At 42.4% G+C, this 125,041-nt stretch overlaps 4 protein-coding genes across 8 annotated transcripts; 2 read left to right on the forward strand and 2 right to left on the reverse strand.

Annotated features, from left to right (window-relative positions):
- Nucleotides 1–12,723: 12,723 nt before the first annotated feature.
- Nucleotides 12,724–24,549, forward strand: LOC115142681 (proteoglycan 4-like). The gene is made up of 8 exons (XM_029682326.2): nt 12,724–12,835; nt 13,587–13,798; nt 13,899–14,064; nt 16,152–17,144; nt 17,331–17,396; nt 20,363–20,455; nt 21,133–22,028; nt 22,167–24,549. The coding sequence occupies exons 2-8, from the start codon at nt 13,604–13,606 to the stop codon at nt 22,251–22,253; spliced, it is 2,496 nt and encodes an 831-aa protein (XP_029538186.2). The 5' UTR covers nt 12,724–12,835; nt 13,587–13,603; the 3' UTR covers nt 22,254–24,549.
- A 10,959-nt stretch (nt 24,550–35,508) lies between these two features.
- On the forward strand, nt 35,509–76,490 carry tp53bp2b (tumor protein p53 binding protein, 2b). 4 transcript variants are annotated; one of them, XM_065001602.1, is made up of 18 exons: nt 35,509–36,073; nt 53,064–53,211; nt 53,686–53,799; nt 59,531–59,607; nt 59,715–59,816; nt 60,739–60,910; nt 61,445–61,626; nt 63,113–63,292; nt 63,867–64,080; nt 64,276–64,401; nt 64,799–64,914; nt 65,583–65,937; nt 66,206–66,969; nt 70,742–70,879; nt 71,301–71,434; nt 71,892–72,058; nt 72,292–72,491; nt 75,389–76,490. In XM_065001602.1, the coding sequence occupies exons 1-18, from the start codon at nt 36,047–36,049 to the stop codon at nt 75,428–75,430; spliced, it is 3,258 nt and encodes a 1,085-aa protein (XP_064857674.1). In that variant the 5' UTR covers nt 35,509–36,046; the 3' UTR covers nt 75,431–76,490. The 4 variants fall into 4 exon arrangements, with proteins under 4 accessions (XP_064857674.1, XP_064857673.1, XP_029538184.1 ...); XM_065001601.1 differs by having other exon boundaries at nt 63,113–63,277; nt 63,846–64,080; XM_029682324.2 differs by having other exon boundaries at nt 35,510–36,073; nt 63,113–63,277.
- Nucleotides 76,491–77,605: 1,115 nt separating this feature from the next.
- On the reverse strand, nt 77,606–87,125 carry LOC115142682 (GTP-binding protein 2-like). The gene is made up of 12 exons (XM_029682328.2): nt 86,159–87,125; nt 85,627–85,653; nt 85,278–85,462; nt 84,956–85,067; nt 84,361–84,558; nt 83,941–84,115; nt 83,339–83,558; nt 82,234–82,369; nt 81,836–81,894; nt 81,241–81,412; nt 80,550–80,714; nt 77,606–79,768 (listed from the first exon to the last, which is right to left on the reverse strand). Exons 1-12 carry the CDS (start codon nt 86,372–86,374, stop codon nt 79,574–79,576), a joined length of 1,860 nt encoding a protein of 619 aa, XP_029538188.1. The 5' UTR covers nt 86,375–87,125; the 3' UTR covers nt 77,606–79,573.
- Nucleotides 87,126–93,719: 6,594 nt separating this feature from the next.
- LOC115142683 (gastrula zinc finger protein XlCGF57.1-like) lies at nt 93,720–120,887 on the reverse strand. Of its 2 annotated transcripts, XM_065001604.1 has the most exons (4): nt 120,324–120,841; nt 94,677–94,882; nt 94,332–94,451; nt 93,720–94,071 (listed from the first exon to the last, which is right to left on the reverse strand). In XM_065001604.1, the coding sequence occupies exons 1-4, from the start codon at nt 120,604–120,606 to the stop codon at nt 93,985–93,987; spliced, it is 696 nt and encodes a 231-aa protein (XP_064857676.1). In that variant the 5' UTR covers nt 120,607–120,841; the 3' UTR covers nt 93,720–93,984. The 2 variants fall into 2 exon arrangements, with proteins under 2 accessions (XP_064857676.1, XP_029538189.2); XM_029682329.2 differs by lacking the exons at nt 93,720–94,071; nt 94,332–94,451; nt 94,677–94,882 and adding an exon at nt 109,312–112,181 and having other exon boundaries at nt 120,324–120,887.
- Between the last annotated feature and the right edge of the window lie 4,154 nt (nt 120,888–125,041).

The following is a 125,041-nucleotide window of genomic DNA, read 5'->3' on the forward strand; positions in this document are numbered from 1 at the left end:
ATTAGACCATGAGTCGTTAATCATGAAACATACACTCCCGCCCTTCTTCTTCCCGGACAGCATATCTCCAGAGAGCCATGTTTGTGTGAAACCGAGTATGTTACAATCCCGGATGTCTTTCTGGAGAGCATCCCTTGCCCTAATTTCGTCTATCTTGTTATCTAGAGACTGGACATTAGCGGGTAATATACTCGTAAGCAGTGGGTGGTGTGAGCACCTCCGAAGTCTGACCAGAAGGCTGCTCCGTCTACCTCTTCTGCGGTGACAATGTTTTGGGTCAGCCTCTAGAATCAGTTTGAATGCCTTGGTTGGTTTGAGCAAAGGATACATTTCGGGAAAGTTGTATTCCTGATCGTAGAGCTGGTAAGTTGACGTCGCTCTGATATCCAATAGTTCTTCCCGGCTGTATGTAATAACACTTAAGATATTCTGGGCTAACAATGTAAGAAATAATACATAAAAAACTAAATACTGCATAGTTTCCTAAGGACTAAAAGTGAGGTGACCCTCTCTGTCGACGCCATCTTGCTCTGTCATCATGGCTAAATATATTTTGATTTGTTTAACCTTTTTTTGTTTACTACATGATTCCATATGTGTTAATTCATAGTGTTGATGTCTTCACTATTATTCTACAATGTAGAAAATAGTATAAATAAAGAAAAACCCTGGAATGAGTAGGTGTCCAAACTTTTGACTGATACTGTACGTATCGCTCCACCTTCCTCAAACTCAGGTACCATACTTTAGTTTACCTTTTCAACAATGTCTATGGATTGTACAAGGATTGTAATATGGGACTTTTACTCATACTAAATCTAATTGCATCTCCTGTATTGTTCTGCCCTCTCTATAGATTATGCTGATGCCCAACTGTAAAAACTTGGAGATCTTCACTGGTTCTGAGGGAGGTGATGTGGCCACAAACAGTACCTGGGACACATTCCAGCTCTACCACTGTATATAGAACAGCCAGAGGGTGGTCAAGACATCTGCCGCAACTTCATCTTTCGTGTGTCAGCTCTGCTGCACCTGGGAGCTAAAGGTATGGCACCGCACGCCCAACAGTCATGTATGCTTAAACGTACTTGTATGCTAATTGATGTGTTTCTTAAAGTGACAATCAGCAGTTGAAACAATAAAGCGTTCTCCTCACCCCTGTTTTGTAAAAAGCTGGGGACAGGTCTGGAGAAATGTAACCACTCTCAAATTCATCGACAGAGCTATGGATACAAGGACTGACCATCAAGCCTCCTCCAAAAACCCAATTGTAGGAGACGACCCAAGGTTCCTCGCCTAAGACCCCTCCGATGGATTTTGCGAAGGATGCGACAGGAAGTGAGGAGTTGAGCAGAGATAATGATAATGGCGATGGAGGGGATGGCTGCCGTTCTACAGGCTCCTAACCAACTGTGCTATTTTTTGTCTTATTTTTTTTTGCATTGTTCGTAACTTATTTTGTACCTAATGTTGCTGCTACCGTCTCCTATGACCGAAAAGAGCTTCTGGACATCAGAACAGTTATTACTCACTTCGAACTGGATGAAGATGAGCCGAGATAATGATAATGTCCCTAGACCCACTGCAATTCGCATACCACCCCAACAGATCCACAGATGACACAATCTCAATCACACTCCACATTGTCCTTTCCCACCTGGACAAAAGGAACACTTATGTGAGAATGCTGTTAATTGACTACAGCTCAGCATTCAATACCATAGTGCCCACAAAGCTCATCATTAAGCTAAGGACCATGGGACTAAACACCTCCCTCTGCAACTGGATCCTGGACTACCTGACAGGCCACTCCAAGGTGGTAAGGGTAGGCAACAACACATCTGTCACGCTGATCCTCAACACTGGGGCTCCTCAGGGAGTGCGTGCTTAGTCGCCTCCTGTACACCCTGTTCACCCACGACTGCATGGCCAAACACGACTCCAACACCATCATTAAGTTTGTTGATGACACAACAGTGGTAGGCCTGATCAGCAACAGCAATGAGATAGGGAGGAGGTCAGAGACCTGGCAGTGTGGTGCCAGGCCAACAACCTGTCCCTCAATGTGAGCAAGACAAAGGAGCTGATCGTGGACTACAGGAAAAGGCGGGCCGAACAGGCCCCCATTAACATTGACAGAGCTATAGTGGAGCGGGTAGAGAGTTTCAAGTTCCTAGGTGTCTACATCACTAACAAACTATCATGGTCCAAACACACCAAGACAGTTGTGAAGAGGGCATGACAAAATATTTTCCCCCTCAGGAGACTGAAAAGATGGGTCCCCAGATCCTCAAAAAGTTTTACAGCTGCACCATCGAGAGCATCCTGGGTCATCATAACTAGCTAGCCATTTCATATCGGTTACACTCACCCCCCTTTTGACCTCCTCCTTTTCCGCAGCAACCAGTGATCCGGGTCATGGCACCAATGTAACAGTATAAATTTAGTCCGTCCCCTCGCCGGGCTCGAACCAGGGACCCTCTGCACACATCAACAACTGACACTCACGAAGCATCGTTACACATCGCTCCACAAAAGCCACGGCCCTTGCAGAGCAAGGGTAACCACTACTTCAAGGTCTCAAAGCGAGTGACGTCACCGATTGAAACACTATTAGCGCGCACCACCGCTAACTAGCTAGCCATTTCAAATCGGTTACATTTGCACTCTGCATTTTTCAACAGACTATACACCCTGCACTATCATCCCAAAACTGCACATTGCTCTTTGCACATCTCTTATATGCATAATTTAGCTTATTTGTTTACATTTTTTGTAATTTAGCAGACACTCTTATCCAGAGCAACTTACAGGGGCAATTAGGGTAAAGTGCCTTGCTCAAGGGCTTGACAGATTTTTCACATTTGGCTTGGTTACTGGCCCAACGCCCTTTCGGTTACTTAACCAACGCTCTTAATCACTAGGCTACCTGCCGCTCATAGTGTTCATAGTGTATACACATACCATATGTGGTTCTGTGGAAATTCTGCATCTATATATACTTTTTGTCTATATATTGTGTTTATCGTCTGTATATTCTGTTTATTGTGGCAGCACCATTTCACAGTGAAATTCCTGTACATGCAAATTTATTAGGTGAATGAAGATGATTCTGACAACCTGTGTTTAGCTCGTTTATCATTTGTCAGTTTATATTTTTATTTTTTATTTTGGACTGGTTATGTACTGGATTAACGGTAGCAGGTAGCAGATTCTCCCTTTTGTGTCTTCATATAATTCAAAATCTCCAGTTTGCTGCGTGTGGGTTTCATCCCCTAAATATTGGCTCCTGCCTGCAATTAGTGGACTCGTTTTATGGTGTTTTCTAGAGCTGACTGCCTACTTTTCGTTTTGCTGGCTAACAAGTAAAATAAGCTAGCTAAGTTTAGCAAGTACATTCCACTCAACACAAGGTATAGTATCAAGCTGCTGGGTTTCACAAGTCGTTCTGCGCTTACTGCTCAACACGGCTAGCTAGATAAACATGAAACACAGAAGGCTCTTAATAGCCAATCGCAACACTGGACTGGTCAATGGCAGGATTTTTTTTAGTTCGTCCATCACTCCAGTAAAAGTGACTAATCGTAGGTTTCTAGACACGCAAACGTCTGTATGCCCACCATCTGCCTGAAATCCAAACCCAAAGGTTATAAGACTTGAGAGAGAGCAATTTGAGAAATTGAGAGCTTGTGACTATAGCTGGTGGACAATGTAATGTCTTCCCATTTTTGGGGGACAAGTTTGAATCATATTGCTTACAGTTCTATATGTACTATTTAAGACATTTTTATTTTGGATCTGTGACAATGATCTTCTGCTCAATCAAAGCCACACTTGCAAGCTCCCAAATGTAATTTGCGCTCTTGACTGAGGCGGGACCAGTCCTCTGCTCGCTCGACTGTTTTCTTCTCTCTCTCTCGACTGAGTGTTTGCTCGCGCATTGATGTTTCATCTTGCAGGCGCGCGCCATCTAGTGCACGTTCAACTTCTGGATCGGATTTGACACCATAACCGAGCAGCAAGAAGAACGGCCCCTCCCTACCGTTAGGCTATGCTCAAACCCGACACCCCAACCCGAGCACTCCGTTCTGCCACCTATGGTCTCTTGGCCCGAAATAAAAAATGCAGTATAATATATATATTTTTAAGTCTTTCATTAACGAACACTCACCCCCCCCCCCTTACTAGCTCTGACTTTTCTGATAGCTACTTTATTGAGGAAAAATGTACTTACTATTACTGATATGTGGTTTTCTCACCTAGCTATCTTTTAAGATGAATGCCCCAACTGTCGCTCTGGAGAAGAGCGTCTGCTAAATGACTCAAATGTAAATAAGTGGACACGTGGTATTCTGCAACTTTGAGAAAAACAACTTAATTGCGCCTATTGTTCACACATATCTGCCCTCTCATTGGCTAGAATGGTCCCACCTGATCATGTCTCCTCCCGCCTGCCTTGAGGACATGTACAGCATTTTCATTGTTCGATCGTCAATATAGTAGATCATCTTTGCGATCACCAGCTAACAACAGGGAAGAAATCCGAGGCAGAGATAGTAGAGAAAGCGAGACACCCGCAAAAATATTTTTGAACGGGCCCACTCTGGTTTGCTTATTGCCCCCGCCCCGAGGATGGGGTGCCCCAGTGCAAAACATCTCACTGGCTATTCTTTTCTGGTCGGTGCGGCGGCAATAAGCAGACCAGAAATCGAGCTGAAACTAAACTGATTTTCAAACAAAAATCTAAAAATGAAGAGAAATAAAAACGAATAGAAAATTACAAAACGATAACCTTGGTAGTATTTACTGTAGTGTTTTTGCAGACTTTACTGCAGTATTCACTGTAATATATTATAGTGTTCATTGCAGTGTTTCTGCAGACATGACTGTATTATACTATGGTATTCACTGGAGGCTTTTTGCAGAATTTACTGTATTATACTATAGTATTCACTGGCACAACCTGTTCTAGTTGAGGTGTTCCCACTCATCTAACAGTAACTGGCGTAGTCGGGTAGTTGTGTCATTTGAGCTAACCCTAGTCTGTAGGTGTACAATATAATACAGTCATGGCCGCAAAAACACTACAGTAAATACTACAGTATACTAGTCATGTCAGTGAATACTACAGGGAAGTCTGCAAAAACACTACAGTGAATACTATAATAAAAAATATAGTAATACTACAGTATTTGGACCATAGTATACTATAGTATTTATTTTTACATGTGGGTTAGCTGTAAATGTGTAACATATTTTAAACTAGGACCACAATGGAAATAAATTGTTATTCCCAACAAATATTCTAAATGTATTATCCAGATGTGGATGTATTATTTTTTAAATGGTCAAATGAAATCAATCAATCAATCAAGGGATACTACAGTGTGAAGTTAAGTATAGTATACTACAAAATTCTATAGTACACACTACACGATCGAGGGGGAACCTCAGAGGAAATCCCCAACATGAGCTCCCCAAGGACAGCACATTTAAATCAAAACGGCATCAACAAAGACAGTAGTAAATCGATATAAAAAAATCTAAAGTAAGCACTATGTGATCAAGGAATGTTAGGGTGTAGTATATAATATTCTATAGTATGCTACAACTTATTATAGTAAGCCCTACACAATCGAGGGATACTACAGTGTTTAGTATTCTATAAAATTATAAAGTAAGTACTACACATGATCAAGGAATAGTGTAGTGTAGTATTCTATAGTTTACTACAAAAGTCTATAGTAAGCACTACATGATCGAGGGATACTACAGTGTAGAGTATAGGATTCTACAGTTTACTACAGAATTCTATAGTAAGTATTATAGTATTCTATAGTGAACTAGTATTTTTTTATGTGGGCTTTCTCGCATGGCCATGAAGTTCTCTACTGTAATGGACAGTCTCTCCACAGCAGCGGTGACCTCACCATTATTGTTACACTCACACACACACACACACACACACACACACACACACACACACACACACACACACACACACACACACACACACACAATGGACCTAGGGTCAGGGGCTCTGAGAGTCACAGCATGATACGTCAGCCATGGGGAAGAGCATATTCTCTTGGGAGTGTATGTTTTTGAGCCCCCAGCGGCCCTGTCACGCAAGGGTGGGATTCGGCTCTTCTGATTTAGGAGAAACAATTGAGGCAAGACAGTCTAAAATAAACAACCTTTTTTTACCATCACTGACTTGGTGCCAGACGGTTGTGGTATTTGTTCCAATACACCCCACAGAAACAAAAAATGTTTTAATAATTCAAATGAAATGACTATTTTACTATGTAAAAAAACATTTCTAATGTTTATGAATGCAAAGAAAAATTGAACATCAAAATGTGTTGGAAAATACACTACATGACCAAAAGTATGTGCTCACCTGCTCGTCAAACATCTCATTCCAAAATCATGGGCATTAATATGGAGTTGGTCCCCCTTTGCTGCTATAACAGCCTCCACTCTTCTGGGAAGGCTTTCCACTAGATGTTGGAACATTGCTGCAGGGACTTGCTTCCACAAGAAAAGGAATGTGGTCGGGCACTGATGTTGGCCGATTAGGCCTGGCTCACAGTCGGCGTTCCAATCCCTCCCAAAGGTGTTAGATGGGGTTGAGGTCAGAGCTCTGTGCAGGCCAGTCAAGTTCTTCCACACCGATCTCAACAAACGATTTCTGAATGGAGAATCGTCTAGAATGTCATTGTACAATATATATTTAAGATTTCTCTTCACTGAAACTAAGGGGCCTAGCCCAAACCATAAAAAACAGCCCCAGACCATTATTCATCCTCCCACCAAACTGTACAGTTGTAACTATGCATAGAGACATGTAGCGTTCTCAGATTCGTCCGTCGGACTGCCAGATGGTGAAGTGTGATTCATCACTCCAGAAAACGCATTTCCACTGCTCCAGAGTCCAATGGCTTTACACCACTCCAGCTGACGCTTGGCATTGCACAAGGTGATCTTAGGCTCGTGCAGCTGCTCGGCCATGGAAACCCATTTCATGAAACTCCCAACGAACAGTTGTTGTGCTGACTTTGCTTCCAGAGGCAGTTTGGAACTCGGTAGTGAGTGTTGCGATTCAGCACTCGGCAGTCCCGTTCTGTGAACTTGGCTCAGCAATTGTTACTCCTAGTCATTTCCACTTCACAATAACAGCACTTACAGTTGACTGGGGCATAGACATTTTACGACTGATGTTGTAAAGGTTTATTTTTACTGCTCTAATTATGAAGGAAACCAGTTTATAATAGCAATGAGGCACATCGGGGGGTTTTGATATACGGTGTCCCGTTCGTCATAAGGAATGGACCAAGGCGCAGTGTGCGTAGAGTTCCACATATTTTAATAAATAGAAACTCACCAAACAAAACTAAACAAGCACAAACAAAACGTGACATTCTGGACTACTTACAGGCAGCTACACAAACACAAGATCCCACAAAGCACAAAGGGGAAATGGCTGCCTAAATATGATCCCCAATCAGAAACAACGATAAACAGCTGCCTCTGATTGGGAACCATAACAGGCCAACATCGACATATAAACGTCTAGATGACCCACCCTAAATCACACCCCGACCTAACCAACATAGAGAATAAAAGCTCTCTATGGTCAGGGAGTGACATATGGCCAATATACCACGGCTAAGGGCTGTGTCCAGGCACTCTGCGATACGTCGTTCATAAGAACAGCCCGTGGTATATTGGCCATATACCACACTCCTCTGGCCTTATTGCTTAAATATACACTACCGTTCAAAAGTTTGAGGTCACTTAGAAATGTCCTCGTTTTCCATGAAAACATACATGAAATGAGTTGCAAAATGAATAGGAAATATAGCCAAGACGTTGACAAGGTTATAAATAATGATTTTTAAATATTTTTTTAATATGAATTGTGTCCTTCAAACTTTGCATTTGTCAAAGAATCCTCCATTTGCAGCAATTAAGAGCCTAACAGACCTTTGGCATTCTAGTTGTCAATTTGTTGAGATAATCTGAAGACATTCACCCCATGCTTCCTGAAGCACCTGCGACAAGTTGGACTGGCTTGATGGGCACTTCTTACGTACCATACGGTCAAGCTGCTCCCACAACAGCTTAATAGGGTTGAAATCTGCTGACCGTGTTGGCCACTCCTCTGTCCAATTTCTGTTCTTTTGTCCATTTTCTTTTTATTGGCCAGTCTGAGATATAGATTTTTCTTTGCAACTCTGCCTAGAAGGCCAGCATCCCGGAGTCTCCTCTTCACTGTTGACGTTGAGACTGGTGTTTTGCGGGTACTATTTAATGAAGCTGCCAGTTGAGGACTTGTGAGGCATCTGTTTCTGGTTAGAGCCAGTTTGCACTGTTCTGTGAAGGGAGTAGTACACAGCATTGTACGAGATCTCCAGTTTCTTTGCAATTTCTCGCATGGAATATCCTTAATTTCTCAGAACAAGAATAGACTACGAGTTTTGGAAGACAGTCCTTTGTTTCTGGCCATTTTGAGCCTGCAATCGAACCCACAAATGCTGATGCTCCAGATACTCAACTAGTCTAAAGAAGGCCAGTTTTCAGCTGTGTTAACATAATTGCAAAAGTGTTTTCTAATGATCAATTAGCCTTTTTAAAATGATAAACTTGGATTAGCTAACACAACGTGCCATTGGAACACAGGAGTGATGGTTGCTGATAATGGGCCTCTGTACGCCTATGAAGATATTCAATAATAAAATCAGCCGTTTCCAGCAACAAAAGTAGTTTACAACATTAACAATGTCTACACTGTATTTCTGATCAATTTGATGAGAAAAACATTTCTAAGTGACCCCAAATTTTTGAACGATAGTGTATATGTTAAACAAAACAAATAACTGCAAAGTTAAACAATCAGCACTCGGCAGTCCCGAAGGACTACTGTTAACAATTCCTACTGAAAATATTGCACAACATATTTACTTGAAGAACAGTGCCGATGCAAAGATTGGTAACATAATGACGGTTTGTGCTGTCTTTCTGTTACCAAACTTTGCACCTGCACAGTTCTTCAAGTAAATATGTCTTGCAATATTTTCAGTAAATATTTTCAGTTTTCAGTGGAAATTGTTAAAAGTAGTCATTGTGCATAGAGTTGTATGGTTTGTTCAACTTTGCAATCATTGTTTTTTTGTATACATTTTAAAGAGAAAAATCTGAGTCTCAGTGTCACTGTTATCATGGAGTTTTATTCGATTCTTGTTTGTTTTTCACTTTTTCAAGCGCTTTTGAGAATTTTTGCAATGAAAAGGGCTATAGAAGTTGAATAAATTATTAGTATTATTATTTGGGTGAAAAAATATTCTGCCCCCAACTGTGTCTGTAGGGACTTTTGACACTTGCCTTCTTTGCATCTGCACAGTTCAAGTAAATATGTTTTGCAATATTTTTCAGTGAGGCCGGAAACAGGCAAGCAGCAATACACTGCCCTCTGCTGGACAGTTTAGGGATGGGCAACTTTGATGGGGGTGAGGGCCCCAAAAAATCTGAATTTATCATGAGGGGCCGCAGTGGCTCATAGGTCTGCATGTCCACAACTATAGAGAGAAATAGTAATGGTGTCTTTTTGTAGGCACTATCTCTGCCATGGTTAGTTGGACAAGCCTATTGGGGAATTAATGGCATTATTGTAGGGTATTGGATAAACGTTGAAAATAAGGTCTGTGGAAAATACAGGCGTAGGAGATCTTATACGTTTTGTCTTATGAGAATCTTCATTAGCTAACGTCACTTTTTGTGAATTTTGAAGCATTTATGTCATTTTAAAAAGCACCTAAAGGCTTAATAATTATAATAATTATAATTCATAAAGGTGATGTTAACTGTCTGATGTCATCTCACAGATCTCCTAAGCCTGTGTTAACCACAGACCCTATTTTTGGCATTTATCCCAAAACCCTATTTTTTTCCCCATTCATTTTCCCCATATGAATAGCTGAACGAACCAGAGGTAAATCCGAACTCAGGATAAGACCCAGATGCAGACAGCTAGAATTACAGATGTTTATTGACCCAAACAGGAGGCAGGAAAAGTCAGGTCAAGGCAGGCAGAGGTCCGTAATCCAGGGCAGAGTCAATAAGGTACAGAACAGCAGGCAGGCTCGGGGTCAGGACAGGCAGAGGTTCGTAAACGGGTCAGAGTCAGACAGGTACAGAATGGCAGGCAGGCTCGGGGTCAGGGCAGGCAGAATGGTCAGAACCGGGGAAACTAGGGAACAGAACTAGAGCACGACAGGCGCACGGGAAAACTGCTGGTAGGCTTGATGAAACAAAACAAACTGGCAACAGACAAACAGAGAATACAGGTATAAATACACTGGGGATAATGCGCGACACCTGGAGGGGGGTGGAGACAAGCACAAAGACAGGTGAAAGAGACCTTGTCACACCCTGATAACTCATTTCCGTTTTTTTTAGGACTACAAGCTGACGAGCTCTATAACCACACATGCAGTCAGAGGTTTTTTGGGGCCCTAAGTGTTTCTCAGTATTGTATTTTTCAGAAGAAAACAATTGACCTTTTAGAGTTAATTTCATGCAATTCTATACATTTTGGCATGAGGCAGAGAGAAAATGTTGCAGTTTTAAAGTTTTACATGTTATGTAATTCACTCATATATACACTACCGGTCAAAAGTTTTAGAACACCTATTTTTACTATTTTCTACAATGTAGAATAATAGTGAAGACATCAAAACTCTGAAATAACACATATGGAATCACGTAGTAACTAAAAAAATGTTAAACAAATCAAAACATATTTTATATTTGAGATTCTGCAAATAGCCACCCTTTGCCTCTATGACAGCTTTGCCCCACCTGCGTGTCACATATACAATGTAAAAATAAAAACAATGGCACTAAAGCTGCATACAAACATGGTCTCTTTTTTGCTTTCTTGAGTAAGGCAGCTCCAAAAGGCAGGTGTTTCAGCCTAGCTCTGTGCTTTCTGTGGTGGTGGCGCAGCCAGCGGAAAATACAGAGCATAGGGGTTGGTAAAGTTATTTTGTTGCGCCGTGATTGGCTCAGTGTTCTGTCACTCATGGGGACACTACTTCACCGCAAAATCTACAGGGAGAGCTCGAAAATTCAAGCGCCTTGAGTGCTGCCATAGTGTTACATTAGAAGGACCCATCCAAGAAGGCTCAAGGTCATTGGCCACAGATAAAATTACGTCAAATCACGTTATCTACCGTAGCTTGATTGGACTGATCATGTCAACATCATACTTTCAAAATCTCAGCTAGCAAGCTAGACAAGCAGTCATCATCACGAATCACGTCGACAATCTACTGGCAAATCCTTTTCAATCCTTGTCATATGAAGATAAATTATAGCTAAAACGTATCAGTGCTCATCTGCCATTGGACATAAACATTACACAACAAGTTGGAAATTGCAAATTCAACAATGAGTGGTTTGGAAGGAATCATTGGCTAACTGCAAGAGTTGCAAAGCAATCACTAGCCTGCTATTCAGTGGGGTGGGTGTGTGATCGAAGTCTGGGTTTAAGGGTCTCTTTTCCAAGCTTAAAAGGATAAACACTCAACACCATGTGCCAGAGAAGGTTGAATACATTGGCCATGCTGTCAATCCAGTGAAGGAAAAGCAGCCAGCAAGTACTCAGCATATGTGGGAACTCCTTTAAGACTTTTGGAAAAGCATTCCAGGTGAAGCTGGTTGAGGGAATGCCAAGAGTGTGCAAAGCTGTCATCAAGGCAAAGGATAAGAGCGTCTGCTAAATTACTAAAAATGTAAAAAATGGTAGCTATTTGAAGAATCTCAAATATAAAATATATTTTGATTTGTTTAACACTTTTTTTGGTGCCAACGTGATTCCATATGTGTTATTTCATAGTTTTGATGTCTTCACTATTATTCTACAATGTAGAAAATAGTAAAAATAAAGAAAAACCCTTGAATGAGTAAGTGGTCCAAAACTTTTGACCGGTAGTGTATAGTGTAGCTAAAAAAAAGTAATACTAAGTGTATCTTGTGTAGTAAGCTGTTAGTAGCCCATGTGCCTCACCCTAATAAGTTGGTCACTTTCCCCCTCATACCTTAGCCTATTGTTCTGATTTGGTGGAACATATGTAGCCTCTAGCCTGTTTTAGAGAAATGTAATCATCAAATATTGTAAGAGCTTTCATTGTCTGCTTGTATGGCCCCTTTATTAATCCTACGGTTCTGACTTGGTGTACTGGGAGAACACTGTAAGAACAGTCCATGTTCTGAATTCTGTCACTGTACATTTCAAAAGTGCTGAAAAAATAGTTATATTGACTAAGCCCATCCTAGCTCACTCATTAATGTCTGTAGCTACTTATTTCCCTTCATGGTAAAGTTTAGGCAAACAAACTATCATCCACATACCAATTATTTTTTTTTACCAAAATGTGTGTGGGGGGGGGCTAGTTACCCCATATTACTCTATATTACCCTATATTAATCTGACTATCCACAGTCACATGCACATATTATGGTGTGCATGTAACCGTGCTCACTTACTGTGTAGCCCTGTAGCAGTAGTTTGTTAAAATGGCCAATGAAGAAAACGTATTGAATTTGAACAATTTCAGAGAGCGGTACTAATTAAAATATAATTTAAACTTTTATTCAAAGCAGCGCTTTTATTCTGAAGGCACAAAACCGGAAGTCATTGTTTTATTACTACCAGCAGCAGGCAGTAAACGTTTAGAAAATTCGAATCATTTCAGCAAGAACAGTAGAGGGGCAAAGTCAACTCCGAGATCTCTGAGCTAGTAACTAACTATATTTTCATTTCGAGACGGTAAGAAATATTGATTATGTTGCGTTTTATACATGTTCTAAAGGGTTTTAGAAGAACAGTAACGTTAAGACAGGCCGTGCTATATCAATAATATAGTCACAGGAAAATGGCGTCGGGCCACCCATTTACCTGTGACTATATTCATCATATTGCACGGTCATATGTGTACTACTATGAAATGTGAACAACATCTACCTTAAAGATAACAATTTTAAAAAACGAAGATTTTATTTTATTAATCTGCCCACTGGAGAGCGCTTTTGCTAGACCTAGAACTGTTCAAAACAAAGACCTTGTTGCTATGCTACAAAAGCATGGAATGTTTTCACTAGGAACCAAACGGGAGGGGCCTACCTGAATTCGTCCAATAGAAACTATAGTTTTTGTTGCAAAACGTTTCCCGTTGCAATTTTTTTTTCTTCAGTTATGACTGCTGAATAGACTCCAAATTTTGCTGGCTGCTAGCAGTCTTCTTCATTTTTCGTTTGTTGCCATTTATTAGGATATCCTATCCTATGTGATGTGTACCTTTGCCTGGTTCAGTTGGATGACAGTGCTCTGCCCAGCTATCTAATTTGTAGTTTTATATTTGCTAATTAGCTGACGTTCCCCTGGACTGAAGTTAGAACCCCCTGCCCAGTTACTGTGTTGCCTTTTTACAGTATTTACATGGCTTGTTAGCTAGATGGCTAACTATCTAGCTAATTGTGGTAGTTGGCATGACTAAACTGCTTATCATTTCTCTCTTCAGATTTGAAAAGGGATGAAATGTCAGGATCACTGTGTATACAGTGTCAGACACAAACCACTGTGTTTAGTAAGACCTGCAACAGTTGTTTCTTTAACCACCCAAAAGAGAAGAAGTTGTTACAAGCAATGAAGAAGTATGATTACGAATGGGGACACAATGATTGCGCCCACTATAATAATAGCTCTCAGATATTGACTTCCACAAAAGTATTGGTAAGTGTTCCCCCTCCCCATATAACAATGTTAAACAATAATTTTTTCAATTCTAGGCTAGCTACTACTTTAAATCTAAATGTCTGATTCTGTGTTTCAGCTCTACAAATTACACACTCTAGGATTTGTTCCCCTTCTCCTGCTTGGAAAAAGGAGACAGGGAACAAAACATATCGATATGGATTCCTTTTGCCCTCACCCCCAAGTCATAAAAGAAACGGGCTCTATTGAAACATTGAGAAACATTTATTTAGGTCTTCTGAATGGTAAGTGTACCTCATGTTCCATGTTTTTTTTCTTTTTAAAATATTTTATTTTAGAAGGATTTTCTTTTACAATTTATTACTCAAACTCCGCTGCCAGACATAAAGTAGAATATTGCATCAAGGAAAGATTCACCCATGTTGAATGTTATTTTGTATTTGTGCATCTGAATGCTGTTTTATCAATTCCCGGGGTCATTTCATGTTTTCATGTGTATCTGAGCTATGCAATATGATGATATAACGTTAGAAATCTGTGAATATTTTCTTTAAGTGACAACTATGACAGTTACAATAACCATTCATACCTCTATCCAGAAACGGAAACTAAATCTTGATTTGATTTATTAGGATCCCCCCCATTAGCCGACGCCAATGGGGACAATTATTCTTACTGGGATCCGACACATAACAAAAAAGACATTACAGACAAAATACTTTACAATTTACATACGTTTATTGAGAAATCTGTTGGGGAAATAGTCTTGTAAAAACAAATATTTTCCATGTTTATGGTGTTAATAATTTTTGATAGCCATCTTTGGGAGCAAGGGGGGGTGGGTGACTTGCGTTTTGTGATTTTTTTTGGGGGGGGGGGCCAGCCACCATTCCAAACATCAGAGCCTGTTGTTTCTCCGTAGGATGATTTTAAAACAGTCTCTGAGCCGCCGCCGAGAGCAAGTTCTGGGTTAGGTTCAATGGCCCTCTTCTATACCTTCTGAATACCACAAAAGTCATGAACCCTCTGAGGCTTTACATCTGTCACACAGTGGGAAGACCTGGGGATAAATTCTATGTAGTTTGGTTTTTGCAAAGTATGCACTACTTTGTATCAATTTATATCTGCCATTGATGGAACAAGAGTGAAATTCTAGACAGGGCTTCTCCCCAGATATCATCTGAGATCTCAATATTTAACTCTTTAGCTACCCTAGGTCTCCTTGGGGTGACTAGTAGAGGCCTCCGTGTAGTTAGAGAAAAAGGAGACGGACTGTGAGACGAGGTGTTTTGAGTTGAGAGGGAACTTTAGCGGGTAATAAAATAAATATTGTACAGGGAGGGGAGAGTTTCAAAATGTTTATTCTTCCCTTAGTGTCTTACGTGTAAATAGCATAAGAAATGGCAGAGTTCAGATGTGTTCTGTAAATGGTTGAATGATGCAAATTGTTTATCTATATGTTATAATGTGGCCAGTCCCTTCTCCCCCTACTCAACAAATACCTTATCAGACCTGGATGGAACAAAATAATAATTAAAACATATTGATGTGTATACAGAGGTGTTTATGGTGCCTAATACGTTTCTCAAACGAAAGGTATTGCCTGTCAGTTTGTTTAGACACTCTGCTTTGCTCCCGAGTGGCGCAGCGGTCTAAGGCACTTCATCTTAGTGCTAGAGGCATCACTACAGACCCTGGTTTGATTCTTGGTTCAATCCCGGGCTGTATCACAACTGGCCGTGATTGGGAGTCCCATAGGGCGGCGCACAATTGGCCCAGCGTCGTCCGGGTTAAGGGAGGTGTCTGGCTGGGGTAGGCCGGCATTTTAAATAAGAATTTGTTCTTAACTGACTTGCCTAGTTTAATTTAATTTTTATTTTTTTAAATGCATAGCTTGGAAGAGAGGATTTTGTTGCGGTCTTGACTTCAATATTTAGCCACAGGGGGGCATTAGTGTCCAATTTATCGGGGAAATTTATCAGCCCAGTATTAATGTTTTAAAGATTGGTAGTCCTAGGCCGACATTTTCCTTGGGCTTTTACAAATACAATGGGATTTATTACACCAGGCAAATTACATGGTTGTGGAGTCCAATGTTTAAAATTTAAAAAAGGAAGAGGTAAGAAAAGATTAAAGGAACCTGGGAAGAGAAACCATTTTTATGGCATTAATGAACCCCATGTATAGTCAGTATTTTCCAGATCTCTATGTTTTGTTTAGTCTTTGTAACCATCTCACTGTAGTTAAGCTTGAAGATGAGCTTTGGGTTTCTCGGTAGTGTACCTCATGTTTCTTTATTTGACATGGAAATAAAAGCTTCTGATGCTCATGGTAGTGATTATTTGAATAACTATCATTCTTTACAATGCAGTCACACTCGGCACCGAGTCCCAATTGCAGTGCTCCCCAGTGTCTCCAGAGCCAGATGGGACCCCCGCACCAGCCGAGGTAGAAGGAACACCTACAACTGTCGATCCAGTGGGAACCTCTGCATCGACAGAGCTACACAGAATACCCATCTCCATCCAATTGAACGTAATACCAACAGAAACGGGCATACCCAACACACTAACCAATCCAGTGGGAACCCCTACAACTATCAATCCAGTGGGAACCCCTACAACTATCAATCCAGTGGGAACCCCTACAACTATCAATCCAGTGGGAACCCCTACAACTATCAATCCAGTGGGAACCCCTACAACTATCAATCCAGTGGGATTCCCTGCACCAACCAATCGAGACGGAATCCCCATATCTTTACAACTGGACCTAATCCCCACACCAACAGAGCCAGGCAAATCCTGCACACCAGCCATTCCAGTGGGAATCCCTACACCAACCAATCTAGTGGGAACTCCTACAGCAATTGATCCATCAGGAACCCCTGCACCAACTATGCCAGACGGAATTCCCACATCCATCAGCCTGAACAAAATCACCACACTAACTAAGCCAGGCAAACACTCCACCTCAACCAAAACATTGGGAACCCCTTCACCAATTCATTCAGTGGGAACCCCTGCACCAGCCGAGCTAGACGGACTCCCCACACCAACAGACCCAGGCAAACCCTCCACACCAACCAAGCTAGATGGAATCCCCACATACATCTGCCTGAACGGAATCCCCACATCCATCTGCATGAACGGAACCCCCACACCAATAGAGCCCAAAATCCCCAGACCAATACAGCCCAAAATCCCCAGACCAATACAGCCCAAAATCCCCTCACCAATACAGCCAGGCAAACCCTCCACACAAAACAATCCAGTGGGAACCCCTGCACCAATGGATGAAACCTCTGACTCCTCTGAGGCCCAGGACCAAGAAATGCAAAGGCCAAAAAGAAAAATGTGGAGAGGTAAGCATTAGGAGCCGGTTACCCTGACAGAGTAATCCGGGCCTAAAAAGCATGCTCTCTTGGGAATCTCTAATGAAAGTGCTTTTTAGTCCCGGATAAGGAAAGAGGCTCGATTTTATTATTTTTTTTTGGGGGGTGCCACATTGTATATTTGCAGTTCTCACCCGTGTGCCATTTATCACACAGGTGGAGATCTAATCGAAGCTGAAGACAGTGCAACCACTCAAGCACAAAAGAGAATAAAAACCACAGGTATAACTAATATATTTAAATGTATTTAGGCCTAAGGTTCTGTACAATCAAAATCTACAGTTTTGTATTGTGGTGATGTAAAATGCATCATGATGATGTGGCACAACACACTTTGCTATATTTTGACAACTTGATTGCTGACATGCAAAACAATTTGGAACTGTATCAACGGTGCACCAATGAAGAAGGAAAAAAGCAACTAAACATTTTTGAGTGGATTCAATTAATACTACAACTGGAGCTGAAACATAAAATAAGGATTGTATCAATAATTTGCTATCATATAGCTTTGACATGTAGATTATAAAATTGACATTTTCATTTACAACAATATTAAATAGTTTTACGGTCCTGTGTTTTTAAGCTTTCAAATGATATTGAAAACAAACGTATTATCTTTATTAATGACAGAGATAGGGGGTATTTCATGATAGACTAGGGGGTCCAAAATGGGAAAACTGAGCACCTCTATCCACTGTGGTTGGTCATTCAGGTCCAATATTCACATCCTCATCATTTCTACTATGAGCATGTGCATATAAAGTTTGATTTCAATACAAAAAGGTGATTAAGTTAATATGGAATAACCTCAAGGCTACTTCATCACTTTCACTCTCAAAAGTATCACCACAGACAAAATATATCCGATAAGTCACTGGTGGTATAAATCTGAAGCATCCGTTTAGAACTTCCACTTACCACCAATATGTTGAGAAGAACATGCAGTATCTTGAGCGCAGAATTAGTTTTGCACTCGCTGCAGACGGCTATATCACTCTGCTAATACAGTGCCTTGCGAAAGTATTCGGCCCCCTTGAACTTTGCGACCTTTTGCCACATTTCAGGCTTCAAACATAAAGATATAAAACTGTATTTTTTTGTGAAGAATCAACAACAAGTGGGACACAATCATGAAGTGGAACGACATTTATTGGATATTTCAAACTTTTTTAACAAATCAAAAACTGAAATTGGGCGTGCAAAATTATTCAGCCCCCTTAAGTTAATACTTTGTAGCGCCACCTTTTGCTGCGATTACAGCTGTAAGTCGCTTGGGGTATGTCTCTATCTGTTTTTCACATCGAGAGACTGAAATTCTTTCCCATTCCTCCTTGCAAAACAGCTCGAGCTCAGTGAGGTTGGATGGAGAGCATTTGTGAACAGCAGTTTTCAGTTCTTTCCACAGATTCTCGATTGGATTCAGGTCTGGACTTTGACTTGGCCATTCTAACACCTGGATATGTTTATTTTTGAACCATTCCATTGTAGATTTTGCTTTATGTTTTGGATCATTGTCTTGTTGGAAGACAAATCTCCGTCCCAGTCTCAGGTCTTTTGCAGACTCCATCAGGTTTTCTTCCAGAATGGTCCTGTATTTGGCTCCATCCATCTTCCCATCAATTTGAACCATCTTCCCTGTCCCTGCTGAAGAAAAGCAGGCCCAAACCATGATGCTGCCACCACCATGTTTGACAGTGGGGATGTTGTGTTCAGGGTGATGAGCTGTGTTGCTTTTACGCCAAACATAACGTTTTGCATTGTTGCCAAAAAGTTCAATTTTGGTTTTATCTGACCAGAGCACCTTCTTCCACATGTTTGGTGTGTCTCCCAGGTGGCTTGTGGCAAACTTTAAACAACACTTTTTATGGATATCTTCAAGAAATTGCTTTCTTCTTGCCACTCTTCCATAAAGGCCAGATTTGTGCAATATACGACTGATTGTTGTCCTATGGACAGAGTCTCCCACCTCAGCTGTAGATCTCTGCAGTTCATCCAGAGTGATCATGGGCCTCTTGGCTGCATCTCTGATCAGTCTTCTCCTTGTATGGGACGGCCAGGTCTTGGTAGATTTGCAGTGGTCTGATACTCCTTCCATTTCAATATTATCGCTTGCACAGTGCTCCTTGGGATGTTTAAAGCTTGGAAAATCGTTTTGTATCCAAATCCGGATTTAAAACTTCTTCACAACAGTATCTCGGACCTGCCTGGTGTGTTCCTTGTTCTTCATGATGCTCTCTGCGCTTTTAACGGACCTCTGAGACTATCACAGTGTAGGTGCATTTATACGGAGACTTGATTACACACAGGTGGATTGTATTTATCATCATTAGTCATTTAGGTCAACATTGGATCATTCAGAGATCCTCACTGAAATTCTGGAGAGAGTTTGCTGCACTGAAAGTAAAGGGGCTGAATAATTTTGCACGCCCAATTTTTCAGTTTTTGATTTGTTAAAAAAGTTAGAAATATCCAATAAATGTCGTTCCACTTCATGATTGTGTCCCACTTGTTGTTGATTCTTCACAAAAAAATACAGTTTTATATCTTTATGTTTGAAGCCTGAAATGTGGCAAAAGGTCGCAAAGTTCAAGGGGGCCGAATACTTTCGCAAGGCACTGTATATGACTAGTAAAGGGCAGTGCACTTTTTTTAAACCTTTAATTTCGATTTAAAATATTTGCTTTATTCAGATTTTTCAGCGGATGCTGTCTGACAGACTCCATGACAGGATGACAATTTACTTTTTTTGGTATGGTTTCCTAGAAACAAGGGTGGCTCATAGTATCGATTTGGCTCAACTTACCCCGCTCTCCCCTGCACTAAATGTTGTAGACTTGATGCTTTGCCAAAGTTTCAAAAAACGTTGTTTAGGAGTCCAAGGGGGAATTGAGTTCTTGCGCACACACACACACTTCCCTAACAGAAATATGCAAATACATGCTAAACTGTGCTATTAGTATCTTGCTAGCTCGTGCTTAGCTCTGCCCATCTCCTTGCTTGTTCTGCCCACTGTGCTTCATTTACTCTCATTGTAACTAACGCAGATGAAGAGTCTTGTGTTAGTTAAAAGTATATTTGGTATCACTGCATTATTTACATTCTGTAACATCGCAACTAACATTGTAACGGCTACCCAATAGATGAATATGCAAACATAACATTTTATTTATTTGATCTGTTTGTAGAAGAGTGGCTGAACATGGAAACGGATAGGCCCACGGTGTCAAGACATGCAGAGGTAGACATTGAAGTATTAGATCAGCTAGAAAAACACAAAGGTAATTGATTTCACTCTAAAAGGTATCACTGTGTGCATTTTCTACGTTCTGCAACATTGTAAAGGCGTCCGCATGCTTCCCAGTCAAAACAGTTCGGAAGAGTTTGACATTTTTGTTTGATTTGAACTTCGGTGAGGGTTTTTTTCAGTTGTTCGGGGGCACACTTTTCCTTTTCTTTTTTTCTTAATTAAGGCAAGCCGAAGTTTGTAGCTGAAGTCTACGCCCCTTCGGTGATTGGTCAACAATAGGGATTCTTCAATAAAGTAGTTTTTTTGTCATTCACCAAGAGACGACTCGTTTTGATGCAAAACTTTTCATTAAGAAATACTGCACCAAACGTCTTAGTTAGATGTAAAATTGTGAGACTAAGATCTCTGCAAAAACATCCAAATGAATGAGATTTCTTGAGTTATTTTAGATTCACTCTGACTGTTTTGAGGAAGCGTATACTGGCTATGGCATCTCAAAATGGACAAACTGTACTGTCGCCAAACAGTACTTTTGCCGTGTTTTCTCAGTTTTCAAGCAAAGGTCATTTTAAGGGAGTATGCAAGCACTCTAGTTCGCCTAGCCACCAGCCGAACTGAAGCATGCTGATGCCTTAACAAAACATTGTCAGAGTTATCTCATGGATGAATTTGCGAACATAACATTTTATTTATTTGATCTGTTCATAGAAGAGTGTCTGAACATGGAAACGGATAGGCCCACGGTGTCAAGACATGCAGAGGTAGACACTGAAGTATTAGATCAACTAGAAAAGAGCAGCATTGTACAAGCAACCAACAAGCAAACTTTGTGGGCTATAAACTGCTTCAAAGACTGGCTGGCAGAGAAACAGATGATAGTGGATTTTTCAACCATTGAGAAATCTGAAATGAATGTGCTCTTGCGAGATTTTTACTGTTCTGTTCGAAGGGGTAAAGGTGGGGAGTATTGTATCCCGAGCTATATCGGAATCCGGGCTGGCGTGAACAGATTCATTAACCTCCCTCCCCTTAGCAGAGCCTGGTGCTTGATGAAGGACAGTGAGTTTACCTCCTCTAATAATGTATTTATTGGGGTACTAAAGAAAATCAGACGAGAGGGCAGGGACAAAACTACCCATCCTAAGGTGATTAAAGCACAAGACCTTGAGATTCTTCAAAACTCTCCTGTGCTAAGCCCCTACACACCAAGAGGGCTAGTCAACAAAGTGTGGTTTGATATCCAGTTACACTTTGGCCCCAGAGGAAAGGAGGGCAATAGGCGGCTAACGCCACAGTCGTTTGTAATAAAGTACGATGAAAACGGAGCAAAATATGCAACGATGACTTCCAACGAGGAAAGACAGAACCATAAAGATGCAGAAGAGCAGAACTGGCAGAATCGCTGTGGAATCATGTTTCAGAACCCTGGTAGTCACCTCTGTCCAGTCGCCTCCTTGGAGAAGTATCTGAGCAAGATCCCATCAGATGCCACCGCCCTCTACCTCCATCCTAAGAAGATGGTCATCACCAGTGACAGAATATGGTATAGCCAGGAGCCAATGGGATTCAATTACCTTTCATCAATGCTGCCCCGACTGTGCCAGGTTTGCTTTTTTTCCCCCGTAACATAATTACGTAACATTTTAATATTCGCTAAATAGCTAAGTTGTACTCATAACTCAACCTGTTGTTGATACTTGGCTTACTTTTCTCTATCACTCGCTCTCTTTTTCTCTCTCTAGGAGGCTGGTACATTGGAAAAGTACACAAACAACTGCTTACGATCTTTGCGCGAGATCATGTCTGTCAGCACACTGATAGTTCCTTGAAAAGTTATTGAAAACCTTCAATGGACAGGAAGAGATGTCAAATAGGCTCACTGAGTCAAGGCAGTGACACACTTCAGTTTTACTTCCTACCAGCGACATTGTTTTGGTCTTCTACGCAAACGGAGAGCTTGCCAAGATATACAGTCCTCACCATATCTATATGGACTATGTATTTTGACACTGAGGCTAAGATTGAACATTTTTTTTGCTCTATATTCCAGCATTTTGTATTTAAGATGAATGAGGCGACAGTCCAGAATTTAACTTTTTGAATTCAGATTATGTTTTAAGGTATAGATTTTGTTTTGTGCTGAGACTTCACTTTTCAGAATTGTAAAGCCTTTTAAGCTTTCTTTTCACCAACAAGTTTTATTCTACTGGAAACTGTTTAACCATAATCATCCATTTAAGAAATCTAAAGTTTAGGGGGGGGGATCGCAGCAATCGCAGGATAATGGGGCGGATAGATTTTTGTATGTATGAAATATATTTTTTTGGTGACTGGAAGCAATTTGATGTGATACTTCCTAGATCTGTTTTTACATGTGTAGACATTTTTTTCTACCACACTATGGCTACACCACTTTGTAGACCATCTGTTGTGGCAAATGGTCATACGGCTGTTTTAACAAATTTAATTGTACCCTTCACATAGAAGTGATATTTCCCTTATTTACTAGATCTATTATTTAAAGGTTATGTACCAACTATCTAAAATGACCCGTATCCCCTTAAATTCAAGATTTTGAACTATGTATGCCTCTTTCTCAGAAAGAACTGAAACTTGCAAGACAATTTTGCAAGCTATAATGATAGTGCAGCAGAACCTGTTAAGAGTGCTTGAGAGTTAAGGTAGTAACAAGAAGTGTGGAAAGCCAGATGAGCCAAACATATGTTGCGGGAAGGGACAAAAGGCCCTAGAGACGTTGTAAACCATAGGGAACCAGGAGTAAGACCGCACCGAGAGAACATACGGGGTGAAACAACTTCATCTGAGGGCTGAGAGCATTTTGATGTCGAATATTAGTAATAACAAGTACATGTATCCTAAAGTCTGTAGGCATAGTGAACTTGATTACATTATAATGTTGGCCTACATGCATAATTGTAGCCCACTTTTCCTTCCCGGCACTAGGGCTGCTGAATCAAGTGCACCTACCGCTAACGGCGCAAAACAAATCAAATAAATAGGAACGCAAGGCTTTATCCGAGTTTTTAAACCAAACTGTACTGTCTTGGGCTTTATCGTTGTTGTTTTTTTTTTACAGAAATGCTTGGAGAACACGATCGACCTGTTGGTAGCCACTGTTGTAGCCTTTTATTTGCGAGGCACAAAGGAGCATAAATTGAAATAACTTGCCCCGCTATAGATTTACCGTTTCTCAGTAAGGTAGGGCAAAGGCCTGCAAACTACTAAACCTGATAATCGTCCAAAAGTAGCACACTGATGAGAAGAATCCGTAGTAAAACCCGGACTCGAGGATAAACTGTCTAACAAAATGAATAATTAAACATTCGAAACCACCTGTAACCATGAACAAAATTGTTGGAATGACCACACAAACTGTGAAATTATCATTCATGGGCTACAGGCAACCATAACTTGAAGTTGAAAACCACAAATCAGAATGTATATATTCCAGTTGCTACTGGGAGGAGAATAACCATTACGCGTTGAACACACCGACAGTGTATTTACATTTTGGTACACCAGAATTACATTAATTTCCAATGAAACGCTGCGTTTGCGTTGCAGTGCAGTTTTGTTTATGAGAATGAATGAAATACCTAGAGTGATGAGTTCGGCAGTCAGGTCTACTGAGTTTATAAAGCATGGATGAAACTTTTCTTTCATCACCGAAGAACCCTTTAATAAAATGGCAGTGCTATTGCAAAGTAGGCTACAATTATGCATGTAGGCTAACGTTAGAATGTAAAATCTGAATGGCTATGCCTGCAGACTTCAGGATACATGTTTTACTGATTGCTATACAATACTGATCCATGCTTGCCGGCAATGGAGTGTCAGGAAATGTAGAAACGGAAGATCCAAGTTCAAGTGTAATTATCCATCTGGTTAGCTTTAGGCTTTTGCACTCAACATGGAAATATAATTGTTGTGATTTGAAGTTTTATTGTAGAATTTATTCATGTAACACACCGACAGTGTTATATTACAATGAGCTATAATATAATCACTAGGCCTATGCTTTGCATGCAGACTGTTAAAGAATGTGACAATGAGTAACAATGAATGTTGTCAGATCGATATAAGCATTAAATCATTACCTAAAGATTTGGATATATCTCTGTGCACTTCCTGCAAAAGAAAGGTTGACACTAGACAACATTTTGTTTTACTTTTTATTATATAATTAAAACCAAAAGCATAATTGAACATTAAAACATATAATCTACTAGCAGTGAAGCCGCTCAACATTTTACATTACATTCAGTCATCTAACGGACTCCCATCCAGAGCGACCCACAGAAGCAGCCTGGGTCAAGGCCCTGCTCAAGTTAAAAAACTGGGACCCGAACCAGCGACCTATCAGCCACTGGCCCAAGCTCCCAACTGCCAGGCCCCCAGCCCTCCAAGATCCCCCACAGTTCCCCCAAGAGCTGCTCCTCAACCATCTGAACCCCCCCTTATTTACATGTGTGTGTGGGTTTGAATCCAAGTGTGTGTGTATATGCATGTGTACACGCGTACAAAACCTGCGTGGCATCAGCCTCAGGCAACCAGGCATTACATGTAACAACGTTGACCCTCACTGTCATTATTTTATTTTAAAATTTAATATTTGACAGTCATTCTATCCCCCACCCAGCAACTCTACCACTTGTCTCCAAATTCACATCCCAACCCTCGGCTTCCCTCAGTCCTTCCCACCTATCTCTGCTGGCCAACCTCTTCTGATTTCTACGAGTCATATGTCTTTCAACTATGCTGTGATGTTTAACATACAATTTGAATCTATGTAATCGAATAAAATCCACAGATTGCGCGTTGAAGATAAATACTTTTACTAAGAGTATCAGTAATTGACTGACCAGGTCTCTCCAGATCTCCCAACAATGATATTTCTAGGGCCAATTTTAGATTGTTATGCTTTTTCGGCCATTCCTGAGACCAGAAACGGGCTACTTGAGGATAATACCAAAACAAATGGTCTATTGATTCTGTATCCTCCGCGGTGCTGCGATGATTGTATGCCCCAAATATTCAACATTTTGTTGTTGGCAAGAATTTATATAATTGTAACTGAAAAGCATGACGTGTCTAATCTTGTAGTTTTATGTATCAACTCATACACCCTGTACCATGAAGTCGGTACATCAAAAATCTCTTCCCAGCTATTTTGCTGTCTGTATGGCACAGCTGTCGAAATCCTGGTCCCCAAATGAAACTGGTATACTTTCCTATTTATGATATTTTTATTCCTCTGACAGTTTTGATGATTTATATTGAGCAGACAGACCATTTCCCTACCTCCTCCCGCTGCCACCTGCCGCCTCAATTTTTTGGGGAAATGCTGTAATCAATTGGTTGTAATCTTGGATTGAGCAGACCTTCCCACACAGTTCTGAAAACTCAATGAAAGACATTACTCTACTATTCCAATTTACAATATAATTTAAAAACAAAATAACCTTTTCCATAAATACAGGTATTTTATCAACCAAAACAATTGAGTTCAGCCATAATATTTGTTGCGAGAACAACTATCTTTTCAGGGGGTTGAAATTGTAACCATGCTTGTTTGAAAAAGAGACATACTTTGAAAGGATGACATTTTCAATTAATCAAAAATGAGACATGGCAATCTGCACAAAAGGCATTTTTTTTAAACTATGGATAAGCTTTTCATAGTAATCTACTTGAACTATTTAGGGTTCAAGTAAAACTTGTAAGTGAAGCTTTTAGATTGTGGTTTAGTGCTTTTATATTTAATCATCTCAACCCACCCAGTTCATATTTATTATATAGATAGCCACGCTTTATCTTGCCTGGTTTAGCATCTCAGATAAAGCAAAATATTTTTTTGCTCAAATGATTTGAATTTATTGTACACTTAACTTTTCTGGACTAAAACTTATCTAGATCTTCAATGAGTCATTGCAGGGATCTAGCTTGCGGACTTAATATAAAACTTGAGTCATCGGCATACATGGACTCTTTTGTTTTGAATTCTTATTTCTAATCCTCTGTTATTTGATCTGATTTTAATAGCATTTTAAATGGCCATAACGAATACATATGGTGACAGCGGACACCCTAGTTTAACTCCTCTTGACAATTCAAAACTTTGAGAAGTAGCTGCTATTTACTATTTTACACCTAGAGTTGCTATACACTACTTTTACCCATCTTACAAGAGACTCATCTGAATTTTAAAAATCCAGGCATTTATAAATACAATCCAGTCTTACTTTATCAAAGGCCTTTTCAAAATCCGCTATAAATACCTTGCCTGGCTTCTTAGATGTTTCATGTTCTATTATTTCTAGTAGTTGTTGTATATTATCTCCAATGTATTGTCAATGTAAAAAAGAAACTGCCTGATCAGCATGAACAATACCTTTTAAAACCTTTTTCAATTCTGAGTGCTATACATTTCGCTAGTATTTTTGCATCACATTGACGTGTAAGAGGCCTCCAGTTTCTATAGATGGACTGGATCTTTATTTTTGCCACCTGGGTTTTAATAATAGTGAAATCAGACCTTCCTGCTGAGTACCTGACAGACTACCATTTCTATAGGAATAGTTAAAACAAGCTAATAAGAGCTTTGTGTGTGTGTGTGTGTTTGTATATACAGTGGGGCAAAAAAGTATTTAGTCAAAAAGATGAGAGAGGCCTGTAATTTTCATCATAGGTACACTTCAACTATGACAGACACGATGAGAAAAAAATCCAGAAAATCACATTGTAGGATTTTTAATGAATTTATTTGCAAATTATGGTGGAAAATAAGTATTTGGTCAATAACAAAAGTTTATCTCAATACTTTGTTATATACCCTTTGTTGGCAATGACAGAGGTCAAACGTTTTCTGTAAGTCTTCACAAGGTTTTCACACACTGTTGCTGGTATTTTGGCCCATTCCTCCATGCAGATCTCCTCTAGAGCAGTGATGTTTTGGGGCTGTTGCTGGGCAACACGGACTTTCAACTCCCTCCAAAGATGTTCTATGGGGTTGAGATCTGGAGACTGGTTAGGCCACTCCAGGACCTTGAAATGCTTCTTACGAAGCCACTCCTTCGTTGCCCGGGGGGTGTGTTTGGGATCATTGTCATGCTGAAAGACCCAGCAACGTTTCATCTTCAATGCCCTTGCTGATGGAAGGAGGTTTTCACTCAAAATCTCTCGATACATGGCCCCATTCATTCTTCCATTTACACAGATCAGTCGTCCTGGTCCCTTTGCAGAAAAACAGCCCCAAAGCATGATGTTTCCACCCCATGCTTCACAGTAGGTATGGTGTTCTTTGGATGCAACTCAGCATTCTTTGTCCTCCAAACACGACGAGTTGAGTTTTTACCAAAAAGTTATATTTTGGTTTCATCTGACCATATGACATTCTCCCAATCTTCTTCTGGATCGTCCAAATGCTCTCTAGCAAACTTCAGATGGGCCTGGACATGTACGGGCTTAAGCAGGGGGACACGTCTGGCACTGCAGGATTTGAGTCCCTGGCGGCGTAGTGTGTTACTGATGGTAGGCTTTGTTACTTTGGTCCCAGCTCTCTGCAGGTCATTCACTAGGTCCCCCCGTGTGGTTCTGGGATTTTTGCTCACCGTTCTTGTGATCATTTTGACCCCACGGGGTGAGATCTTGCGTGGAGCCCCAGATCGAGGGAGATTATCAGTGGTCTTGTATGTCTTCCATTTCCTAATAATTGCTCCCACAGTTGATTTATTCAAACCAAGCTGCTTACCTATTGCAGATTCAGTCATCCCAGCCTGGTGCAGGTCTACAATTTTGTTGCTGGTGTCCTTTGACGGCTCTTTGGTCTTGGCCCTAGTGGAGTTTGGAGTGACTGTTTGAGGTTGTGGACAGTTCAAACAGGTGCCATTAATACAGGTAACGAGTGGAGGACAGAGGAGCCTCTTAAAGAAGAAGTTACAGGTCTGTGAGAGCCAGAATTCTTGCTTGTTTGTAGGTGACCAAATACTTATTTTCCACCATAATCTGCAAATAAATTCATTAAAAATCCTACAGTGTGATTTTCTGGATTTTTTTTCCTCATTTTGTCTGTCATAGTTGAATTGTACCTATGATAAATTACAGGCCTCTCTCATATTCTTAAGTGGGAGAACTTGCACAATTGGTGGCTGACTAAATACTTTTTTCCTCACTGTATGTGTATATAACTCAACAAAAAAAGAGAAGTTCCTTTTTCAGGACACTGTCTTTCAAAGATAATTTGTAAAAATCCAAATAACTTCACAGATCTTCATTGTAAAGGGTTTAAACACTTTCCCATGCTTGTTCAATGAACCATAAACTATTAATGAACATGCACCTGTTGGTAGGCAATTAAGATGGCAATTAAGGTCACAGTTATGAAAACTTAGGATATTAAAAGAGGCCTTTCTACTGACTCTAAAAAACACCAAAGGAAAGATGCCCAGGGTCCCTACTCATCTACGTGAACGTGCTTTAGGCATGCTGCAAGGAGGCATGAGTACTGCAGATGTGGCCAGGACAATAAATTACAATGTCCGTACTGTGAGACGCCTAAGACGACGCTACAGGGAGACAGGACGGACAGCTGATTGTCCTCGCAGTGGCAGATCACGTGTAACACCACCTGCACAGGATCGGTACATCCGAATATCACACCTGCGGGACAGGTACAGGATGGCAACAACAACTGTCCGAGTTTACACCAGGAACACACAATCACTCCATCAGTGCTCAGACTGTCCGCAATAGGCTGAGAGAGGCTGGACTGAGGGATTGTAGGCCTGTTGTAGGCAGGTGCTCACCAGACATAACCGGCAACAACGTTGAGTATGGGCACAAACCCGCCGTCGCAGGAACAGACAGGACTGGCAAAATGTGCTCTTCACTGACGAGTCGCAGTTTTTCGTCGAAGAAATTAGTGCTACACCGAGGCCTGTACTCTGGAGTGGAATCGATTTTGGAGTTGGAGGGTCCATCATGGTCTGGGGCGGTGTGTCACAGCATCATCGGACTGAGCCGGTTGTCATTGCAGGCAATCTCAACACTGTGTGTTACAGGAAAGACATCCTTCTCCCTCATGTGGTACCCTTCCTGCAGACTCATCCTGACGTGACTCTCCAACATGACAATGCCACCAGCCATACTGCTCGTTCTGTGCATGATTTCCTGCAAGACAGGAATGTCATTGTTCTGCCATGGCCAGCGAAGAGCCTGGATCTCAATCCCATTGAGCACATCTGGGACCTGTTGGATCGGAAGGTGAGGGCTAGGGCTATTCCCCCCCAGAAATGTCCGGGAACTTGCAGGTGCCTTGGTGGAAGAGTGGGGTAATATCTCAGAGCAATAACTGGCAAATCTGGTGCAGTCCATGAGGAGGAGATGTACTGCAGTACTTAATGCAACTGGTGGCCACAGCAGATACTGACTTACTTTTTATTCCCCCCCCCTTTGTTCAGGGACACATTATTACATTTCTGTTAGTCACATGTCTGTGGAATTTGTCCAGTTTGTCTCAGTTGTTGAATCTTGTTATGTTCATACAAATATTTCCACCTGTTAAATTTGCTGTAGTATAATTTCTATTGCTATCTACAGTACCTGTACTATTAGTTAATGTATTTCCCTTGTTAGTCTCGTCTCTTTAGACAGAAACTGCTTTTTTATTATTGATGAATATTGAATGGAATGACCTCCTGAAGGTACATTTTAAAGGTATCCCAAACAATAAGTGGATTTGCTGAATCTCTACTGTACTGGGAAAAATTCAGTTAGAAATCATTTTGTCTTAGTTAAGAACATATTGTCCTCCAGTAGACTGATTACATTTCCAATATCCCTGTCCACGTGGAAATTCTGTAAGAGTTATGTGAAGGCCAATTAGATGATGATCTGATTCTCTCTCCTATCAATACTAATTTAACGTTTGATTGATGCAAAATCGAAAGAGACAAGAACGTAGTCAAGATGACTAGCTTGATTAAGTCTCCTCCATGTGTATCTCATTAGGTAAGTAAGGGTTTCTTAGTTTCCAAATATCCCCTCTTTCTAATGTCCATAATATTTGTGATATCCTTGAGGGCACGGTGATGATAGTTAGTACAGTGATTTCCTTTATGGTCCATTGAGTCTCCCACCATAATGATTTGGTGTAAATATTTTCAAAGAATTATAGATCATCCTGATTTGGACCATATAGATTTATGAGCCAAATCTATTTTTCATTCACTTTCATTTTCAAAAGGATCCACCTTCCTTGCGAATCATTCCTGACTATTTGCACATTCGGATCAACATTTTTGTTAATTAATATCACACCTTTTGAGCTCCTTTGTCCATGACAGAAAATTTTCACCACCCTGTTCCTTTTTCCACGCAACTTCATCTAAGTATGTAGAGTGAGTTTCCTGTAAACAGTATGTTATATTCCTTTTCTTTTAGCTACGTAAAGACTGATCTTTTTTTCTTATGTGCTAAGCCTTTACAATTATAACTGGCTATACTTATTTCACACCTTACCATAACTAGATACTATTCTCAGTCTACATTTACCATAATTAGTGCTTGTAAAGTTACTGCCATTAGAGGTATGATATTTCAAATGTCAGATGTTTAGAATTCAAGAAACAGGTTCTAGCTATATATATTTTTTTATTCCCTTGCCTGTGAGCCAATGCCACAGATGTTAGAAAATTAAGTCAAGATATTATGTGTGTAGTAGTTGTGATATTGGATGTGAGAGTGTGTATGAATTCTGGATAAGAGTAAGAATATATAATGTGTGATGTCTGAATAAATAATAACCCGGCCAGTTTCTGTGGCTGAGTGTATGTGTGTAACATGAAGTGAGTATTGCCTTAATATTCAGGATAATAATTGTAATCTATATCGTATCACCAGCGTAGTTGCATCATTATACAGCATTTCCATAGCAATTGACGTTTCACATCATTATGAGAGACCTTTGCTTTGCTATAGAGACGGCTTCACTACATTTCAAATGCTTTTCACTGTAAGGTCTACCTACACCTATTGTATTCTGTGCATGTGACAAATAAAATGTGATTTGAACTCAAATCTTTGAAGTTGTTGCGTTTGATATTTTTGTTCAGTGTACTGTAAATGAACGAGACGATGTGGATGACAACAAGGAAGAGAACATGGGTAAGCTTGTTATCAAGGCAAAGGATGGCTACTTTGAATCATCTCAAATATAAAATATATGTTGATTTTTAACTTTTTGTTTTGTTTACTACATGATTCCATATGTGTTATTTCATAGTTTTGATGTTCACTTATTCTACAATGTAGAAAATAGTCCAAATAAAGAGAACCCATGGAATGAGTAGGTGTGTCCAAACTTTTGACTGGTACTGTATATACTGTATATACGTGCTTTTGACTGGTACTGTATATACTGTATATACGTGCTTTTGACTGGTACTGTATATACGTGCTTTTGACTGGTACTGTATATACGTGCCGTGTCCAACCAGTCCAACCATTTCAGAGTTTCCTAGTTCCAACTATCACACGAATGCCGCATGACATTAAGTGAGGGGAGAGATATGACACTATAGAGTACCACAGCGTGAGTCAGATCCATAAAAATCACCTTGTCTGAGAGACATTTCCATGGTTATCAAAACGACACGCCAGGGTAAGCCTACAAGAAACACAGTACTTATTTTAAGTTTCTCTAAAATCCCATATGGAAAAAATCAATGGTGGAACCATTTCCCTGTTTCAGCTCTAGCTTTTGTGGGTATTATGACACCACTGTGGGGCTCTATGCTGATAACGTATGTAACCTCTAACATATACATTCCCACTATGCATGTATAATAGGAAACAAAGTAAATTATATTGTGCTAACTGTATTAAATTAAAGCAAGCATTCAGACCAGCCTTTTTGATTGAACTTCCCTAAACTACATTACATTGTACCTGGATTTCGATGCTACTGTGGACATCCCTCTTTTCAACATGCTGTCAGGGGGGTGGTAGAAGCCACATCCCAGCACGGTGAAACAAGGAGGAGTTTATTGTTGCCAGGTGGGATTAAACTGAGGTCACAACTTTGTGGGAAATTGGTATTTAACATATGATTGGATGAATCCATTTGAACGGCCCTCCAACTGGTAATTATTGGGAAACTCGTTTATCATCGCCAATGGGTGGGTGGATGCTTATGCCTCTCATATTCTAGTCGGAACTAGGAAACGCTGAAATTTACGATTTGCTAACTGGTTGTAGTTATACATATGCTGCTTTCATCGAATTAGCAACTCGGAAATGTCCGTGTTTTCTAGTTCCGACTAGCATGTGAACGCGGCATAAGCACCCACTTCTATCACATGCCTAGTTAAAAAAAAAATTAACATGCTCAACTCTGATGTTGTTGACAAAGGAAAATGACCTCTATATCCAACCTGCACTCAGGGGTAGACGTAACATAGTAAATATAAATCCGGAACATTCCAATTATTATATGTTACGTTTAGTATGTAATCTATTAATTTGTGGTTGTCCATCATCAATTTCGTATGATATATTACAAATTACAATTCATATGATATGTTACGTTTCACAAAACATATATGTTATGAATTCTGATTTGTTGTTGATAACCTTAGCTAGGTGGCCGGTGTGGCTAATGCTAACATTAGCTAGGTGGCTAACGTTAGCTAGGCTAGAGGTTAAAAGGTTACGAGTTAGGTTAAAGGGTTAGCTAGCATGCTAAGTAGCTAAAAAGTTGTAAGTAGTTGCAAAGTTGCTAATTAGTTCAAATGCTAATGTTTTCCGTGATGAGATTTGAACGGTTGCGAGACTTTCGCGGTATATGCCTACCCATCCACCCTACTTTAGTTTTTGCCTTAAAGGTGCAATATGCAGAAATCGCTCCGCCTTTACCTGGATGCTAAAATTCAAATAGTTCTTCTAATTTCAGTTTGACAAAACAAGCAATGTAGAGAATCATTTTAACATCTAAAACCACTGTGAAATATCTTTTCAAAAACCCCAAATATAGTATTTTCAGCTTTTTGAAGCTGGTGTATAAAAACTGAAAGTGAATGATACAAAACATGATGAACGGGAAGCATCGAAATAGCGCACTTAAAACCGATCTACCTCTTCTTAGACTTGCTTTCAATGAGAATGACAGATCTATAACTCATATTACGTGGATGTGTACTCAGAGCATGTGTTGACCAAAAATGCAACCACTGACATTTTCAACATGTCCCTGACCCAGTCTGTAACACCTACATGTTTCAAGCAGACCACCATAGTCCCTGTGCCCAAGAACACCAGGGTAACCTGCCCAAATGACTACCAACCTGTTGCACTTTGAAAGGCTGGTCATGGCTCACATCAATGCCATCATCACAGAAACCCTAGACCCACTCCAATTTGCATACCGCCCCAACAGATCCACAGATGACGCAATCTCTACTGCACTCCACACTGCCCTTTCCCACTTGAAAAAAAGGAACACCTATGTGAAAATTCTGTTCATTGACTACAGCTCAGCATTCAACACCATAGTGCCCTCAAAGCTCATCACTAAGCTAAGGACCCTGAGACTAAACACCTCCCATTGCAATTGGATCCTGGACATTCTGACGGGACGTCCCAGGTGGTAAGGGTAGGCAACAACACATCTGCCATGCTGATCCTCAACACAGGGGCCCCTCAGGAGTGCGTGCTTAGTCCCCTCCTGTACTCCCTGTTCACCCACGACTGCGTAGCCAAGTACGACACGAGCACCATCATTACGTTTTCTGACAACACAACGGTGGTAGGCCTGATCACCGACAACTATTAGATAGCCTATAAGGAGGAGGTCAGAGACCTGGCAGTGTGGTGCCAGGACAACAATCTCTTCAACGTGATCAAGACAAAGGAGATGACTGTGGACTACAGGAAAAGGAAGGCAGAGCACGCCCCCATTCTCATCGATTGGGCTATAGTGGAGCAAGGTCGAGAGCTTCAAGTTACTTGGTGTCCACATCACCAACAAACTATCATGGTCCAAACACACCAAGAAAGTCATGAAGAGGGCACGACAATGCCTATTCCCCCTCAGGAGACTGAAAAGATCTGGCATGGGTCCTCAGATTCTCAAAAAGTTTTACATTTGCACCATCAAGAACATGATTGCATCACAGTTTGTTATGCCAACTGCTTGGCATCAGACCGCTAGGTGCTACAGAGGGTAGTGCGTACGAACCAGTACATCACTGGGGCCAAGCTTCCTGCCATCCAGGACCTTTATATCAGGCGGTGTCAGAAGAAGGCCCTAATAATTGCCAATGACTCCAGTCCCTCTAGTCATAGACTGTTTTCTCTGCTACTGCACGGCTAGCGGTACCGGAGCGCCAAGTCTAGGTCCAAAAGGCTCTTTGGAAGCTTCTACTCCCAAGCCATAAGACTCCTTAACAGCTAATCAAATGGCTACCGAGACTATTTGCATTGACACCCCTTTTTCTTTTTACGCTGCTGCTACTCACTGTTTATTATCTATGCATAGTCACCCCCGCACATTGACTCGGTATCGGCCCGCTGTATATATCGCCTCGTTATTGTTATTTTATTGTGTTACTTTAAAATATATATATATATTTAGTAAATATTTTCTTAACCAACAATGCAGTTTTAAGAAAAATAAGAGTTAAGGGTTTGTAAGTAAACATTTCACAGTATTTGCCACGTGAAAAATCTGAATTTGGTCACCCAAAAAGTCTTACATAGCCATATATACCAAACGTAACATATCATACTCATTTGACTAAGTTTACAATGTTACGGATAGTTTAATAAGACCGGCCACTATAATAGCATTTTCGGCAGTTACATGCAACAACAAAATAGCATTCATAAAAACGAATCTGTTCATATATTTTTTTGTAGTCCAATGTGCATGATAGCTCTAGTTTTAAATTATGGTTGACGCAGCTTGTTTGCCATTAGCCAATCAGCGTTTCTGAACGAGTTGAACGCACACAACTCCTATATACCGCTTCACAACTGATGATTACCACCTTCCCTCTTGGTTATGAACGCAGCACTATTATATTCGCAGATCGCGTCACTCGAGTTTGGGTTGGGTTGCAGTCGTTTGTTAATTCAATTGATAGCTTTCCTAGTGGGCAAATGCCCGTAAAGATACACATTCGTCTAAAAATGTTAGTCTTTAATAGATAGATTAAATATGGATTGAAAATTGGATTTAACATTGGACTATTTCTGCCGTTCTATTATTCACGGCTGCACATTTGTACAAAACCTTTGTTGGGCCAAATGGCCATTTCGATCAGGTGGCCACCGGACTAATCCTGAGAAATTATTTCAAGGGATAGATAGATCGTTGTCATTGAGAAGGGCATTGTTACAATACCACTGCAACAGGTCTCCAGTAAAGACGACATCAATAATTGTGTAACAGGAGAATGTAAATTAGAGAGGCACTCGTGCGTATAATACACGGGGGCGACAGAAAAAAGGAATAAACTTGATCTGATGTCACTGCTCTGTTGGGTTATCGAATACGTGAAGGATTTGATATCCTCGAATCGAAGATAGCAATAGCCAACGTTGCATGCGATACGGAGCCAATATGATGCCGGTGAGTTATTTTAACAGACTACATGTTCCTTTGATGTTATGATTTTGATTAGACAAGACATACTTGTTTAGAATGTGCCCTCTCTCCTTAGGCTATGTTTTATCTAGTTCCTCAGCCTATAGCATCTAGTTCTCTATTATATTGAGACAAAGGCAGGATCTCCACACAAAATCTGAGTAGGTTTTTAGCACACTGACAATCAACATGTTGCTGGCAACAGTGGCATACAGTGTACACAATAGCAGGTTCTGTAAATACTGTGTAGTTTTGTCATTTAGCAGATTTATGGGAGCAAGGGTTAAGTACCAAGGCAATGTCGACAGATTTTAGACCTAGTCATGTCAGGATTCGAACCAGCAACGTTTCGGTTACTGTCCCAACGCGTTTAACAGCTAAATTACCTGCCGCGCTTGTCGCCTTCAATTTTCAATGAATCCCTGGATGCATTAATGACTTTCAGTAAACCCACTCTTCCAATCCAGGGTAATAATACAGGACAGGATTGTTTGTAACCTTACGTTTGAATACCCCACATATTGGCCAATTATGGGCTTCCCTGACCAGAGTGGTGTATGCAACATTAGCGTGATTAACAATAGTGGAATCGGAGGTTTGCCTTCAAAATAAAAGACCACCATTGAAACTGATGAAAACCGATAAACATTGTGGAATCATTGTACTAGATACTGCTAAACAAAGATGGAGTGTTATATAAATTCAACAAAATACAATAACTTGTTAATTTGACACAAAAGTAAAAATCAGTTGAAATTGCACTGTGGATGTATAGACTTCAGAATTACACTGGGGGCATACATATATTTTTTATATTGAACCAGGCAAGTTGGTTAAGAACAAATTCTTATTTACGGTGACGACAGTGGGTTAACCGCCTTGTTCAGGGGAAGAAATAGAGATTTTCTTTTACCTTGTCAGCTCAGGGATTCGATCTAGCAACCTTTCAGTTACTGGTCCAATGCTCTAACCACTAGGCTACCTGCTGTAATGTTTGGATTCCAAAGCTATACGATACTACAGATAGCAAGTTAATTATCTCATATCTCGGAAAAGATGTGTAGTGTTGTACTTCTTGTTGACGAAATTCGTGCTAATGTTAAGTTTTTTAGTTTTTACCGCCAATAGACTCATTCATTCCTTGACAGAGCTCTTCTTGTCCCAGAATCGCCCAGAATGCACCTCACGGCCCATTGACGTAGCATGGGCAACGTTTCCCATCTCAAAGTATATCTGCTGTTGCGAATGTCAAACTCCACTCTGTAAGGCACATCGATCTGCAGGTTAAGATTGTAGACTCCTAAATTGATAGTGCAGTTTGTTTAGGCAATTTTACAGCAAACTAGCTTCTTTACATGCTGATATTTCTTTGGTATTATTGTGTGTAGCTACGTTTGATAGTTAGCTATCTAGCCAGACAGTCAGCCCATAGAGAGCATTGCATTATGGATTTTATAAACGACTTGAGATGCCACAGATTTCCACTAATGATTTTCATTATTGCTACCAACCTTACTATAATGCCAAAGTTAGACATTTGTTCACAAAAATAATGTTTTCACATATTTGTTTTTTGAACACTGTAAATTTAAAGGAATGAGTGGTTTGGAGTGGATTTTTCCTTCCAATCTCACCAGTCAACCTACTATATGTTTATTGAACATGTACAGCCTTACCTATGGATCCTGGGTTCATGAAATGGGGTTCCAGCCTACTCCGTGACACCCACAGATTACAATTCTAAAGAGTATGCACAAATATTAGTGTCGTAGCGCTTATTGTGGGACTTTATTTTCTCTAGTTTCATCTGTTTACATCAGTTTCAATGGCAGACTTTTATTTTGAAGGTGAAGCACCGATACCACTATTGTTGTTCATGCTAATGTAGTTCAGAAATTCCATGTGTTCTCTGAATGTCTAGCTATCAGGTTCTGCTTTCCTTATCATATCTCATGACATTTCAGAAATTAAAGAATGGTTTAAAATCATGCAGCATGCATATGAGATTAACTGCCAGTTAGGCTACTACACCTTATTTAGCCAGAAAAACTTCAATGGACCACACACAAGTAAAATCCCAATTTAAAGGTTTGTGGTTGTCTGACACAAACTAAGTGTATTTCTGTCCATACACAACATTGTTGATAACATGGTGATAATGTTTTTGACCATTGCCTTTTTGTGTATGGACAAAATAAAATAAAAAACTGCCTCCCGAGTGGCACCGTGGTCTAAGACAGTGCTTGAGGGGTCACTACAGCCCCAGGTTTGATCCCAGGCTGTCACACAACTGGCCGTGACTGGGAGTCCCAGAGGGTGGCGCACAAATGGCCCAGGTTAGGGGAGGATTTGGCTGGGCAGGATTTCCTTGTCCCATCGCTCTCTAATGACACCTTGTGGTGGGCCGGTGCCTGCAAGCTGACTTCGGTCTCCTGTTGGACGGTGTTTCCTCCAACACACTGGTGCGGCTGGCTTCCGGTTAAGTTAGCAGTGCGGCTTGGCAGGGTCATGTTTTGGAGGAAGTATGGCTCTCGACCATAGCCTCTCCCGAGTCTGTAGGGGAGTTGCAGCGACGGGACAAGACTGTAACTACCAATTGGGGAGAAAAAAAGCACCTAAAAATGTAAACTGTTTGTGCCCATTGAGAATAGCCTATTTCACTTATGGAAAGTCATAATTCATCATTACATGCTGACCACACCGCTCGCGTCGCAAAATAAATGTACACTTACATGTTATTCAATCAATGCACCCACACTGCTCGCGGGAGCCAACGAGCGTCTGCGTTGCCAAGCTCTAAAATAGAAGTCAGTTCTATTTGTGACGCTGAACGTGGTGCAAGTCCTGTCTCTCCCATCTCCTTGTTGGTTTATAGAAGCAGATACCCACGTGCCATCTCCTCATTGGTTATACCCACGTGGGTGATTGAAAGACAAACTGAGGTCGGTCGTGGTAATACTATGGAAGTTAGATGCCAATCGCCATATAAAGTCCAAAGAAGAAAAATCCTGGAAACAGGAGAGATGACTAGAAACGATTCGGCTGACTGTTTTATGGATTAATTGTCGGAGTGCATTTCGGGTAAAATAACAACTCAATGTCTATATCCCAGAACAAATTGGCTAATTGCCATAAATGTTTAATGCTTTTCGACCTGTCCCCAAATTAATATAATTGGTTCAGAGCTTTTGATACTTCAACCTGCGTGTCGTGATCAAACTATCATTTTATTATGGATTTTTTTGTTGTTGAATTTGACCCCTTTTTTCTCCCCAATTTTGTGGTATCCAATTGTTAGTAGCTACTATCTTGTCTCATCGCTCCAACTCCCGTACGAGCTCAAGGGAGAGACAAAAGGTTGAAAGTCCGATACACAACCCAACAAAGCCACACTGCTTCTTAACACAGAGTGCATCCAACCCAGAAGCCAGCCGCACCTGGCAACCTTAGCGTGCACTGCATGCGTGTTCCGTGGTCCGCGATGAGTCAAGGATATCCCTACCTGCCAAGCCCTCCCTAACCCGGACGGTGCTAGGCCAGTTGTGCGTCGCCCCACGGACCTCCCGGTCGCGGCTGGTTACAACAGAGCCTGGGCGCGAACCCAGGGTCTCTGGTGGTACAACTGGCAGTACAGCACCCGTAACCACCCGGGAGGCCCCAATATCATGGATAGTCAGTCCTTGAATCCATATCTCTGTCTATCATTTCTCCATGCCCATCTGTTAGCTTTTCACCAAAACAGAGACAGGGTGTCCGCTTTGTTATTGTTTCAACTACAGATTCTAGTTTTAAAGGTAAAAAAGCAAATGAGATTTTTTTTTGTTGAAAAATGTATAAAAATAAATGTAACTATAGTTTGACAAAAATAATATCAAACTCAATTGTTTGGGAAAATGTGAATGGAAGGTTTCGTTCAAATCAAAAGGGGTGCTGTCAAAAAGTGATTGAATTCATATAGAACATCCCAGCTTACAAAATGTAACCCTTATTGGGATTTCTTTATACAACGGGTGGTTCCATCTGACTGCGCAATCCACTGTCTCATCTGCCCAGTCAGGCAATTTATAAACTTGCCATTGACTCCAGGTAAATGCACATTGGAGTGCAAACTGTTTAGGTGCAGATAATGCATACTTTGGTTGAGTGCACCCATTCATAGCAGTCTCAGGCCCTTACATCGAGAGTAGAATGTATACAATGCATAGTCATATGAGTGGTAGTGTGAGCCTCACATCTTACCCCACACCCAGAGCACGACTGCTGTAACCAGTAAATAAGAATGTGTTCTTAACCGACTTGCCTAGTTAAATAAATAAAAATAAAAACCACTCTTGGGTTTGACACTTACAAGATCCTCTTTGTGTGCTGCAAGAAAGTGTGACTGAATTTGTTTATAAAACTGTACTATGTGAAACAAAATACAAACTAACATTCGTACAAATTTGAACAGGCTTTCCTGCATTGCTCTAATCTTTGTCAGTCGTAACCTGGATAGGTTTCTATGTTTAGATGTTCCATGAGGTGGGTGCAGCGTTCCACACACAATGGGCACAATGGTATTCTATTATTAGCTGGTCTGCAGAATGGTAAATCCAGATATTATCTAAGCTCTTGAGTGTGTCACTTGTTTGGCTCCCTTGAGGTCCGGTGTTTCCAAGTGAGGATTTACTGTCCTTCTAGTCCTTGGACATGGTAGAGTACATGATTATTACTGTGTAACAATATACCCGAGTGAGGTGTAAATTAGAGCCAACGTGTCATCCTCAACAACATTACATTTACATTTACATTTAAGTCATTTAGCAGACGCTCTTATCCAGAGCGACTTACAAATTGGTGCATTCACCTTATGACCTCCAGTGGAACAGTAGTGCATCTAAATCTTTTCAGGGGGAGGGGGGGTGAGAGGGATTACTTTATCCTATCCTAGGTATTCCTTAAAGAGGTGGGGTTTCAGGTGTCTCCGGAAGGTGGTGATTGACTCCGCTGTCCTGGCGTCGTGAGGGAGTTTGTTCCACCATTGGGGGGCCAGAGCAGCGAACAGTTTAAACATCTAAACGTTTTCCCCTTTCTTGTTCAACCAGACACTGATCTTTAAAAGCAACCTTGACTAATGAGTGGATGACATATCTTGACAACAGTTTTGAACCTAGTGAAGAAGAGGACAGTTGTGTAATTTTGCTAGTTAAACATGGGTTGGAAAGTAGACACAAAACAAGAAGTACAGCTATTTGAAGAACAATGACCCTGCATTGTTAAACTGTAATGACGGTGAGCAAAATATAACTCCGCATGTCTGTTTGTTCCTCTTGGGAGCCCTATAGTGTTGGCCCAACATCTTGTGTTTCTTTATATAGGTTGAGATCCTGGAAACTTAGTGTTAGCCCTGGTGGAACTCATAAATGTGGTGCTTAGGCTAAATCTATTTCAGGCTGTTCCATCATGTGGTTATGTGAACGGAGAATAGATTTTTACTCAACTTGCAAGGACTTATCTTCAAGTGATTATTTAGCATGGTCAGGGTTGGTACAGATAGGGGGAAATAATAGATTAGTTTATAGGCTAGACCTAACTTTGTTTTCTTGTTCCAAATATCATTGATTACTATTGTTAAACTCATCTCACACCTGAGGTTACAGAGTGCCTTTGCAACTGTTACCACTGTGACCAGTAGCAACCACACAGACAGACACACATACACACACTCTTTCTGCTGCGACATTTAGGCTATTTCTAAATTCATTAGGCGATTATTCAAAAGTACTGCTCCTTGGCTGTGGTGGAGATTTACAATGACATTTCCCATTGTCCCAAAATGCCTATGTCAAAATGTAAACATTTCAGCGACTGGGTTGTGTTTGCTTTCGCCCAGTACTGTTTTTCTGCTCCCAGAGTAACGCTCAGCACAGTGGGGGTTGGGAACGGGGGAGGGTTGCTACTGCTACGCTGATTCAATAGTAAAGTCACGTGAGCCTGGCCATATGGCCTGGGTCCAGGCCGCAGCTTAAAAACATTGGGAGCTGACCGGCGGTGGCGGCTCGCAAGCCTATCCCAATCTGCCAACATTTTATTAAAGATCCACACAACCACAAGTCAAGGGTTAGTGCTAATATCTTTTTTAAAACATGAAATGGAGAAAAGGATACCGCTTTAAGTGAAAAGGTCCCTGTTTCAAGAGGGAACACAACAGTTCTTTGAAGTTGGACTCCGTAGGATGGCTTTGGCCCGATGATGCATGTATTGACAGATGCTCGTTTGTTGTATGCTGTTATTGGCATGAATAATTAATGACTCCAGTGGGTTGGATTACTCCTGTAGCTTGTAACTGCCGGCACAGCAAACTTAACTCTCTATTTCCAATTAATTAGCTTTCAATTTGTGTCCGTCATGGTATATCGACAATTCACTCAACCTGTTTAACCAAATGTAATGGCCTGTTGGTCCGATAACAACTTGCGTGTGTCATTTCAACTTGTTCTCTTCCCATGCCTACTTTTGAGCACTTCAGCATGTTTAGCACCACAGCACAATAACTCACCAAGAATGAATGTCACAAAAAAGGTTATTTTGATTTCCTCAAGGCGTCTCACGCAAAGTTGTTTTTTTGGGAAGAAATTTGCAGGAAGGGCTTTGTCAGTAATTAGATTTCGGATTAAGACCACCATCCACGATTCATTTAGTCTATCCCTATCAACAGTGATTTATTCATGATTACATGATAAAATACACAACCTTTTAGTTGAAATTTTGTTAAGAGAATGTGTTATAGATTCTCTAGTCCGAGTCATCGTGGTCAAATGCCTGACACCTATGTTTATGTCACCTAATAACAGAGGAACAATTTGCAATTACAGCTAATCTTTCCAAAGATCTCATAGCACTTAGCTCATCACCTTATTCTCCACCAATTAGAATCCCTATTGCTAATGACGTTTGTTCTCAGTCACACTGATGCACAATTAATGAGAAGCTTAGCCTCACCGATCTCATTAGATGCCCCACACTGTGACACATTTTATTTTTTACCACAGACTAGACCTCGCAGGCCAATGTCTGATCAGAATAGTGTTAAGTTGCCCCAGACACTCATCATGGGTCAGTTTTGCATTTTTAAGATTGGGGGAGGGGATGCTGATCCTACATATGTACTTAAGGAAACTTCACCCCCAAGCTGTCTGATCTGTCTGAATAGAAGGGCGATGTTGTGTTATTAGGGCTGCTCCCACACGCAAAGTCAAAGTGCTCTGCCTTTCCCCTGTGTGAATCAGGGGAATTGTATTCAATCAAGCAGCCTGCCATACGTGTTTATATAGAATCTATCCATAGAATTAGAATGGATTGTTTTCAATTCCATCGTGGCTTTATTAATACAACTACTGCCTATGCACACGTCTTATTCTGAAAACTGGAATTGTCAGTATATGGGGGCTACCTGGAATACAGTGTAGCCTATAGGACAAATTCTCTCACAGGAAGTAAAGTATTCTATTCTACTTCTGGTTCTCCAAGATATACCGTGGGGTCTAAAATTATTGACACTTTTGATAAAATTTAGCAATAATAACTGTATAAAATAATTTGTACTAATACAATTGCTTAGAGAAAGAGATTTTGTTTAACAAGTCATATATTATTTTTTAGGTTTGGGGTGAAGTTTATTGACACCCCTAAAGATTCTTATAAATACAAATTGTCAAAAGTTTTGTATTTGGTCCCATATTCCTAGCACGCAATGGCTACATCAAGCTTGTGACTACAAACATGTTGGAAGCATTTGCAGTTTGTTTTGGTTGTGTTTCAGATTCGTTTGTACCCAATAGAAATTAATGGTAAATAATGTTTTGTCACTTATTATAAATAAGAATAGAATATGTTTCTAAACACTTCTGCATTAATGTGGATGCTACCATGATTATGCATAATCCTGAATAAATCATGAATAATGAGTGAGAATATTAGAGGGGCTGGAGGCTGCATTTATTGTAGCTGGGTATTTTAACAAAGCGAATTAGAGATCAATGTTACCTAAATGTTATCTGCATATTGATTGCATGACACAAAGGGCTAATACTCTCAACCACTACCACTCTAACTTCTGCGATGCATACAATGCCCTCCCCTGCCCTCCCTTCGGAAAATCCGACCACGATGCCATCTTGCTAGTTCCGGTTTATAGGTAGAAACTCAAACAGGATGTACCAGTGACGAGAACCATTCAACGCTGGTCTGACCAATCGGAAGCCACGCTCCAAGATTGTTTTGATCACGCGGACTGGAATATGTTCCAGTCGGCCTCGGAGAACAACATTGATTTATACACAATAAACAAGTGCATTGGAGATGTCGTACACACTGACTGTTAAAACCTACCCTAACCAGAAACTGTGGATGGATGGCGGCATTCGCGAAAAACTGAGAGCGCGATCCACCACGTATAACCATGGAAAGAGGTCTGGGGATATGGTTAAATATAAACAGTGTAGTTATCCCCTTCGCAAGGCAATCAAACAAACAAAATGCCGGTACAGGCATCCCTTCGCAATTCAACGGCTCAGTTACGAGACGTATGTGGCGGACTACAAAAACAGCCACGTCACGGATACCAACGTCACGTTTCCAGACAAACTAAACACCTTCTTTGCCCGCTCTGAGGATAATACAGTGCCACCGATGTGGCTTGCTAACAAAGACTGCGTGTGTCCCCCCCCACACCTTTTTTTCTCAGTGGCTGACATGAGAAATAGATTTAAAAGTGTTGGCCCACACGGTATTCCTATCCGCATCCTCAGAGCATGCGCAGACCAGCTGGCTGGCGTGTTTACGGACATATTTAATCGCTCCCTATCCCAGTCTGTTGTCTACATATGTTTCAAGATGGCTAGCATTGTTCCTGTACCCAAAAAGGCAAAGATAACTGAACTAAATGACTACTGCCCCGAAGCCCTCACTTCTGTCATCATGAAGTGCTTTGAGAGGCTAGTCAATGATCATATCACCTCCACCTTACCAGCTACCCTAGACCCACTTCAGTGGACTTTCTGATGGGCTGCAACCAGGTGGTGAAGGTAGGAAGCAACATCTCCACTTCACTGACCCTCAACACTGGGGCCCCGCAAGGGTGTGTGCTCAACCCTCTCCTGTACTCCCTGTTCTCCCACGACTGCGTGGCCATGCACGCCTCTAACTCAATCATCAAGTTTGCTGACGACACAACAGTAGTGGGCTTGATCACCAACAATGACGAGACAGCCTACAGGGATGACGTGAGGGCATTCGGAGTGTGGTTTCAGCAAAACTACATCTCACTCAATGTCAACAAAACAAAGGAGATGCTCGTGGACTTCAGGAAACCGCAGAGGGAGCTCCCCCTATCCACATCGAAGGGTCAGTTGTGGAGAAGGTGGAAAGTTTTATGGTCCTGGGCGTACATATCACAGACAGACAGTGTGGTGAAGAAGGCGCAACAGTGCCTCTTCAACCTCAGGAGGCTGAAGAAATTTGGCTTGTCACCAAAAGCACTCACAAACTTCTACAGATGCATAATCGAGAGCATTCTGGCGGGCTGTATCACAGACTGGTACGGCAACTGCACCGCCCTCAACCGCAAGGCTCTCCAGAGGGTGGTGCTGTCTGCACAACGCATCACCGGGGGAAAACTACTTGCCCTCCATGACATCTACAGCACCCAATGTCACAGGAAGGCAAAAAAGATTATCAAGGACAACAACCGCCCGAGCCACTGCCTGTTCACACTGCTATCATCCAGAAGGCGAGGTCAGTACAGGTGCATCAAAGCTGGGATAGAGAGATTGAGAAACAGCTTCTATCTCAAGGCCATCAGACTGCTAAACTGCAATCACTAACTCAGAGAGGCTGCTGCCCACATTGAGACCCAATCACTGGACACGTTAGCAAATGGATCACTAGTTGGATCACTACTTTAAACAATGCCACTTCAATAATGTTTCATATCTTATATCACATGTATATACTGTATTTTATACCATCTACTGCACCTAGATTTTTGTATTACAGTAGAACTCCAACACTAAGGTTGGAGTCATTAAAACTTGTTTTACAACCACTCCACAAATCTCTTGTTAAGAAACTATAGTTTTGGCAAGTCAGTGAGGACATCTACTTTGTGCATGACACAAGTAATTTTTCCAACAATTGTTTACAGACAGATTATGTCACTTATAATTCACTGTATCACAAGTCCAGTGGGTCAGAATTTTACATACACTAAGTTGACTGTGCCTTTAAACAGCTTGGAAAATTCCAAAAAATGATGTCATGCTTCAAAAGCTTCTGATAGGCGAATTGACATCATTTGAGTCAATTGTGGATGTATTTCAAGGCCTACCTTCAAACTCAGTGCCTCTTTGCTTGACATCATGGGAAAATCAAAAGAAATCAGCCAAGACCTCAGAATTTGTTTTTTTTTTAGACCTCCACAAGTCTGGTTCATCCTTGGGAGCAATTTCCAAACACCTGAAGGTACCACGTTCATCTGTACAAATAATAGCACGCAAGTATAAACACTATGGGACCATGCAACCGTCATACCGCTCAGGAAGGAGACTGGTTCTGTCTCCTAGAGATGAACGTACTTTGGTGAGAAAAGTGCAAATCAATCCCAGAACAAGAGCAAAGGACCTTGTGAAGATGGAGGAAACGGGTACAAAAGTATCTTCCAAATGGACAATGACCCCAAGCATATGTCCAAGTTGTGGCAAAATGGCTTAAGAACAACAAAGTCAAGGTATTGGAGTGGTCATCACAAAGCCCTGACCTCAATCATATAGAGAATTTGTGGGCAGAACTGAAAAAGTGTGTGCGAGCAAGGAGGCCTACAAAACTGACTTAGTTACACCAGCTCTGTCAGGAGGAATGGGCCAAAATTCACACAACTTATTGTGGGAAGCTTGTGGAAGGCTACACAGAATGTTTGACCCAAGTTAAACAATTTAAAGGCAATGCTACCACATACTAATTGAGTGTATGTAAACTTCTGACCCACTGGGAATGTGATGAATGAAATTAAAGCTGAAATAAATCACACTCTGTACTATTATTCTGATGTGCCACATTTTTAAATAAAGTGGTGATCCTAAGACAGGGAATTTTTACTAGGATTAAATGTCAGGAATTGTGAGAAATCAAGTTTAAATGTATTTGGCTAAGGGGTATATAAACTTCCGACTTCAGCTGTAGGTATTTGGGAATTGTTTGATTATTTGTTAGATATTACTGCACCGTTGGAACTAGAAGCACAAGCATTTCACTATGCTCGCGTTAACATCTGCTAACCATGTGTGTGTGACCAATAAGATTTTTATTTGATTATTCAGAATCATGGTAGCATCCACGCTAATGTAAAAGTGTTTAGAAACATATATTGTTATTTACAATAAAAGTGACTCTAAAATGACACAATACATTAATGACTGTTTTGTTTAGCTTTTTCACCCCCAATTTCATTACGATCTTGTCTCATCACTACAACTCCCCAACGGGCTCAGTAGAGGTGAAGGTCGAGTCAGGCGTCCTCCGAAATATGACCCGCCAAACCGCGCTCCTTAACACACGCCCGCTTAACCCGGAAGCCAGCTGCACCAATGTGTCGGAGGAAACACAGCTCTGCTGATGATCAAAGTCAGCCTGCAGGCGCCCGGCCTGCCACAAGGAGTCGCTAGAGCGCGATGAGCCAAGTAATGCCGCCCCCGGCCAAACCCTCCCCTAACCCAGACGACGCTGGGCCAATTGTGCGATGCCATATGGGACTCCCAGTCACAGCTGGTTGTGACACAGCCTGGGATCGAAGCCGGGTCTGTAGTGACTCCTCAAGCACTGCGATGCAGTGCCTTAGACCGCTGTGCCACTTGGGAGGCCCCACCATTCATTTCTATTGGCCACAAAATAATCTGAAACAAAACCAAAACAAACTTTGAAGAGTCACAAGTTCTATGTAGTCATAACTTGCTAGGTATATGGGACCAAGTACTACTACACTTCTGACTACTTTATTTCTTAGAATCTTTAGGGGTGTCAATCATTTTAACCCCTACCTTTTTGAGACTTGTTATACAAAATCTCTTTCTTTAAGCAAATGTATACAATTATATAATTTCGCAAAGGGGGAAAGATTTCTGAGGGGAAAAGAACATTCCCCTGTTCTGTTAAAGGCTTGATCATCCACTGCAAGGATGCATCCAAAATGGTAACATTTTCCCTACATAATAGTGCACTACTTTTTACCAGATCCCTATGGTTCCTGGTCAAAAGTATTGCCCTACATAGGGAATATGGTGCAATTTCGGATGCAGGCCAAGAGCCAGCAATGATGGCTCCCCTATACATTTGTTTATGGAAATACAAGTGTGCTACTTTGCATGTAATTTGATATTCGGCCGAATTGTTTTCGACAAGTCTTACAAAAGCCATGCATTCAGTGAGTGGTGCCAAGCAAACAGGGACATGCCAAGGAATTAGCATAAGCCCCCAATGTTCACGGCCCCTTTTTTCAGAATTGTAGTTGTAAATAAAGTATAATTATCTTTTGCTCATTATTTAATGATATTTGGGCATTTTCACAGCATTTTTAGGCCTTTTTTAGACAACTTTTTTAATGAGCCTTACCAAGTAGGGTGCACTTCATCTCTGATTGTCCTAGATGGCCTCAAGGCTCACTCAGATCTCCCAATGTGCCTACTGCTTCCCATAGCCCTTGCCCTATGTGATAAAATGACGGCCCAGTGCAGTGAAACAGAAAATGACAGCCTACTTCTCTTCACTTTATCAACCTCTGACACCATGTCCCACTTCTGTACTGGTTGAAGCATGGGCTTCCTTAAGACGTGTATTTAGTCCAACGTTTTCATATTACTAATACATTAGTGTACGTGTGGTTTGGTTGATGAACAGCGTTAGTTTAAATACATTTGCTGTTGAGAAGTGTGTGGTATACAGAGGAACAAGCTGGGATCCACATTTTTCTTTAAGCAGCTTTACAAAGACACAAATAGGATTCAAATCAGCTATATACTTTTAAAGAGCGGCTGCCTTTTAAAAAGCAATGAATCCCCTTGCAAATCCCCTATGTGGCATTGATAGGAGTCAGAAACAGTTATTCTAGTGTCAAAATTGACTACAAAATGTAAACACGCAAATTTTGGTCATAAAGTCAGAGTTTGGAACATCTGTGCGTCACAATGGGTATTTGCCACTCCCCAATGTGTGCGTGTCTGAAGGGAGGCCGGAAGTTGGGAAGTGGTCTTTTTGCGGACATTAATTATCTTGTTTTCTGCAAACAGGAAGTCCTCTGGCTTTGCATGATGATGTCATATGGCGGAGTCTACCTTTAAGAGGGCACATGGCCATGATGTTATCCTAACTCTAATTGCCAGTCTGTGGATTTCTTGTACTCCTAGCGTGACTAGGACAGAAAGGCAGTCAGTCATATCCCCAGCTGTAGTCCGATCCAGTGCCCAGATTGAGAGCATATTTTAAAAGAGGACAAAAAAAAGCCTCTTTTTAAACCTTTAGTGCACAGCTGCTTCAAACTGGATACTTGAATTGGTGCGTGGAGTGTCAGCTGGCAAGCTTGTGCCACGGTTTCACAAATGTAGGATCAGTCGGCATTACGAGTGGTTTAGCATTGTTACGTGTCTCTCAGCCACTTCTGTTAAATGCCAGATGTTTGTGGCGGATGTGGAAGGCTTTATTATTTTATACTGTTGCCTCGGAATAATTATGTTTCTCTCCATAATCCAACTGTGCTTTGACATCATAGATTTATCATGAATGGGATCAGGCTTGAACACCTTTGACAAATTTCAGGAAATTGGTAGACAGCTCAGTTTGACAAATAATTTGAAAACCAATCAGATTGATAGTTTAGTAAGTTCTAAATCTCCTGATTTTATATGGATTATCTCCAAATTATAACTGGTTTTAGGCAGAGGTTTCTGGAATGGTAGGTTCTGTAGGTTGTTAGTGGGAACGTAGTGCTGCAGCGATGGCAGAGTCTACAGGACAGCTTCCATGTTACTCTCAGGATGTGTCCCACATGGCACCTCATGGACCTGGTCAAAAGTAATGCACTAGGGAAAAGGGTGCCATTTTGGGATGCATCTTCAGTCTAAAGCCCATCTGTTACCTCAGTGATATAGACCTTTCAGGCCCCATGCCAGACCACCACTATGAAGCAACAAGTCAATGATCGCTTCTTGCATCCTCTATACCTTTGGGCAGCGGAGCGTGTTTGGCTTGGCCTGCTATTTATGGTGCGAAGAAATTGCTGACTTGGCTCTATAACCCTTTATTGTCCCCCATATACAGTTGTCACAGTGGCTGGCTGCAGCGTTTGCGCATTTGAAATGAAACCATTGACCTATGTAGAATCTTGCGAAAGGTCAAATTCACAGAGCCTGCCCCCGTTTCTCGAGGACCAGTGTCCTTGACAGTGTTGCCTCTTCATCATGTTTTCCTTTTCAGAGACTGGAGCTTGGCTCTATTGGAATTTGAGACCCAGTTTTCTCTTTGAAAAAATGTTCAGAACTGCATTCGCCCCTTTATAATTCCAGAGGGGGTTCTGGAGTAGTTCCCAGACTGTCCCCATTCTGTCTTTGGGCTGGCTCACTCCAGATGTTGAAGCAACGCCATTATTATTTGTGGAATTCCCTGTGGTAACTTCTATGTAAAAGGACCCATAAGCACAACATGTGAAGTTCATAGGACCATGTCAAATTGGGTGACAAATGAAAGCCACAAGTCTATATTTTTGAGAAATTAAGGCATATATGAGTTTCAACCATTTTCCATCCTCAAAATTAGGAATAAACAAATTGTCAGACAGATGGAAAAGGGGTCTTAGAAAACATCTACCAGAAAGTCTTAAAAGGTATTAGAAATACATCAAAACACAATCCTGTTGAATTAGACCCCTGCCAACTGATATCAACATTTTAAATAAATGCAACAGGCAACAATTTTAACTATTTTCTTAGTTACAGTTCATAAAAGGAAATCAGTCAATTGAAATACATTTCTTAGAACCTAATCTATGGATTTCACATGACTGGGCAGGGGCACAGCCATGGTTGGGCCTGGGAGGGCATAGGCTTTATTACAGACAGAAATACCTGTTGTTTAACCTGTACATTTTAGTGGCCTTTTGTCTCCAGCACAAGGTGCACCTGTGTAATGATTATGCTGTTTAATCAGCCTGTTGATATGTCATACCTGTCAGGTGGATGGGTTATATTGGCAAATGAGAAATGCTCACTAACAGGGATGTAAACAAATTTGTACACACAATTTGAGAGAACATATTTTTGTGCATATGGAACATTTCTGGGATCTTTTATTTCTGCTCATGAAACATGGGACCAACACTTTACATGTTGCGTTTATTTTTGTTCAGTATAGTTTAGGATAACCTTTTCTGTCTTCTGTAAGTTTAAGAAACATTGCCATGTGCCTTACAATTCCGTTACCAAAAACCCACATATCTTTAAGATATTTTCTAATTTCTCTCCTTCATGAGCAGGGATAGATTAAGAAATCATACGCTTTGTTTTTTAAATAGGCCCCGCCAGTTAATTAGTGTTTTTACTGATATCGATTTTGTTTCATGAATTATTAAGGGATTGAAACTCAAATCTGTTACCAAATCGGTAACAGAATGTCAGAAATTGGTAACGGAATGTCTGCATTTGAAATGGTACAATGGGAAATCATAATAGTCACAAACAACAGTTGCTACTGTTCTCCATTTTGCTGGCGTACTATGTTCAGCTGATAAATGTTTTCCTTTCTCCTTCTGTCGTCTGGTTGTCAGAGGAAGAAAAGTCAGGACAACCTCTCTTCTCTCTATCTCTAACGTAACCTCTCCCGGCTCTTATTGACACCTCCCCATGAGCCCCCTCTCTTTAAATTCTTTATTTGGTCACGGACACCCATGTTTCATACGTTTGGACACCACAGTACAGTAAACAAAAGTAGAGTAAGGTACAGTACATTACCCTATAATGTACTATACTCTACTATATTTACTGTGTTCTGTACTGTACTCTACATATCTCTACTGTGCTGTACTTTGATGTCCAAACGTGTGAAAAATCGACGTCTTTGATTGGTTCAGATTTGTTCTAGACCAACCACAGTGGAGCTCAATAAAATAATAGCCAGTGTGTAGAATAATACCTCCATATGTAAACGAGGATATTGCACCTTTGTATACGTATTTAGGGTGAATGACCTTCATATCCAAAATTATGCACTTCTGTGTAGTATAGATCAAGGACCAATGATGAAATTCTGTTGCCTCAATTCTGTTACCGGGTGTAAATCCACTTCACGTTCAATAGCCAAAATAGATTTCTTTCAAATTCAGGGTGTCATGTCATGTCTGCAGAAAGAATGGGATGCCAGCTATCTCTGAATCTTAATTCGGTGTTTGGAAATGTGGTCACATAAACCGAGGGAGATTTAACTGAAATTCTGTTACCAAACTTCCAGGAAATGTTTTCTTTTTTTTATGTTCATTGTCATTTCTTAAAAGTAGTCCTTGTGCGTAGAGTTGTATGGTTTGTAAACTTTTAAATCAATGGTTTTTGTTTGGCATACATTTTAAGTCAAAATATGAGTCTCAGCCCAATTCCGTTACCGTGGAATTGCCCCTATTAGGAAAAAAGACCACACTGACAAATGACTCCCTGTAAGATTTTTGGATCCAAAATAGACATTGACCATCTGTTTTCGAATAGAACAGGTACCTAATGTGCTACTTATTCTGTTCTCACTATTTTTGCGTGTTCCCCCACTGCGATGGGTTTTCTGAATTGGCTCAGTCTTTGTCTGGGGTTGGACCCAGATGTTCTTTTAACAGGGTTTCTCATTCTATCATATTGTACACAGCACCAATGTCGAGTAACACTGTTCTAATGGTCTATTTTTCACTGTGTCTTAGATGTTCCTCACCGTGTACCTCAGCAACAACGACCAGCATTTCACAGAGGTGCCCGTTACCCCGGAAACCCTGTGTCGTGATGTGGTGGAGCTGTGCAAGGAGCCCGGGGAGGGAGAATGCTACCTAGCTGAAATGTGGCGAGGTTCAGGTGAGTTTCAGAACGGTTCTTACTCCGTCTTCTGCAGTAAAAAGAGACAGTAAAGTAAGTAGGAGAGGATTGCTAGAAGGGCATGGGCCCTTCACCGTAGTTATGTGTGAGACTGTGGTATTACTGCTAGACCAGCCAGGACATATCCTGGCCAACCTTTAAACGGCAGTGTTAACTCTAGGTTTATTTTAAGGAGGGCTGCACTCATCAGTGTTAAAATGAAAGAAACCAATCGAAGGGCAAAGTTTTCAGTGGTGGGTAGGAGTAACCCCCCCCCCCAAAAAAACTGTTCCATTTCACTCTAGCCCCTACAGCTTCGATGTTCACTAATCTTAAAAGTGATGTAATAGGTGAAAGCAGTACCACTATCCCGTCAGATGTGAACACCTGAAGGGTAAGAGGCAAGGGACCAAAATGGAACCGTGCCGTGGACTCAAGAACCGCTTACTCAGGCATCTTTCTTTGTCACACCAGAACGCGCCATTAGTGACGGAGAGCGAATGCTGGACGTGCTCCAGCATTGGGGACAGCAGAGGGGGGAGGTTCGCTTCCTCCTGCGCCACGAACGGGCACCCTGCAGAGAGTCGGGTGAGAGCCACAAACACACATTTATCAATGCCCATCCCCCACCAGTACCGTGGATGTTAAATAGTGTGGTAACTGAATGTGTCAAGTGTAGCCTGAAAAATGGGGAAGCCTGGGTAGTCAGGTGTGTTTACTGACTGTTATGTGTGTGGTGTACACAATGTTCTATTCGTCCTATATTCCGTTACATTTGAGCCAAAGTTAATACAGCCGGCTACTATTCTAACTGGCAGACACATTTCGTTGTCCCCATTGTTGGGATGATGAATTTCAATACAATTGTTACCATATTAGAGTTGCTACATGGCCACAATTGGATTTGAACTATGTCACATGTGAAGTAAAAACTCAAAATAACAAAGAAAACATGTGTGATAAGATTGTATATCTTCCTGTTATTTGGTGACGCATGCGGTTTTGGCACAATGCCAAGCATTCTAAACGTTGCTGAGATAATTAAAATCTCTGTGATCTCTTGCGGCTGCTGGGGACATCGTTATTTAACAGGGTACACTCTCATTTTATGTCTTGCCTGCATTCTCTCAGGCCCAAAGGTCACCCAGGATGTTTCTGACTGTGACTGCGTCCCACATGGCCTATGGGCCCTGGCCAATGTTGTGCACTATAAGGAATAGGATGCAGTTCATGATGCAGCCTGTGTGTGGTGATGATGATGATATGCCACGGGCACTGTCTGTGACTAACCTAAGCAATGCCATGTCACGCCGTGTGCCACATGGCCCACACACACCAAGACGTATGTAAATGCCTGGCAGAAAGATTCTTCAGCCGTCCTTAATCCTTCTTTTGCTACTTTTGCATTCTCTTCTATATTTAGTATATTTTCTATGAACTTACCATAACCCAGTGGCACTATTGTCACAGCGTCCGTTGTGGTTGTTGGTTGTAATAACACAATCCAGTTTATGAACACACCCCCATATGATGTAGAATATGGAACACTTTAACACTTTAAAGGTGCTACACATAGGATTTGTATTTTATTTTTGCATTGTAATTTCAGAAAATGTACATAATATATCTGCAGTAATAGTGAAATGACAGTTTCGCAGTATTACTGACCTGCCAGTGTTGTGATTGGCTGTGATTAGGGTTGCATATTTTGGGGAATATTCAGAGGTGGAAACTTTGTGGGAATTAACGGGAATATATGCAATTTAATACTAATTCCATATAAATGTAGTTTTTTTGCATTGGGATATATTTACCATATCATATGGAGACAGAAACATAAACATTTTGCCTCATCATAAGTAGACATAATTGCAAATTACAGGCCTCCCGGGTGGCACAGTGGTTAAGGGCGCTGTACTGCAGCGCCAGCTGTGCCATCGGAGACTCTGGGTTCGCGCCCAGGCTCTGTCGTAACCGGCCGCGACCGGGAGGTCCGTGGGGTGACGCACAATTGGCCTAGCATCGTCCGGGTTAGGGAGTGCTTGGCCGGTAGGGATATCCTTGTCTCAACACGCACCAGTGACTCCTGTGGCGGGCCGGGGTAAAATGTTTTAAAAAATAATAATAATAATTGCAAATGATTCCATCCTTCCAATAGAAATAAAAAATATATATTTAGTTACGAATTGAACGTTAATTAAATGAGTAGACTCTTCACATGATTTCACTGAACAACAAAAGAAAGGGAACATTGAATGATCTCCAATGATCCCATAAAGTTTTCAACATACATCTGTATATTTTGGTTGTCTTCCTCTCAGGCTTCCATGTCTTCTCCCTGGACCTCCTCAATGAACATCAGACACTGAGGCCTCATCTTCACTGTCACTTTCCAACCTTGTTGAGGATGGCTTGTTGTCAGGCTCAAAAAGCCTCAAATTTGCCCGGATGGCCACCAATTTTTCAACCCTTGTATTGGTCAGCCTGTTGCGTGCTTTGGTGTGTGTGTTCCCAAACAAGGACCAGTTGTGCTCTGAGGCGGCTGTTGTTGGTGGGATTTGGAGGATGATGGAGGCAACAGGGGAAACAGCATCAGATCCACAAAGTCCGTTCCACCAGGTGGCTGATGAGATGTTGTCACAACTACCATATTGCATCTCCATCCCAAAGCCCTTGCTTGGAAGTGTTACTTCGCCAGACTGCCAAGAACCTTGCCCTCATCCAGGCCAAGGTGGCGAGACACAGTAGTGTTGACACCATAGGCCTTGTTGATCTCTGCACCAGACAGGATGCTCTTGTCAGCATACTTGGGTCTAACATGTACACTGGAGTGTGTATGGGCTTTAGGCAGAAGTCTTCACGCTTTTTGATGTATTTCAGAACTGCAGTTTCCTCTGCTTGGAGCAACAGTGAAGTGGGCAGGGTAGTACGGATTTATTCTCTTACATCTGCAAGCAGAGTTTAAACATCAGACAGGATGGCGTTGTCTCTCTCAATCCGTGCAATAGCTATTGCTACACGTTGCAGGCTGCTCTCCCAAAATACATCATCCAGGAGGATCCTCTTGATGGGGCTGTCCATATCGGCAGACTGTGATATGGCCATTTCTTGGAGAGACTCCTTCCCCTCCAGGAGACTGTCAAACATGATGACAACACCACCCCAACGGGTGTTGCTGGGCACCTTCAATGTGGTGCTCTTATTCTTCTCACTTTGCTTGGTGAGGTAGATTTCTGCTATAACTTGATGACCCTTCACATACCTAACCATTTCATTGGCTCTCTTGTAGAGTATATCCATTGTTTTCAGTGCCATGTTGTCCTTGAGGAGCAGATTCAATGCGTGAGCAGCACAGCCAATGGGTGTGATGGGAGGGTAGGACTCCTCCACTTTAGACCAAGTAGACTTCATGTTCGCAGCATTGTCTGTCACCAGTGCAAATACTTTCTGTGGTCCAAGGTCATTGATGACTTCCCTCAGCTCATCTGCAATGTAGAGACCGGTGTGTCTGTTGTCCCTTGTGTCTGTGCTCTTGTAGAATACTGGTTGAGGGGTGGAGATTATGTAGTTAATTATTCCTTGCCCACGAACATTCGACCACCCATCAGAGATGATTGCAATACAGTCTGCTTTCTCCATGATTTGCTTGACCTTCACTTGAACTCTGTATCCAGCAAATGAGTAGATAAAGCATGTCTGGTTGGAGGGGTGTATGCTGGGCGAAGGACATTCAGAAATCTCTTTCAATACACATTGCCTGCGAGCATCAGAGGTGAACCAGTTGCATAAACAGCATTTCTCTGACTACGTTCCTCCATTGAGTCTTAAAAACTTCTGATTCCAAGATGACCATGAGCTGTTGCTATCGAGAAGGTGTCTGATTCATAATTTTCACCTCGAATAGAATTAGAGGGACTTTTGTCAGAGGTTGCTTGTTGTGAGCACCGAGGGAACTTTATGCACTTGGCCAGATGATTCTGCATCTGTGTTGCATTCTTCACATATGATTTGGCACAGTACACAGCTTTTCCTTCTACATTAGCTGCAGTGAGATGTCTCCACACATCAGATAGTGCCTGTGGCATTTTCCTGTAAAGATGAGAATAAAAACAAGTATTAAAACCCACATAGAATTCCATGTACAGATAAATAGTTAAGCACTTAGATTAAACAACTCCTTTGTAAGATACTGGTGAATTAATACTCCTCAGTTAGCAGGCTCAAGCAAGCTAAAACCCACATGGTAGCAGAAAATAACTAGCTTTATTTGTTAACATGTTAGAAATGATTTAAACACACTTTGCTGTAGGCAACTATTTACTAGTTAACAACAATTAATGTATGTCATAAAATATATTCACCCCACCCAGTATTGTAATCAAAACTTACCAGAAAGCAAGTAGTCTTTCGCTCAGACAGTATAGTAGTGTGGGATCAATAGCATCTAATTGGTGTGCAAGATCTTGAGAATCAGCTGTACATGTGATTGAAGAATACACTGTGCATGCAGAGGGTTGCAATTCCATTGACTTGGGGATAGTTTAACCAAAATATGCCACAAACCAAAATATGCCACAATACCTAGAATTGCCTTATGTGTATCCCACAAAAAAAGGTTCACTGTTATAAGCCAGCTTTTTGATGAATTTTTAGCAAAATTGGCTAAATTTACCGGGAGGTTTCCGACCCTTTGCAACCCTAGCTGTGATATTCGCTTATTGATTTCTCCTGACAGGTCGGCATCTGTTGTCAAAATGGGAAAGCTGTTTTGATTTTGTGGCTGTGTTTAGCGGAAATCAGGTCAAGCCGCCAATGTAGAAATTGCTCTGTCAATTCCTGGGTGCTAAAATTCGACACTGTTCACTTAATTTCAGTTTATGTGAGAAAACAAGCACTGAATAGTGCAGGGAATCATTGTACCATCTACATCGCTGTGAAATATATTTCATAACAAGAAAATATCGTTTTTATAGCTGTTTGAAGCTGGTGGACCACGACCGAAAGTAAACGGCTCAAGCGCGAGTCTCCGCCATGTTACGGGGGAGGGGGGACATTTGTTTTGAATGCAGCCTAGTGCTGTTTCAATTCACCTAGATTCCACATGTGTAAGCACCTTTTTAAACAACTGCACCTTGTAGTCTGAGATAGCATGCTAACCATTAACCGCCCTCTCAGCTGGGGTGTATTCATTATGGAAACCATTTACCATTTTAAGAACCAAACGGAAGCAAACAGAGTAAAACATGTTTTTATTGGCCAAATTCAGTTAGGTCCCTCTCCGTTTGCTTCCATTTAAGAACTGCTTTGCAACAGAATTGGTGTCATGAATACGCCCATCCTCATGGTTAAAGTGAGCCCAAAGGGAACAATACACTTTACTTTCATTGCTGTGATCTAGGTTTTGTGCTTGTTATTTTTCCTCTAATATCTGCGTTGCGTTTTCACGAGACGATTAGCCAAGGTCATGTTCTTTTCAATGGTACCACTATGTGATGCCCCTTCATGTCACTTGAAAACAACAGAAAGCCCTTTCTTTCTTAACCCAAGGCTCTCTGTTCATTTGAGAACCTTGTGTAGGTCCATGTGTTTGGGTTTCTAGTTGCTTGGAATGACGGGCCCCCTACGCAGGACTAAGCTGTATTACGCAACAGAGCAGTGCAAGGGATATCACAGCACAAAGGCTTTATTATTTGTTCTCGGGACACGATTGTAGTCAATTACAACCAGTCTGGCTCGGCTCCCTGTTTTGCTTGTGCTGTTATTACCGTATAAGGTGTAGGATTTGGGTTGTATAACTAATAAGCCTGAGTTGTGGACCCCCAAAGAGCTTATTAAAGGGATCAGCCTTGTTGTTCGGCCTTTTTTGGTTACCCATGTAAGCTGTTCGCAAAACAGCATTGCATAACCGTCAGACACTGGCACGGGAAGAGCAACTGTGTGGACGAGGCCTGGTTCTTTTGGCTGCTCCACCAGTTATTACATAATGAGCAGTTCTACAACTCATGCTTGTCCTTTTCATCCTGTATCTTCAGAGTATGACCCGTATTCATGGCGCAGTGCTCGGGGGTCTTGTGTCGGTTTTCCGGGTCATGTTTGTTCCGTCTTTGGTCATAAACAGACTGTAGTACACAAACAAATTGGAGCCCCCTTTTTAACAGAGATCCCTCCGGATGTGGAATTTTCCCAAAATAGCAATTAGCTTCTCACCTCTTTTTACACTTCCCATGATCAGTTGTGAAGCAAATGCATGTCCCTCTCCAACAGTTAGATACAAACACACACACACACTCACAAGACCGCTGTATTTTGTCTTGTATAGGTGGATCAAGGGTTTCCGATCACTCAGCCAAAAGGAACATGGTCATGGTCCCTGTGGACCGATGCATGGAAAATGGGGTGAGTGAAACAAGTGTACAACATTACAATGAAGGAAGGTGGAAGCTGGTGGTTTAATGGTGTGGTGTGACACGTTCTTTGTCATTATTGACCCCCCCCCCCCCCAGGTGGCACCGCCTCGCATGGACATCACCCTCTCGGAGCTGCAGGAGATGGCGTCACGGCAACAGCAGCAGATCAATTCGCAGCAGCAGCTCCTGGCCTCAAAGGTAGGGCAAGACATTGGCCATGTTGGAGAGCATGATGCGTTGTGGGTAAATTTTGACTGACCGACTTGGCTATAAATAATCATCAGTAATTATTTATGATGCAAGGGGATTTGTAGAACCGTGCAGTCTGTCAAACAAGCCCATTGACTCGTTTGGCAGAGAAGCACAGCCACTAAATAAGGTCAAGACATGTAATTCTTTACCTCGTCTCATGCCGAGGCCAGCGTGAGGCAGATAGGCCTGTATGGCAGGGCTCTAGATGAGACAATGTCCAATAAAAAAAAAGTCGTTTCTTTCCCTTTCTTACCAATGCTTATTAGCTTGACATAGGCTTCCAGTTGAATAGGCTTGCTCTAGCGTCTGGTTCCTCTCGAGGTTTCCTCCTAGACAGTTCTTCACATGGTCCCCTCTGCCTTCTCTTTTATTAAGCTCTAATAATAAAGGCATGTATTTTTCTTTAAAGACATGGGAACGTCTGTGTGACGACCTACACTGAGTTAGAAGTTTACAAAGGCTACAATAGAGAATGCTAACCTCTCGCCATTACCGCTAACAGCGAAGGTTAGCATTTTACATGTACATTTTAGTCATTAAGCTAACGCTCTTATCCAGAAGCACAAAGCTTCTCCATGTGACTGTATAGGTGTTCAGAAACATCTTCTATTCTCGCATGCACTAAAAGTGACTCCAGAATGACAATACAATATTCTGTGTTTAGTTACTATTGGGCAAGACATGATACAAAAGACACCCAAAAACAAACTGCAGATGCTGAGTTTGTATATAGTCACAAACTTGATGTGGTCATTGTGTGCCAGGGATATGGGACCAAATACTACTACTTTGACTACTTGAATACACTGTGGGTATTATTAAAAACTTTAATCTGAAGTTGAACGTGTTTTCTTGTTTGGTCGGCTAGGAGCAGCGTCTGCGCTACCTGAGGCTGCAAGAGCAGCGGCAGCAGCAGGCGTCAGAGCAGGAGAGACTACGTCAGCTTCGTGAGAACGCTGAGAACCAGGAGACCAAGCTGCGGCGGGTGCGGGCCCTCAAGGGTCAAGTGGAGCAGAAACGCCAAAGCAACAGCAAACTGGGTTAGTGCCAAGGGGGGAGGGAGGAGTCGAGGACACTCGATGAAGAGTTTTTTTCCCCCAACTTGACACACTCGACGTTGCTTCACACGAAATGCCACTGTTTTAGCTGGTTAACTACTTTTGGGTCAAAAGAAGATTCCAGGTTTTAGTTTCCAGAATATTATTTTTGTCCAGTTTTCTGTGTATTCCGAGAATGTACACCTGACAGTTATGGGAACGTTGTGTATTAAGGTTATTTATTTGGACATCAAACTATTGAACCTGAAGGTGCAATTTTGGGGGGAATGTTAGCTAAAACATTTCTCAATCATTTAAAAAAAAATGTGCTATACCAGACGTTCGCAGAACATGTTTAGGTTTAAGATCACTTCAAGATTTTAACGGAACATTTAGATTTGTGTTTGAACTAACACATCATTAGCATTCTCTAAATGTTACTTTTCAAGTTTGACTAACATGCGTGTCCTTCTGTCTGTGTGTGTGCATGCTTGCATGTGTTTGTTGATTTGGATGTGTGTGTGCCTGGCCATATAGTGGAGGAGATAGAGCAGATGAACGGGCTGTTTCAGAGTAAGCAGCGCGAGCTCCTGGTGGCCGTCTCCAGAGTGGAGGAGCTGAGCAGGCAGCTGGAGACAGTGAAAAGCGTCAAGGTGGAGTCTTCTCATGACGGCCCGAGCTCCGCCGGCGAGCTGGAACGTCTTTACAAGGAGCTGCAGGTAAAGAAAAGATCATATTAGCCTGCTTCCACACAAGTTTATTTTTGTGGCATTTACAGGTAGACTCTGCAAAATTACATCATGAACACAGCGGGACGACAAAAATACACTATATGACCAAAAGAATGCGGACACCTGCTTGTCGAACATCTAATTCCAAAATCATGGTCATTAATATGGAGTTGGGTCCCCCCTTTGCTGCTATAACAGCCTCCACTCTTCTGTGAAGGCTTTCAACTAGATGTTAGAAGATTGCTGTGGGGACTTGCTTCCATTCAGCCACAAGAGTTCAGGCACTGATTTCAGCATTAGTGAGGTCAGGCACTGATGTTGGGCGATTAGGCCTGGCTCGCAGTTGGCATTCCAATTCCCATAGGTGTTCGATGGAGTTGAGGTCAGGGCTCTGTGCAGGCCAGTCAAGTTCTTCCACACCAATCTCGACCAACCATTTCTGTATGGTCCTTGCATTGTTCATGGGGGCGTTGTCATGCTGAAACAGGAAAGGGCCTTCCCCAAACTGTTGCCGCAAAGTTGGAAGTACAGAATCGTCTAGAATGTCATTGTATGCTGTAGTGTTAAGATTTCCCTTCACTGGAACTAAGGGGTCTAGCCCGAACCATGAAAAAGAGCCCCAGACCATTATTCCTCCTCCACCAAACTTTACAGTTGGCACTATGCATTCGGGCAGGTAGCGTTCTCCTGGCATCTGCCAAACCAAGATTCATTGATCGGACTGCCAGATGGTGAAGCGTGATTCATCACTCCAGAGAATGCGTTTCCACAGCTCCAGATACCAATGGCAGGGAGCTTTATACTACTCCAGCCAACGCTTGGCATTGCGCATGGTGATCTTAAGCTTGTGTGTGACTGCTTGGCCATGGAAACCCATTTCATGAAGCTCCCAACGAGCAGTTATTGTGCTGACGTTGCTTCCAGAGGCAGTTTGGAACTTGGTAGTTAGTGTTGGAACCAAGGACAATTGATTTTTACGCACTACATGCTTCAGCACTCGGTGGTCCCGTTCTGTGAGCTTGTGTGGCCTACCACTTCGAAGCTGAGCCGTTGTTGCTCCTAGATGTTTCCACTTTGCAATAACAGCACTTACAGTTGACCAGGGCAGCTCTAGCAGTGCAGAAATTTGACAATCACTTTTTGGAAAGGTGGCATCCTATTTTGGTGCCACGTTGAAAGTCACTGAGCTCTTCAATAAGGCCATTCCACTGCCAATGTTTGTCTATGGAGATTGCATGGCATGTGTGCTCGCTTTTATAGACCTTTTATAGAATTTGAACGGGTGTCCACGTACTTTTGTATATATAGTGTATACCCCAGAATAAAACTGCTGTCTCTGAAGTTTTCTTAGCGCTTTTCTCAGAACTCAGTAGAGCTTGGTTTGCCTCGGCTTAGTTCGGCTCAGTAGTGGGAAAAGCTCTATTCACACACAAAGCTGACTCTAGCTCTTTCTCTCTTCTCCTCCCGATTTAAGCTGAGGAATAAACTGAACCAGGACCAGAGTGCCAAGCTGCAACAGCAGCGTGAGAGCCTGAGCAAGCGCAACCTGGAGGTGGCCACCATGGACAAGCGAGTGGCCGAACTCCGCGAACGCCTGTGGAAGAAGAAGGCAGCGCTACAGCAGAAGGAGAACCTGCCCGTGAGTCAAGACGAGGTTAAAAGTTCAAAAGCTTTATTGTTCCCTTAATGCAGTGTTCATCAGACCACATCAGCTCCACGTTTATTGGAACTAAGCTGAGGAGTGGGGCCAGGGAAATGTATCACCAATACATAGACAGAGCAGTCCACGATATCAATGTGATGTGTGCAGGAGTAATCAGGGATGGGCAACTTTTATAGGGGTGGTGGCCACAGAAAATCCGAACTTATCACGAGGGTCCACAGTGGCTCAAGTGTCGAGTACCCAAATCCATACTTTTGGGGGCACTTAAGTGAAATTGTTGCCCCCCTCACCATGCAAGTAAAACGTTTTAGCAGCCCCCTTAAGTCTCAGCAGTAAGTTGAGACCCCGACTGAGTTCCTAAAAACGTTTTTTTTTTAAATTATTATTATATATTTTTTTTTAATGGAAAATGATCCGCGGGCCTACAAAACCGCGGGCCACCCATCCCTGGCCTACATAGGGTAACATTACATATTATAAGACTCATAATAAGATATTAAGGCTCATACTAATAAAGCATCATACCTGCTAACTTTAGATAAAGTGTTACCCAAACATTCTCCAGGTCCCCACAAAGAGCCAGGCCCTGCAGCCGTGTGGCCCCTCCAGGGTGGCGGCCGTGGGCCCTTACATCCTGTCCTCCACCGCGGCCCCAGGGCCTCCGGTGCCCAGCCGACAGGAGCTCCTGATCAAGCCTGCCTACCCCGACGGCACGACCACCTTACCAATGCCAGACTCCTCCATGAAGGCCCCTCCTAGACCGCTTAAACCCTACTCAGGTAAAAACGTTGTTTCGTTATGGATGATTTTACTTTGTGTGTTCAATTGCGATTTTGTGTGTTTGTGCAAGTGAATGCGTTGACTGACTGTGTGTTAGTGTGTGTAACTGTGCAGTAGTAGATTGTGTACATCTATTTGCCTTTTGCAATTCAAGTGCCCTTTCCATGTGTTAACACTTCTCCACGCTCTGACAGGTTTCCAGTCATCCAAGATGTCCAAGCTGTCCGACTGGTCCAGCTCCAGTGCGGAGTCCAGTGGCAGTCATCATGGCATGTCCTCTACTCTGCCTCGCATGTCCAGCCTCTCCTCACAGGGCTCAGGTATCTTCCTTAGACTTGGCTAGGAACCAGGGTTGGGGTCAGTTCCACTGCATGAATGAACAAATCCGAATAGAAAAGAATGGGCAATTTTGAATTAAAGAAGGGAATTCTCGCAAAGGCCATATTATTTTGAAATGAATGTCAGGTCACCCCCTGAGATGTAGCATAGTGTTTTATTAAACTGATGCTGGGAATATATTCAAAATAAAGACTGGTTACAGTGATTGTGATGTGTATTTGATTCTTAGCATCTTGATAATGTTCGGTTAACGTTCTTATGTGGATGTCGTATGGTTTGCATAAGGTTTTAATATGACATGGATGTTATATGGTTTTGATCATGTAAATGTCATATGGTTCAGATAATGTTCGGATGTGGTTTCCTCTGTGGTTGCAGGAGATGCCGAGACCCTCAAGGACCAAAAGGGGCGTCACATTTCTATGTTTGAAGCCCCGCCTCCCGTCCCCTCACGGAACAATCAGAGCAGCGAGGACCTCTTGAGGGATGCCCAGGTACTGCACTGATTTCCAGAAGCATTTTAGGAACCTTTCATTGTTTTTGTTATGACTAGGCAAGTCAGTTAAGAACAAATTCTTATTTAAAATGATGGCCTACCCCGGCCAAACCCCAGACAACATTGGGTCAGTTGTGCGCCACCCTATTGGACTTCCAATCATGGCCGGATGTGATACTACAGTCCCTGGTCCCAGGCTGTGACACCTCTTGCACTGAGATGCAGTGCATTAGATCGCTGCGCCACTCGGGAGCCCATACAGTATCCACAGAGGCTCAAGGGTCATACAGTATACTTAAAAGATGCTCCCTTGCTATGTTTCTCCCTACCGGACTTCCTTTCTTGCTATAAATGATCACAGACCCACAGAGAATGTAGTCTGAGAGATATAGATTATTCCACTCTCCATTGTTTAGCTTTTTCCAAAAATGCCTGATTAGTCAATGAAGCAGCTTCAATGTATTTTTGATATACAGGGTTGCATTGTTTTTTAGTTGGAGATTTGATTCCTTCATGGCCCACATATGTAATACCGGATATGTGTGTGAACTGTCAGTTGCATTGGATAAAACCAGCTGTTAACTGACATTCGTTGCAGTGATATTACTATGCATTTCATTTTCATCATACTATGTACGGTATGTTACGGTCTTCTTGACTCAATAGGCTGGTGGTAAGGCTCTGGGCAAGGTGCCACCTCCTATCCCTACCAAGCCCCCGACCTTCGGCAAACCGCCCTACAGCACGGGCACCTTCCCGGGCAAGGCAAAACCGTCCGCCTCCCTCCATCTGTGTGCACCTCCTCCCATCCCCATCCACAGCCACACCCTGCCTCTGCCCCCCAAGCAGGAGGCTCCTCCAGCGGCCACGGTGCGCCCCTTCACCCCCGATCCTCCAGAGTCCACAGTGGCTGTGCCTGTCCTCCAGAAGCCACAGACTGTGGCGGCCTCCTCCATCTACTCCATGTACACCCAACAGCCCAGGACAGGCGGGGGCACTCTGACACGCACGCAGCCCAGAGGTGAGAGAAGGAGCCATGGGCTACTGTAGTGTCTTGGCTACTCCTGTGACTCCTGGATCTTTACTCGGTTACTAAACTGAGTAATTTGTTAAAATCATTCTGCATTTTCTGTTTTGCAAAATACCTGCCTTAAATGTCCCTACTTACAGCCTTACTCTTTTAAAAGATGTAATGGGGATTGTGTTAGCGTGCTAGATTGTTTTATTGCTATGAAGCAGCTTGCTTGATCCCATTCACACGCATTGACCATTCACTCTTTCTCTGATAGTGTATGGAAAGCCAGTTATCCCAGGCAGTGGGGGGCAGCAGTTGCTCCTTCAGGACTCCATCTATTCGGGGGCCGGCGATTTCGAAGTGGACCAGGGGGGTCCCGGTCTAGCGCCTCTGGCCCCTGAGAGCCAGGGGGGCCAGGAGACAGAACGGGCCCCTCGTCCCCTCAGCCCCACCAAGCTCCTCCCCTTCATCTCGCACCCCCACCGGCACCCTAGCGACGCCGACCTGGAGGCCCTGCGCCGCCGGCTGCACCATGCCCCGCGGCCCCTCAAGAAGCGCAGCTCCATTACAGAGCCTGAGGGCCCCGCGGGGCCCAACATCCAGAAGCTGCTCTACCAGAAGACCACACTGGCAGCCATGGAGACTGTTGTGGCGTCTCCCTACGAGGGTGAAGGTGGAGGAACATGGAAGGAGGGCGCCAGTGCCGTTGGATTCCGAGACCGCGCGGTTATGTCCCAAGTTTTTGCCGCCGCAGCGTCCCTTGCCGAGACAGAGAAAGATGCACAAGTGCCTCCACCTCAGCCGCCCCGCTCGCCCATCCCAGAGCCCTCTTCCTCCTCCAGCCACACACTGCCCCAGTCACTGGAGGAGGAAGAGCCAGAGCCCTGCCCCCCGCCCCCCCATCAGACAGAAGCCTACCTGGAGGAGTACCCACCCTACCCGCCCCCTCCATACCCCAGCGCGGGGGAGCAGGACCTGGGGGAGGACACCCTCAGCATGCAGGCTCCGGAGGTCACGGGACAAGTCACTCTGCCACCGGTATGTAGCCACACCCACACACTGTGTCCAAATGCCCCATACTAGCATACTACATAGTATGAATTCATATTTTAGCCAAACATACTAAAAGGTGTGCTGGTGTAGATATTTGGGGTACATGGATGGTGAGATTTGGTATTGGGGAAACCATTTCAATTGATGTATTGTTTGTGTGACATATATAACAAACAGTTGAAGTCAGAAGTTTACATACACTTAGATTAGTCATTAAAACTTGTTTTTCAACCACTCCACACATTTCTTAACAAACTATAGTTTTGGCAAGTCGGTTAGGACATCTACTTTGTGCATGACACAAGTCATTTTTCCAACAATTGTTTACAGACAGATTATTTCACTTAGAATTCACTGTATCACAATTCCAGTGGGTCAGAAGTTTACATACACTAGGTTGACTGTGCCTTTAAACAGCTTGGAAAATTCCAGAAAATTACGTCATGGCTTTAGAAGCTTCTGATAGGTTAATTGACATAATTTGGGTCAATTGGAGGTGTACCTGTGGATGTATTTCAAGGCCTACCTTCAAACTCGGTGCCTCTTCGCTTGACAAAATTGTAGTCCTCCACAAGTCTGGTTCATCCTTGGGAGCAATTTCCAAACACCTGAAGGTACCACGTTCATCTGTACAAACAATAGTATGCAAGTATAAACAATATGGGACCGCGCAGCCGTCATACCGCTCAGGAAGGAGACGCGTTCTGTCTCCTAGAGATGAATGTACTTTGGTGCAAAAAGTGCAAATCTATGCCAGAACAACAGCAAAGTACCTGGTGAAAATGCCGGAGGAAACGGGTACAAAAGTATCTATATCCACAGTAAAACAAGTTCTATATCGACACAACCTGAATTGCCGCTCAGCAAGGAAGAAGCCACTGCTCCAAAACCGCATAAAACTGCCAGACTACGGTTTGCAACTGTAGATGGGGACAAAGATTTGGAGAAATGTCCTCTGGTCTGATGAAAGAAAAATAGAACTGTTTGGCCATAATGGCCATTGTTATGTTTGGAGGAAAAGGGGGAGGCTTGCAATCCAAAGAACACCATCCCAACCGTGAAGCACGGGGGTGGCAGCATCATGTTGTGGGAGTGCTTTGCTGCAGGAGGGACTGGTGCACTTCACAAAATAGATGGCATCATGAGGGGAGGAAAATTATGTGGATATATTGCAGCAACATCTCAAGACATCAGTAGGGAAGTTAAAGCTTCGCAAATGGGTCTTCCAAATGTACAATGACCCCAAGCATACTTTCAAAGTTGTGGCAAAATGGCTTAAGGACAACACAGTCAAGGTATTGAAGTGGTCATCACAAAGCCCTGACCTCAATCCTATAGAGTATTTGTGGGCAGAACTGAAAAAGCGTGTGCGAGCAAGGAGGCCTACAAACCTGACTCAGTTACACCAGCTCTGTCAGGAGGAATGGGCCAAAATTCACACAACTTATTGTGGGAAGCTTGTGGAAGGCTACCCAAAATGTTTGACCCAAGTTAAACAATTTAAAGGCACTGCTACCAAATACTAATTGACTGTATGTAAACTTCTGACCCACTGGGAATGTGATGAAAGAAATAAAAGCTGAAATAAATAATTCTCTCTGCTATTATTAAGACATTTCACATTCTTAAAATAAAGTGGTGATCCTAACTGACCTACAATGGGTAATATTTACTAGGATTACATGTCAGGAATTGTGAAATACTGAGTTTAAATGTATTTGCCTAAGGTGTATGTAAACTTCTGACTTCAACTGTATACACCCACCTGAGGATCTGTCTTTTTCAGCCATCTGTTTGAAGGGTGTAATATCCGCTTGTCACTAGGGCTGTTGCGGTGACCATATTACCTCCACACCGGCAGTCATGAGTCATGCCGGCAGTAAAATTCCATGTGACCGTTGAGTCATGGTAATCTCCTCTTATGCACTCTGGACATGAGTTGTTAGTACCCAACTCCCTAACGACCATCAAGTCCTAATGGCCTGGTACTCAGCGCTATGTTGTTCCTCTAACCACTCTGACATCAATGCAAATACAATGGAAAATCACATCAAACACTTATCATCAAAAGAGTATCATGCTTTTAAAATTCACCTCACTGTGATGATCAATTTGAAGGAGTTCAACAACCGGTCAAAAAAAACATGGTCATTCTGGATATTGTTTCAAAGCCTAACACAACAAAATCGACAGCTCTTTCTGAGGTGATGATTAATTCAAATCCACCGTACGCGTATTAGAGCTTATGTACAGTTGAAGTCGGAAGTGAATACAGTGAATTATAAGTGAAATAATCTGTCTGTAAACAATTATTGAAAAAATTACTTGTCATGCACAAAGTAGATGTCCTAACCGACTTGCCAAAACTATAGTTTGTTAACAAGATATTTGTGGAGTGGTTGAAAAACGAGTTTTTATGACTCCAATTTAAGTGACTAAACTTCCGACCTCGACTATGTACGTATGACCTTTATATGAACCCAAGCCACCCCCCACAAAGAAAATAAATTTGAATAATGGTTGTGTCATTCTGTAATACATAGCCTACACACGGCAACAACAACAAAAAATTATTTAAGATGTCTTTGGTACATAATTGGTCTAGCTAGCCTATACTACAAAATTAAACATTTTGAGTATTATTATCCATACTGGATGGACTGGTTACCTTTTATTCTATACTCCAAACGTTCTATCCATGAGTCTGGGAGTGAACATATAGGCCTAGGCGATGCTATTGGTTCATAAATTGAGCTGTGCAGCTTAGAGTTAATATCTTGTTTTCATTTTACTCCTGCAACTCTTTCATGCTCTTGCTTGTGCCTGTAGTTTTTTCTTCTTCTTGTTAACATTACGACCGTGGAAATGTTTGTAATGACCTGTCAAACACACCCCGGTAATGGCTGAAATGGGCTCAGTGGAATACACTGTCTTTCTGTTGACTCTATAAGAACACTAAAGCTTCGTCTGGGATTTACATACCATCTCAACACTTACATCACAATAAAGAGTGAATAAATATTACTTTGTTTTGATGGGTGTTCAATTTTTGTGGAATTGAAAAGTAATCATTTAATGCAGTTGGGAGGTAAAAAATTAAGTTAAAATGATAACAAATAAGATGCACTGAAACGAAAGCAACTTCCGAAAATTAATATTTTGATTGCAGTGATATTATGTCTGATCTCGCAATCAATGTAAAGTATGTTTAGATGGGTGGATTTTTTTTTTATACGAGGGTATCGTGCTATTGACAGACTTGTTGAACTATGCAAGAGTACGTGACCACAGTAATTAATGAAGCAGTCTAGACAGTGCAGGTAGGCTAGACTGAGCAAGTGTTTGGTGGTTTCAGCCCTGTTCCACCCCTTTTATGTTAATGTTACATATATGCAAGTACACCCAGTGTATTTATGCAAATTATGCACATTATGCACATATCATTAATTTTCTTAACGCATCCAAAAATAAATACCTGATACAATAACAAAATGTATATTGGACAAATTGAATAACTGAACTGCATTCATTATTTGTCCGAGCCAGTAAAATTATTTATGTGCTTTAATTCAGTCAATATCTGATGGATAATACAAATTCCACAAAGTTTAGAGGATCTTCGTCCAAGTGTTACATTTATTATAATTCATTTTAAAACCTTTTAGCAATTTCGATGACCATAGCTAACAGATGTCACTGCATCATATTGTGAAACACCGACAGCCCTCACTCCTCTCCACCTACTCTCCTCCTGCAGGGCAAGAGGACCAACCTGCGGAAGGTCGACTCGGAGCGCATCGACCACGGCATGCGGGTGAAGTTCAACCCCCTGGCCCTGCTGCTGGACTCATCACTGGAGGGCGAGTATGATCTGGTGCAGAGGGTCATCTATGACGTGAGTAGTCCCGAACCTTTTAATTGAAGAGATAGTGTTGAGAAGAAAAGTAGGGTGGGGAGTTGGGTTGTTGGCTGGATTCGAACTCGGTGATGTGAGTTTTACATCATTAGCCCTCCTAATTTCAATGTCAATACCTCAGACGACTCTTCCAAGCAGACGTCCCATAAGCGAAGGCTTATGCAACTACAAACGCTGGTCTACGTCCATCAAAACGCTTAGCTTAGAAGTTGCCCTTAAGCACATTTATAGGACCTGCTAAAACACACCCAAATCCTAACCTCAACCATGTTGCACTTAGGCACATATTTAAGATCAGCTAATCCCTCCCCAAGTCCTAACATCAACCGTAAGGGGTAAAGACAGATAACTGACCTTGTCTAGGAAATGTCTTGAAGCATATTAACTTTGTGCCTTATAGGTGGATGACCCCAGCCTGCCCAATGACGAGGGCATCACAGCCCTGCACAACGCCGTCTGCGCCGGCCACACCGAGATCGTCAAGTTCCTGGTGCAGTTTGGCGTGAACGCCAACGCCGCCGACAGCGATGGCTGGTGAGTCATTGTCACTTTACAGTGGCCATTGTCACGTTACAGTTGCTGTTGTCTCTTTACAGTAACTTTACAGTGGTTGTTGTCACTTTACAGTAGCCAATGTGACTTTACAGTAGCTTTTTCAAAGCTGTTTTCACCCCCGGTTATTCTCTTTTTATTTCTCCCCTCCTTCACTCCCCCACTCTCCCTCACCCATCATCTTGCTCTCATATCCTCCAACTCTCCCACCTTGTTCCCTCTTATCTCCTTCTCCCTCTGCCCTCCTCTCTACCTCCCTCTCTCTACCTCCCTCCCTCCCTCTGCCCTCCTCTCTACCTCCCTCCCTCCCTCTGCCCTCCTCTCTACCTCCCTCCCTCCCTCTGCCCTCCTCTCTACCTCCCTCCCTCTGCCCTCCTCTCTACCTCCCTCCCTCTCCCCTCCCTCTGCCCTCCTCTCTACCTCCCTCTCTCTCTCCCAGGACTCCGCTGCACTGTGCGGCCTCCTGTAACAACGTGCAGGTGTGTAAGTTCCTGGTGGAGTCCGGGGCTGCTGTGTTCGCCACCACCTACAGTGACATGCAGACAGCGGCAGACAAGTGCGAGGAGATGGAGGAGGGCTACGCACAGTGCTCCCAGTTCCTCTATGGTGAGACCGCTGGTGTACTCTGACTGGAGGCAAAGCACAAACATTATTTGCTCAAAACACTGTGCGCCTATTATTCTTTTTCCGTTTTGCACTCGGCCCCTCTGCTTGTTTACAAAATGTAGCTACCCTCACCTACTCTAACTGACGTTCGTCCTTCCATAACATGTTTTAACGGATATTGAATTTGAACAGCTTGTTCCTGACAAGGTGGGTGGGATATTGTGTTGATGCAGGTGTACAGGAGAAGATAGGCATCATGAACCGTGGGGTGGTGTACGCCCTGTGGGACTACGAGGCCGAGGACGACGACGAGCTGGCATTCCAGGAAGGCGACTGCATGACTGTGCTGCGGCGCGAGGACAAGGACGAGATGGAGTGGTGGTGGGCCCGCTGCGGAGACCGAGAGGGCTACATTCCAAGGAACCTGCTAGGGGTGAGCAGAAGAGAGGGGGAACACTAGCCTGGCCACACATGTGCTCCACCCCTAGTTCCTAAGTCCTAGGCACTCCTGTAGATCTGAAATGATGGGATCGGTGTAAGAAATATGGCAAAAATCATAGGCAGGGTGAAGAGCAGTCAATTTTGGAATTCAGCAGTAGTGTCTGTCTGGAGGCTGCAGCTCCATATTGTATTCAGAGCAGTGGTTTAGTATAGGAAAAGTGGACATACACATATCCATTGGTTTTGACCAGGGGCCATTTCCACAAAGTGTCTAAAAGGAGGAATGCTGATCTAGGATCTGTCCATATACCGTAAAACTTCCATTAAACGCAGGGCCTCCAACAAACGCATGTCTCTTCTAATGGCCGGGCATCACAAAATAAATGCCAGTCTCTATTAAATGTAGGTTCAAAACAGGGTAATTTACCAGTAGGTTATGCATGCACGCATTCTCTCGCACTGCTCCACTGGGATTTCACAGCATCTCTACCAAAGAGTTCAGAATTGTTTTTCAAACCTCTCTCTCTACCTTGTGCTGGATGATTGATCCCAACCTGCCAAAGTGCAATAATTCTGTCTGTTAGCCAGCGAAAAAAAACTGACCACCGTGTTGTTTTTAGTTGAACCTTTATTTAACTAGGCAAGTCAGTTAAGAACAAATTCTTATTTAGAATGACGACCTAGATAGAGGTTGGATATTCAACAGAAATGTGGCTCTATGGGGCTAGTTAGAGAGATACAGTAGCAGTCAAAAGTTTGGACACACCTACTCATTCAAGGGTTTTTCTTTATTTTTACTATTTTCTACATTGTAGAGTAATAGTGAAGACATCTAAACTATGAAATAACACATATGGAATCATGTAGTAACCAAAAAAGTTTATTGTATATTAGAGATTCTTCAAAGTAGCCAACATTTGAATTGATGACAGCTTTGCACAGTCTTGGCATTCTCTCAACCAGCTTCACCTTGAATGTTTTTCCAAAGCTCTTGAAGTAGTTCCTAGCCCTCCATAACGCTCCTTATTGGTCAAATAGCCCTTACACAGCCTGGAGGTGCATTGGGTCCTGTTGTAAAACAAATAATAGTCCCACTAAGCGCAAACCAGATGGGATGGAGTATCGCTGCAGAATGCTGTGGTAGCCATGCTGGTAAAGTGTGCCTTGAATTCTAAATAAATCAGACAGTGTCACCATCACACCTCCTCCCTCATGTTTCACGGTGGGAACCACACATGTGGAGACTACCCGTTCACCTACTCTGCGTCTCACAAAGACACAGCAGTTGTAACCAAAAATCTCACATTTGGACTCATCAAACCAAAGGACAGTTTTCCACCGGTCTAATGTCCATTGCTTGTGTTTTTGGCCCAAGCAAGTCTCTTATTATTGCTGTCCTTTAGTAATGGTTTATTTGCAGCAATTTGATCATGAAGGCCTGATTCACACAGTCTCCTCTGAACAGTTGATGTTGATGTGTCTGTTACTTGAACTCTGAAGCATTTATTTGGGCTGCAATTTCGGAGGTGGGTAACTCTGAACTTATCCTCTGCAGCAGAGGTAACTCTGGGTCTTCCTTTCCTGTGGCGGTCCTCATGAGTCAGTTTCATCATAGTGCTTAATGGGTTTTGCGACTGCACTTGAAGAAACTTTCAAAATTCTTGACATTTAAAGTAATGATGGACTGTCTTTTCTGTTTGCTTATTTGAGCTGTTCTTGCCATAATATGGCCTTGTCTTTTACCAAATAGGGCTATCTTCTGTATACCACCACACCCTTGTCACAACACAGCTGATTGGCTCAAATGCATTAAGAAGAAAATACATTCCTCAAATTCACTTTTAACAAGGCACACCTGTTAATTGAAATACATTCCAGGTGACTAACTCATGAAGCTGGTTGAGAGAATGCCAAGAGTGTGCAAAGCTGTCATCAAGGCAAAGGGTGGCTACTTTGAAGAATCTCAAACACTCTTTTGGTTACTACATGATTCCATATGTGTTATTTCATAGTTTTGATGTCTTCACTATTATTCTACAATGTAGAAAATAGTAAAAATGGAATGAGGTGTGTAAACTTTTGACTGGTACTGTATATCCAACTTCCAACCTCAAACTAACTGTACCACAATCCACTTTGCCACTTTTGTAGCCTAACATTTGCAGTGTGTTCTAAATGTACGTGTTTTAATTAGCTAACAGGACTGCCGGTGAACTTATTAATGACAGTAGCTTTTTTTTTATCAACTTGTAGAGCTGGAAATCTGATTGTAACAGTGTGAGCTCTGCGTTTTTAAGCAAATAAACACCTGGGCGCTTAAAGTTATCCATTATGGCAAATTAAATATCAAAAGTCCTACTCTGAGATGTTGTGAATACTGGCCCCGGTGCTGGGGGTCAAAGAATATGTTCAGTGAAAAGCAGGGGTGCAACTTTCACTAAGCGGTCCAGTAGGCTATTTGGAGTGTTTATCCAATTGGAAAAAATATTTATAATAATAATTGTCACCCCCACTTCTAAAACTGAAGTTGTGCCCCTGGGGAAAAGTATAAAAGTGCAACTTTCAATCTATTTTGGGAAGAAATTACCCTTGAGGGTCTACTTCTCTGATTAGAAGACCTAACATTTCTTAGTCCCGCATGCTTTGTGAAGACCTACCAGCTCCTTGCGTAACCCCCTTGACAAAACCTTTTCTGCCATTTCACATAACGGAGATAATCCTTTATCTGGCAAGAATGAATAGATTTCTTTAACTAGTGGGGGAAATACTGTCACTTAAGAATGTTATGTAATAATGCTGAATCTAAATTGAGACCATCTAAATGAGAATCTCAGCCCCCTGCTTACCATAGTTGTATGATCTTTAAAAATTGTATTTTCTTCTTCTTAGCTGTATCTGAGGATCAAGCCACGGCAGAGGAGCTTGGCTTAAATTATATCGGCTCACGTTCCACCCTACTCGCTGACAACAACTCCGACTTGAAGAAGTTGAGGAACAAGAAGTTACTTTAGAAAGGCGAATGAAGAACTTTAATAGTCCAGCACTACATTTCACGCTTCTGGTCATTTGGATGTCAAAGTCAAGCATTACACTTCAATCTTTTGGTCTTTTGGACCTGTCTGTGAAGGACCATATCATGCTAAATGGTTTTCAACCTATGTATGGATAATATACACATGGTCACGCTGTTTCCTTTTCACTGCAGGAATGTATACACCGTGCAACATTCGTAATGGACACTTCTGGACAGTGTTTTTTTTGTAGACGTGTGATTTTCTGAGCAGAATCTATTTGTTAGGGTTTGTAACTGTGGCAGTTGGAAATGTAAAGCTTTTTCTACGTCATGGCATTTTCCATAATCTTACTATCAGGTTATCACAAACAATCTTGCTGTGGGTATACAGTGCCTTCAGAAAGTATTCATACCCCTTGACTTATTCCACATTGTGTTACAGCCTGAATTCAAAATGGATTACATTTGTTTATTTCTCACCCCATCTACACACAATACCCCATAGTGAGGAAAAAAATGTTTTGTATTGAAAATGAAATACAGAAATATCAAATTAACATAAGTATTCACACCACTGAGTCAATACATGCAAGAATCACCTTTAGCAGCGATTACATCTGAGTTTTTCTGGGTAAGTCTCTCTCTAAGAGCTTTGCACACCTGGGTTGTACAATATTTGCACATTTATTTTTAAAAAAATCTTCAAGCACTGTCACGTTGATCATTTGTAGATCACCATTATCAATTCTTGCCACATATTTTGAATCCGATTTATGTCAAAACTGTAACTAGGCCACTCAGGAACATTTGATGTCTTCGTAACCAACTCCAGTGTATATTTGGTCTTGTATTTTAGGTTTTTGTCATGTTAAGTTGAATTTGTCTCCCAACGTCTGTTGGAAAGCAGACTCAACCAGGGTTTCCTCTCGGATTTTGTCTGTGCTTAGCTCTATTCTGTTTATTTTTATCCCAAAAAACTCCCTACTTTGCTATAACATGATGCAGCCACCACCATGCTTGAAAATATGAAGTGGCATTCAGTGAGGTGTTGGATTTTTGCCAAACCTAACGATTTGTCTTCAGTACATAGAGTTAATTTCTTTGCCACAAAAAAAATCTACTTATTTAGGCTTGCCCAAACAAAGGGGTTGAATACTTATTGACTCAAAAGCTGAAAAGCTTTAAATTTTGTATTTGATTTGTAATTAAAATAATAATATCCACTTTGACGTGTGTCTATGCGTGCGACACAGAATCTGTTTAATCCATTTTAAATTCAAGTTGTAACACAACAATGTGGAAAAAGTCAAGGGGTGTGATCACTTTCTAAAGGCACCGTAGTTCCACCTGGATTTGAAGCTCTGTAATGTTGTGGTGGAGTTACTTTTGTTTTCCTATGAATGTCTATTTTTCAATATTTTTGTCAAACATTTTGTGTGTGTGTGTAAGTACTGTATGTAGCCTGGCATGCTGTGCTAGTAATGAATGTTGAAAAGCACAAGCTTCAAGGGCCTTTGCTCAACATCTCCTTATCCAATCCTTCATATCTTAAAGGGCTGCTCAATGTTATTCCCGGAGAGGTACCGTCCTGTATGTTTTCGATCCAACCATAATCTAGCCCATCCTATTTATAACAGTTAGGTGGTTGATAAGCTGAAGCTGGTTAGTTACAACTGCGGTTGGAGCGAAAACAAACATACATGAGGGTAGCTCTCCAGGAACAGGGTTGGGCCGCCCTGCACGTGGACCAGACAGAATATGACCAGCATTTTTTTTTGGTTACACGTTATAACTTTCATGATTAAGCCATTATAATCCTCTATAAATGCCTAATAATTAATGTAAATAGTCATATTAATAGTATGTAGACCCTTTAACTATTTATACATCTTTAGCTTATTCATGAAAGTCATTTATAAAAGTGTAAACGCATTTTATTAATAGAATTGAGTAATTTAAACCAGTGACATTTCAGAACGTTGCTTTTAGCTAAGCTGCAAAATGCACATTAAATGTGTTCTGTGAACAACCTGTGTTGACCATCAAGCCAAATAAGTTCAGCTTTTAAAGTCAATAAAAATATGCAAAAATACTTGTCTTTTGATGTTTTTTATGGGGAAAGAGTCACGATAAAACATGTTTAATAGTATTTACACAACCTTGATGCAATGCATACACATAATGCAAACTTGCTACGTGTCTCAACCAAAGAAGCTAATACCTGTAATATTATATTTATTATATCATCTAAAAGAAAAGCGCTCTGCTTTCTGTATATTTCTTATGACCGCAAACATGTAAAGATCAGCTGATACTTGAATAAGCAGCATACATCAGTGGTCACCGAGACCTCAATATGCATCAACACCATGATGAATTGAATCCCGTGCTTCACTACAGAGCACCTTACAGCTCTACGGGACGTAGTCCAGGAACCTCTGGCGGACTCACATGCAGAAGCTATTCCAAAAATACAAAGTGCAAAATCGACAACTCTCACACAAATGTTTGTGCTTCAAAATGGTATTTAGAAGTGGATGTACATTACATTCAATGCTTTAGTTATAATTGCACACAACCTCGTAAAGGGTGAGGGATAAAGTCTAGAGTTCAATACATATTTGTCATTTAGGAGTCCATTTAGTCCGATTTTTAGATTTTCACAAGTCCCTATTAAGCATGCAGACTCCACATGGGTATCTAGCTGCACAAAGCTGCCTTGTACACAGACAAGCCTGAAGCTATGACATAGACAGCATTGGGTTCAATGGGTTGACATAACAGGGTAACAAAAGCGGCGTCTCTACTATGGAAAACATCACTTGATACTTGGCCCTACATTTCTTTCAGAACGGGTTTGCAATGCAACATTCCCTTGACTACGCCAAGCATCTCGACTCTGCTCATTCTCAACCCTCACACATTATTGCTGCCCTACACAGACTTAGTTGAATTTAACATTTAGAAAATTAGCATGGCAGCATTTACGGTCGCCACTTATTTGCGTCACCAAAATGGGCAGCACGTAGTCTACTTTTCCTTAATACTAATCAAGACGAATTAAGTGCAGAGTAAACCACAATATTTTAGAAAAGGTATGGAAGGAAACTTGCATTCAAAAGCATGGTAGAAGAGCTCTTCCTTTTGCAGACAGGATCACCACTGGTCGACTTCCCTGCTTTCCACATGCTTTTGAAAGCAATGCTAACTGATACAACCTATTTACACTATCATCGCTACATGCTCCAAAAATGCTAGCCATTCTGCACATTGCTAAATAACAAACTTAAAATCGACAACACCTTAGGTCAGGGTTTCCCAAACTCCCCCCACGGGTGTACGCTTTGTTTTTTGCTCTAACACCACACAGTTGATTCAAATAATCAAAGCTTGATGATAAGTTGTTTAATTGAATCAGCTGTGTATTGCTAGGGCAAAAACCTTCGCGTGCACCCGGGCGGGGGGGCAGGACCGAGTTTGGGAAACCCTGCCTTAGGTAAGTCGACAATGAGCTAAAACTTTTTAAAAGCCAACTATCCCTTTAAACCTCCAAAGGATGGGTATGCTGAGTATGTTCCACATCGTCCAGTCCAAGTAAAACAGGGAGAGCATGCATTTGATCTATTGTATCTGTTATGAAATGACCCTCTGGTGTTTGGAGCCAGAGAGGGATGGGAATGGTTCCTTCAAGCAATCCACAGCAGATTAGATGAAAGCTTAGCCTGCATTCGAAGAGGTCACCCAGCTTTCGACTAAAGACGCTGACCTTTGCCCAAACCCACACAAAGCGTCGCCCCAGAATCCACCACTGAGAAGGATCAAGGTTTTCAATCGGGCTTCACATCTTTACATGGCACGAGGGGCAGATGAGGAAAGTACAGTACAGACACACTTAGATACGAACAAATGGTGATTAAAATACCAGTGTGTGGTTCAATACCAATCTACTGGGATGACGTCCGGTGCCGGCAGTTCGCACAAACTTACTTAGAAAGGGGGGGGGGGGCGGCATGTTCAGGAGAGCTTATCATTTCCTCTCCTTCCCTCCTTTCTCCTCCTCTCTATTTCTCTATCTCCCTTTGGTTCTGATCGTGGATCTGGTTTTGGTCATGCGAGTCGGGCAGGAGGCTGGTGACGTGGCCGATGCCCTTGGTCACGCCCTCCCTGAAGAGCAGCTTGGCGCCCATGCGGAGGTACTCGGGGTGTTTGATGAAGCGGAAGCAGACCACGGCCCTCTCTCCTGTGCGCAGCTCCTCCTGGTGGTGAAAACAGGGAAGGGCACACCAAACGGTTTGTGTTGACTCATAAAGCAGCAGGGCCACAATCAGTAGGTAGACGTTGCTGATAGAGCTGACCTGATTCCTCTTCCTCTACATGGCAGAGTGGCATGTTTGTACTATATAATAAAATCTCTATCTGAACATTGCACAAGGTTTCATTTCTGGTATAAAAAAAAACATTGACCGTGTACAAATTTGTCTAAATACTACAATGTATGAAGGATGCTGTATAAAAGAAAAAGGAGTGTAATACTTAAACAATAATGCCCGAGGGGGTGTGGTATATGGCCAGTATATCACGGCTAAGGGCTGTTCTTATGCCTGGATACAGCCCTTAACCGTGGTATATTGGCCATATACCACAAACCCCTGAGGTGCCTTATTGTTATTATAAATAGGTTACTGAGGTAATTAGAACAGTAAACAAGTAGTTCTGCATCATACCAGTGGTATATTTAAACAATAAGGCCCGAGGGGGTGTGGTATAGGGCCAATATACCACGGCTAAGGGCAGTTCTTACGCATGACGCAATGCGTAGTGCCTGGATACAGGCCGTAGCCGTGGTATATTGGCCATATACCACAAACCCCTGAGGTGCTTTATTGCTATTATATATTGGTTACCAATGTAATTAGAGCAGTATAAATAAATGTTTTGTCATACCTGTGGTATACAGTCTGATATACCATGGCTATCAGTCAATCAGCATTCAGGACTCTTAACTACCCAGTTTATAATTATTATTACTAAACTAACCTTTCCATGCAGGCACTCCACGGTGGCCGTCTGTCTTACGTTCCCCACGTGCACGGTCACTTGGAAGCCCCGACGGAATGTTTTGGCGTGGAAGAGAAGGACGATGGCCGCCTCAAACTGCCAGCAGATGGTGGGGTTCATCTTCGGGCTGACCATCACCATACCCTATTCAACACACACACACACACTCACCAATAAGTACATTGGGAGATGGGAAAGGAACAACCATTGTGGAAGTGATTTTAGAAAACAGTACACTGCATTTTGACTACATATGATTTGTGAGTTGTTTGTGAGTGTATGTGTGTATTATATTGTATTATGAGTGTGCATCGACATTGTGTCAGATTGTTTCAAGGACCAAAATGTGTTTTTCACTGATAGCTATCAATTTAAAATAACTTTATTTATAGAAGAGAGAGAGAACAAAAACATAGTAGGCTACACAGACCTCCTACCTATACTTGAGATTTCACATGTAACACACAAAACAGAGGACATATGACAGGATCATAACCATGAGCAGTTTGTGCAGTTGTCTTGTTTCCAAATGTGACCCTGCAATGTTCAGTCAGATTAAGGGATGAGATTGGCAGAAAATAGAAAATGGGAGGGGAAACTATAGTATCTTATAGATAAAAGTCATGAAAATTCACATCTGGGCACATGTGTTGTGGCTGAACCCTCTGACCTTGCGGAGCAGCGATCGGTCAAAGTTGCCGAGGGCCAGTGTGGCGGCTTGGCCGGCTCTCAGCACCCTGCAGGCCGAGCGGTTTCTATGGATGCTGCCCACCTTCAGCCTCAGGAAACGGCCCTCGTCCGTCGGGCCAACCACCAGCCTCTCCCCCTCGCGACACACCCCACTGTCCGCGGGACAACGGGAGGAAAAACATATATGTCAAAGTGGAACTCTCCAGGGCAAATCATTTTTAGCAGCGCTTCAGGGTTACACCGTTTGCAGTACATCGACTTCTATTGGTTTTTGATTAGCTAAAAGCTTAATTGAGCAAATCCTCTAAAAGTATCTTTAAAAAAAGCCCAACAAAGTCACCTATAGATGTGAACATGATGCACGAAAAATGAATAATAATCGGTAACATGACATGAATGGGATTTGTGCCACAAATGCTAAAACGTTAGCACTTGGAAACAGTGCCAGGGAAACTAACCCAAAGCAGGATTGTTGTCAGACCTTGTCCATAGACAGCTTACAATCCCTAGAACAGTGCTAAATCAATCCATTATCATTCATTCATGAGTATCAATATGACTTATGGCCAACTGACCTGTAGAGAGTTCCTCCCACCACTGTCCCCACATCTGGCACGGTATATATCTCATCTACCTATATTCACAAGCAGAGGAATTAGGATGTCTATTTTGCAAGCGTTGATGCAGAATAAGGGTGTGAATCTGAATGTGTGAAAAGTGCATGTTCACATCTCGTATGTATGCAATGTATGTATGGGGGTATGTTCTGTTATGCGTGTGCATGAATGCATGTATGCGTTCGGATGGGTTTGTAAAGAGTGTGTGTATGTGGGTAATATATTAGTTGTTTGTGCACAAACGTGTGTGCATGTGTATTATTGTGTTAGTTGTGAGTGTGTGTGGACACACAATGTCCATGCACACACATCATTCACACAATAATTGTATCTGTTAATGTGTCTGGGTGTAGTACCTGGAACTCAGTGAGTTGCTGCATGAGCTCCTCTTGCTCCTTGCTGTTGCTGAGAGGAGGCAGGATGTTGAAGAAGACCTTAAGCAGGTCCAGACTCTCTCCAGACACGCTGGACAGGGTGAAGATGGGTGTGATGCTACGGCATAAAGAGTGGACATGACTTTTACAACCAGTATATAACCTAAGCATAACGTCAGAAAAGGCGTCATTCAGTGTAAAGAAATTGGCTTGGGTAATCGTAACGTCATTCTCTGGGTGTCAACACTGGTTATCTGGTTGAGGAGACATCGGATAACCAGATTACAACCAGGTAAAGACATGTTTTTCATGGCTACATCAAGTCATAAAAATGTCATATTTTGGATGTTATCTGGTCAGATAACCAAATAACAACCAGATAGACATATGTTAATGGTTGCTCAAAAGATGTCTAAAAAACTTATCACCTGGTTATCTGACTTCCTTAAAATGTGTTTACACCTGGGAAAATTGCATCATTATGATGTCCCATGCCAAATTCTGCCCACTAAGATAGTTAGTCCCTTGATGCTTAAATGGGTGTATACCCCCAACTAGGCCTGGGAATTGCCAGGGACCTCACAATATGATATTATCATGATACTTTGGTGCCGATACGATATGTTTTGCGATTCTCACAATTCTATATGTATTGCAATTTGATGCAGCAATTTTATTGTGATTCGATGTTCCAAACATATTTCTCACCATATGTCTCCCGCAGAGGGACAAGCGAGAGCCATGAGAAAACAAGTTTTGATCAATCATGGAAATAAAAGTGCTAAAACAAATTGGCTCCCTATTTAAAAAGATGGAGAACAAAAAAGGAAAAATACTGGAGTTTTGGTGCAGCTATCGCAAACAATAATATTGAGATATTGTCAAAACAATATGATATTTCGTCAAAATTAATATCCCAATATGTAACTGTATTGATTCCCCCCACCAATACAAACAACATTGCCGTACATGCTTGCTAAGTCAATTCCCTTCTAGTCGCTCTGGAGTAAGGCCTATGTGGTGTATATTGGGTTCTGAATCTCAATTCTAGTTTCCTTATAGGTCTTTTCTCCTTTTCAGCAGCTACCTGGAGGATTGAGCGAACTGCTGGGCGGCTGTGACGGCGTCATCCGGGCTGGCCACCACCATCGGCACTTTGTTACAGCCAGGCAGCTTGAGGACATGCTCCAGCTGGCGTACTGTGCGCTCCACCGTGCCCTTGGCGCACAGGTCCACCTTGCTGACCACGATAAAGATGGGTACCTTTAGTGCCATGGCCAGGCCCAGGTGCTCCCGGGTGGTGCCAGCTAAGGTGGAGAAAATCGTATCTGGTTGGGTCAGTGGTAGGGTCGCAAAACTCCCAGTAATTTACCAAAGTTACCAGACTTCAGAAATGTTGGTAACTTTGGTAATTTATACTTGAGTAGAAAAAAATGGTGTCAATGTTGTCCATGAGTTTCTAGTAAATAGACCATATGGTTCAGGAGAAGATTTATGGAAAAACATCTAATCAACAAGGACCTCATTTTCAATTAACGCCCTCTTTGTAACACTAGTCAGTGGTCACATACTGTAAGTAGTCAAACGCACATCACTTTTCATAGCTTGCTGGGCCAAACAAATCCTGTAGAAGTTAAAAAGGCCGGCACAATCTACACTGTTATTATATAGCTATTTGATCGGGCTTACCTATGCCTGTGTTGGCGCTGACCACCAGCATGGCGAAGTCTGGGCAGTAGCTGGTGAGGCCAAAGATGGTGGTTTTCAGGTACTTGTGGTGGCCGGCCAGGTCAATGAAGGTGATCATCTTAGAAGAGCTCTCACAAATCTCCTCGGCTGTACGGGAGTCACTGTAGTTCACCACCTTCAAAAGCCACATGAGAGGAAGTTCAATTAACTTGTGTGTTGTTACACTGTTTTTATGGGTTAGTAACAAATGGAAGGTGTTCAAAACATTTGTGTGCTGTTACACACTTTTTTGTTATATCAGTATAGTTTTTGAGGAATACGTTTTTAAAATTTTTATAGTCTTTGCTCAAAGGAAGGGAAAACTTATGCATGTTTATCCTTCCTTCTTTATCTTGTCACTTATAAGACGCTGTTACCCACCTCCCCTTTGCTATTGAAGCCCAAAATCTCAAAGCTGATGCTTGATGTCCTGCCCGTTTGGATCTCATGAAGGTGCCTGAAGAGGTTGAGGCGTGCCCGGCCTCGCCCGTTGTCCAGCTCGCCTTGCGTCAGCACGCCCAACAGCGTGGACTTCCCTGAGTCCACGTTTCCCAGTACCGCCACACGCAGGTCCAAGAACTGCTCTCATACACACACAAGAGACACTGCAGTGAAATTACAGCAGATTGACATGGCAGAAATCCTTCATTGTATGTACAGCTTACCATTGACCATTGATTGAGTGAAAAACAAGAGAGTCACTCTCCTTTTGCATTTTAATGCTTAATTGACAGACAGAAAATAAACAATGGGAGATAGGTGAGGAGGAGACAGTGAGAAGTGAATGGAACCACAGACTCCAGTGGGGAGTTGCATATGTGCAAGGAGCCAGGAGTGTTACAACTGGATCACGTCTCAGCACACAGTCAGCCCTTCTACTCTATTCACTCTGTAGTCCATAGGCTAGCCTTACTTTTGAGATTTGTAATTTGGGTGAATTGTCTCTTAAATAAGACAAGGTGCTGTTTAATCTCACCTGTTGGTCGTCTGGAACTTTTCGGACAAGAACCTCTGCGATTTTCCGGCAGTTTCTGTCCGAGTCGTAATCCACCTCTCTTTCTCGTAGAAGTGTGATGTCAGCACCAACCCTGGTGAGGCAGAGATAGCACATTTCTAACCAACACCCACCAAACTGAGGGGCAACTGTTAAATACAGTAACAATGGCAAACTGTCAAATTAGACATTTATAAACTAGTTTCTTCAAGATTCAATGGGTATAATTGAAATGACCATGGAGCTGAAGAAATTATCCCAGATTGTGCCTTTGGTGATGTTTGCAAACAAGGTAGTGACATACTTCTCTGCCATCCTCCGTAGGGTCTTCAACGAGGCTCTCATGTCTCCCTCTGACAGTCCGACAAGCAGGCCATTGTCTTCCACCCCAATCTGATACACCGCCTCGCCCCGTCCCTCTTGAAGACGCCATTTTAACTGGGTGGCCAGGTGCTCAAAGCGGTATTGTGTGGGGTTCACCAGCTTCAGCTGCAGTGAAGGTAGAGCACAGGACAGCACTTCACCACCAACAAGTGTCCAACAAGTGAACCTCGTGTGTGAGAGCATATACATGGATGTGTTTTCACTTTTGATTACTAGCTACAGGTGAAAGGGAAGATGACATGCAAAAAGAAAGAAATGTATACTAGTACCTTATATTCAATGTTTCCCTCTTCAGCCTGAGAGAAACAGAGGGATGGACATGTTTTAAAAATGTGTGCCTGTACTGTATTTTGACAGACAAGCACACACCCCTGACTAATGTACTTCTGAATAAAAAACTACCCACACCACAGCAAGCGATCACTACTGTATTTTACATCTATGCACCACCAGGGGAACAATGTATCTTGCAACATCATGGAGCTTCCAAGCTGCTCTCTTGCAGCTAGTCACAACATTGTTATGTGCGAACGCCAGCTGTTGATGTCAACAAACAAACAAATGTCCATTCCCTGCTTATAACAACGTTACATATGGCCAAAAAGTTTCTTACCATGGAAAAGCTCAGGCGACACCATCTGCCAGATGCTAGCTAAAATAATGTCCGAATTTGTAAATAGCTAGGCTCTGGCTAGTCTAGCATTGGATAACATCGCTAGCTAGCTAACTAACATGAACTTGATAGCAAGCTCCAGCTAGCAGTAGCTGTACATCTGCTACAGTAGTAGCTAGCCAACTTACCTCCGGTGGTAAATACGGTGGGGTTTTGTTGGTCTTTGTCTTTTTATTCCTCCGTCTCTTTCTTCTCTTCCCTTTTTTTGAACGCGTTTTTTTGGACGTCATCCTTCTCCCATTACCTGAACTGGGTCCTTGCAAATTTGATCTAACGTTAGGCAAATTTGATCTAACGTTAGCGACTGTACCAACGCCAGTCCCGCCTGATATTCGCGCATCCATCACGGAAATGAATTAGCTAACGCGAACCCACACTGTTTCTGTCAGTAAGAATATAACGGACTTAAAGTTTTACGTCTGCAAATGAATCAATACACATACATATGGGCTCAGAGTGGGTAGCTAACGCAATCGGTCCAACTGAGGCTGGCCTTCTCTCCATCACTTGCCTTCTACTAGTCCAGGGTTCCCCAAATAGCGGCCCGCGGCCCGATTTATATTATATTATTTCTGTTACAAATGTTATACTATTATTATTTGTTCTAATGGTTGGACATACAATATTATAAACTCCAGGAAATCAGCTTCAAGTGATTTTAATTTTGGAATTCTGTTCCCAAATTACCACACATAATAAAGAGAGACTTGATCTCAAATAAATGTAAGCAAGGTTTGAAATGATTCCATTTTTTGTTGTCAAATATGATATCTGCTTGGGCTTCTTGCAGTCAATTTGCAGTCTACAAATTATGTTCTGGTCACCAACCATCAACAAAAAAATCGTCCCGCTGCTAAATCTTGCAGATGATCCCTGCGGACTGTAAAAATAGGTTGACGCTCCTGCCTCAAACGAGCCTCCACCACTAGAATCCGTGTGATCTGGAGTTTTCCTTCAGGGTTTGCAAAATTTACCAGAATCACAATGTTCAAATTGGCTATATGGTAAAAAAAAATATTACATTTTTTAATGTGGTTTTCGGTCTTAATTTAAGATTAGGCATAAGGTTAGCAGTGTCGTTAAGGTTAGGTTTAAAATGCAATTTTAAGAGATAAATTGTAGAAATAGGCGGGGGACTTTGTGGCTGTGGTAACTAGTGACGACCGGAAGGAAGGACCTCCCGGATCGCTTCCTGACCAACGGGTCAGGTCAGACATACCTTTGAGGAGATGGGAAACTCCATTAAAATCGAATTAACCCCCATTGTGTACGTTTCCCATGCTAAATCAATGGGTCAATGGGTCGCAAGGTGCATTCTGGGAGATTCAAGGGCTAAAAAGAGCTCTCCCTCAAGGAGTGAATGGGAGCTCAAAACCCTAACATTAGCATGAATTTCGTCAACAAGAAGTACAACATTGGAAATATTTTCCAAGATATAGGATAATTAACTTACTATCTGTAATATTGTATAGCTTTGGAATCTTGACATTAGGTACTTTCGAGGAAAATAGGCACGTTTCTCGACTCTTATTTATTATTTAAATTTTTTATTAACAACAAATCAATACATAAAGCACATGAGGGAACACAAGCATACATAGGTTACAAACAATGGACAATCGAGCTAGGGGGTACAATATCACATTACAATTACACAAGGACCTTAAGGGACATACATATACTTACAATTCAAACAGCTTTTTTTGTTAGTAGAGCATTTAACCGTCTTAAAATAAAGTTCCATTTCTTTTTGTAGGGTAAGAAAATGTGGTTTTCTGTTTGTAAATTTACATTTGTGTATATGAAATTTGGCCAAAAGAATAATGAAATTAATTACATAAAAATGTTTCAGCTTATTTCTATCTTATGTTAAGAATCCAAACAGTACATCTCTCCACAATAGTGTAAGATCTTCATAAATGTGTTCAATTATAAACCTACTGATGTCTTGCCACAGTTTTCTTACATGCATACAATGCCAAAAAATATGCAAAACTGTTTCTGGGTGGTCATTACAAAAGGAGCAATTTGAGTTGATGTTTTCCTTAAACTTCTTCATGTAGTGGTTGGCAGAATAATATTTATGAATCATTTTAAAGGAAACTTCCTTAATTTTGTTAACAAGTAGGTATGTGTGTGGCAACATCCAAACTTTTTTCCAACAGATATTATCAATAAATCCATTCCAATAAGGCATGACATAAGGTATAGATATAACATCCTGCTGAAACAAGGTTTGTATCTCTCTGTTGTTGAATGGATCAAAAGAGAAACAAATCTTTCCTACTGATGAGTCAACAGGGTCAATAGAAGGTAGGTTCTGAGGGTCAGGTCTTGACACGTTCCTGAATAACATAGCAACACCTGAGGGAATGGCATCTAAAACGATTGCAAAATCTTCAGGTGTTACAGGGACCTTGTAAAGCGATAAGAATTCCTTATAACTGAGTAAAAGACCCTCTGCATTTACCAGTTGGCTCACCAATAAGATATTATTTCAGAACCAATATTCCTAAAACAAATAACTATTTTTATACAATATATCCCGATTATTCCATATATAATATCTGTGTGGAGAAAAATTGTGTTGATAAATTAAGGACCATGATAAGAAAACCTGCCGATGAAAAACAGAACGTTTCACTGAAACTTTGTCAATATTATAATTGCAAAACAACATGAAGTTAAGGCCACCAAAAGTAGAGAAGACATTATGAGGAATACAATTCCAGATAGAAGTGGGTCTTCTTAGGAATTGTTTTATCCAATTGATCTTAAAATTATTATTTAAAGTAGTAAAGTCCAGAAAATTCAGTCCACCATTCTCATAAGTGTTCATCACAACATTTTTCCTAATGTAATGGGTACGGTTTCTCCAAAGAAAGTTGAAAAGCATTTGGCACGTTTCTCGACTCATACCCTGGAGAAGGGATTGCATGACGATTAGTTTAGCAACCGCGTGACGCAACATGATAACGTGAACGCGATTGGTCGACAGTCTGTTGGGTGGGGTGTTTGCACCTACAGTTTTGCTTCTGTACTGCAGTTTGACTGACGTCCGGTCCAGAAAGACAATTTCTTTTGACTGCCAGAGTCCGATTTGAAATTTCCTAATAAGACATTTCAGTCACCGCCTTTGTGCACAAAACATCAATTGAATTATTCAAATAATTGTCGCTGAGGCAAAATCTTTTTCCATCACTCACTGCCGAAGATATGAACATTTTATTTTCATCCAATGCCTGCCATGTTGCATTGCGCACTGGGTGCTAGTGCGCATGTATGTGATGTTTGCACTGCCGGCCCGCTCGTTAGGCAGCCGCCATAGAGCAGATTGACGAGGGCGCCATTTTCTGAGCTAAACTGACCAAGACGCTCCTGACACCGCTCTTTGATAAACAGTGCCCACTTTGTCAAAGGCAAGGGACAAAATATTGTGCTTGTCCATTCCCAGCGCGCCTCTCCAGGGTGGTGTTGAAGAAACGCATCTCTGCAGCGCTACACCAACGTTCCGTCAAAAATGTTTTTATCTGACTTAAATCATGTAGCACATATAGGATATGGTAGAGAGAGAATGTGGCCTTTTCTGTAGCCTACAGGCTGGAGATTAAATGTATGACAATGTAATGAGAGGGACAATATTAACAAACAACATATCCTAAAGACAGGATAGGTCAAAGTAAAATGGACAATATTGAATGAACGATCACAACTGTTGTCCAGGAGTTTCACCACATTGTCATGATCAGAGGGTTCAAATTTGTATCCATACATTTTTCACAAACTGATCATAGCAAAAAAGAAAATACTTCTGCATTTCCTGCTGAGTAAATAGGCTGACGATAACTTCTGATAAAGTTGGGTAGCTGATATTCAGAGCTTAAATAGCCAAATTGATTAGTCACAGGAATCAGGACTAATAAATACAATGCAATGGCCTGTTTTTACAAAGGGTGGGCCGTGGTAGGCTACACCCCAGTAAGCATGAGCTGACTTCTGTCTTGTTTTGGTGTTTTACAAATGGTAGGTTTTCCACATTGATGGACATTCATAAAATAAAATTTCAGACAACACTGTAGGCTACACCTCAGTATGGACTGACCGACACTGACGCCTTTTGGACATCTTTTTTAAGTGCAGTTCAGGACTGGCCTTGATTTCCACATTCACAGACATTGGTTTTTGGTTTGGTCTAGACCAAATCTGAACCAATCATAGACGACTATAATTGGTTCAGATTTGGTGCGGGTCCAGACTGGCTTTGATTTGGGCCAAGGATGACTTATTTTCAACTTTCATTCAGAACCAAAATTGAGCCTGATTTCAACATCCGGGGATCTCGCCTATGGTGGCAGAATGGCAAGGATCGGCCGTGGATATTTGTCTGTGTCAACCGAATGTTACATGAATCTGCTTATACTAACGTGAGTAGATCACCAACAACTGTCAGGCATCTTGGATGCAGTCTCCAGTTCTTTATACCTCAGTGTGTGGGAAGAGCCTCCAGCTAATTGAACTGAATCATGTGCATGATGGCAAACAACGGAAAACATTTATAAAAATGTGCAACGGAAAATGAAAATAAGTGTTTCTTATTGGACAAGTCCAGGTAGTTCCCCTCCCTGTGTCAGTCAGTCCCTTTTCTTCTATTTGGTGCTAAATTACCTCAACCTTCCTTGATAACAATGGCCGCATGAGCCAGGCACTGCACAAATTCATTCATTTGTTTTCCTAATAATCAAGAGTTAATGCCCAGCCGTTATATAGTTGAGATTATTTATAGATAACAGTTAAATCAATGGTGTAAGATTTTTTATCATAAAACGGAAATAGTTGGTTATGTGCAAGTTATAATACAAAATCTTTGTCCGCAGGCACCATGGTCATGATATATTGGAAAGCCTGGCACCCCACGGCGAATTCGCTGAAATGTGGGATAAATTCGCTCTGAAGAAAGAGCGAGAATCCCTGAGGGAGGTCATCAGCAAACTCAAAGCTATGGCTGACCAGTGACACGAGCCTACCAGACGAGCTAAATGCCTTTTATGCTCGCTTCGAGGCAAGCAACAGTGAATCATGCACGAGATCACCAGCTGTTCTGGATGACTGTGTAATAACTGTAGTTTAACTGTAGCTTAACTGTGTGATAACTGTAGCTCTCAGTAGTTTATGTGAGCAAGACCTTTAAAAAGGTCAACATTTACAAAGCCGCGGGCCAGATGGATTACCAGGACGTGTACTCAAAGCATGCATGGACAAACTGGCAAGTGTCTTCACTGACATTTTCAACCTCTCCCTGACTGAGTCTGTAATACCTACATCTCTCAAGCAGGCCCCCATTGTCCCTGTGCCCAACAAAGTGAAGGTAACCTGCCTAAATGATTACCACCCAGTAGCACTCACGTTGGTAGCTATGAAGTGCTTTGAAAGGCTGGTCATGGCTCACATCAACAGCCTCCTCCCAGATAACCTTGGCCCACTCCAATTTACCGCCCCAAAAGATCCACAGATGACGCAATCTCAATCGCACTCCACACTGCCCTTTCCCACCTGGGCAAAAGGAGCACCTATGTGAGAATGCTATTCATGGACTAAAGCTCAGTGTTCAACACCATAGTGCCCACAAAGCTCAGCAATAAGCTAAGGACACTGGGACTAAACACCTCCCTCTGCAACTGGATCCTGGACTTTCTGACGGGCCGCCCCCAGGTGGTAAGGGTAGAAAACAACACATCTGCCAGGCTGATCCTTAACACTGGGGCCCCTCAGGGGTGTGTACTTAGTCCCCTCCTGTACTCCCTGTTCACCCACGACTGCGTGGCCAAACACGACTCCAACACCATCATTAAGTTTGCTGACGACACAACAGTGCTTAGGCCTGATCACCGACAACGATGAGACAGCCTATATCGAAGTCAGAGAACTGGCAGTGTGGTGCCAGGACAACAACCTCTCCCTCAATGTGAGCAAGACAAAGGAGCTGATCGTGGAATACAGGAAAAGGCGGGCCAAACAGGCCCCCATTAACATCAATCATGGGGCTGTAGTGGAGCGGGTCAAGAGTTTCAAGTTCCTTGGTGTCCACATCACCAATGATCTATCGTGGTCCAAACACACCAAGACAGTCATGAAGAGGGCATGACAAAACCTTTTCCCCCTTAGGAGACTGAAAAGATTTGGCATGGGTGCCCAGACCCACATTTTTTTTTTTTACAGCTGCACCATCGAGAGCATCCTGACCGGTTGCATCACCGCCTGGTATGGCAACTGCTCGGCATCTGATCATAAGGCGCTACAGTACGGCCCAGTACATCACTGGGGCCAAGCTTCCTGCAATCCAGGACCTATATAATAGGCGGTGTCAGAGGAAAGTCCATAAAATGTTCCGACTCCAGTCACCCAAGTCATAGACTGTTTTCTATGCTACCGCACGACAAGCGGTACCGGAGCGCCAAGTCTAGGACCAAAAGGCTCCTTAACAGCTTCTACCCCAAGCCATAAGACTGCTGAACAATCAAATGGCCACCGGACTATTACATTGACCCCCCATTTGTTTTGTACACTGCTGCAACTCGCTGTTATTGTGTTACTTTTTATTATTTTTTACTTGAGTTTATTTGGTAAATATTTTCTTAACGCTTCTTGAACTGCACTGTTGTTTAAGGTCTACACTTGTTGTATTCGGCGCATGTGACAAAGTTTGATTAGATTTTTTATTTGACCCCTTAAAACAACACATTTCACTGCACCTATCCAGTGGTGTGAAATACTTAAATAAAAATACTTCAAAGTACTACATAAGTAGTTTTGGTGGGTATCTGTACTTTACTATTAATATGTTTGACAACTTTTAATTTTACTTCACTACATTCCTAATGAAAAGAATGTACTTTTTACTCCATACTTTTTCCCTGACACCCACAAGTACTTGTTACATTTTGAATGCTTAGCAGGACAGGAAAATGGTCCAATTCACACACTTTTCAAGGCAATATTCCTGGTCATCTCTACTGCTTCTGATCTGGCGGACACACTAAACACAAATGCTTCATTTGTAATTTATGTCCGAGTGTCTCCCTGAGCCCATGTCCCAGACAGACAGAACAGCAACACCAGCAGAGCTACAGCACCCCTCATTCTAAAAGAACACCTCTACTGAAATGATGTAGTCTAGGGCTCAGTGCCCTTTCTTATACATACACAGCTTGGGTATCGACTGCATGAGAATTTAACACATCTGTGACAGAAAGAACACTCTGAGAGAACATTGCCGAAGATGACCTCATGTCTCTTATATCTGATGTTCCTTACAGCGGTGGAAGAAGTGGACCTGTGTTTGGTCTCTCCCCTTCCTATTCTGACCTGTGTGGCAGGCTGGCAGCCTTTATGGCTTAGTCATCCAAAGTAAACAAAGGGAAGCAAGACAACTTTCAAACACATTGACAAGTGTTGCGTCCAGTGCTCATAAAGGTAGACTTACATAGTAATGAAGAATGGCTTTTCTGTATATAGGACATGCAAGCTATGTGTAATAGTTTGTCTGCCATTCTAAATGTAAACATTTATAGGCCTACATCAAAGGCACTTTTTAAAACCAATGGGGAAATAAAGTATACCAATGTGTTCCTACTACTAAGAAATATGACAAATTAAAAGTAAATTAAATCAAGTAAAAAACAACACCAAAACTCCCTTTTCAAAGTAATTTATTAACCTCTGAATTAATCAGTAGAACTTGACTGTGGTGGCCAAAGGATTATTGAAGATGTATAACATGTAAAACATACTAAAGGAGTTCAAAGACTGTGAATCAAAGTTTAAATGTCAAGCTTCAAATATTTTGTTTGTGTTGACAATACGATGCTTTTAAAGAATTGTAGATGTATGGTGGTGATGCAGCAGCACGGTTAGTTCATTCCAGAATGCTTTGACAAACTTAAATTCCAAGTGCATGTCAATTACACTGGTCCATCAGAAGGTAGCTTGGAGTCGGAAAGGCAGAATGTGGGATATCAAGCACAACAAAATGGCAGATCATAGTCTGAAAAGAGAGAGACAGACATCATCAGATACTTGAATATTTTAGGGCCAGTTTCCTTGGCCCTGATGAGCTTATTCCTTGACCAAAAAGTAGAATCTGCACTGAAAGTGCTTTTTAGTTCAGGACTAGGTTTAATCTTGGTCTGGGAAACTGGCAAATACTGTGTATATCATAAATGCTCAGGTAATCGTATTAATATACTGTAGGCTAACTATTTACTTCAAGGTGAATGGTGATTTAGCAGGTAAAGTATACATTACCTTGAGATTCGGAGAGTTCTGCAGTCTGCAATCAGCCAAGTTTACATTGGCTTCGTTCTTACACACAGTCTCTCCCACTTTGACAGTCATGGTGTGCTTCACCCGAGCAGGAGGGTAAATCTAAAAGTCAACAGAAATATTTACGTAAGGTGAATACTTTAATCTACATTTGTACTTTAAATATTCTCATTCAAGTCTAGTGCCAAATCCGAGGACTTAATTACAATTTTAGTTCATTTAGTGATTTAGTATTTTTTCAGTTCAGTTAGTTCTGAAGAATTTGAAACTATTATAAAACAAATAAGATTTTATTGCAAGTGGTGTGCAAGTGTGTAGTCTACAGACCTGTGGTGTGGCAGATAGAATGTTGACGACCTTGTACGCAAAAGCATATTTGTTCATGCGATTATGGAAGTCAATGGCAAAGTTGGCTGCCTCTGTGACACCAGAGCCGTAGGCGTACTGTCCGGACTTGTCCCCCAACACACAAGAGATCACGGTGAGTGCCGCAAGAATTGTGCACAAAGCAGTCATCTCTGTACCATTCAAGTCTGTGGAAGAAAGAGAGCATATCTTTGACACACTTTGCCTTTAGAGATTTGTTCTATTTTTCATTCTTTAAAAACAGGCCAAGTAAGTGTATATGAGGCATCAGGACTAGCTACCCTTTCAGGTTTTGAAACAGCACGTATTGAACAATGGAGCAGGTTGAGAACAGGTTTATCTTCAATATAGGAGAATCGTCTGAGAGAGAGTTCAACATATTTTATGATAAAACGACATTGTAAAAATGTGCGCAGTACGTTGAGCACTTAGAAATCAACAAAATACTCAGCCCGGATAAGACATCCCTGAATTATGAGACACATGATTGCATGTGGTTAGGTTGTTGGATATAATGCCAGTCAAAACCAGACCTAGGCATTATACAAACAAGCTGGCATTTAGAAACTGGCATGAAATATCCAATATTTGCTGTGTAAAATATTTTCTGTGTCAAATAATAACATTGTTTAAAATGTCTTAACAGAAACCATATGCTACTGTACTACCATATGCTACTGTACATCTAAACAGGAAAAACATGCTCACCTGCAAGCTGCCTGAATGCTGAGTCATCTTCTTGCAGCTATTCTACTTTACCCTGGTGAGAATATGCCGTCCCCCTCTTTGCTCAAGCGAATCATAGCATCAGTGACTCTCTTCCACTTTCACATCTATTGTGTTCAGCTGGCCCTGAATTCCAATGATTAATCATTTCCACAGAGGTGATTCACCGCTACTGCTGCAGCAGACTGCAACTTGTTTCTGTCTGCTTCCCTTGACCAGTTTGCATCGAGAGAGAAAGCAGAACAACACATTTCTTGCTGGATGATGCCTCATGAGTCTTTTATTTACTGTATAACCCAATGCAATTACTTTCTGTCCTCAGGGTTAGGTTTCACAAAACCAGGAAGTGACCTTTGAGAGTATACAGCTGAGCTCAGTGGAAGCCACTCCTACTCCTCAGAACAAACAGTTGTACCTTATACTGACACTCCGCTGCTCAGACTGTTAGTTTGTGTATCAACATGGCAGAGGCCATAGACTTGATCCGTTTTTCAATCTGGATCTACTGGGGTGGCAGGTTAGAGCTCAAGAGCGTTGGGCCAGTAACCAAAAGGTTGCTGGATCGAATCCCGAGCTGACAAGGTAAAAATCTGTCGTTCTGACCCTGAACAAGGCAGTTAACCCATTGGTCCCCAGTAGGTCATCATTGTAAATAAGAATTTGTTCTTAACTGACTTGCCTAGCTAAATAAAGGTTAAATTAAACAATACAAAAATACTGAAGGATCCAGTAACCATTCCCTGTGGATACAGCTTACTTGAAGGGTCGGTCCACTTAGATAATTGAAGTAGAAATGCTGCACCAATATGTAACTTTTAAAAGCCCACATGGAAAACTCAGAAAATCTGCATTTTAACATGTCCCTCCTCATGTTTTTCCAACTTATAGTAAGATTTTAATCCACTTAAACTAAAAATGTTGGCAATTTATTTTCACCATCATTGTAAAGCCCTAGTTCCTTTGCTTTTACAAAGTTTTCTGAAGATTTGATGGTTGAGTAAGCTTGGGAGGAGGTCCTGAGTGAGTGTGTGCATGTGTGTTTGTGTGAGAGAGTGAGTGTGTGTGTGTAGATAAGAAGATAACTAGAATATTACAAGATGTTTGTGAACAAAAGTCTCAGTGATGTTATGTCACTAAGAATAAGTTTCACCGATTCTTTGTCTCCACTAGGACCGCCTTTATGGGATGGCAAAGTTGGGAATGGACCCCCCACATAGAATTTGTCAAATTATTATTTATTTTTTTCTCACAGACAGCTACAGCTAGCTTCATTGAGTTTGAGTTTATTTTATTTTTACAGGGACAGTGCACAGTAATCAACGTTTTAGTAAATGTGCCGGTTTTAGCCAGCCGGCTAATTTTTCAACCACAGTCCCTGGGCAGGTTATTAAAAACAATTACACGTTTTGGTAGTGGCGCAATTGTTACGCTCGTTGATGGAATGAGTGGACCAAGGTGCAGCGTGGTAGGCGTACATCTTAATTTATTAAATGAACACCAGAAAACCAACAGATACAAATGAAACGTAAAGTTCTGGGCTGCTCACAGGCAGCTACACAAAAACAAGATCCCACAAACTAAGGTGGGAAAAAGGCTGCCTAAGTATTATCCCCAATCAGAGACAACGATAGACAGCTGCCTCTGATTGGGAACCATACCAGGCCAAACAAAGAAGTAGGAAAACTAGATTACCCACCTTAGTCACACCCTGACCTAACCAACATAGAGAATTAACAGGATCTCTTAGGTCAGGGCGTGACAGCAATGATTAATTATAGCTAGTTGGCTAAGCTTTGATCAGCATGGGTATCCGAAAATAGCTGGGCACTGCCAAGAGCAAAAAAACTGGAGGACCACCATGTCGAGACCGATGCTGAGCTCACCTAGCAGCCTGCTAGCCCGACCACAGAGGTCGAGGAGCCTAGCAGCCAATGCAATACCCACCCTTCCCCCCGTGCTGCCTGCTGACCAACAAGATCAAGAAGAGCCATGGCCTAGCACCAGCAGCACGAGAGTATGATCACAACAAGCACCTGCAACTCTGTTACCCCAGCCACTAGCACCTCACTACCTTGGTGATGAGTTTACTCGATACTTTATCAATGTGTGTAGCTCCCAGTACAATTTCTTTAGGAAACCCACGATGGCTGCACAGTACACTGGGAAAAATTTGAAATTACTTCTTGATCAGAGATAGACTGGCCACCTGGCCACGGTGTCAGTCATTTTGAAATCAAGTGACAATATCACAGAGATGCTGGGTGAAATCAAATCTACTTGTGCATATGGCACAGATGTGAGACTTGAGGCCACAGGCTTATTGAAAGCAGTGACAGAGACACATTTTTTTAAGTTGACTCACAAAATCCTGGGGCTCCTCGACCTTCCTAACAAGTTACTGCAGTATGAAGCTATTGATCTGCACACTGGTGTCAAACATATACGTACTGCGGACGAATGCGCTGAAAAATCCTTGGGAGGCACGCCAGGAAGCACAAGCACACCAGCTCCAAGCAAACGACAGAGCCTCACGAGTAAAACTCTGCAAGAGTATGTAGTTGAAAGAACACTGGGTCAGCCTGTTGATAGAGAAGAGAGGGAGTGTAAATGACTGTTCTTGAGCACTTTAGATGCCGTGCTGGGGGAAATGGCATCACGATTTAGCGAAGGAAATAGTCAACTGGTGGGAAGCTCTTATGTGCCATGGATTCTGAGAGCCCAAACTGTTTGGATGTGAACATGGTCAAGCCACTGTTGGATGTAACCTAAACTGAACCAGTGGAAGAGGAGTTTATTGTGGCTTGCACATTCTTGTAAAGTGAAATTGCAACCACAGCCAGCAACAAAACAAATGTACCATGCTCAGTGTTCTTCAGAGATATTGCGGGCCTTTGTCAGTAATGCAGACTGCGTTGTTGGTACTGCAACATGGATTAACATATGGGGGCATTTACAGCAATGTGTAAAAATACCTTCATCATAAAGAACGTATTCAGTGAACAGACGCAGCTTGTTCAGCTGGCATTCGAGAGGGAACTGACAACAACATTTTGCCAGGAAGGAGAATGGAATCAGAAACTTCTCATGATGTTCAGCAACATATCATCGAGGAAGCTGCAACTCTTCTAAATGGTACGTTACAACCTTTATGGCCCTGGCCACCATGCCAGAAATTAATAAATCATTGGTTTTCCCTCATGGAAGCCTGATTGTTTGGCATATTTTTGTATATAATGTATAGTTACTTTAGGCCTTTGCTTTTTACTTCAATGCATGTTAGATTCATCTGTGATTTTTAATGTCATTGTTTGCTTTTGCAGCTCTAATTGCTGTTGATAGATAAACTATTCTTAACCTAACAGCATACGATGACATTCTAGACGATTCTGTGCTATCAACTTTGTGGCAAGAGTTTGAGGAAGGCCCTTTCCTGTTTCAGCATGACAATGCCCCAGTGCACAAAGCGAGGTCCATACAGAAATGGTTTGTTGAGACTGGCCTGCACAACTTGACTGGCCTGCACAGAGCCCTGACCAAAACCCCATCAAACACATTTGGGATGAATTGGAATGGCGACTGTGAGCCAGGCCTAATCGCCCAACATCAGTGCCTTCATCAATGTTACAAAACCTAGTGGAAAACCTTCCCAGAAGAGTGGAGGTGGTTATATCAGCAAATGGGGGACCAACTCCATATTAATGCCATGTAATGAGATGTTCGACGAGCAGGTGTCCACATACTTTTGGTCATGTTGTGTACTTCAACTTCGGTTGAAGGATATACAATCCCGCTGGAAGTCCCGCCTTCCACAGGTGATAAGCGTGAGGCTCGGATTCATTCCTTCAATTATTCCGCTATTCACCTTGGTGTGAAAAGGAACTATTCACGCCACTAAAACAAATAATTGGAAAACAAGTGTTTCACATTGCGCCAACCTAAACTTTCCCGTAGTGGTAGTGTGCTCACCCCCTGGACGTTGTGTGCTGAATTTTGTACTTGTTCTCATAATCCTTCTAATCACAAACACTTAGTTATTCTTCAATTTGCTGGTGCAATGAGTAAGATGGCTAAGAAAACGACCAAGATGATGACGGTCAAGCTGGGTTCGGGGTGGAGATCAACCCCAAGTCATGCGGTTATAGTACTTTTCTGAAAGATGTGTGCATTGTCACGTACTGCGTACAAACTCCCTGGAAGGACGTGTAGAATTCTTAAGGAAGCTTGGAATTACTGATGGAGACTTTCCTTTCCAGGATGCCGGTACCTCGGCTGGGCCGAAGAGCAGGAAGCGGAGATGTATGCGGTGGCTGCCCACGCCCAACCCTGCTCTTGTGCATTCTGTCACCGATTATGGTAGGCTACAGGAAAGAGAGAGAGCGGTACCCCCCCGCCGCCTGTGTCTGCCACGGTCAAGCACAGCTCGACTCTATTCCCAGACTTGGGAATAGGGCCCCACCTCAGTGATCTGTTCCTATGTGGATTTTTGAAACCGGGCTAACAAAACAAGCACTGTGTAGAGTGCTAGCCAGGTTGGCTACTCAACGAGGCGAGTTAGCTATTACTAGCTATTACTATTCCTTCCTCCCCACAATGTAGTTGCTGAGGTAGCTCTCTTGATTAGTCTACGTAGCATTGTCTACGTAGCATTGTCATTGTCAAGTCGCTTGGTTATTCTAAATGGGGCCGTGCAGCGGTCAAAGAGGCTAGCTAACCTAGCTTAGACTAAAATACCTTCTGGCTAACGTTGGCTAGCATGCCTGACTTGCGGCTAGTGAAACTTATTAGCTTTCCCCCCGGCGTTATGGCATCCCCATTCCTATTTTCAATTCCTGGAGTTGGAGGGAGTGGAGGAAGCAGGATTTGCGGGCACCCCCTGTGCCTGTAAAGGGACTGGGCTTCATGCATGCTATACACTCTCATGGAAGCATATACACTCCCAGGGTGAGAGTAAAAACTTGGGTCTCTGTCCACAAGGGAAAGCCCCTCCCCGATAGGTGGCTCATTACTGGGATTCATTACTGACTTCCTGCCTGTAGCTCACTAGTCCCTATAAGATGTCTAGTGATACAGGTTATGGGCTCTATAGACGTATTAGTTGTTGGTAGCAGAGTCAAGGGAACGAGCAGGGTTGGACTCGACCACGCTATTATCCCACAGTCTCTGTGTTTCATATTACATTTACATTTAAGTCATTTAGCAGACGCTCTTATCCAGAGCGACTTACAAATTGGTGCGTTCACCTTAAGACATCCAGTGGAACAGCCACTTTACAATAGTGCATCTAAATATTTTAAGGGGGGGGTGAGAAGGATTACTTTATCCTATCCTAGGTATTCCTGAAAGAGGTGGGGTTTCAGGTGTCTCCGGAAGGTGGTGATTGACTCCGCTGTCCTGGCGTCGTGAGGGAGTTTGTTCCACCATTGGGGGGCCAGAGCAGCGAACAGTTTTGACTGGGCTGCGCAGGAACTGTACTTCCTCAGTGGTAGGGAGGCGAGCAGGCCAGAGGTGGATGAACGCAGTGCCCTTGTTTGGGTGTAGGGCCTGATCAGAGCCTGGAGGTACTGAGGTGCCGTTCCCCTCACAGCTCCGTAGGCAAGCACCATGGTCTTGTAGCGGATGCAGGCTTTAGCAACTGGAAGCCAGTGGAGAGAGCGGAGGAGCGGGGTGACGTGAGAGAACTTGGGAAGGTTGAACACCAGACGGGCTGCGGCGTTCTGGATGAGTTGTAGGGGTTTAATGGCACAGGCAGGGAGCCCAGCCAACAGCGAGTTGCAGTAATCCAGACGGGAGATGACAAGTGCCTGGATTAGGACCTGCGCTGCTTCCTGTGTGAGGCAGGGTCGTACTCTGCGGATCTACACATCATATGAGCCCCGAAATGAGCTGTCTGTTTCCAGCTCAACGCATTTCATTCCTGGGAATTAGATTCAATCACAAATCACCCCTGTCTGTTACCACAGAAGGGGTCAGTTTTTCCAGAGTTGTGTGTCCCATTCTCAGCTAGGTTACAAGGCGCCAGTACCTATGATTGGTTGGTAGGGTAACCTCCACAATAAAGATTTTTAAAGCATGTGGTACTGTACAGGGTGGCAGATGGTTACCGGTACGCATCTTACAGCCTTAAACGAGTGAGGCTTGTTGTGACAACAGTATCCAAAAGTGGCACTGCCAATCAGGGTACGTCACTGATTGCTGTAGCCCCGTGTACCCAGAGTGGGCAGGATTGTAGGCCATTTTAACCCTTTCAAACGAGTTCCACAGTGTTCACGGTTGTCAAAAGTGTTGTGTCTCCCACATGTGAGTTCGATGAAAAGTGTTTCCTTCTTCACATTCAGACACACAATTGTCAAGAGTGGTGGAAGTGGACAAAGAATCTCTCCCAATACACAAGGTGGTGTCCTGCCCCTTCAGATGGCACTTCACGGGAGTTTTGCCGCCTGCTTCGACCAATGGCATGCATGCAGTGTCACCCTGGATCATGCAATCAGTGAACTCAGGGTGCAGGCTACCATTTCTTGTGCATCCCCCATGCTTCTGCAGCATCTGTTTTCTGCCCCTCCCAAAATATAGAATTTGTAGATAATAGGCCCTCTTTCTGGGACTCACACACAAACAGAACCAAGCCTGGCCTGTTGAGGAGTGACAGACTCCATCCTAGCTGGAGGGGTGCTCTCATATCTATGAACAAAGACAGGGCTCGAACTCTCCTAGTTCCACAATGAGATAGGGTGCAGGACAGGCAGCAGGCTGTTAGCCAACCTGCAAGCTTAGTGGAGTCTGCCACTAGCACAGTCAGTGTAGTCAGCTCAGCTATCCCCATTGAGACTGTGTCTGTGCCTCGGTCTAGGTTGGGCAAAACTGAACATGGCGGTGTTTGCCTTAGCAATCTCACTGGAATAAAGACCTCCTCCATTCCTGCCATTGTTGAAATAGTTTGTGATATCTCACATCTAAAAATAGGGCTACTTAATGTTAGATCCCTCACTTCCAAGGCAGTTACAGTCAATGAACTAATCACTGATCATAATCTTGATTTGATTGGCCTGACTGAAACATGGCTTAAGCCTGATGAATTTACTGTGTTAAATGAGGCCTCACCTCCTGGTTATACTAGTGACCATATCCCCCGCGCATCCCGCACAGGCGGAGGTGTTGCTAACATTGACGATAGCAAATTTCAATTGACAATTTAGCTCTTTTGAGCTTCTAGTCATGAAATCTATGCAGCCTACTCAATCCCTTTTTATAGCTACTGTTGACAGGCCTCCAGGGCCTGTAAGAGTTCCTCACTGAGTTCCCTGAATTCCTATCGGACCTTGTAGTCATGGCAGATAATATTCACATGGAAAAGTCCATAGACACACTCCAAAAGGCTTTCGGAGCCTTCATAGACTCAGTGGGTTTTGTCCAACATATCTCCGGACCTACTCACTACCACATTCATACTCTGGACCTAGTTTTGTCCTGTGGAATAAAGGTTGTAGATTTGAATGTTTTCCCTCATAATCCTGGAGTATCGGACAACCATTTTATTACTTTTGCAATCACAACAAATCATCTGGTCAGACCCCAACCGAGGATCATCAAAAGCCGTGCTATAAATTCTCCCTTGGGTTGTGCCGTGGGGGTGATCTTTGTGGGCGATACTCGGCCTCATCTCAGGATGGTAAGTTGGTGGTTGGAGATATCCCTCTAGTGGTGTGGGGGCTGTGTCAAAGTTGGTGGGGTTATATCCTGCCTGTTTGGCCCTGTCTGGGGGTATCGTCGGTCGGGGCCACAGTGTCTCCCGACCCCCCGTCTCAGCCTGCAGTATTTATGCTCCAATAGTTTGTGTCGGGGAGGCTAGGGTTAGTCTGTTATATCTGGAGTATTTCTCCTGTCTTATACGGTGTCCTGTGTGAATTTAAGTATGCTCTCTCTAATTCTCTCTCTTTTTCTCAGATGACCTGAGCCCCAGGAACATGCATGCCTAAGGACTACCTGGCCTGATGACTCCTTGCTGTCCCCAGTCCACCTGGTCGTGCTGCTGCTCCAGTTTCAACTGTTCTGCCTGCGGCTATGGAACCCTCACCTGTTCACCGGACATGCCATCTGTCCCAGACCTGCTGTTTTCAACTCTCTAGAGACAGCAGGAGCGGTAGAGATACTCTGAATGATCGGCTATGAAAAGCCAACTGACATTTACTCCTGAGGTGCTTACCTGTTGCACCCTCTACAACTACTGTGATTATTATTATTTGACCCTGTTGGTCATCTATGAACATTTGAACATCTTGGCCATGTTCTGTTATAATCTCCACCCGGCACAGCCAGAAGAGGATTGGCCACCCCTCATAGCCTGGTTCCTCTCTATGTTTCATCCTAGGTTCCGTCCTTTCTAGGGAGTTTTTCCTAGCCCCCAAGCTTCTACACTTGCATTTCTTGCTGTTTGGGGATTTAGGCTGGGTTTCTGTAGAGCATTTATAATTCACTTATAATTCACTGTATCACAATTCCGGGTGTCAGAAGTTGACTGTGCCTTGAGAATTTTCATTTACAATTTACAAATGCCTGAAGGTACCACGTTCATCTGTACAAACAATAGTACGCAAGTATAAACACCATGGGACCACGCAGCCGTCATTCCACTCAGGAAGGAGACGTCTTCTGTCTCCTAGAGAAGAACGTACTTCGGTGCGAAAAGTGCAAATCAATCCCAGAACAACAGCAAAGGACCTTGTGAAGATGCTGGAGGAAACAGGTACAAAAGTATCTATATCCACAGTAAAACGAGGCCTACATCGACATAAGCTGAAAGGCCGCTCAGCAAGGAAGAAGCCACTGCTCCAAAACCGCCATAATAAAGCCAGACTACGGTTTGTAACTGCACATGGGACAAAGATCGCACTTTTTGGAGAAATGTCCCCTGGTCTGATTTAACAAAAATAGAACTGTTTGGCCATAATGACCATCGTTATGTTTGGAGGAAAAAGGGGTAGGCTTGCAAGCCGAAGAACACCATCCCAACTGTGAAGCACGGGGGTGGCAGCATCATGTTGAAGGGGTGCTTTGCTGCAGGAGGGACTGGCGCACTTCACAAAATAGATGGCATCATGAGGAAGACAAACAGCCACTCTAGGTGATCCTGGGTAAAGATTGCCGCTTCCCACCTTTGGAAGATCTGTTTTTCAGAAAAAGGTTACAGCCAGAAAGGTTAACACTCTTTCTTAACCATGTCTCAGTAATGACCAACACATCTGGAATAGAGCTGCAAACCCACAATTTCAATTGATCCATTTTAGGTAATACACTTCTAGTGTTAATGTGCAGAATATCCAGGATTTTACGAGAGCAGAAATCAGTAAAGCTGATATCAGAGCACAAGTCAGAATTGGGGCTAGCAACAGTAGATGGGCCAGGTTGTACATGCACATTTCCAAATATCATCAACAGTAATATAATCAAGGCATGGCAGAAGACAGGGAGAGCTCTGCAGTGCTGATTTATAACATTTGAATGTGCATTAGATGGCAACAAGATCATATTGTACAGAAATGTCATCAGGTAACATGAATCCAAAGCCGGTGAGAGGGGGTTAGTCTGTGTAACCAATTGAGAGTCAGAGTCGAGTGTGGGAACAAACATAGTCTGTCCCCCGGTTGGGTAAACAAGAAAGTTCATAGACAACAAAGCATGCAGGAGTCATGAGGCAAATAGCAAAATGCACAAGAAAAAATATATAATGACTTGGGGCTAGCCATTTTAAGTTCAGAGTCACTCGCCCCAACAGTGCCTGTGTGCTGGAGGCGAGCGAAAGCTCGGGAGAGAGGGGGGAGTGTGGTGGGGGTACCTGTACCAGACAGGGGGAGACAAGCCAGGGCAGACGGTGAACAGATCGCCAGGTGGAATCCAAGCAGCAGTGCAGCAGGCTACAGGAGTAGGTGTCACACCCACTTGGGAGAAGCTTTTATTTCTGGTGCCAGATTTCTTGTAAACAATGCCAGTGGATGATCTCTGAACAGGGGGAGAAGGCTTCAAAGGCCTCTGGATTTGGGTGGATAGCCTGTGAGGCTCCTGCCATTTGTTGGGCTCAAAGGATTCAACACCTCAGTGCTAATTGAAGTTGTATCCGGTCTGTTTCAGTTCCAGGTTGGATGGTGTCCTGAACCCTCCGCGGCTTGTTTGCCAGAGCACCCTCTGTATAGCTTGGAAAAAGGCAATTTTGGTAGTAGTAATTATTGGGTGTACCTTTGCATGGGGTGGTGTAAGTTTCCTTTAACAATCATTCTTCCAGATAGATGACACAGACACAGGAACCTTGGTATAAAATCTTTAGTAATAAAATGCAATTGCAGACAGAGATTCACATACAGAATAGCTCAGTAGTCAATAGTAAAGATCTGTTTGTCGAAACAGAAGACAATACTCTTTATACAACCTACCGTCAATCATACCTTAACATTGTTGCATTGGATTGGATGAGATACAAAGTATCTAAGATGAGAAAAACATGTCTAGACTTTCTCGGCCTTGAGCCTGTGTGACTATCAGAAGGTGCAGGCAGTTCTCAGCCTGGGAACTAAAGCAGTACACTCCATTTACCCAGTACTTTTCCATCATTGCTCATTGCAAGCATACAAAGGTTATCGCATATATACAGTAATCATGGCATTGGTGTAGCCCCACACCTGACCCTCAGGGTAACCCGCAACATAATCCTTCCAGTTAATTATGTCCAAAATGAGTTTGTAGGTTTGGGGTTTTGATCGCGACTAAAGGTTATTCTGTGGAGGGAAGCATCCTGTATATGTCCTGGCCGAAAAATCCAAGTTTATCTAACTCCAAATCTATGTTTTTTTTATTTTTAATTACATTTTGAAAAATACAAGAGCTCACATGCAGCTGTGTCTCTCTCTCCCCCTTTATGATGCGGCCTTCGCCTCGAAAGTCATGGCTATGTCCTACAGCTCTTTAGCTTTTGAACTATATCTTTAGCTTTTGAATGACTGTTACACTCCGGAATTATCAGGTCATTCATAAAAGACACGATGCTTGGGTCAAGGCCAGGAACACAGGTTTAGGCACGGACTGGTAAGCTTTTAAGAAACTGAGGAAACACTGTGTAAGACAAATCAGAAAGGCTAACTCTGATTATTATGTAACCGCTCTTTCTGATTGTAATGGGAGCCCGGCTAAATTCTGGAAAACTGTCATATCCCTGAATGGTTCTTCCTCCCAACTGCCATAAATTCATTCAGACATGGGACTCCTTACAGACAAAAATACCATCATTGATTTCTTTACTGTATCACCATTTTATTTCAGCGGGCTCTCTCTTTGAAATAACCTCTAAGCCTATTCACAATGATATTGGGCTGGATGCTGATAGGGGAAGCTTGCTGAATGATCAGAGAAATTAGAGTAACAGCCTTTATTTTAGGCTATTTACAGAAAAGGTCCAGGATGCATTGCTAGCAACAGACAACAAGAATGCCACAGACCAATTGGATCCCGGTCTGCTTAAGTGTGCAGCGCCCATCATTGTTGGCTCAATAACCCACATTTTTATACAACATTGTTATCAGGAAATATTCCAACATTTTGGAAATCAGCTCGTGCTGCCACTCCATAGGGGCGGGGATAGTAGTTATCTGAATCATTATCGCCCCATTTCAAGGCTTCCTTGTCTAGCTAAGATTCTTGAATCCTTGGTAAAATGTACAACTTTTGTATTTTTTTTATCTAACAAATGTATTTTGAAGGTAAACCAGTCTGGGTTTAGGCCTGGCCATAGCATCATTACGTCAACCACATCATGTGTTTATGATCTTGTCAGTGCTTTTGTTTGTGGACCTGTCGAAAGCTTTCAATACTGTTGTTAATGCTATTTTATTGAACGGAGAAGCTGCCTCTACTCTTAAACCCTTTGGTGCCGTTTTTCATAGCGCCCTTCGTTTTTAATCACAGGAGACAGTTGTATTACTCATCACTGTATTCTTTACCGAAAGGTTGGCTGGACCTCTTTGAAATCACATAGATCACATCATTACGCTCTTTTTCCCCCCACAAACTTGACATCACTTTCAAGATAAAAAAAATAAAATTGGTTGGTTAACTCTGGAGACTTCTTTGGTGTTCAGAGAGGTAGATCAGCCTTTCATTTCCTTGCTCCTTACGTGTGGAATTATCTACAATATACTTTAGAATTGGAGGAATTGGTGTCTATGGCATTTCAGACGGTCGTTAGGGGACCTTTTTCTTGAAAAATGTGTCCGTTTATGATTTACTTATGCTTTTCGTTTATTGTTGTGTATAATAACATGTATTCTATTGTGTATATGAATGTGTAGTTTGTGTTTATTGTATTTCGATGTGTAAAGTGGTGCTATACAGGTCTCATCTGGAAAAGAGACCTTGGTCTCAGCATTGACTCCCTGTCAAAATAAAGATTAAATAAATATAAAACAACGGTTGTTGTGTAAGGCTACATTTTAGATACTTTTTTACACATTTGAACAGCAGTAGGACCAATCTACCTTGTTTTATTAGGGCTCTAAAGCAATACTAGTTGTGCCGCCCCCCCATGGATTTAAAATTCCCTTTCGGGCATGTAATCCTGGATCTGATCGGGCCTGATCTCCACTCAACAATGGCAAGCATCAACCCATATCACTAGAGTTGAATAATGCCTGAGGCCATTTATTGATAAAAACTATTAAAAGCAACGCTGAAAAAAACAGACGACTACAACTTTTAAACAACACTAACCGAACATAGCAGCTGTAAAATAAATGCCTGAGCGGGGTCGGAGAAACAGAAAATCAGATTTTCGGGCTTCGCCTACTCTGTTTTTCACCTGAAAACCGGATGTTTCCGGTTTCCTCGACCCCGCTGAGAGTGAAACAATCCCGCCACTCGACAGATTATTTCACTTATAATTCACTGTATCACAATTCCAGTGGGTCAGAAGTTTACATACACTAGGTTGACTGTGCCTTTAAACAGCTTGGAAAATTCCAGAAAATGTTGTCATGGCTTTAGAAGCTTCTGATAGGCTAATTGACATCATTTGAGTCAATTGGAGGTGTACCTGTGGATGTATTTCAAGGCATACCTTCAAACTCAGTGCCTCTTTGCTTGACATCATGGGAAAATAAAATAAATCAGGCCAGAGCTCAGAATTCTTTTTTTAGACCTTCACAAGTCTGATTCATCCTTGGGAGAAATTTCCAAACGGCTGAGGGTATCACGTTCATCTGTACAAATAATAGCACGCAAGTATAAACACCATGGGACCACGCAGCCATCATACCGCTCAGGAAGTAGACGCGTTCTGTCTCCTAGAGATGAATGCACTTTGGTGCGAAAAGTGCAAATCAATCCCAGAACAACCGCAAAGGACCTTGTGAAGATGCTGGAGGAAACAGGTACAAAAGTATCTATATCCACAGTAAAACATTTACATTTAAGTCATTTAGCAGACGCTCTTATCCAGAGCGACTTACAAATTGGTGCGTTCACCTTAAGACATCCAGTGGAACAGCCACTTTACAATAGTGCATCTAAATCTTTTAAGGGGGGGGTGAGAAGGATTACTTTATCCTATCCTAGGTATTCCTGAAAGAGGTGGGGTTTCAGGTGTCTCCGGAAGGTGGTGATTGACTCCGCTGTCCTGGCGTCGTGAGGGAGTTTGTTCCACCATTGGGGGGCCAGAGCAGCGAACAGTTTTGACTGGGCTGCGCGGGAACTGTACTTCCTCAGTGGTAGGGAGGCGAGCAGGCCAGAGGTGGATGAACGCAGTGCCCTTGTTTGGGTGTAGGGCCTGATCAGAGCCTGGAGGTACTGAGGTGCCGTTCCCCTCACAGCTCCGTAGGCAAGCACCATGGTCTTGTAGCGGATGCGAGCTTCAACTGGAAGCCAGTGGAGAGAGCGGAGGAGCGGGGTGACGTGAGAGAACTTGGGAAGGTTGAACACCAGATGGGCTGCGGCGTTCTGGATGAGTTGTAGGGGTAAAACGTGTCCTATATTGACATAACCTGAAATGCCGCTCAGCAAGGAAGAAGCCACTGCTCCAAAACCGCCATAAAAAAGCCAGACTATGGTTTGCAACTGCACATTGAGACAAAGATCGTATTTTTGGAGAAAAGTCCTCTCGTCTGATGAAACAACAACAGAACTGTTTGGCCATAATGACCATCGTTATGTTTGGAGGGAAAAGGGAGAGGCTTGCAAGCCGAAGAACACATTCCCAACCGTGAAGCACGGGGGAGGCAGCATCATGTTGTGGGGGTGCTTTGCTGCAGGAGGGACTGGCCCACTTCACAAAATAGATAGCATCATGAGGCAGGAAAATTATGTGGATATTTTGAAGCAACATCTCAAGACATCAGTCAGGAAGTTGAAGCTTGGTCGCAAATGGGTCTTCCAAATGGACAATGACCCTAAGCATACTTTAAGGACAACAAAGTCAAGGTATTGGAGTGACCATCTCAAAGCCCTGACCTCAATCCCATAGAGAATGTGTGGGCAGAACTGAAAAAGCGTGTGCGAGCAAGGAGGCCTACAAACCTGACTCAGTTACACCAGCACTGTCAGGAGGAATTGGCCAAAATTCACCCAAATTATTGTGGGAAGCTTGTGGAAGGTTACCCGAAATGTTTGACCCAGGTTAAACAATTTAAAGGCAATGTTACCAAATACTAATTGAGTGTATGTAAACTTCTGACCCACTGGGAATGTGATGAAATAAATAAAAGCTGAAATAAAATCACTCTATTATTATTATTCTGACATTTCACATTCTTAAAATAAAGTGGTGATCCTAACTGACCTAAAACAGGGAATTTTTAGGATTAAATGTCAGGAATTGTGAAATACTGAGTTTAAATGTATTTGGCTAAGGTATATGTAAACTTCCGACTTCAACTGTACATATACAGTTTATTACCCAATGTTCAATATATTGTATCTCTTAAAGGCTGACAAGTTTTGAGAGGGCTGGCACCTTGTTAACCCTGCATTAGATCACACCGATGAAGATCAATGATGCACTTTAAGAAAGCTTAAGGTAGCAAAACTCCCACCAGTCACAGCAAGGCACGGCTTCTCTCCTATGTGTGTCCGCTGGTCTACCATCAACTTGCTTGAGCTAACAAAAGTGGGAAGGTTACCCACAAGTGTTGCGTTTTCTCTTGTGTTCAGCCAGGCTTCTTGACTGGGTGAATCTCTTCCCACATTGATCACAACAATAAGGCTTTTCTCCAGTGTGCGTTCGCTGATGTGATTTCAGCTGCTGAGATTGAGCAAATCCCTTCCCGCAGTCAGAGCAGTGGTAAGGCTTCTCTCCTGTGTGTGTTCTCTTGTGCTTAACCAGGGTTCCTGACTGAGTGAATCTCTTCCCACAATGATCACAACCATAAGGCTTCTCTCCGGTGTGTATTCGTTGGTGAACTATTAAATCTTTAGAAGAAGTACAGCTCATCCCACAGTCTAAGCAGTGGTAAGGCTTTTCTCCAGTGTGTATTCGCTTATGTTTTACCAGGGTTCCTGACTGAGTGAAACTCTTCCCACAGTCAGAACAGTGATATGGCTTCTCTCCCGTGTGTGTTCTCTGGTGTATGGTCAGGGTTTTTGAGAAAGTAAAGCACATCCCACAGTCAGAGCAGTAGTAAGGCTTCTCTCCTGTGTGTGTTCGCTGGTGCCTGTTAAGGTTGCTTGCCTGAGTAAAACTCATCCCACAGTCAGAGCAGTTGTAAGGCCTCTCTCCGGTGTGTGTTCTTTGGTGTAATTTTAAATGCGCCAACCTAACAAAACACTTCCCACATTCAGAGCAATGGAAAGGCCTCTCTCCAGTGTGGGTTTGCTTGTGTTTAGCCAGGGATCCTGAATGAACAAATCTCTTCCCACATTCATCACAGCCATAAGGCTTCTCTCCTGTATGTATTCTCTGATGTGCTGCCAAGTGGCTTGAGTTAGTAAAGCTCATCCCGCAGTCTGAGCAGTGGTAAGGCTTCTCCCCTGTGTGTATTCTCTTGTGTATAACCTGATGTGCTGACTGAGTGAATGTCTTTCCACATTGATCACAGATAAAAGGTTTCTCTGCTCTGTGTATTCTCTGGTGTACCATCAATCCATCTAATCTAGCAAAACTCTTCCCACAGTCAGAGCAGCTGTAAGGTTTATCTCCTGTGTGTTTTCGCTGGTGATTTTTTAATTCCCCAGAAGTAGTAAAATTCATTCCACAATCTGAGCAGTGGTGAAGCTTCTGCCCTGAGTGTCTCTGCTGATGTGATTTCAGGTTGCTTGGCTGATTAAAACTCTTCCCACATATGGAGCAGTGGTAAGGTTTCTCTCCAGTGTGTATTCGCTGATGGTTTATCAGGGAGTTGAATGTAGTAAAACTCTTCCCACATTGATCACATCTGTAAGACTTCTTTCCTGTGTGTGCCAGTTGGTGTCTTTTCAAATTACCTGACAGCGCAAACTTCATCCCACAGTCAGAGCAGTGGTAAGGTTTTGCACCTGTGTGTACTCTCTGGTGCAATTGTAATGACTGTGAAGTTGAAAAGCTCTTTCCACACTGAGAGCAGTGGTAAAGCTTTTTTCCTGTGTGTATACTCTTATGCCTTTTCAGGTCCACTAAACAAGGAAAACTATTTCCACAGTGGGAGCATTGATGTGGTCTAGCTGATTTGGGCTTCTCTGCTTCTGGTTCCTCTGAAGGACTCTTCCCACTCTCAGAGCGAGAGTCTGGTCTCTCTCCTGCCAAAGACAAACAGAGTTCAGTTAAACAGCGAGACCTGAATGAAACCTCCACATGATAGATCCGTCTTCCAATTAGGTTCAAGCCAAATCAGATCCCTCAATAACCTGTCGTTTCAGAACATTTAGGTTCATTTTTTAAATGTTTTACTTGGTGGCCATCAACACCATTGAGATTTCAAAAACAAATGATGTAGAGCTTCAAATCTAATCGTTCTCTAATGAAATGTCATGTATTTAGGCTGAACAGAAATGGATATTGATAACTACAATATTTAAATCAATGGCATAAGACGCATTTGATCCATTGTTAATATTTTGTTGGTAGCCCTCTTTGGTGGTATAGGCTAAACATCTTATTTTTATGTTTTTATTTCAACTTTATTTAACTAGGCAAGTAAGTTAAGAACAAATTCTTATTTACAATGACGGCCTACAAAAAGGCCTCCTGCAAGGATGGGGGCTGGGATTAAAAACAAAACGAAATGAAATAAAAATATAGGGCAAAACACGCATCATGACAAGAGAGACAACACTACATAAAGAGAGACCTAAGACAACAACATAGCATGGCAGCAACACATGACAACACAGCATGGTAGCAACACAACAACAACATGGTAGCGTTGTGTCTTTCGTATCATTATATGTGAAGACTTACTTTATCAAATCAATTCAATGTGATTATCATTACCTAATTAAACTAATCATGTACTTTTTATTAACGAGGAAGTCGGGGCACAATGGAAAATGTTAAGATTACAAATCTATAATTTTCCGAATATAACTTTTCAGATATTATAATATCTGATCAATTAGTCTTCTATTAATTCATTATTATTATTACCTTCGTCAGTCTCATCTAATCATAAATTGTTGGTTATCTGCACGAACCCAGCGTCTGCTATGAATCACTCATACACCAATTGGCTCAATTAATTATTTACCAACTAACTAAATAATCACAGAAATACATAAACAAATAGCAAAGATATTGGTTACTAACAATGATAGGAAAGAGACCCTAGTGGGCTAAACCGATATGAGTGCTTGGTGGACAAGAAGAAAGGGGTGGGAATGACAAAGAACGGGAAAGACAAATGGATTCTTTACACACAGTCTATAATTATATACATTGAAATGCTAATCCTCATTCAAGAATAATTGCATGTATATATTTACAGTTGAAGTCGGAAGTTTACATACACCTTAGCCAAATACATTTAAAAACTCAGTATTTCACAAATCCTGACATTTAATCCTAGTAGAAATTCTCTGTCCTTAGGTCAGTTAGGATCACCACTTGATTTTAAGAATGTGAAATGTCAGAATAATAATAGAGAGAATGATTTATTTCAGCTTTTATTTCTTTCATCACATTTCCAGTGGGTCAGAAGTTTACATACACTCAATTCGTATTTGGTAGCATTGCCTTTAAATTGTTTAACTTGGGTCAAACGTTTCAGGTAGCCTTCCACAAGCTTCCCACAATAATGTGGGTGAATTTCGTCCCATTCCTCCTGACAGAGCTGGTGTAACTGAGTCAGGTTTGTAGGCCTCCTTGCTCGCACACGCCTTTTCAGTTCTGCCCACACATTTTCTATAGGATTGAAGTTAGGGCTTTGTGATGCCCACTCCAATACCTTGACTTTGTTGTCCTTAAGCCATTTTGCCACAACTTTGGAAGTATGCTTAGGGTCATTGTCCATTTGGAAGAACCATTTTCGACCAAGCTTTAACTTCCTGACTGATGTCTTGAGATGTTGCTTCAATATATCCACATAATTTTCCTCCCCTCATGATGACATCTATTTTGTGAAGTGCACCAGTCCCTCCTGCAGCAAAGCACCCCCACAACATGATGCTGCCACCTCCGTGCTTCACGGTTGGGATGGTGTTCTTCGGCTTGCAAGCCTCCCCCTTTTCCCTCCAAACATAACAATGGTCATTATGGCCAAACAGTTCTATTTTTGTTTCATCAGACCAGAGAACATTTCTCCAAAAAGTACAATGTTTGTCCCCATGTGCAGTTGCAAACCGTAGTCTGGCTTTATTATGGCGGTTTTGGAGCAGTGGCTTCTTCCTTGCTGAGCGGCCTTTCAGGTTGTCTCGATATAGGACTTGTTTTTACAGTGGATATAGATACTTGTGAAGATGCTGGAGGAAACAGGTATACAAGGTCCTTTGCTGTTGTTCTGGGATTGATTTGCACTTTCGCACCAAAGTACGTTCATCTCTAGGAGACAGAACGCGTCTCCTTCCTGAGGGGTATGACAGCTGCTTTGTCCCATGGTGTTTATACTTGCATACTATTGTTTGTACATATAAACGTGGTACATTCAGGCATTTGGAAATTTCTCACTAGGATGAACCAGACTTGTGGAGGACTACAAATACTATCTGAGGTCTTGGTTGATTTCTTTTGATTTTCCCATGATGTCAGGCAAAGAGGCACTGAGTTTGAAGGTAGACCTTGAAATACATCCACAGGTACACCTCCAATTAACTCAAATTATATCAATTAGCCTATCAGAAGCTTCTAAAGCCATGACATCATTTTCTGGAATTATCCAAGCTGTTTAATGGCACAGTCAACTTAGTGTATGTAAACTTCTGACCCACTGGAATTGTGATACAGTGAATTATAAGTGAAATAATCTGTCCGTAAACAATTGTTGGAAAAATTACTTGTGTCATGCACGAGGTAGATATCCTGACCGACTTGCCAAAACTATAGTTTGTTAATTAACAAGAAATTTGTGGAGTGGTTGAAAAACGAGTTTTAATGACTCCAACCTAAGTGTAGGTAAACTTCCGACTTCAACTGTACACCATTGTTGTCTTCTCTGTTGGAATCCGGTCAGTCTGCTGGAGAGTTCAGAGTCTCTCTGGTTGCGTTTCCCTGAAGATCAAATTATTTTTGTGGTTAGAATAAATACTTCAGAGTACCATTCAGAAATGTCCTCATAGAATAGATGTTTCGGCGGTTGTCTGTATTCTCGTCCTCGGTTTACATCATTTATAGTTGCAGACTAGTAATTTGTTTCTAAGATTTGCTCTTATTCTGTAGGGATCGATAGTCTCAGAGTTTAACCATTTCCAGCCGTGTAGCCAATGCTCCACGTGGATTCGTCTTGTCCTTTGGTAGAGTTGTAGTGTCAACCGGCATGTTTTGGTCTCAGAAATTCAACCATTTGCAACCTCAGCTCATGCTGGGGTTTGCTTCGTCTTAAGTGAATTTCATCAGGAGTGGGTTTTATATGTAACGGTAGAAAAGGGCAGTCCATGACGCCAAATGTGATGTCTGTGCTCACGGGGGTGTGGCCACTGACAAGTTCATCTTTATATGAAACTCCATACTCTCATTTAGACAGTTAATATCACATTACATATTTTCACAAATAGTTTCATGCTTAATCACATACTTTTCACAATATTTAGATATAAACCTGACAGCTGGGAAATGTACACTTCCAGAGATAATGTTATGTGTGTTTCCTGTACTTCATGAGATCACCAAATGAAACACACTCGTCACAACTGTCCCTTAAGTGTCCACGGACTATTCCCACATTCTCATGAACAGATTTTTTTTTTAATTCTCTCATTTTGTGGATTTAGGCGTCTCCAAGTGAAGTCCATCGTTCTCGCTCTGTGCTCTCAATTTCTGCATGAGGGGGGGGAATTTATGACCGGAGATAACAGAACCTGGATGTAAGAGAGAGAGTGAGGGGGAGGGGGGATGTTCTACACCCAGAAAGGGCCACGTCATGACAGTAGCAACTAGAGGTTGACCGATTATGATTTTTCAACGCTGATATCGATTATTGGAGGGCCAAAAAAATCGATACCGATTAATCGGACAATTTTTTTATTTTATTTATTCGTAATAATGACAATTACAATAATACTGAATGAACACTTATTTCAACTTAATATAATACATCAATAAAATCAATTTAGCCTCAAATAAATAATGAAACGTGTTCAATTTGGTTTAAATAATGCAAAAGTGTTGGAGAAGAAAGTAAAAGTACAATATGTGCTATGTAAGAAAGCTAACGTTTAAGTTCCTTGCTCAGAATATGAGAACATATGAAAGCTGGTGGTTCCTTTTAACATGAGTCTTCAATATTCCCAGGTAAGAAGTTTTACGTTGTAGTTATTATAGGACTATTTCCCTCTATACCATTTGTATTTCATTAACCTTTGACTATTGGATGTTCTTATAGGCACTTTAGTATTGCCAGTGTAACAGTATAGCTTCCATCCCTCTCCTCGCTCCTCCCTGGGCTTGAACCAGGAACACAACGACAACAGCCACCCTCGAAGCAGCGTTACCCATGCAGAGCAAGGGGAACAACCACTCCAAGGCTCAGAGCAAGTGACGTTTGAAACGCTATTAGCGCACGCTAACTAGCTAGCCATTTCACTTCGGTTACACCAGCCTCATCTCGGGAGTTGATAGGCTTGAAGTCATAAACAGTGCAATGCTTGACGCACAACGAAGAGCTGTTGGCAAAAGCCCAAAAGTGCTGTTTGAATGAATGTTTACGCGCCTGCTTCTGCCTACCACCGCTCAGTCAGATACTTAGATACTTGTATGCTCAGTCAGATTATATACAACGCAGGACATGCTAGATAATATCATCAACCGTGTGTAGTTAACTAGTGATTATGATTGACTGATTGATTGTTTTTTATAAAGATAAGTTTAACTAGCTAGCAACTTACCTTGGCTTACTGCATTCGCGTAACAGGCAGTCTCCTTGTGGAGTGCAACGAGAGAGAGGCAGGTCGTTACTGCGTTGGACTAGTTAACTGTAAGGTTGCAAGATTGAAATCCCCCGAGCTGACAAGGTGAAAATCTGTCGTTCAAACATTGTTGGGCACAGACAACAGCACAAAGGGCAGGAAGGTAGAGACAACAATACATCACGCAAAGCTGCCACAACTGTCAGTAAGTTTGAGTGTTTGTTGCAGCACGTTCCAGTCGCAAGCTGCAGCGAACTAAAAAGACAAGCGACAAAGGGATGCGTGTGCTTTGGGGACTTTTAACAGAATGTGACTGGCAGAACGGGTGTTGTATGTGGAGGATGAGGGCTGAAGTAGATATCTCAGATAGGGGGGAGTGAGGCCTAAGAGGGTTTAATAAATAAGCATCAACCAGTGGGTCTTGCGACGGGTATACAGAGATGACCAGTTCACAGAAGCGTATAGAGTACAGTGATATATCCTATAAGAAGCATTGGTGGCAAACCTGATGGCCGAATGGTAAAGAACATCTAGCCGCTCGAGAGCACCCTAACCTGCCGATCTATAAATTATGTCTCCGTAATCTAGCATGGGTAGGATGGTCATCTGAATCAGGGTTAGTTTGGCAGCTGGGGTGATTACGATAGTGGAAACCAAGCCTGCAGGTTTTCTAGCCTGCAGCTTTGATATGTGCTGAGAGAAGGACAGTGTACCATCAGCCATACTCCCAAGTACTTGTATGAGGTGACTACCTCAAGCTCTAAACCTTCAGTGGTAGTGGCATTCTTCTTACCAAACCCCATTACCTTTGTTTTGGAGGTATTCAGAACAAGGGCAGAGAAAGCTTGTTGGACACTAAGAAAGCTTTGTTGTAGAGCATTTAACACAAAATCCGGGGGTGGCCAGTTGAGTATAAGGCTGTATCATCTGTATATAAATGGATGAGAGCGGTTCCTACTGCCTGAGCTATGTTGTTGATGTAAATTAAGAAGAGCGTGGGGCCTAGGATCGAGCCTTGGGGTACACCCTTGTGACAGGCAGTGGCTGAGTCAGCAGATGTTCTGGCTTTATACACTTTTTGAGAGAGGTCATTAGCATACCAGAGACACCAATACTCCTTAGCCAGCCCACAAGAATGGAATGGTCTACCGTATCAAAAGCTTTGGCCAAGTCAATAAAAATAGCAGCACAACATTGCTTAGAATCAAGGGCAATGGTGACATCATTGAGGACCGTTAAGATTGCAGTGACACATCCATAACCTGAGCGGAAACCAGATTGCATACCAGCGAGAATACTACAGACATCAAGAAAGCCAGTCAGTTGATTATTGACAAGTTTTTCCAACACGTTTGATAAACAGGGCAAAATAGAAATAGGCCTATAACAGTTAGGATCAGCTTGGTCTCCCGCTTTATATAAAGGACTAACCATGGCTGCCTTGCAAGCAATGTGAACCTCCCCAGAGAGGAGAGACAGGTTAAAAAGGTCAGAGATAGGCTTGGTGATTATAGTGGCAGCAACCTTAAAGAAGAAAGTTGAATCTGACCCAGATGTTTTTTTAGGGTCAAGTTTAAGGAGCCCCTTTTGCACCTCGGACTCAGTAACCGTCTCCAGGGAGAAACGTTGAAGCGGGGCAGGGAAAAAAAAGGGAGGAGCATCGGGGCTTGTCGCACTAGAAGGGGTGGGAGATTAAGAAATGTTGGACGTGCAAGGAGGCATGGCTGAGTCAAATAGGAATCCTAACTTAATGAAGTTGTGATTAAAGAGCTCAGCCATGTGCTTCTTGTCAGTAACAACCACATCAACTTTCAGGGACATGGGCAGCTGTGAGGAGGGTTTATTCTCCAGGTCTAACTGTTTTCCAGAATTTCTTGGGGTTAAACCCAGAAAGAGAACTGCTCCTTAAAGTAACTCACTTTGGCCTTCCAGATAGCCTGAGTGCACTTATTTCTCATTTGTCTTAACGAGAGCCAGTCAGCCTGAGTTTCCGTTTGCCGAGTCTTTTGCCAAATGCAATTCTTGAGGTGGAGTAACTCGGCAAGATTACGGTCGAACAAGGGGCTGATCCTGTTTTTAATTCTCATTTTCTTTATGAGGACGTGTTTGTTAACAAGATCACTGAAGATATCAAAAAAGAAGGTCCAAGCTTCTTCGACAGAGGGGATCAGGCTGATTCTATACTAATTTACAGAGGCCAGGTAATGAAGGAAGGCTTGCTCTCTAAAGTTTTTTAGCAAGAGTGTATGACAAATCAGGACAGGACGTTTCCCTAAGCAGCCATTACGAACACAGGCTGTAAAACAGTGATCACTAAGGTCATTACAGAAACACCAGACGGGTACCTATGATTATTTGTGAGGATAACATCGAGGAGAGTAGCCTTTTCTGGGTGTTTGGAGTCATACCTTGTAGGATTGGTAATAATCTGAGAAAGATTTAGGGAGTCCCATTGCTTTAGGACTTTGTCAGGTGGTTTAAGCATGTCCCAGTTTAGGTCACCTAGCAGGACAAATTCAGACTTAGTTTAAGGGGCCAGAAGAGAGATTAGAGCAGGTAGGGTACAGGCCGGTGCTGATGGAGGACGATAACATCCACAACAGTCAACAATGAGCTATTTGAAAGTTTAATGCTTAAAACCTGCAAATCAAATTGTTTGGGGACAGACTTGGTGGAGACAAGTGAGCACTCTAGGTGATCCTGGTTAAAGATTGCCATTTCCTACCTTTGGATGATCTGTCTTGCAGAAAAAGGTTATAGCCAGAAAGGTTAACATCAGTTTTCAAAACACTCTTTCTTAACCACATCTCAGTAATGACCAACACGTCTGGTTTGGAGCTGTGAACCCACACTTCCAATTGATACATTTTAGGTAATAAGCTTCTAGTGTTAATGTGCAGAAAACCCAGGCTTTCACGAGAGCAGAAATCAGTGAAACAGATATCAGAGCACAAGTCAGAATTGGGATAGCAACAGTAGATGGGCCAGGGTGTACATGCACAGTAATACAATCAAGGCATGGCAGAGGACAGGGAGAGCTCTGCAGTGTTGATTTATGGCATTTGAATGTGCATTAAAATAATATTATACAGCAATTTCATCAGATAACATGAATCCAAAGCTGGCAAGTGGTGATTAAGATAGGATGGGAGGCTAAAAGTCTGTGTAACCAATTGAGAGTCCCGAGTGTGGGAACAAACAGTCTGTCCCACGGTAGGGTAAACAAGAAAGTGCATTGTCAACAAAGTACGTGGAGTCATGAGGCAAATAGCAAAATGCACACGTGTGGATTTAACAATTCCTACAGTACTGAACAACATATTCAAGTGTATAACTTCAGTGAGATGCCACTTTAAAAATCACACATCAGTTTAAGACTGTACTCACTGGTGTTAAGATTTCCAGTCTCGTCTTTGTCACCCTCCTCCTCTTCTTTCAATGAGACAGTCATCTCACCCACATCCTCTTTCACGCCAACCACTGCATCCTCCTCATTATCTTCCTCCTCTTTCACTCTGAAAGCGTCTTCCTCTTCTTTCATTGTAAATTCTTCAAAAAAAGTGTTTACTGTGGCAGCCTCCTCTTCCTTCTCCTTTTTCAAGAGAGCGTCTGTCTCTGTCCAGTAGACATCCTCTTCTTTAGCAGGAGGGAAGTAGCTCGGTGAGCTCATGTTCGGGGATGTTAGCTAACTATCTAGCTATCATTAGCAACTAGGCTAGTGCTAATCTAGTTTGAAGATAACCTATAGGTGTTTGCCAGCTTGCTGATTAATATGAACATATGAAATCATGAGGTAATTACTAGATATGATAAAAGTGTATTTAAAACACACCACGACTAGTATACCAAAATGGTCTAAAAAGCTTAAATGTTTCGGCAATGTCGGATAGATATGGGATCTGTTGTTGTATTCGAAACAGCCAAAAGAACAGTGCAGTCCACTACAAGACACACATCGCCATCTGCTGACTGGAGTGCATAACGCAGTTGAGGAAAATCGTTTTATTTTCAGACAGAAAAGTATATTGCTTTCAAATACTTATTTTTCTAAGATTAATATGCCAGTATGAAGCATACTCCGTACATATAGGCAAATATGCAAGTGTTGATTAATGCAAATTCGATGGTACACTGAACAAGGCAGTTAACCCACTGTTCCTAGGCTGTCATTCAAAATAAGTATTTGTTTTAACTGACTTGCCTAGTTAAATAAAAATAAATACAGCCCAAAAATCAAGTCCAAATGTGACACAAACAATTAGCAACTAAACTTCCATATGAATAGCTGACATACAGCACGACCCACGTGGAGTTCCAGGTCTCCGGTAGCCTCTGGAACTGCCGATCTGCGGCCAACAAGGCAGAGTTCATCTCCGCCTATGTCTCCCTCCAGTCCCTCGACTTCTTGGCACTGACGGAAACATGGATCACCACAGACAACACTGCTACTCCTACTGCTCTCTCTTCGTCTGCCCACGTGTTCTCGCACACCCCGAGAGCTTCTGGTCAGCGGGGTGGTGGCACCGGGATCCTCATCTCTCCCAAGTGGTCATTCTCTCTTTCTCCCCTTACCCATCTGTCTATCGCCTCCTTTGAATTCCATGCTGTCACAGTTACCAGCCCTTTCAAGCTTAACATCCTTATCATTTATCGCCCTCCAGGTTCCTCGGAGAGTTCATCAATGAGCTTGATGCCTTGATAAGCTCCTTTCCTGAGGACGGCTCACCTCTCACAGTTCTGGGCGACTTTAACCTCCCCACGCCTACCTTTGACTCATTCCTCTCTGCCTCCTTCTTTCCACTCCTCTCCTCTTTTGACCTCACCCTCTCACCTTCCCCCTACTCACAAGGCAGGAAATACGCTCGACCTCATCTTTACTAGATGCTGTTCTTCCACTAACCTCGTTGCAACTCCCCTCCAAGTCTCCGACCACTACCTTGTATCCTTTTCCCTCTCGCTCTCATCCAACACTTCCCACACTGCCCCTACTCGGATGGTATCGCGCCGTCCCAACCTTCGCTCTCTCTCCCCCGCTACTCTCTCCTCTTCCATCCTATCATCTCTTCCCTCTGCTCAAACCTTCTCCAACCTATCTCCTGATTCTGCCTCCTCAACCCTCCTCTCCTCCCTTTCTGCATCCTTTGACTCTCTATGTCCCCTATCCTCCAGGCCGGCTCGGTCCTCCCCTCCCGCTCCGTGGCTCGACGACTCATTGCGAGCTCACAGAACAGGGCTCCGGGCAGCCGAGCGGAAATGGAGGAAAACTCGCCTCCCTGCGGACCTGACATCCTTTCACTCCCTCCTCTCTACATTTTCCTCTTCTCTCTCTGCTGCTAAAGCCACTTTCTACCACTCTAAATTCCAAGCATCTGCCTCTAACCCTAGGAAGCTCTTTGCAACCTTCTCCTCCCTCCTGAATCCTCCTCCCCCTCCCCCTCCTCCCTCTCTGCAGATGACTTCGTCAACCATTTTGAAAAGAAGGTCGACGACATCCGATCCTCGTTTGCTAAGTCAAACGACACCGCTGGTTCTGCTCACACTGCCCTACCCTGTGCTCTGACCTCTTTCTCCCCTCTCTCTCCAGATGAATCTCGCGTCTTGTGACGGCCGGCCGCCCTACAACCTGCCCGCTTGACCCTATCCCCTCCTCTCTTCTCCAGACCATTTCCGGAGACCTCCTCCCTTACCTCACCTCGCTCATCAACTCATCCCTGACCGCTGGCTACGTCCCTTCCGTCTTCAAGAGAGCGAGAGTTGCCCCCTTCTGAAAAAAACCTACACTCGATCCCTCCGATGTCAACAACTACAGACCAGTATCCCTTCTTTCTTTTCTCTCCAAAACTCTTGAACGTGCCGTCCTTGGCCAGCTCTCCCGCTATCTCTCTCAGAATGACCTTCTTGATCCAAATCAGTCAGGTTTCAAGACTAGTCATTCAACTGAGACTGCTCTTCTCTGTATCACGGAGGCGCTCCGCACTGCTAAAGCTAACTCTCTCTCCTCTGCTCTCATCCTTCTAGACCTATCGGCTGCCTTCGATACTGTGAACCATCAGATCCTCCTCTCCACCCTCTCCGAGTTGGGCATCTCCGGCGCGGCCCACGCTTGGATTGCGTCCTACCTGACAGGTCGCTCCTACCAGGTGGCGTGGCGAGAATCCGTCTCCACACCACGTGCTCTCACCACTGGTGTCCCCCAGGGCTCTGTTCTAGGCCCTCTCCTATTCTCGCTATACACCAAGTCACTTGGCTCTGTCATAACCTCACATGGTCTCTCCTATCATTGCTATGCAGACGACACACAATTAATCTTCTCCTTTCCCCCTTCTGATGACCAGGTGGCGAATCGCATCTCTGCATGTCTGGCAGACATATCCGTGTGGATGACGGATCACCACCTCAAGCTGAACCTCGGCAAGACGGACTGCTCTTCCTCCCGGGGAAGGACTGCCCGTTCCATGATCTCGCCATCACGGTTGACAACTCCATTGTGTCCTCCTCCCAGAGCGCTAAGAACCTTGGCGTGATCCTGGACAACACCCTGTCGTTCTCAACTAACATCAAGGCGGTGGCCCGTTCCTGTAGGTTCATGCTCTACAACATCCGCAGAGTACGACCCTGCCTCACACAGGAAGCGGCGCAGGTCCTAATCCAGGCACTTGTCATCTCCCGTCTGGATTACTGCAACTCGCTGTTGGCTGGGCTCCCTGCCTGTGCCATTAAACCCCTACAACTCATCCAGAACGCCGCAGCCCGTCTGGTGTTCAACCTTCCCAAGTTCTCTCACGTCACCCCGCTCCTCCGCTCCCTCCACTGGCTTCCAGTTGAAGCTCGCATCCGCTACAAGACCATGGTGCTTGCCTACGGAGCTGTGAGGGGAACGGCACCTCAGTACCTCCAGGCTCTGATCAGGCCCTACACCCAAACAAGGGCACTGCGTTCATCCACCTCTGGCCTGCTCGCCTCCCTACCACTGAGGAAGTACAGTTCCCGCTCAGCCCAGTCAAAACTGTTCGCTGCTCTGGCCCCCCAATGGTGGAACAAACTCCCTCACGACGCCAGGACAGCGGAGTCAATCACCACCTTCCGGAGACACCTGAAACCCCACCTCTTTAAGGAATACCTAGGATAGGATAAAGTAATCCCTCTCACCCCCCCTCCCCCTGAAAAGATTTAGATGCACTACTGTTCCACTGGAGGTCATAAGGTGAATGCACCAATTTGTAAGTCGCTCTGGAAAAGAGCGTCTGCTAAATGACTTAAATGTAAATGTAAATGTTTTAGTTTATTTGAACCTATACCAATGTATTCTGGATCTACTGTATGTCTACCATAATGTATGGTTGAAATATTTGGTAATTTGTGATGGAATTATGATGATTATGATTATGAATTTGTGATGGAATTATATAATTATTTTGTCATTTGTATCTGTGCCATTATTGCGTATGTGACAGCATGGGCAGAGCCATTGAGTCTCCATTTTAAAAATGTGATTTTCCAATGTTTTATATACATTTCAACACTATGAGGTTGGAATAATATTGTGACATTGTAAAAAATAGGATAATGCCCGTTTAGTGTGAGAGCTGTTTGAAAAGAAAACCTAAAATGTATGTCCTGTTTTGGTGGGATGTGGTTTTGGCATACCTGGTGATGTCACCAGGCGGTAAATTAGTTAATAGACCAATATGAAATAGTTTCAAACCTCTCTGCCAATAACAGCTGTTTTTCAGTTTTCCCCTCCCCACTCAGACCACTCCCAGAGAGTCCTACCAAAAATATTAGCTTGAGAAATTGCTCTTTGCTAAGTTGTTTCTTTGTGACCATTTTATTTGAAAACACTCACAGTACGGTACTTAATTGTTGCCTAGAAATGATTGGATATTGAAATAAAAACGGCTGCATTGGCCCATTTTCGTCTTATTTTGTGTTTGAAAAAAGTGTAAAGCTAATATTGGTGATTTAAGGTCACCTGCAGTGCTGGAGTCCTGAACCAAGTCTTGTGTGGCATTAATTTATTGTGTCCACAAGATGGCGTTGATATAGTTTACATCCATTTACAAACCATAGCACACCATTTGAAGATTAAGACGATGCTCGGATCA

This window comes from Oncorhynchus nerka, linkage group LG15, assembly GCF_034236695.1.
Source record: "Oncorhynchus nerka isolate Pitt River linkage group LG15, Oner_Uvic_2.0, whole genome shotgun sequence".
Taxonomy (NCBI): Eukaryota; Metazoa; Chordata; class Actinopteri; order Salmoniformes; family Salmonidae; genus Oncorhynchus; species Oncorhynchus nerka.

Coding starts and splice junctions, on each gene's coding strand:
- LOC115142682 (XM_029682328.2), bottom strand. CDS start 86,374: ATGGATGCGCGAATATCAGGCGGGACTGGCGTTGGTACAGTCGCTAAC. Junction 81,895..82,233: donor AGCAACTCACTGAGTTCCAG/GTACTACACCCA, acceptor TTGTGAATATAG/GTAGATGAGATATATACCGT. Junction 81,413..81,835: donor GTGGGAGGAACTCTCTACAG/GTCAGTTGGCCA, acceptor TCCCGCGGACAG/TGGGGTGTGTCGCGAGGGGG.
- tp53bp2b (XM_065001601.1), top strand. CDS start 36,047: ATGCGATACGGAGCCAATATGATGCCG. Junction 64,402..64,798: donor CCTCTCCTCACAGGGCTCAG/GTATCTTCCTTA, acceptor CTGTGGTTGCAG/GAGATGCCGAGACCCTCAAG. Junction 64,915..65,582: donor ACCTCTTGAGGGATGCCCAG/GTACTGCACTGA, acceptor TTGACTCAATAG/GCTGGTGGTAAGGCTCTGGG.
- LOC115142681 (XM_029682326.2), top strand. CDS start 13,604: ATGTCAGGATCACTGTGTATACAGTGTCAGACACAAACCACTGTGTTT. Junction 14,065..16,151: donor TTATTTAGGTCTTCTGAATG/GTAAGTGTACCT, acceptor TTTACAATGCAG/TCACACTCGGCACCGAGTCC. Junction 17,145..17,330: donor AAAAAGAAAAATGTGGAGAG/GTAAGCATTAGG, acceptor TTTATCACACAG/GTGGAGATCTAATCGAAGCT.
- LOC115142683 (XM_029682329.2), bottom strand. CDS start 120,606: ATGAGCTCACCGAGCTACTTCCCTCCTGCTAAAGAAGAGGATGTCTAC. Junction 112,182..120,323: donor GACTGGAAATCTTAACACCA/GTGAGTACAGTC, acceptor TGTCTTTGGCAG/GAGAGAGACCAGACTCTCGC.